Source organism: Entelurus aequoreus, linkage group LG21 (assembly GCF_033978785.1).
Source record: "Entelurus aequoreus isolate RoL-2023_Sb linkage group LG21, RoL_Eaeq_v1.1, whole genome shotgun sequence".
NCBI lineage: Eukaryota > Metazoa > Chordata > Actinopteri > Syngnathiformes > Syngnathidae > Entelurus > Entelurus aequoreus.
Genome location: NC_084751.1, coordinates 16,155,204 through 16,287,881, shown reverse-complemented (window position 1 = coordinate 16,287,881; position 132,678 = coordinate 16,155,204). Strand labels below are relative to the sequence as shown.

General features: G+C 41.1%; 3 protein-coding genes across 5 annotated transcripts in view; 1 reads left to right on the top strand and 2 right to left on the bottom strand.

Annotated features, from left to right (window-relative positions):
• Window positions 1-12,061: 12,061 nt before the first annotated feature.
• Window positions 12,062-101,969, bottom strand: lg21h18orf54 (linkage group 21 C18orf54 homolog). The gene is made up of 14 exons (XM_062031061.1): window positions 100,992-101,969; window positions 99,813-99,948; window positions 97,592-97,736; window positions 86,102-86,269; window positions 85,872-85,983; window positions 63,583-63,646; window positions 62,097-62,276; window positions 59,890-59,998; window positions 54,015-54,104; window positions 46,009-46,075; window positions 45,851-45,908; window positions 34,948-35,118; window positions 23,712-23,764; window positions 12,062-20,683 (listed from the first exon to the last, which is right to left on the bottom strand). The coding sequence occupies exons 2-14, from the start codon at window positions 99,945-99,947 to the stop codon at window positions 20,554-20,556; spliced, it is 1,482 nt and encodes a 493-aa protein (XP_061887045.1). The 5' UTR covers window position 99,948; window positions 100,992-101,969; the 3' UTR covers window positions 12,062-20,553.
• Window positions 101,970-108,715: 6,746 nt separating this feature from the next.
• LOC133638923 (uncharacterized) lies at window positions 108,716-113,080 on the top strand. 2 transcript variants are annotated; one of them, XM_062031964.1, is made up of 2 exons: window positions 108,716-108,952; window positions 108,998-113,080. In XM_062031964.1, exon 2 carries the CDS (start codon window positions 111,358-111,360, stop codon window positions 113,017-113,019), a length of 1,662 nt encoding a protein of 553 aa, XP_061887948.1. In that variant the 5' UTR covers window positions 108,716-108,952; window positions 108,998-111,357; the 3' UTR covers window positions 113,020-113,080. Both variants share the same exon structure in this region, with proteins under 2 accessions (XP_061887948.1, XP_061887949.1).
• Window positions 113,081-121,781: 8,701 nt separating this feature from the next.
• The window catches only part of znf462 (zinc finger protein 462), a 95,968-nt gene continuing 85,071 nt past the window's right edge, over window positions 121,782-132,678 (bottom strand). The window contains exons 14-17 of one of the 2 annotated variants that reach the window (XR_009823632.1): window positions 122,459-122,536; window positions 122,295-122,327; window positions 122,056-122,195; window positions 121,782-121,852 (exon numbers count right to left, since the gene is read on the bottom strand). The gene's annotated coding sequence lies outside the window, so the exon portion shown is untranslated. Of the gene's footprint in view, window positions 121,853-122,055; window positions 122,196-122,294; window positions 122,328-122,458; window positions 122,537-130,958 lie in introns of those variants that run through there. The other variant, XM_062031056.1, reaches the window with a different exon arrangement.

Sequence of the window (132,678 nt, the reverse complement as noted above, 5' to 3'; positions counted from 1 at the left end):
ATATATATATATATATATATATATATATATATATATATATATATATATATATATATATATATATATATATATATATATATACTAGGGCTGAGCGATATATCGATATACGTGATATATCGCGGGTTTGTCTCTGTGCGATATAGAAAATGACTATATCGTGATATTCGAGTATACGTTCTCATGCAGTTGCTTTTAGCTGCTGGCATTACACTACAGGCTCTCTTCACTCTTTCCTGTGTCTCCTTCTCACAGACAGACAAGCGCACCTTCTTACATACGTCACATACGTATACGCCCTCGCGCAGCAAAGAGGTAGCAGCATGGGTTAGCTGTGATGCTAGCGCAGCCGTACCTGCTCAATCAGCCTGAAGTGCCACCAGCTGTGCGGCCAGGTGGGGCCCAGCTACAAACCTTTCTTAACTCTGCCTCATTCAAGTCTGGCTCTCCTCTGTGTCAAGGCAGGTGCATCAGGCGGTAAGTTGAGACATCCACTATTTCACCACTAAGGACATTATTAGTGAAATGTTTTACTTATGTTTTGTTTCTATTGTTTTATAGGCAATGACCTTTGACCTTTAAAGAAGTGTGCTGTGTGAAGGACTGAGAGCCCCAGATGGGAGATATTTATGTTTATTAATGGGCACTTTAAGTTTGCTACTTCCACACCCCGCCCTTCCTAAAAAGACTTGTACAATAAATGCCCTTTTCGGCTTGCTACAAACCCAATCCTGTGTCTTGGTGAGAATCAGGTACCACAGTAGACACATAGAATCATCATACTGCTGTGATTATATGCATCAAGTGTTCATTCAAGGCTAAGGCAAAATATCGAGATATATATCGTGTATGGCCTTAAAATATCGCGATATTAAAAAAAGGCCATATCGCCCCACCCTAATATATACATATACCATATATATATATATATATATATGTGTGTATATATATATATATATATATATACACATACACACACATGTACAAATACAGCTGTAAAATCTGCTGTACAGTATGTGTGATTGGGTGCCTTTTTTCTTCTTCTGGGAACTGTAATACAAAAACTCACCATAATGTCTGATAAAATACTAAAACGTTATGATAGACCACCTCAAAAAACAGAATGGAAGTTTTTAATTGGTTTACTGAATGAGGCACCCATAATGTACATGAAATTAAAGAATGTGGGATATACAATATTAACTATGAAAGATAAAAATTTTAATATTAACATATGAACGTCGCTCTTATTTTACTTCTCAGACCACCTACTCGATAGACAACTTTTACAATTAAGCAAAATGCAACAAAATATGAACGCAAAGGGTAAAAACACTTACAATCTAATATGTCACTTTTCTGCAGATTGTTGTTGTAAAAATCTGCTTCCACGTCTGTCCATGTCACCCATGTTTCAGGCTGGCTGCTCTGGAAACAAACCCCGCCTGCACTGCTCAGTGCCTTGTCTGAGCTGATGTGACATAGATTACCATAATAACTCGTATGTCATTCAAGAGCGCAGATTCCAACTATTGAAATACTTTCTATAGTTCAAGACGTAACGGTAATTTGAAAAAATAAACAGCACTGCCCGTCATAATGGCGGCTACAGTTTTGATGTTAAAGGAAAAACATTTTATATTTGTAAACGTCCGGTGGGCCAGATTGAACATCTTAAAGGGCCTAGGCCCGCGGGCCGTAAATTGCCCAGGTCTGCTCAAACACATACACAGAATGTTGAAACAAAGATGCGCCGCAACCGGTGTTGGGTTAGTTACTGAAAACCAGTAACTAGTTACAGTTAGTAGTTTATTTCAAGAGTAACTCTGTTACTAACTCAGTTACTTACACCAAAAAGTAATGTGTTACTGTGAATAGTAACTATTTAGTTACTTCTTTTTTCTTAAGGCTCCCATTAATGACCTTTTAGCCTTAATTTCAGTACTGTTATTGCACTGGAGAACAATACAATCTGTTGATCAACTTAAATGCATTTGCATCACTGAACTCTGCTAAGCAATGTGGTCTACATACAACACACAAAGACAAAGATATGTTTCAAAGGGCCAATTGTCAGGCCAGAAGAAATTGACAAAACTATTTTAAATAGCTGCAACATAACATACATAAGTAACAAACAGCATAATAACAACATAGCTGTAAACCTGGCTTCACAAAAGGAAGGCACACATGACATAAAAGCCTAACCAAGCGTTTTTTTCTCAAGGAATTCTGAAATAAAATCATGTCTTCAGGAGATCAACACTGTGCTGAAGCCCAGAACACTCTACACATTTCCCCAGTTTTAGTTTAGAGATAAGGAAAGATTGGCCTGGCCCACTAGGATCCCTCTTTATGTTTGTGAACTTTATAGTCTATACATTTAGAGTGATGTGATAATCAAACACTCTAGAAGTCTAGAATGAAAGAGCAACAGTATATAAGAGAATTGACAGTGCTGAATGATGAGCAGAGGCAGAGTTTGGAGCGTTTTCTTTAGCTCGCTTTCCATTTTATGTCCTCACTGTCCAGGTACTTGGAAAATGTTTTCTGTGCCATTTGACGCCCGGTATCATGCTAATTAGATGCCTGAAAGCGGGTGACTCCACTGTAGAAATAGCCTGCATGTCTTCTACCACATACGCTGCAATGGCTCTATCAATGTTGTCCTGACTAGCAGTCCCTCCGTTAAAATCCAACCGCTGTTGATTAGGTGGTGGTGGGGGTGAAGTGTGTCTCTCTTTACTAGCTTCGTCGAAGCATGTTGCTTTTGTAGGTGTTTCAGCAGATTTGAATTGCTGTTTTGGCCAGTAGATAGGATCTTTGATTCAAGACACAACTTACATTTAACTAAAATGTTATTTTCTTTGTGCTCGACAAAAGAAAAGTACTGAGTATATCTCCATGTTAAGAAACTCGACTTCGGCACCGCCATGGTGTCTTGTTGTTAGTAAACACAGACACGCCCCCCTCCCCCTCCACATACACACAGCGCGCCTCTTCTCTTCTCCCCCTTGGGACACGGGAAGATTCAGAAGGACGACACTGCAGCTTTCCAATAAAACACACTCAGATCTTCTCAGTTTCTAGCCAATACTACATAAAAAATAACGCAGTAACGCATCATGTAGTAATGGTAACTGAGTTACTGAATGTAAAAAATAACACGTTAGACTACTAGTTACCGCCAAAAATAACGGCGTTGCAGTAATGCGTTACTTTGTAAAGCGTTAGTCCCAACACTGGCCGCAACCCATACATAATCACAACACAAAAACCACAAAACAGCTACATGTGAAAAAGAGAGGCAAGACGAAAGTAGTGAACAGAAGGAAAAAATTATTAATACATACCGTGATAACGTCGGAAAGCAGAAATGCACAAAGCTATGTTTGATAACAGTGGAAGTCCACTGCTTTTTCAGCACCTGCAGTGAGCGAGCTCGTCCAAAAGATGGCGCCACAGCACAAACAATAACACACCTTTCTGTTTGTTAGGTTCTGCGCATGTCGAAGTGAAGTATTCTGATTTAAGGTGTGATCCATGAAAATGCACGTCATAATCAGATAATTTTTTTCAGGGTCCATGTAGACAGCAACAATCTAATCCGAATGATGATCAGATTAAATAAATGTTATCCATGTGTGCGAGCATTTAAAGAGGAGGCATGATGTCGGACTTCTGGGGGGAGGATGCATCTCCACCTCGGTAAGAGTGTTAGTTTATGCCTTGCTAGCTAGCTAAAAAGTGTGAGACGAAGTTGTATCAAAATAACTAACTATCATTTTAGCCATTACGTGTTATTTACCCCGCCTTCCGCCCGAATGCAGCTGAGATAGGCTCCAGCACCCACGCGACCCCGAACGGGACAAGTGGTAGAAAATGGATGGATGGATGTGATATATATATATACACATATTATATATATATATATATATATCTATATATATTAGACATATATACATACAAATAAATATATATATTTGTGTAATGTGTATATATACATACATAAATACATATACATATATATACATACATATACATATAATACATATATACATACCAGTGGCGGGCCGTGCGTTTCTCACCTAGCCCTTCAGTGATGTCCTAATTAGTCCGACTTCACCTCTCAAAATACCGTAATTTATGTCACCACATGGACACGGCTGGAGATACTGTACAGAAACACACATGCACGCTACTGGGCATTGAATCCCCTCAATTCCCTTCAACAGTGTACAAAAGGGTCTATATTTCGGCCCATTTAACATTCAATAAACCCACTTCAGCAATTAAAACATATCTTATGTGGTACTGTCAAAATGAAAATAATTGTATAAAACAAATGAAACATGAAAAAATAAAGAAATACTATATTTGAACTCACAATTTGTAGCACCCGTCCGATGCCGTATAAGCCAGTGGTACCATAGTCGGTTGATTCGTGTGAAAGTGGCGAGCAAACCATTCCGCCGCCGGTGTTGTGCCAAAATGTGATTGCCTGCCAAAAATGTATTTCTTTCGCGGGAGCTCGCACCACTCGCTAAACCTGCATTGCTTGGCTTCCGTCTGTCCACAGCGGATTACTAGGTGTAAGACAAACACTTTATCTTTGTGGTTATTAAACCGGTGAGTTTTCTGTGTTTTTTTTATGGCTCAAATGGTTCCGGTGCCACTTCCTGTTTTCGCAACTTGTGATTGGATACTCACTTGGGACTCCCAAGTGAGTATCCAATCACAGCGTTAAGCATACTTGCCAACCCTCCCGGTTTTACCGGGAGACTCTCCCGATAACCTCCCGGCAGAAATGTTCTCCCGACAAACTCCCGGTATTCAGCCAGGGCTGGAGGCCACGCCCCCTCCAGCTCAATGCGGACCTGAGTGGGGACAGCCTGTTCTCACGTCCGCTTTCCCACAATATAAACAGCTTGCCTGCCCAATGACGTCATAACATCTACGGCTTTTAGAGAGTAGAGTGCACAACTGCGCACACAACAAGGAGACGAAGCAGAAGAACGAGGATGTTACAGACATAGCGACACCGTCGACAAGCTAGATGAAGAAATACGCTTGCAAGTTCCAAAACAACTGGAAACAAGAATTTCAGTTCATCCAGGACAGTTCGAAGGGGAAGGGGTATGTTGCCTGTACATTTTGTAGAACAGACTTCTCCATTGAACACGGTGGCCGAAATGATATACTCAGTCATGAACGGAGAAGTTAAACAGGACAATACTGCCATCTACTGGATAGCCTCCGGAACACTGAAATTCAAATATTTATTTTATTTATATGTATAATAAAATAAATAAATATATATATATATATATATATATATATATATATATATATATATATATATATATATATACACACAGTATATATAGCTAGACTTCACTGAAAGTCAAGTATTTCATACATTTTTATGAAATACTTGAGTTGGTGAATTCTAGCTGTAAATATACTCCCCTATTAACCACGCCCCCCCCACCCCCCACCTCTAGGTATCGGAGGTCTCAAGGTTGGCAAGTATGGCGTTAAGCCAGCTAGAAGGCCTTACTGACAACAATTCGTCATCTGATTGGCTATCGCAATTGTCTATCACCTCTATGTGTCTGTTCACTGACAGTGCAAAGACGCCCGCATTGTTGATTCTGAAGGCTCCGGGCAGATTTCGTACAGCATGGCAACATAAGCTAGCTGAATTCTGATAGGATACAAACTCTAAACTAAAAACAACAGCATTGGAATGAGCATAATATGACATGAAGATAATATAAATACTTTTAGATATTTAGGGAAAGTAAATAAAAAAATACTTTTATATTTAATTATGATCATGATTTCTGGTTATGTAAGGCCAGCAGAGAAGGCCTTGCTGACCCTGACGGCCCACCACTGACACACGTACACACACGCACACACGCGCACACACACACACACACACACACACACACACACACACACACACACACACACACACACACACACACACACACACACACACACACACACACACACACACACACACACACACACGTGTGTGTATATATTGTTTATGTATATATATATATAAAAATGTGTGTGTATATATATAATATATATATATACATACATATATATACTGTAAATATATAAATGTATATATATATATATATATATATGTATGTAGCCGAGCTAAATTTTATTTTAATTTTGGTCAATTATTCACATAATTTTTTGTTGTGAACTTCCCCAAAAGTGTTTCTCATTGTAAATAGGTTCCACTGTATTATTTTCCGTTACATACCTTTTTGTTTCCCGGGGGGGTGATTTGGCGTCGCACCTTTGTGACCAGCTTCAGTTAGGGATGGGCGATACCACACTTTTAGGATTCGATACGATACCGATACTTTTTCTTGCATTTTCATCGATACTGATACCGTTACCGATACCATTAATTTCTTATTGGCAATTTTTGTCAGTCAAAAATATTATTACTATTGTTATTATTTAAGACAAATCACAAGACAAATACAGACCATTTATACCACATTCATTATGGTCAAAATATAATAAAAGTAAAATTAAAATAAATAACAAATATGAAAAATAAATTAAATATAAACAAAAATATACACATTTTCACTTTTCTTATTTCTCAAAAAAAAGTCTTGGTAGAAAAAGCTTAAAAAAACATTTATTCATAACAATGTTATGTTTCAAACCTCTTTGTGGAAGTAAACTTATAACACTTCTCTGAAGCAAAGTCAATAATTTCCTTATCACAATAAACTAGGATTTCCTTGTCCTATAAACCTGCATACGAAAGACAGTTCCCTGAGAAAATGAACTTGGAAAAATTATCTACAAAAATGTCTGACACCTTTAGTGTACTCGAGATATGTCGTCACACGTCACACTTTACTGAAGCCTCAGATTGCTGTTCGGGAAAAGTAACAACGCTGTCGGCTGGCTGTGTGTGTGTGCCGGGTTAACTTATAAAGTGACATTTAAAACTTCCCGGGAAATATCCGGCTGAAACGTCGCGGTATGATGACGTATGCGCGTTACGAAGTCAGAGTAACGGAAGTTATGGTACCCGTAGAATCCTATACAAAAAGCTCTGTTTTCATTTCATAATTCCACAGTATTCTGGACATCTTTTGCAATTTGTTTAATGAACAATGAAGGCTGTAAAGAAGAGTTGTAGGTGGGATCGGTGTCTAAGCAGCGGACTACAGCAACACAACCAGGAGGACTTTGTTGGAGCGCTAGCCGCGCTAGCCGCGCTAGCCGCGCTAGCCGCGCTAGCCGCGCTAGCCGCCGACCTCACCTTGACTTCCCATGTCTCCGGGCCGCCAAACGCATCGGGTGAAGTCCTTCGTCCTTCTGCCGATCGCTGGAACGCAGGTGAGCACGGATGTTGATGAGTAGATGAGGGCTGGCTGGCGTAGGTGGAGAGCTAATGTTTTTAGCATAGCTCTGTGAGGTCCCGTTGCTAAGTTAGCTTCAATGGCGTCGTTAACACAGCATTGTTAACCTTCGCCAGCCTGGAAAGCATTAACCGTGTATTTACATGTCCACGGTTTAATAGTATTGTTGATTTTCTATCTATCCTTCCAGTCAGGGATTTATTTTTTTGTTTCTATATGCAGTTAAACACGATGCTATCACGTTAGCTCGTAGCTAAAGCATTTCGCCGATGTATTGTCGTGGAGATAAAAGGCACTGAATGTGCATTTCGCGTTCTCGACTCTCATTTTCAAGAGGATATAGTATCCGAGGTGGTTTAAAATACAAATCCGCGATCCACAAAAAAAAAAGGAGAGTGTGGAATCCAATGAGCCAGCTTGTACCTAAGTTACGGTCAGAGCGAAAAAAGATACGTCCATCACTGTCTCTCAAGTCCTTCACTGTAACGTTCCTCATCTACGAATCTTTCATCCTCGCTCAAATTAATGGGGTAATCATCACTTTCTCGGTCCAAATCTCTCTCGCTCCATTGTAAACAATGGGGAATTGTGAGGAATACTAGCTCCTGTGACGTCACGCTACTTCCGGTACAGGCAAGGCTTTTTTTTTTATCAGCGAGCAAAAGTTGCGAACTTTATCGTCGATTTTCTCTACTAAATCCTTTCAGCAAAAATATGGCAATATCGCGAAATGATCAAGTATGACACATAGAATGGATCTGCTATTCCCGTTTAAATAAAAAAAAATCATTTCAGTAGGCCTTTAATATGAGTGTGTATTTATTTCTTTATTCTTTAGTGTAGAGGGATTCTGTTTGCCGTGGACTGTGTGTGACGCCCTGTTTTTGTTTTTTTCCAAAAAAATGTATGTCTGTTATGAGTTTTTTTGGCATAGTTTATTGTATAAAAAATATAAAAATAATTGATGTGGGTGGGAAAGATGAGGTGTATTGCTGCACATTTAAGGATCCTTTTTCTTAAAATATATTATTTGCTGAAGTATATATTTTATATACTGTGTTTTATTTAATTAATTTATTTCAGACTATTTTATGCTTTATTTACCATTATTATTTTTATTATTATTATTATTTCCATTTCCACATTTAAACATATATAATTGATTTGAGTGAGCACTGACGCTCGGAGCTGTGGAGAGGGATTCTGTTTGCCGTGGACTGTGTGTGACGCCCATTTTTTGTTTTTTTCCAAAAAAAGGTGAATAAATCCCCATGATTCAACTCCGGTGTGTGCGCCTCACTAAGAAGATACACAACGCAGAACACTGACTGTTACATGTATACACACATATATATGCTTAATATATATATATATATATATATATATACACAAACAGTATGTATATATATATATATATATATATATATATATATATATATATATATATATATATATATATATAGATATACACACAGTATATACAGTATATACCAGAGGTCTGGACTCGAGTCACATGACTTGGACTCGAGTCAGACTCGTCACTCGAGTCATGAATTTGATGACTTTAGACTCGACTTGACAAAATGTAAAGAGACTTGCAACGCGACTTAGACTTTAACATCAATCAATCAATCAATGAATGTTTATTTATATAGCCCTAAATCACAAGTGTCTCAAAGGGCTGTACAAGCCACATCGACATCCTCGGTACAGAGCCCACATACGGGCAAGGAAAACTCACCCAGTGGGACGTCAATGTGAATGACTATGAGAAACCTTGGAGAGGACCGCATATGTGGGTAACCCCCCTCCCTCTAGGGGAGACCGAAAGCAATGGATGTCGAGTGGGTCTGACTTGTGACTTCACTTGGACTTGAGCCTTTTGACTTCAAGACAAGGCTTGCTACTTTCCCCAAAACCCAGATATTAAAAAGTTATTCAGGAGCGCTCCATATCTTTCATTGTGTACGTGTGTGTCTTTCAGCGTGTGTGCTGCCTGTCAGTACAACATCCAATCAAATTAGATCCACGTTGTTTTCATCCCACAGCATTCAGCCAATCAAATTGCAGCACAACCAACGAAGAAGAGCTGAGGGGGGGGGGGGGTGGGGGGGGGGGGTATGGTATTTTTTTTGTTTTTGTTTTGTCATAAAAAAACTACAATCATGTGTGCTTACAGACTGTATCCCTGCAGACTGTAATGATCTATATTGATATATAATGTAGGAACCAGAAATATTAACAACAGAAAGAAACAACCCTTTTGTGCGAATGAGTGAATGGGCGAGGGAGGTTTTTTGGGTTGGTGCACTAATTGTAAGTGTATCTTGTGTTTTTTATGTTGATTTAATAATTTTTAAAAAATAAATAATGTATTTATTTATTTATTTTTATTTCTTGTGCAGCCTGGTACCATTCGATCCAAGGACCGGTACCGCGGCCCGGTGGTTGGGGACCACTGCTATAAGTGACCAGACGACCGAGATCCAAACTGGGAATATAATCCCAGAGAAAGGGGTAGAAAACGGTCAGCTATTTTTTAATTGAAGAAACAATAATGTTTAGGTTATATATACATGCGTATATCCTACATAAACAATGTATGAATACATTAGATATCTATATATCTTAGGGACCTATAGACTGTATCTCTGTTGCTGCAGCAGCAGAGAGTTTAATCTGTCTTGACACTTTGTATTGATATTTTGTATTACATTCTTCCCTTAAATGATCAAGTTTACAGTGATTGTTTTCATGTATTTTTTATGTATGTCACTTTGGACAAAAGCGTCAGCCAAATACTTAAACATAAACATATATAAACACCTGAAAGTCTTTATATCAGCTAAAACCACCCATCTGTTTCACTGGATTCAGAATAAAACCAAATTCTGTCTTACCCAACAGTGTTAGTATTTGAATATTGTTACTTGAAGACTTATTCCTGGTTACAATTATACTGTTAAGAAAGTATTGTCTTTTACTTTGCCTAAAATGAGAATGCATCATAATCAGTGGCGGCTGGTGAATTTTGTTTTAGGTGGGGCTGAAAGTTTGTAAACCAAACCCCTGTAGGGGGGTCATCCTCCCCCAGAAGATTTCTTTGTGATATTCACATATAAATATTGAAGATCTTTGCTCCTTCTCAACTCTGTGGTAATATTCCACCCATCCATCCATTTTCTACCGCTTATTCCCTTCGGGGTCGCGGGGGGCGCTGGAGCCTATCTCAGCTACAATCGGGCGGAAGGTGGTAATATTAATATTAATATTAATATTAATAAGGTGGTAATATTATTTTCACAAAATACAACCAATAGTACGTTAATGTTAAATCTTTCTATGAAAAGTAATCCCCCGATTCCTATTTTCAACAGTCCGCTCATTTGAGCAGGAAAACGCTGAACACCATCTTTGTTTTCTACCTGTCAACTGTCAGTTTAGGCTGCTCGCCGGCTCCTCATCACCACTTCAAGATGGCGGCTGAATTTCTCGCGTCACAGCAGCCAATGCTGCATCTACTTATAAGATGTCTATGGTTATAACGTCATTGCAAACACGGCAATCTGTTGCGTCCACTGCAGTTCGCTACCTTATTCATACTTTTTGTCAAGTGATTTTTTTTAAGCAGGGTTGCATGAGGTACCTATACATAACGTAACATAACATCAATGTATCACACACAGTAACGTAACGTTAGACGGCGGTCAGCAGCAACGCGTATTTTAGCCACCTACAAAAAGACAAACATAGTCAAATAAAGGTAAGTTCAAATGTATACTATATTAATAATGTGTACATATTGCATAGGGACCTGACATCTAAAAAGTAAAACTGTGTTCATTGTTATGTTCATGTATTTGTTATGTTTTTCATGTGTACGCACACATCAACACACATACAGTATGAGATGAGATCAATGAGATAAGGTAAGAACAGGATAGAAACTGCTGTGGAACTAGTTACAATGCAATATGCAATGGAAATACGATGTTAACACTTTTGTGCAAATTAGTATAGTTGCACTTGTTTTTTCAAATGTGTTTATTCTGTAAAGGAATGAGTTAAATGTTTAAAATGACTGGTTAATAGTGCTATTATTAAGTGCAATGTCAGCACTATTTTTTTCCCTGCAATTTCAAATGCACTTGTTTTAATAAATAATTACAGCGTTTTAAAAGAATACACAATCTGTGTAAATATATTAGTCTGTGGTTAAAAGGACTTGAAACTCAAAATGCAGGACTTGGGACTTGACTTGAGACTCTCCAGTCTTGACTTTGGACTTGACTCGGGACTTGCCTGTCTTGACTCGGGACTTGACTCGGGACTTGAGGGCAAAGACTTGAGACTTACTTATGATTTGCAAAACAATGACTTGGGCCCACCTCTGGTATACACACACATAATAGATATTTAAAGTTCAGACGCAAAAACAGACATCTCCACTTTCCTTGTTTTAAGTAAATCAATGTTTTTTTGTAGCTTTTCATGAAACAGCCATCCTGCTGATGTGGGGTGCAATTTAATCGTTTCCAGCAACCAAAATTGCAAAATTCGATTAACCCTCTATGGTCCCAGCATGGCCCTAAAAATAAGTGAAAACAGATTTTTTTTTTTTACAGAGGAATGCTTATTCCATCACTGTAATTAATTATTTTAATCCAAACAAACACCTTTTTTGGGGTAATGCCTGCAACGGCGATCCAGGGTTTACATTGACAGCTGCATCACAAGACAACAACAGCACAGTAAACTCACGATTCAGTTCATCATTTGAGAGACTAATGGCTACACACGTATCCTGTATATTATTTACATAGGCAATATACAGCATTTTCCCCTCTGCACTGTGTTGACCTTTCTTGCTCTCATAGACTGCTCAGATGTATCAGGACAGCCAGCAGCGTATCTTTTGGCGCCCAGTAGGCAAGCCGTGAGGGTACAACACACAGAGGTTAGCCATTATCAATGCCTTAAAACAGACAGGACGCGAGCGAACATGAGTGCTGATGTTGGATGACGTCATCACATTTTGATGCATTGATGGTCTCATGGATTCGTCTGTTTGTGCCAGAAAGACAGCAGGGCTCTTGTTGATTTCTTAAGTAGAACGAAATATTCAATAATGAAATGTGAAAGATAAGTCGTTTCTGCGGAAAATTAGATTTTTCCTCCTTGTAGAGAATGGTGTAAACCAGAGATTCACTAACTGTATTAAGTGTACCACTAGTAGTAATTGGGCTCTATCTGGTGGTAGGCCAAATAATCACTTGATTAAAGTACAGTGTTTAATTTTGCTATATTCAAACACAGTGCTACTGCTCGCTCGCTCTCGCTCACATATACATACATAAATACAAATTTATATGCATACATATATAAGACAAATGGTATGGAATTATGTGTGATGTATTATATATATAAGTGTGTTTATGTTCGAAATAAACTAAACTCAATCAATCGATCAACCAAAGTCTGCTTACTAAACTAGAAAAGATGGGCATAAGGGGGGGATTATATAACATGATACTGGCTTTCCTTTCCAATCAAACATCTTGAGTCAAAGTGGGAGAGAACATCTCAGAGGAGTACTGCATTTCAAATGGTATCCCACAAGGTACCTTGATTAGTCAAATACTGTTTAATATAATGATAAATTACATCTTTGTGAACATGGGCAGAGATATTGGACCATCATTATATGCAGATGACGGGGCCATATGGAAACGAGGGAGAAATGTCAAACAAATTATCAGATATATACAGGATGCAATTGATAAAGTTAAAGACTGGTTGTATAAGTGGGGTTTTAAAATGGCTGTATACAAAACATGCTTCATGACTATTAGAAATGCAAAATCTGTGACGTCAACCTGACAAATATATATATATATACTGTATATACATATATATATATATAGACAAAACATTAAGAGAGTAACATAATTCAAATATCTTAGACTGTGGTTTGATGAAAGATGTCTCTGGAAGATACATACCAATAAAATAGAGAAAAAGTGTAAGAAGGTACTGGTCAAAATTAAAGGGTTCTGGGGTGGACCAACCAGCAACAAATGTTTTGGTGGACTGCTGGTGGAAAATACAGACAAAAACAATGGTTTTGGATGGACCATTGAAAGTGCAGCAGCTCAGCTCAGTTTGAACGAAGTAGAGTACAGCCAGGTTTCAGTATTGGGAGATGCTCCCCCCGCCACTCCTTCAATTCTACCAAGACCAAGGGTAGACACTGAATTAATAGCGAGAAAAAAGGTTGGAGACATTATGATAATGTGCCGATGGTTGAAACATATGTGAACATAAGATTCTATGGTTTCCTAAATATTTACACAGATGGGTCAAAGGACCCGATATCAGGGAAGGTCGAGGCAGAAGTATATTATCCAGAAGTGGATGTGTCAATCTGTGAAAGAATCACTGATAACCTGTCAGTATTCACAGCTGAAATGGTGGCTTTTATACTCGCAATACAATAGAAATACAACAGCTGAGAAAAGTCATACGCTCAGACTCTGCTGCAGCTATGGAAAGTGTAACTGCAAAACAGACTTGTAGAGACAATTTGTAGCTATTAGTGCATTTATTATTTTTTAGAATACAGAAGACTGATCTTGCGGTAAAATTCTGTTGAACCCCGGTGCACACAGTAATATGGGGCAACGAAAGAGCAGTCAAAATGTCGCACAATAAGTTAATTAAAATCCCAGTTGAAAGAGGGGAGGCAAAATCACAAATAATACAGCTATTAGGGAATCCTGCAAAAACTGTGTAATTCAGGGAGGAAATGGAGACACCTATATAACATCGAACAATCAATTAAAGGGGAAGACTATAAAGGAACATGTAGGACAGAGAAGGTGGTGTATACACGACTTCGGTTAGGACACACTGGTTTGAAGGCAACAAGACACTTATTAGGCAAAGTGGCAACAGATAAAAGTGAGGTATGTGGGGTTGTTGAAAATGTGCAGCGTGTGCTGATGGAGTGCAGGAAAAACAGGTTGCAGAGGAAGACACTAAGGGAGACACTACATTGTACAGTCAAGGTAGGGGATGGAGCTTAAAGGCAATATTAGGGAAGGAGGACAACACTAAAGATTGTAGTAATGGGATATCTACAGACCATAGGTTTAATACTAAAAGTGTAGTTTTAAAAAAAAGTTTTTTTCTTTCTTATGTTTAGTTTTGTGTAAATATATATTTGATATGTATATACCAATATAGTCTGCAACCCAAGTACTCACCCTGAGGATACACACTCCAGTACAGTAGGTGGCGGTATGCACCTTAACGTTGGTTGAGACCCGCCATACAATGAAGAAGAAGAAGAGGATTAGATATTTCCTTCTTGTTGAGCTTGATGACAACCGCAACGTTATTATAAATAATGATAAATGGGTTATACTTGTACTTTTCTACCTTCAAGGTACTCAAAGCGCTTTGACAGTATTTCCACATTTACCCATTCACACACACATTCACACACTGATGGCGGGAGCTGCCATGCAAGGCGCTAACCAGCAGCCATCAGAGGCAAAGGGTGAAGTGTCTTGCCCAAGGACACAACGGACGTGACTAGGAAGGTAGAAGGTGGGAATTGAACCCCAGTAACCAGCAACACTCCGATTGCTGGCACAGCCACTCTACCAACTTCGCCACGCCGTCCCTATTTAACGTTGACATATTTGTCTACATTAGAATTAATCATTCAGAATAATCAGATTACTTTTAATGGACGTTTAACTTATAAAACAGAGGAAAGAAACGTTTGTGAATATTGACTGTGCAACTTCTGAATGCGTCGGGGCAGAGGACACTTTTATTATTTGCAACGCTATTCAGCCGTTCGGGACACGGGACAAGAGAGAGCTACTGTATCATGACATTGAAAATTAAAAAAACTGTGAAACAACTAATTTAACGTATGCTGCAGTTAATCTGTATGGTCATGTGTTATTGATATTTGGCAATAAAAGTTAAAAAGAATGTTGTACTTTGTGACTTTTTCTGGAAGCAACAACAACACAATAAGCTGAAAAACGACATATTCAGTAATTGTTTTTAGAGTGCAATATCTGTTTTCATGCAAATGTTTAACTGGAGCTTTACTTCATACAATAATTTGTGCATTTCAAGCACAAAGTCTGCTTTCCTGTGCTTGCAAGAACTGACCTATCACAGCTCTGAGGTCTGCTTCGCCACCAACACAAAGGCTTGCAGTAAGGTACGCAAGGGAAGACGGCGTCGCTTACGCAAGTTATGTAATGCAAGAGTATACACCAGGCTTAAAGGGGAAATGCACTTTTTTTGGAATGTTGCCTACCGTTCAAAATCATTATGAGACACAAGAAAACAAAATGTTTTTGTCCTTTTTTTGCATTCTAACATGCAAAAATCAGCTCATTCTAGTTAGCTAGCAACACAGCTAATGGGAGCAATCAATTATACCTTTAAACACTTTAAAAATGCATTCAAAAACCGTCAACGATACTCACGTTATGTAACCTGTATAATAATCAAACTGTAGCGATATTGTTTTTGTAAGAGCGAACACTGAGGAACTCTTTTTGTATCGTAGTAACACATCAGCGTGCTTCGGTATTAGCCGTAAAAGCTAACTACGGCAAGAGATACGCTAGCTTCTATGTCAGTACGAAATGCGTTTGAGTTTGTAATGCCCAACCCAAGGCGATAAGACACCAATCTGTACTGACTGGAAAACATGAACAATGCTACTACAGGATCTGTAAAGTATTAGCCCACATATACTCTGATGATTATCTTGTGTGATGACTGTATTATGATGTTAGTATATATTTGATAGTATATATCTGTATCATGAATCAATTTAAGTGGACCCCGACTTAAACAAGTTGAAAAACTTATTCCGGTGTTACCATTTAGTGGTCAATTGTACGGAATATGTACTTCACTGTGCAATCTACTAATAAAAGTTTCAATCAATCAATCAATCAATCAATCAATCAATCAATCAATCAATTCATGTTTCCTTTGTACACAGCTAGTTATGATGCACGCATGAGATAGGCTCCAGCACCCTCTGCGACCCCAAAAGGGACAAGCGATAGAAAATGGATGGATGGATGGCATGACGTGCTGCATGTATCAAGATCAATATAAAGTGTGACTCACTTGATGGACAGTTGTTCAGCTGGCCGGAGATGTTTTTTCTGGTTTATTTGGGGTAAGAAAGCCAATCATGTCGAAATAGCTTGTGTCCAAATTCCACACTTGCAGCTTCTTGTCAATTTCATCTCACTCTCCGTCGGCTCTAACGTTTCACTCTCTTCTTCATGCTCGCTTCTAGAAGCAACAGTTCATCCTCCGTTCATCCATCCATCCATTTTCTACTGCTTGTCCCTCTCGGGGTTGCGGGGGACGCTGGAGCCAATCCCAGCTGCCTCAATGCAGGGCATTTAGGTTCAAAAAGATAAGGTTGTAGTTCGTTGTTTGTTGCCAAGTCTGCCATTATTAGAACACACATAAGTGTAAAGTAGGAACACACATTAACGGACGTGCGCTGCTACGGAAATGGAAATCAATGCGCATTGATTAAAATGATCAAAATACGGTAAATATTGAACATGTTACATATTGTAATGAGCGTGTCTGTTACTACATTGTATATAGACTTGCAGTGTGTATACAAAATGTTGGAGGGTTTTGAAGTTGTCTTAGAGGGCTTTGAAGGCTACAACCTTTAAACCATTAGCCACATCTTCGAAGCGTTTTGTATCATCTTTAAAATCCTAATTAAAAAAAGACATGTGTGTTCTTGTCTGTCATAATAATTGTGAACGATAGGCAAAATAAAATAAAAAGTGAAGTGAATTATATTTATATAGCGCTTTTCTCTAGTGACCCAGAGCGCTTTACATAGTGAAACCCATTATCTAAGTTACATTTAAACCAGTGTGGGTGGCACTGGGAGCAGGTGGGTACAGTGTCTTTCCCAAGGACGCAACGGCAGTGAGTATAGCGGAAGCGGGGATCGAACCTGGAACCCTCAAGTTGCTGGCAAGAGCAGTTCCTCTTTAAAGGCCTACTGAAATTATTTTTTTTTATTTAAACGGGGACAGCAGATCCATTCTATGTGTCATACTTGATCATTTTGCGATATTGCCATATTTTTGCTGAAAGGATTTAGTAGAGAACATTGACGATAAAGTTGCAACTTTTGCTCGCTGATAAAAAAAGCCTTGCCTGTACCGGAAGTAGCGTGACGTCACCGGAGGAAGGACTTCTCACAATTCCCCATTGTTTACAATGGAGCGAGAGAGATTCAGACCGAGAAAGCGACGATTACCCCATTAATTTGAGCGAAGATGAAAGATTCGTGGATGAGGTATGTTAGAGTGAAGGACTATATCTTTTTCCGCTCTGACCGTAAATTAGGTACAAGATGGCTCATTGGATTCCACACTTTCTCCTTTTTCTATTGTGGATCACGGATTTGTATTTTAAACCACCTTGGATACTATATCCTCTTGAAAATGAGAGTCGAGAACGTGAAATGGACATTCACAGTGACTTTTATCTTCATGACAATACATCAGCGAAACACTTTAGCTACGAGCTAACGTGATAGCATCGTGCTTAACTGCATATAGAAACAAAAGAAATAAGCCCCTGACTGGAAGGATAGATAGAAAATCAACAATACTATTAAACCATGGACAGGTAACTACACTGTTAATGCTTTCCAGGCTGGCGAAGGTTAACAATGCTGTTGCTAACGACGCCATTGAAGCTAACTTAGCAACCGGACCTCACAGAGCTATGCTAAAAACATTAGCTCTCCACCTACGCCAGCCAGCCCTCATTTGCTCATCAACACCCGTGCTCACCTGCGTTCCAGCGATCGACGGTGCGACGAAGGACTTAACCCGATCACAGATGCGGTTGGCGGCCCGGAGACGGAGGAAGTTAAGGTGAGTTCGGCGGCTAGCGCGTCTGCTGTCCATCTCTCAGTCCTCCTGGTTGTGTTGCTGTAGTCCGCCGCTAATACACCGATCCCACCTACAACTTTCTTATTTGCAGTCTCCATTGTTCATTAAACAAATTGCAAAAGATTCACCAACACAGATGTCCAGAATACTGTGGAATTTTGAGATGAAAACAGAGTTTTTTGTATAGGATTCAATGGGTCCGTATACTTCCGTGCCAACCCTTGACGTCACGCACATACGTCAGCATAAAAAAACGTTTTCAACCGGAAGTGTGGCGGGAAATTTAAAATTGCACTTTATAAGTTAACCCAGCCGTATTGGCATGTGTTGCAATCATCATTGATATATAAACTATCAGACTGCGTGGTCGGTAGTAGTGGGTTTCAGTAGGCCTTTAAGCGTACTCCAAATTATTTTCAAATAAGGAATACAATTACCATGAACAATGTAACATATATGTAACAGGTTTGACATACGTTAGTACATTACAAATATCTTGAGCTTTAAAGAGGCTCTTATCTTGTTGAGATATTATATTAGTACATTAAACAGTATCATCTTCCACACCAGGGATTCTTAACTATTGAATCCAAATAAGATAATAATTTTTTTGCAGGCTATGTTTTTTCCATTTTTTCAATGATGTTCACTTTAATGCACATCACAAACAATAATGTAAATTTATGTTTTAAAAAATGGTTATTAAATAAAATGGCTTGCTTTGCCTTAAAAAGTAATATATGTCCTATGGAATGTCGATTCGCTAACGCCTTTAGTTACATTTTCATGTCTCAACGTACAAACGTTTCATTTATTAATTTTGTGTTCCGCTTTAAGCCCTATGGGGGCTGCCATTTTGATGAGATGATTTCCTGTAAGCGTGGGCACGACCATTTCAAAGAGCTTCGAGGCTTGCAGTATTTCTGACAAGATTATTTCCACGATTGTCGTACCTGTGTCAGGCGATTTTAGAGGCCACTTTGTGTGATCAGAAATGCTTTAAATGTGTCTAAACTCTCAGTCTCCTGTCTTTATTCGGGTTGCTGGACAACCACTGAACTAGAACTTTAGATAGATAGATAGATAGATAGATAGATAGATAGATAGATAGATAGATAGATAGATAGATAGATAGATAGATAGATAGATAGATAGATAGATAGATAGATAGATAGATAGATAGTACTTTATTGATTCCTTCAGGAGAGTTCCCTCAGGAAAATTTAAAATTCCAAGAGCGGTGTACAGAATTGAGATCAAATTTAAAAAGTAAAGGGTAAATAATGGGGGTATAAATGAAAACAAAATAGAAAAATATTACAATAAGAATAAAAATAAAAAGCAACAATGACAATAAAAATATAACAGTAAAATAAGAATATAACAAGAGAAACTAGGCAGTAGTGACTATGTTATGAAAAAGTATTGCACTGTTATTGTTTAGCTACGTAGTTAGCCTCCAGCTTGAGGCACCTTCACTTTGAGGATTTAATCAGCGAAGGGGATTTGTTTCTTAGCAAGTCTTTGTGATGAGCCCGAAAAAGATGCCACAGCGGACCTTTCTTACACTGAAGGAGAAAGCACTACTTGGACTAAGGTCGATGATGGATTTGCCTCACACTGTTAGTGTGTGCTACTGCTAGCGGTGACTACTTGAAGCCATTGCTCGTTTATAACTCAGAAACTCCCAGAGTGTTCGACAATGCCAAACATATTTTTAGACAGAAGGTAAAATTATTTTCCTTTTCAATTTTTTTGAGCACACAAACGAGACTTGTGCGTTTGTGTGCGTGTTCAGTGTTGACATTTAAGCTTGCTGTAATGTTGGTTGGGATGAAGAAACAGTTAAGATTGTTGATTGAGGTTCTAGTGAATTAAGAACTTGATGACCATGAGAAATGTGTATTCCACTTCAGAACCTCTATTCCATACTAAAATGTGTATATATTGATATTAATCTTCCTGAGAACCAGCATACTCTGCAGTGGGCATTTTTGTTTTGCGTAACACGTAATATAATGCAAATATATAAGTTGCTTACGTTTGTAATTCTCACAAAAGAAATATAAACACATTCAAGGCAGATTCATCAGCTGATTATGTGTAAACATTAAGAGAACATTGAGAAGCTCTACTACAATCTTACACTTTCAACAAAGGTCCTGCTTCGTGCGTGCAGGTCTGTCATTTGATAAAGAAGAGTACCATCCTTCATCTTCATCCTGCATTTCTCTCGGTTCCTCCAGCAGCAGCTTCAGGCGACTCAGGTGATGCAGGGCCCTGAGAATACATATTGCATTACGTCATTGTTTTGTACTGCTTACACTTTAATTTTGATTATCGTTACAAAATCATTTCATTTTAGGAAATGGATGACATGGCATGATTAACACTTGAGTGTCTGATTTACTATGATCCAAATACCACACGCTAAACAGTGTGTGCAAAAAAAAAATATTGAAAATTGCGTGTACTATGAGTGGGCGTGTTTCAAGTGATCTACTAACACTGCGTGTGCAATTGAAAAGTGGTGCATACATGCTTACGGGGCTTTTACTAAGGAGAAGATCATTTACTGCACATTCATGTTATCATGCTCCTACCTGTCTGTGTGCAATGTGTTGAACCAGAAGCACACATCTAAAATCTTTAACACCTTTTTTGAATCACAATCTAACATATGCACATTGACACTTAATCACGTTAGTTACGTAAACGCGCACACAGCTGCTTGGCTTGATGCCAAATATTAGCGTGGCATAAACTAATGCTTGTGAAATTACTGAATGTTTTAACAAATTGCTACAACTTGTGTTTTATGGATTGATGGATGGATCTTGAACAATGTGTTTTACCTGCTACATGTCTGATCTGTCTTGTTTTTAGTATTTACTAATGATTGTATTTGTCTTAAAAGGGAACTGCACTTTTTTGGGGGAATTATGCCTATCGTTCACAATCATTATGAGAAACAAGAAGACAAAAGTTTTTTTGTTTTTTTTTCTCCGGTTTCTAACGTGGAAACATCAGCTCGTTCTTGGTGGCTAGCAATGCATCTAATGGGCGCAATTAATTCAACCTCTAAATCATAATACAAATGCATAAAAAATCAGCCAACAATACCTCAATTACGTTACGTAACCTGTACAATAACCAAGCTGTAGCGACATTGCTATAGTAAGAGCGAACACTAAAGGAACTCTTTTTATAGCATAGTAACACATCGGCATGCTTCGGTATTAGCCGTAAAAGCTAGCTACGGAAATAAATAAGCTAGCTATTGCATTAACACAAAATGTGTTTGCGTTTGTAATGCATAACAATGCAATAAGACACCAATCTATACTAATACTACTCATATTACAGTATCTGTAAAGTATTAACCCACATTTAATGTTTTGTGTGTACACAGCTAGCCAGACAGCGTACGGTGATGTGCTATATATCATGAATAATATTAAAGAAGGACTCAGTTGTGTGTTTGGTCTAGCTGGCCGAGGACATTTTTTTCCTGTTTAGTTGGGTAAACACTTCATTTATGTCGAAATAGCATGGTTTCAAGTAAGGCTGGGCTGCATGGCAAAAAATTATCACGATTAATTTTTTCATATCATCCGATCTTGATTAACATTACAATTTCTTTTTTTTTTTTTTTTTCAAATTAAAGCGGATTGTACCACATTCCTACTGTTTACTACTGCAGTATCTAGTAACAGACATATTCACCATGTTTGATTGAGGTAATATATACTAACATCTGACAACTGTCATTTTGTTCATATCTATATTTTTCTTTACTAGATGTGCAACAAGAGCACAGGTAACCCACGCTCCAGTCCGTACCTGGTTTTAGAGCTCTGGTTTTGCTTCTTTTTTGGTATGTTTTGTGGGGTAAAGACAACAACTTTTTTCCCTCAGAAAGTTTTCTTTTTGCTTGTCATCACAAACATTCTGCAGTAAACAAAGTATAATAGGTGTAGTGAATAGTATAAGACTATATATATATGTATACACACTACCGTTCAAAAGTTTGGGGTCACCCAAACAATTTTGTGGAATAGCCTTCATTTCTAAGAACAAGAATAGACTGTCGAGTTTCAGATGAAAGTTCTCTTTTTCTGGCCATTTTGAGCATTTAATTGACCCCACAAATGTGATGCTCCAGAAACTCAATCTGCTCAAAGGAAGGTCAGTTTTGTAGCTTCTGTAACGAGCTAAACTGTTTTCAGATGTGTGAACATGATTGCACAAGGGTTTTCTAATCATCAATTAGCCTTCTGAGCCAATGAGCAAACACATTGTACCATTAGAACACTGGAGTGATAGTTGCTGAAAATGGGCCTCTATACACCTATGTAGATATTGCACCAAAAACCAGACATTTGCAGCTAGAATAGTCATTTACCACATTAGCAAAGTATAGAGTGTATTTCTTTAAAGTTAAGACTAGTTTAAAGTTATCTTCATTGAAAAGTACAGTGCTTTTCCTTCAAAAATAAGGACATTTCAATGTGACCCCAAACTTTTGAACGGTAGTATATATATATATATATATATATATATATATATATATATATATATATATATATATATATATATATATATATATATATATATATATATATATATATATATATATATATATACATACATACATACATACATACATACATACATACTTATACATATATATATATATATATATTCATACATATATATATATATACATATATATATATACATACATATATTTATATATATGCATACATATATATATATAAATATATATATATATATACACATACATACATATATATATATATACAAACTGTATATATATACATACATATACATACATTCATATACATATATACAGTATATATATACATACATTCATATACATATATATATATATATATATATACATATAAATATATACATATATATACATGCATTCATATACATATATACAGTATATATATACATACATTCATATACATATAAATATAAATATATACATATATATACATACACATACATATACAGATATATATATACATACACATACCGGTGCATACATTTATATATATATAAATATATATACATACATATACCGTATATATATATATATATATATATATATATATATATATATATATATATATATATATATATATATATATATATATATATATATATATATATATATATATATATATATATATATATTGGTGGGAATATTGGTTTAAAGATAGTTTTTTTTTTAATGAATGATGCTTTCTAATAATTCCAATGCATATTCAGTTACCTCTGTAGAGACAGCCCGCCAGATAAAGTCTGCTCAGCTTCACCTTCTGACCTCTGCAACACAAATACAACATAGAATATAGAGAACATAATTTTGATTGTACTGTGATTGTTAATATAATAGGACAAATAATGTATCTGTCAATGTGATGGACACAACTTACTAAGGTCTTTAAAGGGAAACTGCACTTGTCTTGGAATTTTGACAATCATTCCCAATCAACACAAAAACACATTTGTTTTTCTTTTTATATGAATTCGAAATAGTAAATAAATGGGATCAAAAATGCTTACAATGGAGCCTATGGGAGTACCTCTATTCTGCTTATAAGCCCTTAAAAAAACATCCACATACCTCCTTTAACGTTTTATATACATTCCGTAATGTATATACATATGTAATGTAACGGGCAAATTAATAATAACATTTAAAATGTACGTATTTTGCTCACTTTACGCCTATCCCGACGGGTTTTTTTTTGTCAACATCACTGATTACTACTCACTGCAGACTTCATGAGAGCTAACAAACATAATAAAACATCACTTACTGTACAATGTCAGCTGTCGACTACTTCCTGTCAATGGGAGAGGACGCAAAGAAAAAAGGCTCTGCTTTTGCTACGGGGGTTTTTTGATTAGTTTGAAGACTTTTTGATCACTGATTTGTGATCACAGCCACAGGAGAGTTACCTGGCATCTTCGAACTGATTTTGGTCCGGTGAGAGGCACTGATATGCTGAAATAGGGCGAGGTGGAACAGCCGTTAGCCTCAAGCCAACAGCCCCATTTCAAAGTGGTTGCCTAGCAACCAGAAGCTACGGCATGAGTTTGAAGCTGTTTTAAAGTGCTTCCGACCACACATATAAGTAGACAGGCTGACACCTCAAGTTGATCCGTGAACGGCGCAAGGTACGAAATTGTTGAAATAAACAAGTTAAAAGTGCCGCAGGTCGCTAAATAAGCAACTGCCATTAGTGAGCTGATACAAGATGCACTGACATCAGCAACCTGCAGCAATGTCAAATGAAAGGGTTGTCCCAATACCAATATGTTGGTACCAGGGCCGGCCCGTGGCATAGGCCGTATAGGCAAATGCTAAGGGCGCCGTCCATCAGGGGGCGCCACGCCAGTGCCACAAATGTTGGAGAAAAAAAAAAAAAAAAGTTGGTACTATTATTTCTAAATACAAAAAATAATCCCACGTTAATTAAAATGCAAAGTAAAGCCTATTTAATAGAAATATTATTTGTTACAACATTACGCCCCCCCCCATCCCCCCGCACGGTGCGCCCCCTCCCTTCCCGTATCATGACTCTTACCACATCAAAAAATCAACACAAGATGTCAAAACGGCCAAAACTGTCAGGTGCCCAGGGAAGAAAAAAGAAAAAGAAGAGGAGAAACGAGAAAATGACAGAGGTAGCAGGTAGGTAACGTTAGCCTACATGAAATTATTTGTCTGTGATAGTAACCTGGCTTTTTAGCATTAAGCTAATGTTACATGATTGGGCAATTGCTAATCAATAAATAGCTAGTTCTGTTTTAACGTCGGGTTAATATTGTGGAGGGGGCTAAATTGTTATGGAAAATAATAATGTAACGTTAGGTAATTACAGTACTCCCTGGTGTACAGTAATTTGTAAGTCATTCTAGTTAATGCAATATTATAAAGCACAAATAGAGAACTCTGTAGGATCCCCTTTTTTTGTAATATAGTTGTTAAAGTCATACTGGTTTGATATCTTGTTTTGTGCAGTGCCTTATTTATATTGTATTTTTAATTTATTTTATGCAACTTGTTGACACGTTTTATTTTGTGTTTATGTATGTAAAAAATATTGTATTTCATATATTAATTTTTTATTTTTTGTATTCATTTATTTATCCATATTTTTTTAAATCTTGTTAACTATTCTGATTGTTAATTTGCTTTCTTTAAGTAAAAAAAAAGGTCAAAGACAAAGTAAATAAATAAATGATAAATGGGTTATACTTGTATAGCGCTTTTCTACCTTCAAGGTACTCAAAGCGCTTTGACAGTATTTCCACATTCATCCATTCACACACTGATGGCGGGAGCTGCCATGCAAGGCGCTAACCAGCAGCCATCAGGAGCAAGGGTGAAGTGTCTTGCCCAAGGACACAACGGACGTGACTAGGAAGGTAGAAGGTGGGGATTGAACCCCAGTAACCAGCAACACTCCGATTGCTGGCACAGCCACTCTACCAACTTCGCCACGCCGTCCCAAAGCTATTCGGTTTCTTGTGAGTATATACACTTCACTGCCGATGTGGGGGGGCGCCACCTAAAATCTTGCCTAGGGCACCAGATTGGTTAGGGCCGGGCCTGGTTGGTACCGTTACCAAAATGTATTTTGATATTTTGATACTTTTCTAAATAAAGGGGATCACAAAAAAAGCATTATTGGCTTTATTTTAACAAAAAATCGTACGGTCCATTAAACATATGTTTCTTATTGCAATCGAAGAACAATTTTGTCCTTAATTAAAATAGTGAACATAATAGACAACTTGTCTTTTAGTAGTAAGCAAACAAAGGCTCCTAATTTGGCTGCTGACGTATGCAATAAGATATTGTGTAATTTTTTATTTATTTATTTTGTCAAAATTATGAGGGGCAAGCGGTAGAAAATGGATTATTAATATACTTGTTCATTTACTGTTATTATCTGCCTACTTTCTGTCTTAACATGTTCCCTATACATTTCTGTTAAAATGTAATAAACACTTACTCTTCTGTTGTTTTGATGCTTAACATTAGTTTTGGATGATAGCACAAATTTGGGTTTCGATCCGATACCAAGTAGTTACAGGATCATACATTGGTCATATTTAAAGTCCCCATGTGTCCATGGACTATAAACATAGTATACATTTTTAAAAAAGGAAAAAATATTTTGTGATGATAAAAAATATTGATGTAATCATTGTAGTATCGACTAGATACACTCTTGTACTTGCATCATTACAGTGGATGTCTGGTGAAGATCCACCCATGACATTTGTTTACATTGAGGAGCGCTAGACTGTTAGCGGTGAGCTATTGTATCCTCCTACGGTGTGTAGAGAAGCATGTTTAGCTATTCCTCGTCCTGCAAGGATGATACTTGTAAGAAACTTACTTTATTTGTCGCCATGGAGGCAAGGATTAGTGATTTAGAAGTAGCTAAAACACTGCCAACTGCGGATGGACGTTATTCGCTAGCTAGCTAGCCATGTTTAAAGGCCTACTGAAATTAAATTTTTTTAATTAAACGGGGATAGCAGATCTATTCTATGTGTCATACTTGATCATTTCGCGATATTGCCATATTTTTGCTGAAAGGATTTAGTAGAGAACGACGATAAAGATTGCAACTTTTGGTATCTGACAAAAAAAAGCCTTGCCCCTACTGGAAGTAGCGTGACGTAGTCAGTTGAACATTTCCGCAAAGTTCCCTATTGTTTACAGTGATGGAGGCCAGAAGTGAGAGCGATTCGGACCGAGAAAGCGACGATTTCCCCATTAATTTGAGCGAGGATGAAAGATTTGTGGATGAGGAAAGTGCAAGTGAAGGACTAGTGGGGATTGGAAGTGATTCAGATAGGGAATATGCTGTGAGAGGCGGGTGTGACCTGATATTCAGCTGGGAATGACTACAACAGTAAATAAACACAAGACATATATATACTCTATTAGCCACAACACAACCAGGCTTATATTTAATATGCCACAAATTAATCCCGCATAACAAACACCTAGGTGTTTGTTATACTAGCTCCTAGCTCCCGTCCATATAACCCGCCAATACAATTCAAACACCTGCACAACACACACAATCACTCAGCCCAAACGACCGTTCACCTAACCCAAGGTTCATAAAGCTTATATATTTACCCAAAGTTACGTACGTGACACGCACGTACGGGCAAGCGATCAAATGTTTGGAAGCGCAGCTGCGTACTCACGGTACCGCGTCTGTGTATCCAAATCAAAGTAATCCTGGTAAGAGTCTGTGTTGTCCCAGTTCTTTACAGGCGTCTGTGTATGGAAGTCAAAGTCCTCCTGGTAAGAGTCTCTGTTGTCCGAGTTCTTCGATCTTGACTGCATCTTTCGGGAATGTAAACAATGAAACACCGGCTGTGTTGTGTTGCTGACTTCCCTCGCAAAATACTCCGCTTCGCACCGACAACTTTCTTCTTTGCTTGCTCAGCTTCTTTCTCCATAATGCAATGAACAAATTGCAACAGATTCACCAACACAAATGTCCAGAATACTGTGGAATTATGAGATGAAAACAGAGCTATTTTGTATTGGCTTCAATGGGGTACCGATACTTCTGTTTTACTGGACGGTATAGCTCGGTTGGTAGAGCGGCCGTGCCAGCAACTTGAGGGTTACAGGTTCGATCCCCGCTTCCGCCATCCTAGTCACTGCCGTTGTGTCCTTGGGCAAGACACTTTACCCACCTGCTCCCAGTGACACCCACTGGTTTAAATGTAACTTAGATATTGTGTTTCACGATGTAAAGCGCTTTGAGTCACTTGAGAAAAAGCGCTATATAAATGTAATTCACTTCACTTCACACTTCACTGGCTACGTCACGCGCATACGCCATCATCCAAAGGCGTTTTCAACCGGAAGTTTAGGGTGAAATTTAAAATTGCACTTTATAAGTTAACCCGGCCGTATTGGCATGTGTTGCAATGTTAAGATTTCATCATTGATATATAAACTATCAGACTGCGTGGTCGGCAGTAGTGGGTTTCAGTAGGCCTTTAAAGCACCTCTTGTAGAGATGCGTTTTAGTGTTATAGCTTCTCCTCTGACGTTAGTTTTTAAGCCAAAATGCGTCCATTCATGCCGAACATGCTCCTCTGCTCATAAAACCATCATTGTCACGACGTGACAACATGCCTGTTAATTAAAAAAAAGGGGAACCGGTACTTTTTGGAGGCGGTATAGTACTGTTTGTGATTCATTAGTATCGTGGTACTTTACTACTACCGGTACACCGTACAACGCTATGTTAAAATATAAAAGAAAAACTAATATCCCGAAACCTTCGATGTCATCTGAATCAAATGATTCTCTGGACAGAGGACACGAGGGAAAGCAAGATTTGATGTTGAACACAGGACATGATGGGAAGCAAGACGTGATGCTAAAAAAAATAGTCCACGACATAAAAGGCGTAAGAATAGAACACAAAGCAGACCTGGAAAGAGTAATAAGAGAACTTAAAGAAGATCAGAAAAAAAGTAACAACAGAATACAAAAAAGATCTGAGAAGTCTGCAGGAAAATATAGAAAGTCTGCAAAGTCAGAATAATAACATAAGAAGTGACTTTCGGGATATGAGTCAAGAAATTAGTATTCTTCTAGAATAAGTCATTGCAGTGAAACGAGACAACAACATGCTGAGGAATATATAGATGAAATGGATCAGGATAAACAAATTAATGATATCATCGTGACAGGGCACCAAATTAAACCAAGATCCTATGCGAAAGCTGTGAATAATGCCGGAGAACCAGATGAAATGGATGTTGCCTCAGCAGAACAGCAAGTGGTCAACTTTCTGCAATCAAAGGAAATTGAAATCAACATCAATACCATCGAAACATGCATCCCACTGAATGGAAGAAACAACAACATCACGCCAGTCATCTTTGTGAAACTCGTTACCAGAAAATCTAAAATGGCACTGCTGAAAGAGGGAAAGAAATTGAGAGGAACAAATGTATACATGAATGACCATCTCACAAAACGTAATGCTGAAATCACCAAGAAGGCACACGACTTGAGAAAGCAGGGAAAAAGTCAGGGAACTTGGAGCGCCAACTGTAAAATATACATCAAGCTGAATGGAGGTCCAGAAGCAAGAGTCCTTGTTGTCCATAACATCAAGGACCTGGACAAATATTAAAGTTGACACTGCTTCCACAACAACGATGATAATGGAGTCTGACGGAAAACAAACCCTTAGATTCAACACCAACACTACTATGTTCCAAGAGACCACTAAACAAGAAGACCTAGATTCAGAGTTTACCTCCAATTATAGAGATTATTGAAACAACATCAAAGATTGTTGAACAAGAAAATATGTAACTGAAAAAAACAGGATTTGGAAAATTATATAGATCCAGATAGAATTTGTTCTCCCACATCAGTAATAATTGTTTTTATTATACAGATTAACAATATAACAGCAACATTAAATGTGATAACAAATTGTTAATTATTCATTTTAACAACATGAAGCATTTTTTAGAACGATTCAACAAACCCTTTAAAGTGATCGCTGTCACAGAAACATGGATTGATGATAAAAAAGGAATACATTTTGATCTGGAAGGATATGAACTAAATTACATCAACAGAATCAACAAAAATGGAGGAGGAATAGCTGTGTACGTGATGAAGAACCTGAACTACAAAGTAGTAAAAAAACATGTAATTTGCTATTGATAACATCTTAGAATGTATAATCATTGAAATATGTCCAGAAAAAAGCAAAAACATATTCATCAGTTGTATATATAGATCAGTTAAGTCAAGTATTGAAATATTTGAAGGCTGGATCATGGCAAATTATATGGACACTGGTCAAAAAATAATTTTCTTATGTGGTGACTTCAATATTCACTTATTGAACCCTAACAAGCAAAAGTCCATTGATGACTTTATCGATACAATGTACAGCATCAGTTTATATCCTAAAATCACAAAGCCAAGCAGAATCACAGGACAATATGCCACACTTATTGATAACATGTTTACCAATGATTTTGATAAAAACACTACAAGTGGTTTACTTATAACTGACATTAGTGATCATCTGCCAGTTTTCACAATATATGATGTTCCATGTTCCAATTACAAGAGTTGGAACACTGATGACAAAAAGACATTTAAAAGAATATGCACAGAGAAGAGTATGATTGCTTTCAAAAATTAGCTAGAAAAGCAAAATTGGGACAATGTGTACAATGAAAATGATGTTGATGAAACATGTGAACATTTTTAAACACGTTCATAATACTTTATGATGAACATTGTCCCTGGAAACAACTCAGTAGAACGCAGCGAAAGAAAAATCAACCATGGATGACAAAAGGATTAAAAAATGCTTGTAATAAGAAGAATACATTAAATAGAAAATGTATAACACAAAAAACTACAGAGGCACAAAATAACTACAAAAAGCATAAAAAACAGGCTAACTAACATACTACGAACATGTAGAAAAGAATATTACAGTCAAATATTAGACAGGTACAAAAACAAAGATTAGGCCCAATATTTCTCAGACAGAAACATAAATAATTACAGCATGAAGGAAGTAGTTGAAAACTTCAATAATTACTTTGTAAAGATTGGACCAAAATTGAAGGAAAGGATTCCAGACCCAGTTTCAACTGGGGACTATAATGAATCCATAGATAGAAATCTCAACTCAATGTTCCTCACGAAAGTGACACAGGAGGAAATAGTTAAAATTGTGAAAGAAATGCATATCTAAGACTTCAATCGATTGTAATGGAATTGATACGGAAACAATAAAAATATTATTGAAGAGATCTCAGGACCATTAATGTACATTAGTAACATACAATTTCAAACAGGCAAATTCCCAAACAAAAGGAAAGAGCTAAAGTTATACCAATTTAGAAGACTGGAGACAAACACCAAATTACAAATTATAGACCTGTTTCTTTACTTCCACAATTTTCTAAAATTATTGACAAACTGTTCAATAACAGATTAGAGAGTTTCATAAACAAAAATAAAATACTCGCTGAGAACCAATATGGATACAGAGCTAAAATTTCAACTTTGAAGGCTTTAATCGAAATTACAGAGGAAATTACCAATACAATAGATAGTAATATGTTGTGTTTTATTGTTCTGCCTCCTTCCCTTTTTATTTTGTGCCTGCATTTTCCCTGTTGTGTTTTTTTTTTCCAGTTCACTCTTCCTCTGCGAGGGGCAGACCTTTAGGCACACCTGCAGCTAATCAGTTCTTGGACTATTTAAGCTTGGCACAGACAGCTGTGCCTTTGCTGGTTATTGTTTACTGTTCCTTCCACGTCGCATGCATTTGCTTGACCTCCAAGTCCGGGTACGTTTTTTCGCCCTTATTATTCACCTAACCTCTGTGTGGGTTTTTTCTGTCCTCCCTGAGGTAGAGAAGGGATCTATAGTGGACTTTTCCTTAGTTAAAGTTAAAGTACCAATGATTGTCACACACACATCAGGTGTGGCGAAATTATTCTCTGCATTTGACCCATCACTCTTGATCACCCCCTGGGAGGTGAGGGGAGCAGTGGGCAGCAGCGGTGGCCGCACCCGGGAATCATTTTTGGTGATTTAACCCCCAATTCCAAACCTTGATGCTGAGTGCCAAGCAGTTCAGTCCTTCCCCTTGCCAACCTCTGAGGTTCCTGCTTATTGGCTATATTATATGGTGTGCGTTTCTGCCCCATCACCTTTTGTTAATCAGGATTAGAAGTTACTTAACCAACTGGAAACAATACGTGAAGCTAAGCGAACACACATCTAAAACAGTAAACATTATCTGTGGTGTACCCCAGGGATCAATACTAGGACCAAAAGTGTTCAATCTTTATATAAATTACATTTTTAAAGTTACAAAAGATTTAAAGTTAGTATTATTTACAGATGATACAACAGCTTTTTGTTCAGGAGAGAACACACAGAATCTAATACAAATAACAGAAGAAATTAACAAATTAAAAAGATGGTTTGACAAAAACAGACTATCCTTAAACCTCAGTAAAACTGAAATAATGCTATTTGATAACAGTAGAAGGGAAACTCAAACACATATACAAATAGACAGAATATAAATTTAAAGAGTAAATAAAATCAAATTTCTAGGTATAATGATTGATGATAAAATTAACTGGAAACCTCATATAAAAATATACAACATAAGGTGGCAAGAAATGCCTCAATAATTAATAAAGTTAAATATTTATTGGACCAAAAATCACTCCATATTCTCTACTGCTCGCTAGTGTTACCATATCTGAGTTATTGTGCAGAAATATGGGTAAATAACAAAAGTACACTTAATTCATTAACCGTGTTATAAAAAAGATCAGTTAGAATAATACATAATGTTGGATATAGAGAACATTCAAACCCTTTATTTATTGAATCGAAAATACTGAAATTCCACGACATAGTGAATTTGCAAACAGCTAAAATTATGCACAAAAAAAGCAAACTATAATCTGCTACCCAAGAATATACAACAATTCTTCTCAACAAAAGAGGAAAAATATAACCTGAGAGAAAAATGTAATTTAAAACATTTGTATGCAAGTACAACATTTAAGACCTGTAGTATATCAGTGTGTCGAATTAAATTATGGAATGGATTAAGCAAAGCAATCAAACAATGTATGTACTAATATGATCCAATTCAAGAAACTCTTCAAACCTAAAGTGTTTACAAAGTACAAAAAAGAAGAACCATGACAAACATTCTAAATTTATCGATAATATTATTTATCTCATCATGTGAAATACAATTTACTTCACTAATTATTATTTATTTATTACATTTTTCAAGGTATTACTTATGGAGTACAGTATATTGTGAATAAATTCAGAACAGGAAGTGAACAAAAGTGTTAGCAACTGCTATGTAAAAGAAAAAACGGTAGGATTAAATAAACCGTGCTTCTTCATACTCCTTTTCGAACATGTTCAATAGAGAAACTGGAAATTGTGATGTATCATGTATCATGTTCGAAATAACTCAAACTCAAACTAGGATGTTCATATATTCCCATTTAGATGAAGAATGACTCATAATCTTCCCGAAGGAAAGGGGGGTGGAACCCAGCGTCTTTTTGTGTCATTCTCGCCAATCCCGGGTCTAAATTAGCTGTCAAAGTATACCAACTTGTCGGAATATGTCCTCATCCTTATACTATCGAGGTGAGAGGCATGATTTATGATCTACAATAAACTTTCACGACACCAAGGCGAGGAAGAAGCTCACCACTCGATGATGTCAACATAGCCACACAAGCTATTGATCAAGGCACCGCTATAAATAATTTGTCTGCGTTAACGCTTATAATAACAATATCACTAATACTTGGTTAATAGTCAAGTCACAAAATGTAAATGTAGTATTGTTGGCGGTTTTTGGATGGTTATTTATTAGGTTTTATGGGCGGGACATCCCATTGGCTCTATTGTAAGCGGACCTTTAGTTAGAGTTACAATGCATTAAAAAAAACAATTTGTCATATCTTTCATAATGGTTGTGAACGATGGGCAAAATTTTTCATGACGTGATGCCTTTAGCACTAGTCATCAATTGTTGTTGTCTTTTTTCAGGGTTGTAAGAAAAAAACAGCCATGGGTCGCAGGTGGCCTGTACATCATCAATTGGACACCACCACTTGAACTAAACGTAATGTGAAACATGTATATTAAAAGACAATATACAAACATTTAAACACAAAAATATAGCTTTATATAGTGTAACAATTGTATTATATTTCCACATTACCTGGATTTATACACATAAGCAAATGCACGGGGTGCATGAATTCCAATGTGGAGCAGGTCTCGCTAGAATAACGGCGAGAAATGTTGCATTCAACGAAAGTGTCTCTAGTCTAGATTCTACTTAGCATGACAGCTCGCTGTTATTCCTGCTAGTGCGATTTCAAGACAAGCAGATCAGCATGTTATGCATGCATTCACACCTGTCACTATCTCATAACAGCGGTGCTGTCTTTGACGCATGCTGTTAAACTACACAGAGGGGAAACCTTTGTCAATGCCTGCTGGGATGTGGTGGTAATGTTAATTGAGCTCTGTGCACATAGTATACAACAGTCTCAGGTGCGGGCGGGACCCAAATCAAAGGGCTTCAAGATGAGCTGCTGTTGCTTTTGCTTTCTACCGCGGCAGCTGTAAAGTGTTTAATTTGATATGTACTGAAGTCTGCTTTTTACAAGTTAATACGCCGACAATCACCTTAATTTAATCGTGGCAGCCAAATTGTGATTGTGATTCAAATTTTATCAATTGTGCAGCCCTACTTGAAACTATGAAATTTATATATTTTTTTTTTTCAAATATATACTTTTTCAAATGTAATAATAAAACATGCTCTTCAAATGTGCATGTGATTTGAGATGGTTGATGAAACCAAAAGAGTAAAAAAATTACACACCTTCAGAGCTTCCTCACTCTGCCAGCAGTTAGTGGAGGCTGAAGCATTTGGTGGTTGTGGCTGCTGAAGCGCCGTCTCCACAGTCTGCAGTCTGAACATCATCTGTTTAAGAGCCTCCAATGGACCTGGCTGCTCACTGATGCTGCAACCATGCTGACTTCCACAGCGAGTCTAGCGGAGACAAGTATATAGAGATATTTATCTGATGTGCGTTGTAACTTATGTGGTGTAAAAGCTAATTTCAAATGCTTTTAATATTTATTTATGTTAAAGTGTACTCATATGTGGACTAATAAGACTGTAAAAGTGTATTGTTTTGGGCTAAAAGCATTACATTTCCCACGATCCTGTGGTAGTGGAAGCAGGAAATGTATGTACAAAGAGCGTTAATATTGTTCATGAAACACAGAAGTCATTGTATGCAACGAAATCTTGTTATCCTGACGCTTTGAATTAAAAAAAACTTGTCAATCATCATCTTATCTTCTCTTCGAAGTGCAATTAAGTGTAAATTACTGCATCTATTGGTGCCAAAACCCAGGATCTGATGAGCGCATGGGAGAAGAAAAACACTATCGAAGCTGCAACAATGGCACAGGTTGTTTGTCGTAAGGACGCGGAAAATATTAATTGAAAGCAAAGTACGATTAGAGCTGCTATTACAATAATTATTCATCATATTGACTCAGTAATGGCTAAAAATGAACCGGATGTTTATCACTTGAGCACTTTGCTGGAGATGTTGTCCGCCAAGGAGAAAGCTTGTCAAAACTAAACAGCAAAATGGAACTATGAACTTTACTGGACGACTTGGAGTTGGAGATCGAAACATCACTGTTTAGTTCTCCAAAAATATAGATTGTTAAATTTAGCTAACATTCAAAGATTAGCATCAATACGAATGGCCCATCGAATCCTAAATAACACTGCACCAGCGCCACTTAAGCACTTTGTCCAGTTTACATCTGCTGTGACAACTAGAAACACACAAGCCTCCACCAGGGGGCAGTGTAGCGTACCCAGATGTAAAACCTCTTTTGCACAATCAGCCTTTTTATATAAATCCATAAAGGAATGGAACGACCTCACAACAAACTTGAAAAGTCTAACAGATTACTTTTCATTCACAATTGTGAACTGCTGTGCTGTTGATGAAGAGTGGAGTGTGGCTGGACTGGTGCTTCCTGAAGTCGACGAATATATCCTTGGTCTTGTTGACGTTCAGGACCAGGTTGTTGGTTCTGCACCAGTCAACCAGATGTTTCACCTCCTCCCTGTAGTCCCTGTCGTTGTTGTCACGGATGAGGCCCACTACTGTTGTGTCGTCCGCATACTTCACAATGTGGTTAGTAGTGGACCTGGCGCAGCAGTCATGGGTCATCAATGTGAACAGCTGCGTTCTCAGGACACAGCCCTGGGGAGAGCCGGTGCTCAGGGAGATGGCACTGGAGGTGTTGTCGACCACTCTCACAGACTGGGGTCTGTTTGTGAGGAAGTCAAGCAGCCAGTTGCATAGAGGGGTACTGAATCCAAGGGGGCCCAGTTTGCTCACCAAGTGCTGCGGGATGATGGTGTTGAACGCCGAGCTAAAGCCCAGAAACAACATCCGCACATGTGTGTCCTTTCCTTCCAGATGTTCTAAGCTCAGGTGGCATGCAGAGGAGATGGCGTCCTCTGTGGAGCGGTTAGGGTGATAAGCAAACTGGTAATGGTCAAATGTGGGGGGAAGTCTGGAGAAAATGTATTCCTTTACCAGCCTCTTGAAGCACTTCATTATGATGGGGGTGAGTGCCATGGGGTGATAATCATTGAGGGAGGAGATTGTGGGTTTTTTAGGTACTGGAATGATTGTGGCCATCTTAAAACATGATGGTACCACAGCCTGGGTCAGCAAGGTGTTGAAGATGTCTGTGAGAACCCCAGCCAGCTGGTCTGCACATCACTTAAGCAGCCTTCCCGGAATGTCATCCGGTCCCGCTGCTTTCCGGGGGTTCACTCTCCTCAGGGTTTTCCGGACATCCGCTGTGTCCAGGTTGAGTGGCTGCTCACCAGGGCGTGGTGTTAAGTGCCTCAAACTTGCAAAGAGGTTGTTTAGGTCGTTAAGGAAGCTGATGCTGTTGTCACAGGGACGGGGGGCAGTTTTATAGTCCATGATGACATGTATGCCCTGCCACATTCACTAGTGTTCGTGGGGTGCCTTACGGATGGAGGCAGTCAGAGGAGTTTCATCCATGAAAAGCTGGTGAGAAGCCTAACGTTACCAGTAATAAGACAAGAAACACTCACACTACACATGTTTGGCTCCTCTGCAGCCACAAGATCACAACGCAGCACAGTGAAGGTCATCCTACAAAATGTGTGGGATCCTGGTCAGAAAATAGACACAGAGGCTGTAGAAACTGCCCAGATATGCTCAGCAATGATGAAAGTACCTGGTGAGCAGATGCAACATGAGCTTCGAAAAATGGACTACAGCTAGCAGACTTTCCAAAAAAAGATGATGGCTCAGAACTGTCTATCTAAATAGGTGCTGACAAGTGATAGGAAAAGTTGGAAAACGAACAGAAACTTTAGTGGCTTTGGAGAGCAGATTTGGATGATCTGTGCAGGGACTAGTGTCCCTGTCAAGCGTCACTGAAGCAACCTGCATGTTCATTCCACTCGAAGAGGCTCTAACTTCCAAATAACTCAGAGCTTTCTGGGAAATCAAGTCACCGTGTAACCACAAACAAGAACGTACAAAACCCAGCACAGAAAGAGGCTTTGCAGATGTTTGAGAAACCAACAACCTTTAATATTTAATATCAGGTGGACTTGCCCTAGAAGCCAGAAAGAGTGTACCTCCCAAACAACTACAGAATCGTAAAAAAACGACTACAGAGTCTAAAGAAAAGGCACAAGAGGGATGTGACGCTGTGTGACAATTTACAGCAAGATATTGCAGAAAAAGTGCCACAAGCTAACACAAGTGCAGACAAACTTTGTACACTAATAATTAGAGATGTCCGATAATATCGCCCTGCCGATATTATTGGCCGATAAATGCTTTAAAATGTAATATCGGAAATTATCGGTATCAATTTTTTTATTATCGTATCGGGTTTTTTTTAAATTTATTTTTTATCTTTTTTATTAAATAAACATAAAAAACGCAAGATACACTTACAATTAGTGCACCAACCCAAAAAACCTCCCTCCCCCATTTACACTCATTCACACAAAAGGGTTGTTTCTTTCTGTTATTAATATTCTGGTTCCTACATTATATATCAATACAGTCTGCAAGGGGTACAGTCCGTAAGCACACGATTGTGCGTGCTGCTGGTCCACTAATAGTACTAACCTTTAACAGTTAATTTTACTCATTTTCATTAATTACTAGTTTCTATGTAACTGTTTTTATATTGTTTTACTTTCTTTTTTATTCAAGAAAATGTTTTAAATGTATTTATCTTATTTTATTTTATTAATTTTTTAAAAAAAGGACCTTATCTTAACTCAGACCTGGGCATTCTGCGGCCCGCGGGCCGCATCCGGCCCTTTGTGCGTCCCTGTCCGGCCCGCGTGAGGCCAATTATAAATTACAAAATAAATTTAAAGAAGTATCTATGTCGAGTGTGCAATACAACGGTGCTGCTTTTGTTTTGAAAATCGTTATTTGTATTTTTTCCGTATGGACGTATGCGTGTGCGTGATTGTGAGTGAATGTGAACAGCTGCCATCATTAATTACAAAATAAAGTTGAAAAAACATCTATGTCGTGCGCGCAATACAACTGCTGCTTTTATTTTGAAAAGTATTATTTATGGGCGTGTGTCCGTGTGTAACCTGCGAGTGACGGTGCACACGCAGCGACAAGTGATGCACGGTTTACACCCGAGACGCTAAAAAGAGAAAAGTTGATCAAGAATGGCGTGTTTCCAACAAGACATGGACTGCAAAGCAACGTCCCCTCTAAGGTGCGTGCCTGCGCAATTGCGCACTGCTCAAGCGTCTGCTGCGCGCAGCAAATATATGCCGCGCACCAAATCAAATCCCATCTGAATTCTAAACAAAAATAAACATATTTATTCTATGTAATTTTGCAATGCAACTTTGAGTGACAGTGACAACAAGCGGCCCTAACGGTGTTCGTCAACACCGTTCAATTGAACACCGTTCAATTATTGTAACTTCTATCGAGATGCTTCGAGGACAGGAATTATATCGATCACTTTATTGAGCAAAACTGTTTATATTCGGACATAACCACACCAAAAACATGAGTAAAACAATTCTATCTCGAAAAACTAGTCATTTTCTGCCGTACAAACCAGGCCAAAACCAACTTGTCATCTGTCACCAACACGCATAGCACTAAACCACTGCTGCGTTTATGGCCACACAAAAAGTCGGACAACTCAAACACCACACAAAGTTACACTATGACTCCTCAGTCATACGTGTGCTTATTTTACTGTCATTTATTATTAATGTTAATTTATTTATATTAGTCATGGAATGCTGTTACACACACTATGTTGAAGTATTACTATTATTATTAATTATTATTATTATTTATCTTACGGTATATATCAAAAATAATATTGAGCAAAATTTAATTGAAATATTGTCGATGTGGCCCTCCAGCAGTGCTCGGGTTGCTCATGCGGCCCCCGGTAAAAATTAATTGCCCACCCCTGTCTTAACTGGTTGTCCAAATTAGGCATAATAATGTGTTAATTCCACGACTGTATATATCGGTATCGGTTGATATCGGTATAGGTTGTAATCGGTATTGGTAATTAAAGAGTTGGACAATATCGGAATATCGGCAAAAAGCCATTATCCCTACTAATAATCAATGTTGTGAATTTTTTTTTTTTTTTACAAAATAGCATTTCCATTGTTTCCCATTAACACTCATTAGTTATATTTTCAAATTTTACGGCGCCGTTACCAAGAGTGAAATGTGGTGTAGTATTATTGTAGCGTCCCAACAGAGGTACACAGCATGTGACGCTTCTTTAAAAGTATTCTGACCTAAACACGTTTTTAGCAAAGCTCATCAGTTCTAATGAGGGATGGAACGGTTAAGCTCGTCTTTCTTAGTGTTACTAATCAGTTTGGACGTGTAATTCTGAACATACACGTGCGCATCTTGAGACAAAGTAGGGCCCTATGATTTTCGCGGCATGGACAGAATTATCCAATAAAAACTAATTATAGTGTTCAATGCTGAAATCATGTGTCCGGGACCATTCATGTGTCCCCAAAAACACACACCTGCGCCCTCCTGAACCAAACAATGTCAATCCGGTCACTTGAAACACCTGAGTTTGCAAACAAATTATGAAGCTAAAGCTGGCTTGGCCAACACATCTCATCCGCTTGCGTTGTTGTGGACGACACCATTGACGCAAGACCAATCAGAGCTTTAAGTGTATAGATCGGTAGGTTGGAGTTCAAATCCCAGCCGAGTCATACCAAAGACTATAAAAATGGGACCCATAACCTCCCTGCTTGGCACTCAGCAACAAAGGGTTGGAGTTGGGGGTTAAATCACCAAAATGATTCCCGGGCGCGGCGCCGCTGCTGCCCACTGCTCCCCAAGGGGATGGGTCAAATGCAGAGGACAAATTTCACCACATCTAGTGTGTGTGTGACAATCATTGGTACTTTAATCTTTAATCTTCTTGCTGCCGATATTAACAAACTTCTTCAAAATGTTCTTACATTGTTGTCGTCAGTTTGGGCACATGTTTCTTCATTGAGCCTGGTATGGCAACACAACTACAGTCGTGGCCAAAAGTATTGACAGTGTTTCAATAAATTGTGTTGCATTTTTAGAGAAAATATTTGAAATGTCTGTTACATAATGGTACCTGGGTTTTTGTTGAAAAAGAGCCAATGAAGACGGAATTGTACTAAAACCGAATACGTTTTTTCCTGAAATATAATGTAAAACCAATTAATATGTTCTGGAAACCCAGAAATATGAACACAAAACAATAATTATAGTTTGACATGTAGAAAACAATGTGAAATAAATACACGTTTAATGGCAATGAGTGGCAAAAGAAGAAGTAAGGAAGGCAGGGGGACATGTAATTCTTTCTTGACTTCAACATTGGCGTTGTTAAGCCTATTTTAGGGGGGCTCAAGCCCCCATAAAATGTAAAAATATAATTTTGTGTTAAAAAAATTTAAAAATTTTTTTTTTTTTTTTTACAAATACATGCCGACATATTCATTATAAAGTGGCCCGAATATGAGTTTAAATAAATAATCATATAACCTGTTATTATTCACTCAGTTTCCCCTCACTTCATAGTGTAAGGTAGAGAGCCCCTTTAGTGCGTTGGTATCCAATCCATTCCACTTGTTCATATAGAAAATGCCCACATCACTCAAAATGCAGTCCGCATTTTCTCTGCGACCTTGCTTGCGGTCTGGCAGGTGTACGAAGCACATTAGCACACAGCACTGCAGAACAAGAACCTTGTGTCTGCAATTGTAAATAATTTAGTTTTTAAGTTTTGTGTTTCTTGTAGAATCTATATAAAGTAATATACATTAGCCTATTGTTAAAATAATGAAAGCAACATCATTAAATATATATTTGTTTTATTGTATTGTTACATTAATAGCTGTTGTATTATTATAGGATGGCTTGTTAAACATTTCATAGGATTTTCAGGGGTTGGAAAAACCAAGACATTTAATATAAAATGTAAAATTAATAAATACATAAAAAGAAAAAAAAAGGTTAAAAGCCATCGTCCTGGGGAGCATTTAATTTCGTCCTGTGCTACATTATTCTCAAGCCCTGGAAGTTACATTTAATTGTTTGCATTATTTGTTTCAGCATTGCACTTTGAAGATGGTCCCTCAGCTCTTTGACAGCTTTGGCTCTTTTTCAGATCAGCAGACTAAGTCTTTCTTATTTACAGTATATATAAATGTTTCTCATTTCTATTCAGACTTCCATATATATTTAATTTCCTTAACAGCTTGCCATAATATATATATATAAATATATTATATACAAGCCAAATTATCCCGATCCAGATATTACTTTAATTCAAGTAATTAAGTAATATTTCCAGGGCTTGAATTTACAACCATTTTAGTCACATATGTGCCCAAAATGTAATATGTGCAACTTCAAAATATTTGGGAACAAACAATTATTGTATTGTGAGCGAAAGTTGTGGCATTAGCCTCTATGTTGTGAAAAAAAGGCCTACTGAAACCCACTACTACCGACCACGCAGTCTGATAGTTTATATATCAATGATGAAATCTTAACATTGCAACACATGCCAATACGGCCGGGTTAACTTATAAAGTGCAATTTTAAATTTCCCGGGAAACTTCCGGCTGAAAACGTTTCGGTATGATGACGTTTGCGCGTGACATCACGGGTTGAGGCACACATTTTGGAATAGCACGGTAGGCAGCTTAAGTCGTCTGTTTTCACCACATAATTCCACAGTATTCTGGACATCTGTGTTGGTGAATCTTTTGCAATTTGTTCAATTAACAATGGAGACTGAAAAGAAGAAAGCTGTAGGTGGGATCGGTGTATTAGCGGCTGGCTACAGCAACACAACCAGGAGGACTTTGAGTTGGATAGCAGACGCGCTACCGTGAGTACAGCTTTGGCTTCCAAACATTTGATCGCTTGCCCGTACGTGCGTGCCGCTATGTGCATGTCACGTACGTAACTTTGGGGAAATATATGTTTCTTGCCGACTCTGATGGCGGCTGGGGTGTCGTCGAAAGCTACAACGCCGTCCGCCGCCGCGCCGCTGTCTCCACCTGTCTGGGTTGACTTCCTCCGTCTCCGGGCTGCCGACCGCACCGATCATCGTGGTGAAGTCCTTCGTCGCACCGTTGATCGCTGGAACGCAGGTGAGCACGGGTGTTGATGAGCAGATGAGGGCTGGCGTAGGTGGGAGCTAATGTTTTTAGCATAGCCCTGTCGAGGTCCCGTAGCTAAGTTAGCTTCAATAGCATCGTTAGCAACAGCATTGCTAGGCTTCGCCAGGCGGCACAGCATTGACCGTGTGGTTACAGGTCCAGGGTTTGGTAGTATTGTTGATCTTCTGTCTATCCTTCCAGTCAGGGGCTTATTTCTTCTGTTTCTATATGCAGTTAAGCACGATGCTATCATGTTAGCTCCGTAGCTAAAGTGCTTTGCCGATGTATTGTCGTGGAGATAAAAGTCAATGTGAATGTCTATTTCGCGTTCTCGACTCTCATTTTCAAGAGGATATAGTATCCGAGGTGGTTTAAAATACAAATCCGTGATCCACAATAGAAAAAGGAGAGAGTGTGGAATCCAATGAGCTCTTGTACCTAAGTTACGGACAGAGCGAAAAAAAATATGTCCTGCACTGCACTCTAATCCTTCACTCTCACTTTCCTCATCCACAAATCTTTCATCCTGGCTCAAATTAATGGGGTAATCGTTGCTTTCTCGGTCCGAATCGCTCTCACTGCTGGTGTAAACAATGTGCAAATGTGAGGAGCCCTTCAACCTGTGGCGTCACGCTACTTCCGGTACAGGCAAGGCTTTTTTATCAGCGACCAAAAGTTGCAAACTTTATCGTCGATGTTCTCTACTAAATCTTTTCAGCAAAAATATGACAATATTGCGAAATGATCAAGTATGACACATAGAATGGATCTGCTATCCCCGTTTAAATAAGAAAATTTCATTTCAGTAGGCCTTTAATAACATAGAGGCTAATGCCATGACTTTCATTGTGTTTCAGTGTATCTTGAAGGATCATGCAAGTAATTGTTTCTTGTTGATGCTGTAAACAAAATGTCACTGTGCAAACCCATGTTTGTTGTTGTACTGAACACAGATTGAAACTAAACCGACTGAAATAATAATAACAATGAATAATTTCTAAGTCTTTGTTAGCCGTTTGGGAAGTTTTGTGCTCGTGCGCTACGTTCGCTCGCATCCTGCATCTCCTGGGGGCTAAGCCCCCCTTGTCCTTAAAAGCTAGTGACGCCCCTGGACTTCAATAATGTTTCTCACCTTCTTTATCACAGTGCTGGCACTCCTGTTGTATTGAAGATACACATACAGCAGCTGTGTGCTCCCACAACTTTCTTTGTGTGTTTGTGGGATCAACTGATGCAATCACACACATGCGCAAAAGAGCTTTACTCTTTACTCCCACTTGGTGAAGATGTTTCGCAAAAAGCGAGTCACACTAAAACCGGGGCTAATGAATACAGGGCTAATTGGTTTGCTCCGTCGCAGAACTAAACTGATAAGCCGCAGTACCACTGTATGCACAAAATATATGACAATAAAATTTAAACATTCCAAGATGCTTTCATAGTAACACAATGAATACAACGCTGAAATTTAGGCTTGTAACAATGCATTATGTAATAATGTTGTTTTTTTTTAAATAAAAATCTAACAATTTGGTGCAATAAACCATCGAAATGTATGCCTTTAATTAGAAAAATTATCATAGCAACCTGAAACAATTAATCTTCATTAGAATGATTTTAGAAATCTAGAAGGATGTTGGATTGGTCAAACATAAATCACATGTTACTTTGTTGACTATACTGGAGGATGTTATTGCAAGCTGGAGACAAAAGTTACACTATATAAGTATTTTTGACAGTAAAACACTAAAACACGACATTTTATATTGACATTTGACAATATAAACAAGTATTTTAATTATTACATTTGCGTTTCACTTACACATTCTAAGTCTCCAAGGCTGAGAAGCGTATTATAAAAATATCCAGTAACAAACACGTCCACATAATTAAATTTACTGCAACATGAGATTCATTTCTAGAACTATTGTGACCACTAGGTGTCGTTAGTAAAAACTAATTACCACTACACTTCAATTTGAAGACAGTATGAATCCATTCCAGTTAAAAATTTGTGGTTTGTGTTTTTCATACCTACCATTGTTCTCTAATCTCTCTTACTTGATTAAACCGATTTTGTTACAAATCGCCACATTTGGCAACGCCACACAACAAAAATAATATAAGTATGTACCATGATTCGTGCTGACACCGTAACGGAATAATATCGGCATCGGCCAATACTCAAGGCTCCAATATTGGTACCAGTCAGGACACCCAAATAATAAGCATGTTATGTCTTATCATATAGTAATAATTTGTTGTTATGAAGTCCAAAACTTCCAAAATGTTCATAAATATATGTATATCATGCTGTTATATTGTTTATTTCTTACATATATCACATTACATTATACTGTACTGTGTAAGTTTCCAACAAAGACGAGTACGCAAACACACTTTCCTGCTTTTGTAAAGATTCATGAAGGATACATCTTTTTTTTTTAAAGTGGCATAGCCTTTTTAAATTTTTTAAATAGTTTTGTAGTTAAAAAAGGTGTTAATCTGGCTCCAAGGAAATTTTAGTCCGAGCCATCATTGCATGCAGCTCTTTTTAATTATACGTTTGTATAACTTTAGACTGTCTGTGAGGTTGTGAATGTGAACCAGCTACGGCGAGAGAGACATCGGTTTCTTGAGCGTGCAACTTGACTAAGCTAACCGTGATTACACCTCCCGCCCCCTTTAAAAAAAACATCTCAGAAGAAAAACGAACAATTACATTCAGCATGAACAAATTTCATTTGCCTGTATTTTTGTTCCCCAAAGTTTAGGCTGGGTTGTTTTATGGCTTCGGACTATTTTTTAGTAGAAGGGAAACAGGTCTCCTTTGGGAGTAAAGATTACAGACCCCTGATCTTGGTGGTCATCCATCCTGAAGGTTTCTATTTTAGACAAACTTATTCAATGAAGCCGATTCTGACTCTGATTTTGGTGGTTCTCTGCCACAGCACAGTGAATTGATGTGAGGATTTACAGTAGAAGTGGTGAGGCATACCTGATGGATTTCCTCTGATGGAGCCTCAGGGATGCCTTCTGCTGCCTTTGCTGACTCGCTGCATTATCAACACATGTAATTAGTGTTATGTAACCTATGTAGAATGCATACATGCTGATTACATAATCGTATACAAGGGTGAACGTGTAAATCCTTACATGTGGGTCGAAGATGAACAGACATGCAGTTCTTCACTGTTCACGGGACTCACAGCATCAATGCGAGCTAACAACAACAACACAAGACAGTTTATAAAGATGAAAACATTTTACTTTCTCTCCAGTTTAAGCAACACTACTGCTACTACTATGGAAGAAGAAGCAAAGGAAATACTACACTCATTCTCCATTAATCCATGTTCAACTTTTCTATGACTCAAAACAGGGTATAAGGTAGTATTCTATCCCAGGTGACTTGAAGTGACAGGCAGACTAGACTTGTCTTTGATCATCATGGCGCCGATCACGGCTGCCTCGGTGCTCTCGTGCGCTCTGTTTTGTTTGTTTTTGTGCGTAAATTGTGTGTCTGCATGCTCTTACCCCTGCGAAGAGCTACTGAACTTCAGATCAATCACCCCTACGGACTTATTACCGGCATTACCTGGCATATTTCTCTCCAACATCTGCTCACTTCCCAACAAGATAGACGAGCTAGCGTTGCTGATGAGAAGAAACAAGGACTTTTCCTCTTCTTGTGTTTTGTGCTTCACGGAGACGTGGCTGAGCGCGAGTGTCCCGGACAGCGTGGTTCAACTGGAGGGCTTTTACCTTCTCTGCTCTCCTGCTCTGGAATATCTTTTAATTCACTGTAAGCCCTTTTACTCACCGCATGAGATTGTTTCATTCATACTGGTGGCTGCCTACATACCGCCCAGCGCGGACGTGCATGACGCTCAGCGCACGCTTGCAGACCAGATCTTACATCTGGAACGGTCTTTTCTGGACGCTCTTGTTATCGTGCTTGGGTGACTCTAACAAGGGAAATTTGAGCCAGGAATTACCCAAGTATAGGCAGTTTATTAAATGCCTGACCAGAGAGGAAAACACTTTGGATCACTGTTACACCCCAATAATCAAGGCATACCATGCAGTCCCGCGCGCTGCTCTCGGACTATCAGATCATGTGATGGTGCACTTAATCCCTTCATACAGACAGAGACTGAAACTGGCTAAACCTGTTATGAAGACCTTTAAGAAGTACACCGCTGAGGCTGTGGGGAAGCTGCGCGCATGTTTGCAGATGACAGACTGGGAGGCAATTGGAGCGGCCACGGACAATCTGGACGAGTATACGGACACTGTGACCTCATACATACAGTTCAATGAGGCGTGCATTATTCCAACACGCACCAGGGCTTGTTATAACAACGACAAGCCCTGGTTCACACCCAAGCTCCGACAGCTGCGCAAGAAGAAGGAGACTGCGTGGAGGAGCGGGGACTGGAGTACCTACAGAGAAGCAAAGTACCACTTGAACAGGGAAGTGGAGAAAGCTAAATCTGTGTACTCTAACCGTCTACAGGAACAGTTCAGCTCCAATGATTCTGCAGCCGTGTGGAGAGGACTAAGGGCCCTTACGAACTATAAGCCCAAGCCCCCCAGGCCCTGAATGACCGGACTCTCGCTCAGGGCTTTAACACACATTACTGTCGTCACGAATGGCCTTCAGCTCATCAAAGCTCTGCGCCCCCCACCAGCTCCCTCTTAGAAGGCCCAGCAGAGGATGTTGAAGAAACTGAAGGTGCCGACCGAAATGCTGGTGCAGTTCTACTCAGCCATCATCAAGTCCATTCTCACCTCCTCCATCACCGTGTGGTTCCCCGGCGCCACATTCCGGGACAAGCATTGACTGCAGCGCATCGTACGTGCTGCTGAGAAGGTTATTGGCTGAAAACTCCTACCCCCCTAGGACCTGTTCTCCTCCAGGACCAGGAGGCGTGTGGGTCGGATCACAGCTGACTCTTCTCACCTTGGACACAAATTATTCTCCCCTCTCCCCTCAGGCAGGAGACTACGGTCCATCCAGACCCACACCTTCCGCCACCTGAACAGTTTTTTCCCCTCGGCCATCAGGCACATGAACAATAACAAGATCTGATAGCTCAGTTACAGCTCATGTTATTCTATTCTGTGTTATATATGTTTTATGTTGCATGACTGCGCAAAATAAAATTCCTAGTTTGTGAACCTGTTCTCAAACAATGGCAATAAAAACTCTTGTGATTCTGATTCTGATTAACCAGTCAATCAGAGATCAAACCCAGAACTCGGCATGGATCGGTTATCGGCTTTAATGTACAAGGCGGTATGAAAAAGTGACAGTTTGAAAACCACAACAATTTTTCCTTAATACAGTCCGTATAGCATAGGCGAAAGTGTAAGTCAAATCTTTCATGTGCGGCTGCAGCGGCATGTTATCAGAATGCCTTCCCTTTGCACACAGCTCTGCAGGCTGTGGGATGAAGGTGGTTTGTGGTCTTGCACAACACATGTATGTATGTCTGTATGTGTGAAAACAGAGTGTACCTGGGGCACTTAAAATCCTTTTGCAAAATAGTGAAATATAGGAGGCTGCGGAAGTTAATTATCTAGGGATAATCCTAGACCGATTACTTAAATTTGAAACGCACATAAAGAGAATCTAAAAAGTAGCAAAATGGAATCAACGGTTTTAAGCTAGATACATTTCACACTATTTTATCCAGGCAGCTAAAATGTTCATGTATGGCATGATTTTTTTCACATCTGTCCTATTGTGTAACAACTTGGGCTCAGGCAGCGCCCTCTACGATCAGACAATGAAATTTGTGTACAAGACACATCGAAGAAATATATTTAAACAATCTGCCTTTTTCGTTACATGCTGTCAACTATGTAATATATTACCAACAGAAATCAAATTAATCTGAGACATGAATCGTCACAACAAATGTTAAGTGTTGGCTGAAGGGAAAACAAAACTGTACAAGTTAACTTGGCCCTCATTGTTTTTTTTTTAAAGGAGCCATATGTACGAATTGCATGTCAAGTCATCATTAAATGGCCCAGATATGTCAAAAGGCATTAATAAATCATGTTCTTTTCACATACCTTGATAACTGCTAACAGTAGTTCAGCCGGGATATACCAAACTATACAGCCCCAAAATCTTGTTATTGTTTTCATTTTGATGTCCCTCCCTCCACTTTTTTAACCAATTAGAGAGTCTGTGAGAGTGTTACATCCAGGTTGCCAGTTACGCACTGCCATCTTCGTGTAGCTACTGCCACTGGTAAAGTTACAAAACATGTCAGACCTTAGTAAATCCAAAAGGCCTCGTTACGATTCTCAACTTATCATGACAGAGCCAGGAACAAAACGAGGATTTGTATGGGGGATCCCTTTGAAAGATGGAGACGATTGAAGGCGGAGAAGATTTTTTCATCTGACGCCAAACTTGCTAATTTCCTCCTTGATAGGTAAGGTATTTACGTTTTCTTATTACTTGTAATAAATGGAAATGGACATTTCGTATGTAAACTATATTGTCCAATACAGTCTATGGAAGGTATTATGTTCGTGCAACGAATGCTTAGCATGCTAGTCCGGTCAATGGGAGCATACATATAGCCCAGTTCAATGACACATCGACATATAGGCTAACGGGGGAAATATATGCCCGTTAGCCTGTATGTCGATGTGTCATCGAACTGACAGGGCAAAATATATTTTCGACAAATAAAACCTATGTGGATATGGGTAGTGTCAGTGCCAATTTCAATCTCAATATGCTGATACACTGAGGAAATGGGTTCCAACATTAGCACGGCTGTCATCATGGCATTGTAAAATGTATGGAGACAGCCAAATCACATTATAAAATAATTCCTCATTCGTGTTTGCATATTGTGGACTACATGTACCAAGTTATATGACAATCTGAAATGTTTGAAACAGTAGCCTATACGCATACATTTTGGCGTACATTAGGCTGCTAAACATGCTCTACTTTTTTTCACCAGTATAACCATTGCTACCGTTGGTTGTAGTTTGTTTTAGTCTTTGTTTTCTGATAGTACTGACAATAACCATATGACTGCCATTTGTTGTGATATTGTACGCAGGCATGACAAACTTCTTCCTGAAAATAGCCTAATTTCTGTGTAAAATGTGTTGGTTAGATATTTGTTATTGACACAATGCTTGTCTATTCAGCTATTATGGTCCCAGCACCTCAACCCCTAGTAAGAGGCAGTGATTTGATTGATTGATTGAGACTTTTATTAGTAGATTGCACAGTACAGTACATATTCCGTACAATTGACCACTAAATGGTAACACCCGAATAAGTTTTTCAACTTGTTTAAGTCAGGGTCCACGTTAATCAATTCATGGTAGTTTGAAGTTCTTTGGAGTAGCCCAGTCGATCGAGCTGGATTTAGCTGCGTGTCTGGCAACCTCAGTCAGGGAGAGGTGGAAGGGACCACAGAATTTTGACCGTGATTGCAGTACTATTTCTGGCCATATTCTTACATATGGCTCCTTTATTTTGTCTTTTTAAATTTCAGTATGCAATATTTTAGTATGATTGATCGATTGTATAGTGTATTATAAATATGTTCTTTATTACATTTTAAAAAAAGGCCCATCTTAGGGACACAAGTTGGAAATTTGCATTTGCTATAAACTCTAAACACATCAATTGCAGACATTGTTGTTCTTGTTGAACTGTATTGTCCCTATTTAAATAAAACTCTATTCTATTCCATTTAACTTTTTCCTCATTTAAGATCACTGAATTGGCTGTTTAGGAATACTTCACCTGCCGTAAAAATACAGACGCCCACGGTGGAGGAAGAACATTGCCCAATGTGCTAAACCTTTCAACAAGACTCAAAAGAAGGTAACACTCATAAGACAAGATAGCATCTATGGTCGCAGCACCAATCGCTATATACTGTATTTAAGCTAAAGTTAAAGGGGAACTGCACTTTTTTTTTGGAACTTTGCCTATTATTCACAATCCTTATGTAAGACCAGGACACATATGTTGTTCTTTTTTTCATGCATTCTAATTAGCAAACAAATGCGAGCAAAAGTCCGCTTACAATGGAACAAATAGAAGTCGCTCCATTCTGCCTATAAAGCGCTTAAAAAAACATCCAAACACTTTCATTAACGTTATATATACACGCTGTGAGTATATGTGTAATTTAGTTACAAGCACATTCATAATAACATAACATTTATGTATTTTGCCAATTTTAAGCATATAGTGCGGCGGTGCATTAATTTAAAAAACATATCACAACATCACTGATTACTACCCACTGCAGACATAATTAAACCTTCACTTACTGTACAATATCTGCTTTCACTGGGATGCCAACTGTTATTTAATTAAGTTTTTTTATCATGTCCTGTCTACCCACCCAGGCAAATCATATTGTCGATGCCCATATCACCCCATCCCTTCCTCACACACACACACACACAAACGCACACACACGCACACACACACACCTCTGCTCAGCCAGATTTATTGTAAATGTCACACACCATTAGGGTTGCGTGTATTTTCAATGTACGTCCAGGGTTAAGAACTGATTAAAAACAAAACAAATTGTGGAGGCGAGCGCACGCAGCAGCATTCGTGAGGGAGGGGCAGAGCACTACAAAGCACAAAACAGCTGTGCAGGGCAAGAGCTCGTCTGCTGTGTTTTGTTGAAATATAATTAACTTGTTTTGAGGCATTATTTATGTTTACATTGTATACAAGAGGTTATTTGGAATATTTCCACCTCTGCACTTTTTCTTAAACGGTGAATGTTACAGAATATAAGTGTGACTTATTTTGTTATACTGTCAAGCAGTGTTGCCGTTACCGCACTTTGTGTGTCTTTTTACGCATTGAAATCAGAAAGGACGCGCAATTCCTGAAGCCCGCGTGTTGTTTTTTTATTGTCTCGATTATCGCTCTCCGTCAGCGTTTTCTTTTGTTTATATTTGCCGGGTCAAATTTCCGTCCCTGTTTATTGCATTTTTATTGGTCATAAATTTTGATTCGCCGAAAGTTTATCAATGACAAATACTGCCTCAGTTTGCACTCAGACAAGTTTACCGCGAGGGGCTGTCAAAATAAAGACTTCATGGTAAACACTAAGGCACTAATAGAGTTGTTACACCTTTCCTGCTTCCAGCTCCCAGACCGTAGTCGAGGAGCGCAGGGGAGATGTTCCTCCAGGGCCGATGTACTTCGGGGGTAACAGCCTTCACTTTACCCGACAGTGGGTCTTTACAGCTCCGGACTCGAGGGTGAATGACGAGGCCGGCGGTTTCTTGCAGCTTTGTGACTTTATTGGTGTCTTGAACACAGCCATCCACCAAGCTACTAGCACCTGCACGCACTCACTGTTACTGCTCCCTCACCTCTCTCGCCCACCCACTCACTGACGTCACTCACCTCACATGCCACACACACACACACACACACACACACACACACACGCTACTCTCAAAACAGAGTTAAGAGCCACATGAAACTAGCCAAAGGGCTGCATGAGGCTCGCGGGCCGCGGGTTGGCCAGGTCTGATTTACAGTGACACAAATACTATGTTGTTACTGAGGATAAGGCATAACACTGTTATTTTTTACTTTAATGCACTTAACAACACGCCTGCAGCAAAGGCGTTGTCTTGACCAAGGTCCGACAAACCGCCGAACACTAAAGAGGATCAATCCAGGTAAAGCTGCTGGTCCCGACCAGATATCAAGCTGTGCACTCAAGGAGTGTTCAGAACAACTGATGGATGTCCTTACCAACATATTCAACATCCCCCTGCAACAAGCTGTTGTGCCATCCTGCTACAAAGCCTCAACAATCATCCCGGTTCCTAAAAAACAACCTTGAATGACTATCGCCCAGTAGCACTCACACTCATAATCATGAAGTGCTTTGAAAGGCTGTTGAAAGGTCACATCACCTCCATCCTACCCCCTTTACTCGACCTGCTTCAATTTGCATATCGCCCAAACTGTTCCACAGAGAATGCCATATCCACACTTGGAAAAAAAGAATACAATGGTCTGGATGCTGTTTGTGGATTTCAGCTCTGCCTTCAATACCATAATCCCACAGTATCTGATCAACAAAATGGGCCCACTAGGACTTAACACTCCCCTGCAAAACTGGATACTTTTTAAGACACAGCTCTCAATTTAGGTAATAACATATCAGACACCATCATGCTGAGCACAGGCTCTCCGCTGGGGTGTGTTCTCAGCACCCTTTACACCCTGATGATACAATCAATTGAAGCAGTAAATTAATCAAGGCATCAAATACACACTCCAACAACTTTAAAACACTCTAGACAAGTTGTAAGCAAGTCTCAAAACATGTTTATATTCAGTTTAAGGCTCCCACCTACTTTCATTTATTTTCTAAATATTATTCAGGAGTGTGTTTTTATCAATTATTTATGCAAAGATTTTCTTGAGCCAATTGGCGATAGCATTTATTTGCATTTTTATTTTTTTTTTACAAATAAAAACATCAAAATGTCACTTGAGTTGCACATGTAGCAACCGTAGACTGCACTGCATTAAGAACTGCACTTTAATAGTATTTACTTAGAAATATCTCAGTTATTTTCAACATGTTCTAATGTGATGTCTGAAAATCCATCTATCCATCCATTTTCTACCGCTTGTCCTTCTTGGGGTTGCAGGGGGTGCCGGAGCCTATCTCAGCTGCATGACTGTTTAATTTGTTTTTTAAAAATCTTTTCACAAAACACATTTCAAAATAACATATTTAAGAGTTGTAATTATATTAACATACCGTGATGCTGTGAAATGGGGATATTTTGCCTTTTGTTAAAATCTCATACCGGCCCATGCCTACCCACAACATGATCAATGACATCATTAGTCATACCAAAGACTATAAAAAATGGGACCCATTACCTCCCTGCTTGACACTAAGCATCAAGGATTGGAATTGGGGGTTAAATCACCAAAAATTATTCCCGGGCGCGGCCACCGCTGCTGCTCACTGCTCCCCTCACCTCCCAGGGGGTGATCAAAGGTGATGGGTCAAATGCAGAGAATAATTTCGCCACACCTCGTCTGTGTGTGACAATCATTGGTACTTTAACTTTTTAACTTTAATTAATGATCTTACCAGAATTTGCTGAATCTGCTGCTCCAAAACTCTGACACAGAAAGTTCACAACTTGATCTGCTTTCTGGATCAAAGACTCAAGATGATTGCCTGACAAAAATTAAACACACTGAAACTTAAAAAGGGAACAACAACACGTCTTTAACCCATAAGAAGCCATCCAACACGGTCCTGTAATGTGAGTCATGTGAAAATGGCTTCCCCAAAATAGCTTTGTATCCTGTAAGCGCGCTCATTTCCAAAAGCTTATTTTTTACCATGACAACTTATTTTAAGACAATTTAACAATTGTAATGCTTTAAGATTAAAATCAGAGGTGGGTAGTGACGTGTAAAATTTACTTAAGTAACTTTTTGGATAAATTGTACTTGCCCAGCCACATTGGGCCATATTGGTCCATATTGCCCAGCCCTCATTTCAAACTAAACTGCCCTCCTAGTAGCTTAGTTTGGGACTTTCTTTTTTCCCCCTCCTCTTTCCCCCATGTTTACAATTTTTTCTACCTTTTTTACGGAATGCCGCCCATGTGGTGACCCGATCAATGTTACCGTTCTGCATGTCTGTTCTTGGACGGGTTTGTACTGAAAATGTACTTTTGTTGTGCTTTTTAAGTGCATTTAAAAAAATTACATTAATCCATCTATCCATCCATTTGTGTCCTCAAAATTGTACACACAATACCCCATAATAACCGTGTGAAAAATTGTATCTTTTATTTTTTTTATTGTATTGAAAATAAAAATGAAACACTAAGAAATCACAAGCATTCACAGCCTTTGCTCAAAACTTTGTTGATGCACCTTTGGCAGTATTTACAGCCTCATGTATTTTTGAATACGATGCCACAAGCGTGGCACACCTATCTTTGGGCAGTTTTGCCCATTGCTCTTTGCAGCACCTTTCGAACGCCATCAGCTTGTATCGGAACTGTCAGTGAACAGTCATTTTTAAATATCTCCAGAGCTATTCAATTGGATTCAAGTATGGGTTCTGGCTGGGCCACTCAAGGATATTTACAGATTTGTCCTGAAGCCATTCCTTTGATATCTTCGCTGTGTGCTTAAGGTCTTTGTCCTGCTGAAAGATGAACCGTTTTCCCAGCCAGAGTTTAAGGCTGTGTCTACACTAAGCCGGATAACCCCTTAAACCAGGGCTGTCAAACTCTGGCCCACAGGCCAAATTTGGCCCGCCGTGTAATTTCACTTGGCTCTTGAGGCAATATCAAATTAACACTAGAGCTGGCCCACCGATTATGTACAGCGGCGGTGCCGCGGTAACACTGCATTCACCGCTAATTCTCATACTTGCCAACCCTCCCGGGAGACTCCCAAATTTCAGTGCCCCTCCCGAAAATCGTCACGTCCGCTTTTCATCCAGTCCAACGAGTGCTGGCCCAGTCACATAATATGTGCGGCTTCTGCACGCACACACAAGTGAATGCAATGCATACTTGATCAACAGCGATACAGGTTACACTGAGGGTGGCCGTATAAACAACTTTAACACTGTTAGAAATATACGCCACACTGTGAACCCACACCAAACAAGAATGACAAACACATTTCGGGAGAACATCCGCACCGTAACACAACATAAACACAACAGAACAAATACCCAGAATCCTTTGCAGCACTAACTCTTCCGGGACGCTACAAGGTGTGTGTGGGGGGTGGGGCGGGGTTTGGTGGTAGCGGGGGTGTATTTTGTAGCGTCCCGGACGAGTTAGTACTGCAAAGGGTTCTGGGTATTTGTTCTGTTCTGTTTATGTTGTGTTACGGTGCGGATGTTCTCCCGAAATGTGTTTGTCATTCTTGTTTGGTGTGGATTCACAGTGTGGCGTATATTTCTAACAGTGTTAAAGTTGTTTATACGGCCACCCTTAGTGTAACCTGCATCGCTGTTGATCAAGTATGCGTTGCATTCACGTGTGCGTGCGTACAGAAGCCGCACATATCTTGTGACTGGGCCGGCACGTTGTTAGAATGGATGAAAAGCAGACGTGACGACAGCTCGTAGAGGATGTTAAAGGCAGTGCCTTTAAGGCATGCCCCCAAGACTGTGGTCCGGGTGGACTACGAGATAAAATGACTGATGAACACCTTCGTTTGATAATGAAGGTTGCCTCAGCTCAAAGCCTGAGCCCCGACATTAATGAACTAGCATCCAAAAAAAGATGCCAGGTATCTGGCTTGGGCACATCAGATTAGATCAGTGTGTTGCAAACTGTGCAGTTTAAAGTCCTGAATGGTTGGTTTATTCATTGTTATTTTATTTTCAAATTTATTAGCCTGTGGAAAAAGTTAATGTTGATATTTACCTCAGAAGGCTGCAAATAGAAAAGACACATTCAATTTTTATTTAAATTGTATTTGATATGCCATTGATATTTTTTTATTATTATTATTATTATTTGAAACTCGATTTTGCATGTCACTATAAAGTTATATAAGCCTTGCTTGTTCAATATTCAATGCAAAACTTGTTTGGGTCCCTATTAAAAGGTTAATTTGTTCAACCTTGGCTCGCGGCTTTGTTCAGTTTTAAATGTTGGTCCACTCTGTATTTGAGTTTGACACCCCTGCCTTAAACGAATAATTATTTAGCCTAAGCGTCGTGTTAGCCACACTAAACCATCGTTTAAGGTAACCCTCCTTGGATAATTTTTTACACGGGTAAGTGCGTTGTGTATTTCTTCAATCTCCGGCTCTTAGCTTTGTATGGTGTCATCGATCGTTTACAAACTGAGTTCGGAGAGGAAGTGACGCCAGACGTTGGAAAGAACGCGCCACAGCCAGCTTCATAACAACCTGTTTCCACTTGGAGGTAAACACTAGAAAGATGGAGGTGAGTCATCCAGACATGCCGTGTTTCCCCTTCCTCTACATGTACAGACGCTTGTGGAAATCACATGTATACCTTAAGAAAGCGATTGCAGCTATTTCGGATACAACACTTCTCAGACGGCAAGAGAACTTTAGAATGTACAGGTCAGCTGTGATTCTACTTACCGAAAAACTTTGTCCATTTGTCGAAGGAGAGAAACGAAAGTGCGGGCTCCCTTGGATGTGATAAAAAAAGGTAGTGTGTGCTTTGTATTACCTGGCCGTCGAGGGAAGACTACGGAAAACGGCGAATGCTTTTGGACTGGCAAAGCAGACCATATCAGGTATTGTCTGCCATGTATGTCGCGGACTCAACGTTTAGGTCCAGCGTATATAAGTCACCAAAAAAGAATGGACAATGAAGGTGAAGGCAAAAGAGTGAGGAGTGTCCTGACCAGATAGCTAAATCCCTAGATTGATTGATGTAAAATGTTCTTTATCACATTGTTTACTTTCACATGTTTATTAAAGATGTTATTAATTTATGATGACTTAAGTGTGATTCACTACAATAGGGCCCCACAGCGCACTGGATTCCAGTTAATGGAAATACCACAACACTGGATATTGTTCATCCATCCATTCATTTTATACCAGATAAGTTCAATTTAATTTACGAACTTGCACACAAAGCAACACTGGAGGCGACTATGACGTGCGCATTTTCCACGCATGTGTACTAGGTCGCGTTGCGCCGGCGGACGGAAGGGGTCTTAAACGACCATTGTGTGTGTGTGGACAAGGATAAAGTTAGGTGAGATTTACCCTGGATAACCTTAGCCGGCTTAGTGTAGAAGGGACATAAGGCCCCGTTTACACTAAGGTTATCCAGGGTAAATCACACCTAACCTTATCCGTGTCCACACACAACAATGCCACCGTTTAAGAACCCCGCCCCCCTCCATCCGCCGGCGCAACGCGACCTAGTACGCATGCGCGGGGAAAAAAAAAAAAGCGTCCATCTGCTCTCCAAGTCGATGGCTTTACTTCACTGTGATGTTATTTAAAAGAGCTATATTGTAAATAGCTTGCTGTGCATTTTACATTTGTTTGCTGTGTTTTGTTTTTAAATTAAAATTAAAAATTAAAATGTATGTCTTTTGAACAATATCCAGTGTTGTGGTATTTCAACTAACTAGAATCCAGTGTGTCTATTGTAGTGAATCACACCTGAGACATCATAAATTAATAAAATCTTTATTGGACACTGTGATAAAGAACATTTTACAACAATTAATCCAGACAGAGAATACCCAAAGTATTGTTGTTGTGGGTTGACTCCGCCGTTGGGGTATTCTTTCGTGAGATATGGCGTCAGGGGATAAGCTGGGTCACCCCAAAGAAAAACAGGGAGCGGATCTTCATCTTCCAGCAGTTGTTTGGGACACGAAGGGATGGTTCCATCTTTCAGCTGCGCGCTAATGGCGGAGTTAGCGAAGATGTGGGCATCATGCACTCTGCCTGGCCATTTCACTGTCACATCCATAAAGCAATATTTGTTGTCACACACTGCCTATCACGATCACATCCGCGGGAGGAAGGGACAATGTTTTTTGGTAAATAGACTCACAGCTGACGCGGACAATTGAAAGTTCTCTTGCCGTCTGAGAAGTGTTGTATACGAAATAGCTGCAATTGCCCGTTGCCTTCTCTTAGTATTGATTTGTGGTTTCCAAAAGCGCCTGTACAGGAGAAACACGGGCATGTCTGGATGATCCGCCTCCATCTTTGTTATGAAGCTGCCTGTGGCGCGTTCTTTCTGATGTATTTTCCTGTGTGGAGTGCGGTCTCTCTGCCGTCATTTCCTGTGTGGGCGGGGTCTTTCTGTCGTCACTTCCTCTCCGAACTCACTTTGTAAACGATCAATGAGTCCATACAAAGCTAAGTGCCGGATATTCAAGAATTACACGGCTGACTTACCCGTGTAAACATTTGTCCGAGGAGGGGGACCTTAAACGCTGGTTTAGTGTGACTGAGACGGGGCTTAGGCTAAATAATTATTTGTTTAAGCGGTCAAACGACTTAGTGTAGACATGGCCTAAGAGTGCTGCTCTGTTGCAGGTTTTCATCCAGGATGCCTCTGTACATTGCTGCATTCTTTTTTCCCTCTATCCTGTCTAGTCTCCCGGTTCCTGCAACTAAAAAACATCCCCACAGCATGACGCTGCCACCACCATGCTTCACTGGCTGGATGGTAATGGCCTGGTGGTGAGCGGTGCCTGGTTTGCTCCAAACATGACACCTTGCATTCACGCGAAAGAGTTCAATCTTTGTCTCATCAGACCAGGGAATTTTGCTTTTCGTGGTCTGAGGGTATTACAGGTGCATTTGGGCAAATATTTACAGAGGAATGGCTTCCGTCTGGCTATGCTACTATACAGGACTGCTGGTTGTCCTTCTCTAAAGTTCTCCTGTCTCCACAGAGAAATGCTGTAGCTTTGACTGAGTGACCCTCTGGTTTTTGGTCACCTTCCTGGCGAGGGCCCTTCTCCCCCGATTGCTCAGTTTAGATGGCCAGCCAGCTCTAAAAAGAGTCCTGGTGGTTCCAAACTTCTTTCATTATTGGATGATGGATAACACAGTGCTAATTGGGACCTTCAAGACAGCAGCTATGTTTCTGTACCTTTCCCCAGATTTGTGCCTCGAGACAATCCTGTTTCGGAGGTCTACAGACAATTCCTTCGACTTCATTTTTGGTTTGATATGGCATTACAGTGCATTATGGGATATTGTGTGTCAGACAAAAATGATTTTATAACATTTTGGAATATGGCTGTAACATAACAAAATGTGGAAAAAGTGAGCACTGTGAATACTTTCTGGATGAGCTGTACTGTAGTTGTAACATTACACATATTTTACATTATTTCGTAGTATTAAAAACATATCACAGAGGTATTCATTTGGTCTGTATTATATGTACCATCATTTGATTTTAAAAAGCTTTGGCTTCTCATTGGTTAAACTTCACTCCAGCACTTGATCTTGTTCACCTCTCAAAAGAGACTCCGTGAAGTTTGGCTTCTTTCTGTCAGAGGCAAGTAACGATATTTGTTCAGCAAACTGAAGCCGGAGATTCCTTAGACTCTGCTGGCTGTCCTCCTGAATATTGACATACAGTATGAACAAACAAAAACCAAGACATTTAGATTTACCCTCAATTGCGTTTTTTAGGTCTAAGGTTGACTGCAATTAAAAGGTCCTGAAGGCTGATTGTTTGTGTGATTTGTTCTGAAAGCAGACATGAGACTGTAGGACGCTCAATGGAAATCCACAGTTGTGGTCAGTAGTGTACATACACTCATCATTGGTAGGAATTTTTTATTTTTTTGGTCTACTTCGTTTATTTGAAAAATGTTTAATTTTTGGTTTATTTATTTTAATAACACTAATAGATTTTATTTATAATGCAAATGTTTCCCTCATAATCTGAAATTGCTACAATAACAAGATTTTAAGGAAAAGTTTGCTTTTTAATTTTGGAACCCTGCCTGTCATTCAGGATCCTATGTGAGACAAGAACACACAACTTTCCCTTTTCTGTGCTTTCTAAAATAGGAAAAACTGCGTAAGACAGCTAACAATGCAAGTAATGGGGATTCATCTATTCCGCCTATAAAGCCCTCTAACCCGAAGAGTCTCCAGTGCCTTTAACACCATCCAGCCAATTCTGACGAGTGACAAGTTGCTCAGGATGGGTGTGTTCATTCACTCCCTCCTGGATCACTGACAACTTGTCTGACAGGCCCCAGCTTGTGCGACTGAGGAGTTCCCTGTCGGATACTGTGGTCAGTGGTGTAGGTGCTCCACAGGGAACTGTCCTGTCTCCATTCCTGTTCACCCTGTACATCTCAGACTTCCAGTATAGCTCCAGGTGCTGCTACCTGCAGAAATTCTCTGATGACTCCGATGTGGTCGGGTGTATCGGGGAGGGACAGGAATGGAGAACATGACACTGATCGCTGACTTAGTGGAGTGGTCTCAGGCTAACCCTCTGCTCCTGAATGTGGACAAGACCAAAGAGCTGGTCATTGACTTCAAGAAGAAAAGTACCCAAGTGGAGCCTATCAACATCCAGGGCCGGGAGGTGGCAGTAGTGGAGCAGTATAAGTACCTGGGAGTCAACCTGAACGGCAGACTGAACTGGAAGGACAACAGCAAGGCTGTAGAGAAGAAGGAGATGAGCAGATTCTTTATCCTGAGGAAGCTCAGATCCTTTAATGTATGCAGCAAGCTGTTGGAGATCTTTTATCAGTCTGTGGTGGCCAGTGCACTGTACTTTGCAGTGGTTTGCTGGGGGAGCAGCACTAGCAAAATGGACTCAAACCGGATAGACAAACTAATCCGTAAAGCCGGCCACACTATTGGCACGCAATTGGAGGCGTTTGTGTCAGTAAGGGACAGAAGGACACTGGACAAATTGCTCTCCATCATGGACAATCCTGCCCACCCACTCCACCGGACAATCGAGGGACAGCAGAGCTCATACTCCAACAGGCTCCCGCAGCTTTGCTCCCACTTCTTCACTCCGCACTCCATCCAGCTGTATAATCACTCGCCATACAGCAATAGATGATATTTGTCTATTACCAGAGCGCTTCTAAGTTAGCAAACCTTTTTTGTTTATAATGTATATTTTCTGTTACATTTACCTTTATTTGATCTATTTTATGCTGCCTTTTTTTTCTTTTTTTTTTTCCTGCAGCTGTTATATATACTGTTATCTTGTAAATGGTAACTGTGATTTGTTATATATTGTATATTTTATATATATAAATATATATATATATATATATATATATATATATATATATATATATATATATATATATATATATATATATATATATATATATATATATATATATATATATATATTACATATATGTTATATTGTTATTATGGTACATTTTGAGTCTACTTTTTTACCTTTTGTTTTCGCCCTCTTGTTGTGCCCTTTTGTGCATTATCCTTTCCATCATTTGTAACTGAGCTCCTGTGTGAAATAATTTCCCTTGTGGATCATTAAAGTTTGTCTAAGTCTAAGTCTATATATAATTAATTTAACCACCGTAATCATGATGAGTGTATGTTAACTTCTGGCTGCAAGTCTAGGTATAAATATTTGAAGTGATGATCTTATGAAGTGCAGTAATTTCTCTAAAAAACTTCCTAAATGTGTGTGAAGATGATGGTGGACCTGTGATGGGGGCGGTGGCTCACTGAAGTCACAGTTTAGGATCCACGCTGGGTACTTCAGTTCTGGTTCTTCTACACTGCTGACGGTAGTGTCGTCCATGTCCGCCTTGTTCCCAGTGACCCGGCCAAGTGAACGAAGCGACGGCGACATATCTGCGTCCTTTGCTGCTCTGTGCGCACACTGACAGATGTAGATAAATACACTCAAGTCAGAGTGGGATCCTACAATAAAGGTTCAAATCTTTGGCATTTGCATTCCCAGGAAAGAACATTTATTAATGCAGGAAACAATATGTGTATACATATTTATTTTAATTAACCAATTTGTGCTGTGATGCAACATTGATGTGATTGCATAGCAAATAAATACAATTTAAAAGATACTTTAAGAAACATTTAACACAACTTTGAAGAATATTATTTGTTGCCCCGCTTCCTCAAATTGTATTTAACCATGACACACTGAAAAATATGGAATATTCCACAAGTCACATGGTCCACAGGAAGTTGCATAATTTGAATCCTCTCAGGCCATTGTAAGAACAAAAATAAGTTCATATGGAGTGTATTTTATGTATCATGACTTTTGGCACCGTCCTCTTACCTACATTATTTTTCTTATGTTATTTGTTTATTTTCAGAATACTGCATATTGTTTTTACTGAATCACTGTAATGTGCACCATTTTAACATGCTATTAGCATAAATGCAACATGGCTTTATTTAATGTGCAGTGGTACCTCAGGATACGAGTGCCCCAATTTACGAGTTTTGTGTTTCGAGCTGTCTCTTGGCTAATTTTTTGTTTTAGTTTGCAAGCATCTAGTTTAGTGGGTTCACTATGGCATAGCAAATGTTACAGTTAACCCCGTAAGATCCACCCAAAAACATCTCGTCTTACAGGCTGCATTAGCTTATAGCTAGAGATCAACATAACATTTAATTTTTTCAACCATGAAGAAAAAAGACTGAGTGTAAAGAACAGTGCTGAGAAGAAGTGAACAAAAACATGACAGAGCATGTAGCTAGCTGAAATGATGAAGCAGTTGGAGCATAGCATTGCTAGTCTGCACCACAGCGAGGCAGAATGAGTCGATAAAGCCAGCCAAGGACGTTAAAATAATATGTATCTATTGCATTGATTTCAATTCATTTTAATTAAAGACGCTGTTGTGCAATACACATTTTTTAAATACGAACACCAATTAATTTAGATTCCTAGGTACCACTGTAATTGATAGTTCTATGCTAAAAACTCCCTCCTGTTACTTCAATTAGACATTTTTAGCTTCGGAGCCTTGTACAAAAATGAAATAAAGTTGCTTGAGATAAACCAATACACATTTTGGGTAGATTGTATGACCAAATTAGAATTGAAAAAATACAGAGTTTGAAATTCAATTCATGAGTTACAACAACCAAATGGCAATGATTAGGCGGAACAGTCCTTTAACAGTTACGGCGCTAAAATAACTGATGGTAGTTACCGTTAAGCATCTGACAAAGGGGACATCTTGTTTTAAAGTGGGAACTTCTGGTTCTTTTTTGCACCTAGTGTATGGAAGAGAAGTGACAGAAACATTGTGTTAACATTCCAATGATCCACACAATGAGACATAAGTAGTAGGGGTGTAACTGTACGACATCATCAATCAATTTATCAATCAAAGTTCACATATACGGGCCATTCTACCGAATTGGTTCAAAATGAGGTTGGAAATATTTTTAAATATTGTAAGTTGTATTCTCAAAATGTTGTCCATATATATATTGTAAAAAGAAAAGTTAACTTGTATTTTCAGAATATTTGGGAATGTTTGTCATCTCCCCAAATTTGTCACTACCAAATCATAGCCTTCAAATATGCATAAGAAATATTGTTACTCTGTTAATATCATGTTTAATTAACTTGTGTAAAGATTATTTTTAAAAATAATTATTGAGGTTTTTCACAATAAAATCCATAAAAATGATCTTTCTAGCACATTTTCTGACTTTAATATATGAAATTCTTCAAAACCGACATGCAATCTTTCTTTTTAAAATGAATAACAATGATCGGATTGATTTCAGAGTTAATGATTTATAACATTTAACATACATATAACAATCAGTATCATAAAATTTTAGTTGGTAACTCAATATATTTATTTTTCTTTGTAAACACCCAGTGTTTCGGTAGTGACCGCACATGTTTCGGTAATGACAACCATTTTGTTTGCTTGGTTGTATCATATTCCCTCAACCTTATTGCTTTATATTAATTCATAACATACTTGATGTTGGAAATATTGCAAACACTTATGTTTTGTGGGCAATACAATAATTTATTTTTGGAGAAAACTGTTAGTATCAGTTGAAAATAAGTACCCACATGGGTTCAGTATTCAGTGGCAGCACGGTGAAGCAGTGGTTAGCGCTCGTGCCTCACAGAGAGAAGGCCCTAGGTTCCATTGCTGAGCTCGGGGTCTTTCTGCGTGGAGTTTGCATGTTTTTCCCGCAACTGCATGGGTTCTCTCTGGGTACTTCGGCTTCCTTCGACCTCCAAAAACATACAACTGGTGATATGACACTAAATTGACACTGGTGTGTCAATGTGAGTGTGAATGTTGTCTGTGTTGGCCCTGCGATGAGGTGGCGACTTGTCCAGGGTTTACCCTGCCTTCTGCCGGAGTGCAGCTGAGATAGGCTTCAGCCAACCCGCGACCCCAAGAGGGGCATGCGGTAGAAAGCGGATGCATTCCGTATTTAGGGAAGAAAAAAACACTTTATATTACTGTCAGGCTTCTGAAAATGTGCATTACTTTGGCTCCGTTTACACTAGACACCAAATCAGATTGGATAATTTTTGCAAAGTCGAAACGCTCCAAAGTGCTTCAAATCTGATATTTTCGTATCACATTGGGCCACATCAGATTCTGTTTGGAATCTGATCTTTTCAAATCTGACTGCAGTTTAAACGGCAATTTAACCTGTTTGTGAGTTTTACTTCATCTTTGTTCGAGCTACGTCATTCGTGTGTGCAGCACGATCACTTTTCTTTTTGGAATTATTTTCTTCCTCCTGCAGTTGTTTTCTATAATCTGACTACTTCCTCTACACAACAGCCACGTCACTAACCCAATAACACACTCATCTGTGGTGTTCATGTTTTCTCCTGTAGTAGTGACTTCCTTGTTCATTTAAAGAATCCAGTGAACTTCCTAGTTTTCACTAAATCAAACTGCACATGCGACATCGAGGCCACATTGGGGTCTGTGCGCGTTTATACTGGAGTCTGATAAAGATCACGTTACACAGTCAGCTGTAAAAACCGATCTCGAAAAAATCCGATATGGTCCACTTTGGCCTGCAGTGTAAATGTAGTCTTTGTAGACCTACTCAGTGGCCTAGTGGTTACAGTGTCCGCCCTGAGATCGGTAGGTTGTGAGTTCAAACCCCGGCCGAGTCATACCAAAGACCCATTACCCATTACCTCCCTGCTTGGCACTCAGCATCAAGGGTTAGGCCAGTGACAATGCCCCTCAAAATTTGAGATACCCCTACCGGAGGTAGAACAAAATCTAACAATATTTTTCCTCATCTCTAAGGTCTCCCATATATGAAATGGGTTCTTAGGTTAAAATATTTTACTGCAAACTTGTTAAATTGATACATATGGTCATACACCCCAAACTTAAAAAAGAACAAAAATACAGCCTGGCCGTATGGGAGTTGAGCCATATAAACTTATGTAGATTAATAACACAAGCTCTGACAGCTTTGAAACTTGGCATAATTGTGGTCAGGAAGTTGCTTTACCTATTAGAAAAAACTGGATGTGAATATCTTGATGTGTGTAACATATAGAGACCTATGAACACTTGCCTAAAATAAGCGGACATACAAAAAATGAATATCTATGCAGAATATTCTCATTTACTTTGTAGTTGCTTTGCCAGGGATTGTCATAAACACACACATCATGGCTTTTTGGAAAGATGGGGCTGTGCTGAATCCAGTGATACCAAATATATGAATATAGCATGTATAGTCAGTGTGTTACATCACTAAGTGTATGAGGTCTCCCAAATGAAAGAAAGTGAAACATTGACACATGGTTGTGATGAATCCAGCAATGCCAAATATGTAAATAGTATGCATAATCATTCATCACTAAATATATAAACTGTCCCAAATAAAAGGATATGTTGCATTGCATAACAATATATTGTACTGTACCGTTTGACATCACCGGGGGATGAGGCACACAAAGGAGACAGGTGACAGGATTGTAGTTTGGATGATCTTTTTATAACTATAACTTAACTTCACACAGTACAAATTAAATTACTGTTTCAAATCAAACAAATGTTCATCAAACAAAACACTCTGAGGAGGAATGAGCCCTCTCCTCACGTTAAATCAAACAAATGTTCATCAAACAAAACAATCTGAGGAGGAATGAGCCCTCTCCTCACGTTAAACTCCCCAGCTCTTTGGCTGGTGTTCTTCATGGGCTGTTTTTGGTAGCCATCCCTGTCACTCATCCACATTATCATCAGTGACAAAGTGGGTCATATTTGGGCACTCTGGGAAAGAGCAAGAGCAAAACTCAGTGCAAGTCAAGCCCACTGAAAGACACTGGCATTTGCTGGTTTCATTGCATTTTCCATCTTTACAGTACAGGTGGGTGATGTCTCGAACTTCTTTAGGTGCTGGTGCCTTCTGAAACATGATAGGTTCAATGGACCCATCCTGTCTGAGCCTCCATCCTCTACCAACTGGGTTCCAGAGATGAGGCTTGGCCTGATGGCTGTGACGCCAAACTGCTGTTGTGTGTAAGGCTCTTAACACATGTTGCTCAAAGGCGTCTTCTGTTGGGGGTAGATTTGCTGCTGAAGAATCTGTGGTAGATGCTAGTGTGTACCTCAGCTCATCTAGGTTGGTACAAGGACAGCCATTCTCCTTTTTCTTTTGGCCATACAGGAGGAGGGCATATTTTCTTGCCACAGGCAAAGCTTCGTCTAGATTTCCAGACAGTCCAAACTTGGCCATTTCCTTTAAGTCAGTCAGATGGGTCTTCAGTCTTGTGAAAGCAGTGGTCTTTCCAATTCTGTACAAGCTGCTTGTACTATCGCAACCCGTGAGGGCGTGGCATGCAGGTAAACACTCACAAAGAGCTGCTCCAAGACTCTGAGCAATTGAACAAACTGGGACAAATCTTTCCTTTAGGCCATGTCCAGAATGCATGAAGACTTGTGAGGATCCAAACATCCCTTTGCTTGCATAATACACAAGCAGAACCAGTACGTCTGTATCGTCACATTTGACAATGAGACGAGAATAGGACTCCACAAGGTGTATTGCATGTAACACCAGCCTTGTGTCAGCCTCCTCCTGGTCACTGTAAAGATCTTTCAAACAGTCAACACCTGACTTCCTAACCCTCTTCACCTCCTCACCATTGTCAAAGCCACCTGCCAATATGACCGTGTTCTCTGACGAGATTCTCTCTGGCCCAGCCTTCATTATGTAATTGCTGACAAAGCTACATAAAGCAGCCTTGTTCCCACTGATCCTCAGGAATTTCCTGTAGTTTGGAACGCGTGCTTGTCCTGTGATAATATGTGTCCTGCTGGTTTGGATGGTACCTCTTCTTTGTCTTTCAAGGTCTTTGACCGAGTGTTGATGATCATATCTGTCAAACACTAAAACAACACAGCTGATGCCTTCCTTTCCCATTAACATTTTGATCTTATTCCAGATACATTCACCAAGATCGTTGAAGGTCTAGAAGCTTGGATCATGGAGACTCTGCAGAAGAGCCATGCCATCGATGAGATATGCTGATGGTTCTTTAACACTGGGCAGCTGCTGTGTCTCTTCAACGACAGACTCCAGTTTCTTAGCAAGGTCAGCTTTTGTGGTCTTCCTCATGCTTCCATCATCATAAAACAAAGATGGTGGGACACCAGCGAGTTCGTGAGACATCACAGTCTCCATGGATACCTCTCTTTGTTTGGAAACAGCAAGTAACCTTCGAAAGAGCACATCCGAGTCCATGTGAACCTGTCTAGATACACTAACTCCAGCTGATGTTTTCATGTCCTTGAAGGTTGCACATTGGTTTCTTTTCTCTGGGTCCCAGAAGCTCTTTGTTCTTTTTGATTTTGTCAGACATTGTTCAATAAAGACAGCATTCTGCTTTGCACCATCTTGGAGGAAGTTTGAGAGCTCTTTTGCAACTTTGTCTGATGCAACCTGACCACTTGCAATATTGATCAGTTCCTCAGGAACACTATCAAGGTCAAAGGGATTCTGCTTCTGCTCCACAGCTTCCATTATCTTCTGTATGTCTCTCTCGTCTCTGTCCATTCTGGATGCTCCATGCTCCTTGTGTGCTCTCGGGCTCTTTGCAACAGTGTCACAAAGCTCTTTCATGCCATCTACATATGCTGTGGTCACATGTCTTGTCATTAGCCATCTTGTGAGAGCTCCCTTCCGTAGTGTGAAGCCAACAACTCCACCCTGACTCTTGCCTTCTCGGTTGATGGTTTGCTCCAGTGCCTGATCAGTAGCCACACAGTTGAAGCTTCGATCCTCAGACCGGCGAACAACAAATCCCCCTTGTTGCATGAATGTGTATGCTTCTGGTTGTTCCTGTTCAAGGGATTTCATTTCTGCAACATAGACTGGCGTGTACTTGGCATAATTGGTCCTTCCAGCAGCTCTGAACCAAGGCATAACCTCACACATGCAGCTGCTTTGGAGACTGTTGTGTTTGCGTGCAGTAACTCAGGTTGGGGAAGCTCAGGTGGTTCTGGTCGCTTTGTAGATTTGATGTATCTGTAGTCACAATACAATTGAAATGAGAGGATAAACTTGTGATCATATGTATTAAATATCAAATCACAACACTGTAAAACCTCACAACATGCATTCATACTCTGCTAACCCATTAATTCGTGCAGTTTATGTGACTGAGTAAATACCATGACATGAAATCAGATTTCAGAGAAAAAAGAATGCACAAAATGTACCTGTAAAGTCTATCTCCATCCATGTCGAATGTGTTTAAGGTAGTGAGGGACCTCTCTGGACCACGTGTTGGGCATTTATCTGCTGTGGAGACATGGCCTCTTCGGAACACAACAGAAGCCATAGCATGGGTTGTATGCTTCCCATCCAGAGTGTCTTCATTTTGATCAAAGTTGTCGATGGCTGCATCAACAATGCCATGTTCAGCGACTCCAGTGAGGCCAGTTGGGATGTAGAAACCACTCTTTGTTCTTGATATCTGGTCTGCTGCCACAGATGTGAGGAAGTGCCTAACCTCTGTGTAGGAAACACAGTGCCCCATTGCACTGAGCTCATCAATAAGTGTCTTACTACCAAACTCATGATGAATCAGAATGGCAAATCCCAGTTCACTGTAGACCACTGTAGAACACCACCAAGGGAGTGAAGTAAGCAGTGCAGGCAATACTGCCCTCTACTGGTTTGGACAACTAACACTATTATGTTCCATTATGCAGTAATGACTTGACCAAAAATAAATTCAAGTGGTTGTAGATATTTTTTAAGGTGTTCTATTTAAGTTTAAACTGATTCTACTGGATATTTTTTTCCATATTAACTGTATATGGTGTCATGTGAAATATACTATTATTTAATGCATCATAAATAAAGAGTAGCGCTTACCTCTAGTGACTTACTTTGCAGTAACATTGAATCGGTCAACATTCTTGTCACCATTGATAATGGGCTGTGGAGACTTGATTATGTTGAGTATGAGCTGTGTGCCCCATCCCCCGGTGATGTCAAACGGTACAGTACAATACATTGTTATGCAATGCAACATATTCTTTTATTTGGGACAGTTTATATATTTAGTGATAAATGATAATGCATAGTATTTACATATTTGGCATTGCTGGATTCATCACAACCATGTGTCAATGTTTCACTTTCTTTCATTTGGGACACCTCATACACTTAGTGATGTAACACACTGACTATACATGCTATATTCATATATTTGGTATCACTGGATTCAGCACAGCCCCATCTTTCCAAAAAGCCATGATGTGTGTGTTTATGACAATCTCTGGCAAAGCAACTACAAAGTAAATGAGAATATTCTGCATAGATATTAATTTTTTGTATGTCCGCTTATTTTAGGCAAGTGTTCAAAGGTCTCTATATGTTACACACATCAAGATATTCACATCCAGTTTTTTCTAATAGGTAAAGCAACTTTCTGACCACAATTATGTCAAGTTTCAAAGCTGTCAGAGCTTATGTTATTAATCTACATGAGTTTATATGGCTTAACTCCCATACGGCCAGGCTGTATTTTTGTTCTTTTTTAAGTTTGGGGTGTATGACAATATGTATCAATTTAACAATGTTTGCAGTAAAATATTTTAACCTAAGAACCCATTTCATATATGGGAGACCTTAGAGATGAGGAAAAACATTGTTAGATCTTGTTCTACCTCCGGTAGGGGTATCTCAAAAACTAAAGCCCTTTTTGACAGTTAGTCACTAGCCTAGGTTGGAATTGGGGGTTAAATCACCAAAAATTATTCCCGGGCGCGGCACCGCTGCTGCCCACTGCTCCCCTCACCTCCCAGGGGGTGATGAAGGGGATGGGTCAAATTCAGAGGACAAATTTCACCACACCTAGTGTGTGTGTGACAATCATTGGAACTTTAAATTTGACCTCCAGGTCAAAGACTAGCCTTCCTTTGCTCCGTGGCCGATAAATCGATGATGACTTCAAACTTTCTTTCTTCCTTTATTTTCTTCTTATTGGACATCTTGGACAAGATGGCGGCGCATTGATATGCAGCAGCTTGAAGACGCTCTTGGGAGTGTAGAGCGATTTGGCAAAAAACACCCGTAATTTCTGTCAATTTCATGGCTGGCTCAAAGCGTGAACACTCTGTGATCACATACGACCGACAGACAATTCTGGATGTGGATGGATCGGGTCGTTATAGACTGAAAGATGCATGTACGGTGGAACTCCTCGCTAGCATGGGAATACTTCGCGGGCTACATCGAGCGGCCTTTGTAGCAGCGGAGTCAGTTAATGAACAGGTAGGTAGTATTTCCTGCTTGGCATTGCTGCCTGTCGCACCTCCTCCAGTGCCCACGGGTCAGCTGCAGGGTCATCAGCCAGGAACCACCATTCACCAACGTTTCACTCCTTTAATCCTGGAACGTCTCCTGGTGGCGGAGCAGTGACAGGGACGTCTCCCTGTCACCCCCTGCAGCTGATAGCTGTTACCCCCTGCGGCTGTTATCGGGGTTAGTTGTTCTTTCCCCAGCTCCTGTCCTTCCTCCTCAGCCAGAGCCAAAAGCTGCCTTTCTCGGCCTCCTCTGCCAGATCTTTTATGGCCTTTCTCAGCTTTCTTCCAGTCACTCCTACGTCCCTCAAAAGGCGTGTGGTTGACAGCCCCACGTAGCCTCGGCAGCCAACTTCTACTGGGTAGATGGTTGTCTTCCAGCCAGCCTCCCGGCACTCAGCAGCCAGCTCCGAGTACTTGGCCTTCTTGCGCTCAAAGGCGGCCTCGATCCCCTCCTCCGATGGTACGGTCAGCTCAATAAGGTGCACCACTCTTGCCTTGCTGGACCACACTACAATATCCGGGCGGAGAGATGTAGTGGTGATCTCCGTGGGGAACCGGAGCTGCCTATTGAGGTCAACCCTCATGTCCCACTCCTGGTCTGGGGAAAAGGGCCTTGCTGCTGTCTCTCTTGGCCTGATGTATCTTTGACCCCCCCCTTCCGTGACAAAGCTGGTATGGTTCTCTGCTGGTGGTGATTCTTTGCTGCCCTGTCGACACCCCTCCAGCACCTCCGCTAGTTTCCTCAGGACCTGGTCGTGGCGCCATCTATAGCGCCCCTGAGAGAGTGCGGTCTTGCAGCCCGACAAGATGTGCTGGAGGCTTGCGTTGGGAGCATTGCAGAGTGAGCAGCATTCCTCGTTCCCGAACCATTGGTGAAGGTTACGAGGACAGGGAAGCGTGTCGTAGGTTGAACGAATAAGGAAGCTGATCCTTGCCTGTGGAATCTTCCACAGGTCGGACCAGCTGATGTTCCGGTTGACCACTCCCTCCCAGGTTGTCCACCTTCCTTGTCGGCCCTGCGACACGGCCTTGATCTTATAGCGCTCTTCCTCCATCCTCGTCACCTCCGCCACCACCATCTCCTTCCTCTCCTTACGGTTGGCCTTAGACCAGAACCGAGGCGCTTCTCCCCATCCTAGCCCTGCTCTTCCTGCCTGGACTCTGCCCATGAGCTCTTGGTGATGCAGCCTACTGACAGCTCGGTCAACCTCAGTTTGGGCTTTCCACTTTCGGCCAGTGGGAACCTTGGCATTGGCGTTCCTTACTGACTGGTCAGTGGACTCTCTTAGTTCGAGGACCAGCCTGGACTTCTCCTGCATATAGCCCAGACTGATAGACTGCAGTGGCAGCTGCAGTGCGTTCTTCCCAAAGAGGCCCGTTTCTGAAAGGCACCGTGGTAGTCCCAGCCACTTTCTGATGAATGAGTTGGCTTTTCCATCCATCTTACTCACGGCAGATGAGGGGATCTCGCTCATTTTCAGAGGCCACATCACCCTCCTGTAGAGTATGAACTGGTAGCACCAGACCTTGTACTTTCCAGGGAGTTGGCTCTGGTCGATCCTTGCCAGGCCGTCCGTGAGTTGTTTCATGACAGTCCTCCCCATCTGTTTATCGGACAGCTCTGCAGTGTACTGCCTCCCCAGGCTTTTGATGGGTTGCTCAGACAGGAGGGGGATTTTCTCTCCCCCGACGACAAAGATGGTGTTGTCGTTTCTGACTCCCCTTCTGAGTGACAGGCTACGGGATTTGGAGGGTTTGATCTTCATTCTGGCCCATGATGTCAACTCATCCACCCTTTTCAGCAGTCGAGATGTACATGCTGCTGTCTGAAGGAGGCTGGTGACATCGTCCATATAGCTCCTCAATGGGGGTAACCTCTGACCAGATGGTGTTTTGATTCCTCCAACCATTTGCCTTGCTCCGATGAGGATTATCTCAAAGGCTGCCACGAACAAGATTGGAGAAATGGCACACCCCATTGCAATTCCCACTTCTAGATGCTGCCACCCGGTGGTGAAGTCCTGGAGGGCAAAGCACATCTGCAGATCGCTGAAGTAAAGCGCTACCAGGTTCTTGATGCAGGGTGGCATGTGGAAGAACTCCAAGGCGTAGTTGATCAGCTGGTGTGGGACCGATCCGTACGCGTTGGCGAGATCGAGCCAGATGACATGCAGGTCGGTCTTCTCCCGCTTGGCCTTCTGGATCTGATCCCAGATCATCGTAGAGTGCTCTACGCATCCTGGGAAACCTGGAACTCCTGCTTTCTGGCAGTTGGTGTCGATGTAGCAATTCTCTAGCAGGTAGGTGGTCATCCTTCTGGCCAGCACTGAGAAGAAGATTTTTCCTTCTACGTTCAGCAGGGCGATGTTTCTGAATTGGCCGATATTTTTGGAGTTTTCTTCCTTCGGGATGAATACCGCTACAGCCCTTTGCCACTCCGCTGGAATGAGTTGCTTTTTCCAGGCAGTTCTCATTAGATACCAGAGCAGTTCAAGTACCTTGGGGCAGTTCTTATAGAGCTTGTAGGGAACTCCATTGGGGCCTGGTGCTGATGAGGACCTTGCCTTCTTCACGGTTTGCCTAACTTCGCTGAGCTTGGGGGGCATGATGTTAAATTCAGCTGTCGGTGGCGCAGGCCGGGGCACGTACCCTGGTGTTCCTAATGGGACGTTTCTTAGCGGATCACTGTACTGCCTTTTGACGTGCTGTTCCATTTGCTCCCTGGTGGTTTCGAGCTTCCCGGACTTTTTCTCCTCCAGCAGTTGTCTGGCGTGCTTGAAGGGATCCTTGAAGAAGCTGGCTCGCTCTTTCTGCTTCCGTTTGCTACGCTTGCGGATGCGTTCAGCTCTACGGAGCCTGGATAGCCTTTGCCTGACCTCCTCCCACAGGACTTTCAGACCTTCTCTCTCTGGCTGGGTTGCCTTCCTCCAGTTCTTGCGGAGTTGTCGGCGTCTTCGCACAAGCTCGGCGATCTCCTTTTCCCTCCTCCCCATTTCCCTTAGGGCAGTCCTCTGCTTGGAGATAATTTCACCAAACCTGTCTTTGCAGGTCTGGTATATAATGTCCCCAAACAGGTTAAGCTTAGCTTCGGCACCTCCATGCAACCTTTCCTCCAGGATCTTGGTCAGGTCTGTATCCAAAGTACGCCATGCCTCTGCTTCATTTGCCTTTGGCCATTTGAGCTTGTTCCTTCTTGCTGGTTTCTTGGTCTCTGCTTGTGGCTCTGTTCTGTGTGAGATGGTAGAGATTGGGTCTTGGTGCTCACGTGGGGGCTCAGCCTCCACCGAGGGGCTTTCTTCCTCTGTGCCATCTGTGCTTTCAGCAACATTGGGTCCGTTAGCACTGTGGTTTTCTACCTGGCTTCTGGTCCCTCTTGTCTCACCCGCTGCCGCGGTGCAAGGTTGCTGTTGGCCTCTCTGACCACACTTTGCTTTCCCCTGGTGGATTCGCAGTCCCCTGTACGTGGTCACCTTTTCCCATCCGCAAGCACACTTTCGGAGGATCTTCTCCTCATTAACTGGAGTTCTGATGTTCTCGTTATCCGTTTCCGTTGCCATCGTCGTTACCGTGTGGTCCGTCATGTTAGGCCCATCTTTCATCCCGCCTCTCGGAGGGCCTGCGGGTTGTTTTTTCCTTGATTTCTTCGTAGTTAAGGTGGGTGTCCCTCTTGCGAGAGACCAGTGGGTTGGGTAACTAGCCGTCCACTCCCGGTGCGGTCTTTCCCTGCTGCCATCCAGTCTTTCCTGGCTGTCCTCCAGTCTTCCCTGGACTCCAACTGCCCTGTTCACAGTAGTCACTGGGGTTTCCAGAACTTCAGTTAATGAACAGGTAGGTAGTATTTCCTGCTTGGCATTGCTGCCTGTCGCACCTCCTCCAGTGCCCACGGGTCAGCTGCAGGGTCATCAGCCAGGAACCACCATTCACCAACGTTTCACTCCTTTAATCCTGGAACGTCTCCTGGTGGCGGAGCAGTGACAGGGACGTCTCCCTGTCACCCCCTGCAGCTGATAGCTGTTACCCCCTGCGGCTGTTATCGGGGTTAGTTGTTCTTTCCCCAGCTCCTGTCCTTCCTCCTCAGCCAGAGCCAAAAGCTGCCTTTCTCGGCCTCCTCTGCCAGATCTTTTATGGCCTTTCTCAGCTTTCTTCCAGTCACTCCTACGTCCCTCAAAAGGCGTGTGGTTGACAGCCCCACGTAGCCTCGGCAGCCAACTTCTACTGGGTAGATGGTTGTCTTCCAGCCAGCCTCCCGGCACTCAGCAGCCAGCTCCGAGTACTTGGCCTTCTTGCGCTCAAAGGCGGCCTCGATCCCCTCCTCCGATGGTACGGTCAGCTCAATAAGGTGCACCACTCTTGCCTTGCTGGACCACACTACAATATCCGGGCGGAGAGATGTAGTGGTGATCTCCGTGGGGAACCGGAGCTGCCTATTGAGGTCAACCCTCATGTCCCACTCCTGGTCTGGGGAAAAGGGCCTTGCTGCTGTCTCTCTTGGCCTGATGTATCTTTGACCCCCCCCTTCCGTGACAAAGCTGGTATGGTTCTCTGCTGGTGGTGATTCTTTGCTGCCCTGTCGACACCCCTCCAGCACCTCCGCTAGTTTCCTCAGGACCTGGTCGTGGCGCCATCTATAGCGCCCCTGAGAGAGTGCGGTCTTGCAGCCCGACAAGATGTGCTGGAGGCTTGCGTTGGGAGCATTGCAGAGTGAGCAGCATTCCTCGTTCCCGAACCATTGGTGAAGGTTACGAGGACAGGGAAGCGTGTCGTAGGTTGAACGAATAAGGAAGCTGATCCTTGCCTGTGGAATCTTCCACAGGTCGGACCAGCTGATGTTCCGGTTGACCACTCCCTCCCAGGTTGTCCACCTTCCTTGTCGGCCCTGCGACACGGCCTTGATCTTATAGCGCTCTTCCTCCATCCTCGTCACCTCCGCCACCACCATCTCCTTCCTCTCCTTACGGTTGGCCTTAGACCAGAACCGAGGCGCTTCTCCCCATCCTAGCCCTGCTCTTCCTGCCTGGACTCTGCCCATGAGCTCTTGGTGATGCAGCCTACTGACAGCTCGGTCAACCTCAGTTTGGGCTTTCCACTTTCGGCCAGTGGGAACCTTGGCATTGGCGTTCCTTACTGACTGGTCAGTGGACTCTCTTAGTTCGAGGACCAGCCTGGACTTCAAGTACTAGCGAGGACCGCCAATGGAGGCGACGTAAGCGGTGTGAGCGGAAGCAGAAGCCGGGATGCCGAGCGGGGCTAACAACAAAGGGAAAGGCTAACCAAAGAGCGTGGAGTGTCCGGGTAATAAGCCATTTAAACTAGAACTAGCCGGTGCCAGGCTGGATAATCCCTGCACACATAGCAATTCTCTTAGAATAAAACACAACTCACATAATGTTTTTTCTTTTGTGACCGTGTCAGAGGCAGACATGCAATCTACTGAGGTGGCTAACTATGATGCGTTCAGTTTATCGCAGCACCAAGCAATCAATCTGAAAATTCCCGTCGTATCAATTCCTAGATATGGTCGGAACTATTTAAAGTGCACTACGCATAATAAACGTAACATTATTAATATTGCTACTTCGGATAATTTCAACAAACAATCCTCAAAACAGCCCACTACCTATAATATGGGCTTTTTAAACATAAGATCATTATCTTCCAAAACGTTATTAGTTAATGAGGTCATTAGAGACAACAAACTTGACGTTGTTGGTCTCGCCCAGACCTGGCTCAAACCAGACGATTTTTTTGCGCTAAATGAGGCATCTCCTCCTAACTATACCAATGCACATGTTGCCCGTCCTCTTAAAAGGGGAGGGGGTGTCGCACTAATATACAATGAAAACTATAATTTTACACCTAACCTAAATAATAAATATAACTTGTTTGAGGTGCTCACTTTGAGGTTTGTCACACCGTTGCCTCTCCACCTGGCTGTTATCTACCGCCCCCCTGGGCCCTATTCGGACTTCATCAGTGAATTCTCAGAGTTTGTTGCTGATCTAGTGACGCACACCGACAATATAATCATAATGGGGGACTTTAATATCCATATGAATACCCCTTCGGACCCTCCATGCGTGGCGCTCCAGACTATAATTGATAGCTGTGGTCTTACACAAATAATAAATGAACCCACGCATCGCAACGGTAATACGATAGATCTAGTGCTTGTCAGGGGTGTCACCACCTCTAAAGTTACGATACTCCCGTACACTAAAGTAATGTCCGATCATTACCTTATAAAATTCGAAGTTCTGACTCATTGTCAACAAACTAATAATAATAATAATAACTACTATAGCAGCCGCAACATTAATGCTGCCACAACGACGACTCTTACTGACCTACTGCCTTCGGTAATGGCACCATTCCCAAATTATGTGGGCTCTATTGATAACCTCACTAACAACTTTAACGACACCCTGCGCGACACCATTGATAGTGTAGCACCACTAAAGCTAAAAAGGGCCCCTAAAAGGCGTACCCCATGGTTTACAGAAGAAACTAAAGCCCAGAAATGATCATGTAGAAAGCTGGAACGCAAATGGCGTGCGACTAAACTTGAGGTTTTCCATCAAGCATATGCGGTCCTCTCCAAGGTTTCTCATAGTCATTCACATTGACGTCCCACTGGGGTGAGTTTTCCTTGCCCGTATGTGGGCTCTGTACCGAGGATGTCGTTGTGGCTTGTACAGCCCTTTGAGACACTTGTGATTTAGGGCTATATAAATAAACATTGATTGATTGATTGATTGATTATTCCTTCTTCAAATATTCTTGGTGTTAACTGGGTCAGCCTTCATTCTTTCTATTCTTTCAACCTTTCTTTTCCACTTTTTTAATTTAGTCTTGGCATGTTGGTGTTTTGATTCTTTCTTGCTGAACTCTTAAATTACAGATAGAAAGCAGCATTACATTAAAAACATGCTTACTTGGTTTAAATTGATTATGTAAACAATGATTCTTGAAAATAATTACTTATTTTAAGACTTTGTGAACACAACAATGTGACCTCAGAGTATGTTGAGGTAATGTGCGGTGTTCCACAGGGTTCGGTTCTTTGCCCTGCACTCTGCAGCATGTATATGCTGCCGCTAGGTGACATCATATGCAAATACGGTGTTAGCGTTCACTGTTATGCTGATGACACTCAACTTTACATGCTCCTAAAGCTGACTTACCCGCCAGATTGTAATCACCTGGAGCGATGTCTAAATAAAATAAACAATGGATGTCCCGCAAATTGTTGCATCTTGACGCCAAGAAAACGGAAATGTTTATTATCGGTCTTGCTAGACACCGGCACTTATTCAATAATACCACATTTGACAACAAAACAATTACACAAAGCGACTCTGTAAAGAATCTGGGTATTATTTTCGACCAAACGCTCTCGTTTGAGCCACACATTAAGAGTGTTACTAAAACAGTCTTCTTTCATCTCCGTAATATTGCTCAAATTTGTCCCATTTTGTCCACCACCGACGATGAGATCATTATTCACGCGTTCGTTACGTCTCGTCTCGATTACTATAACATATTATTTTTAGGTCTACCTATGTCTAGCATTAAAAGATTACAGTTTGTACAAAATGCAGCTGCTAGACTTTTGACAAGGACAAGAAGGTTTGATCATATTACGCCTATACTGGCTCACCTGCACTTGCTTCTTGTGCACTTAAGATGCGACTAAGGTTTTACTACTTACGTATAAAATACTAAACGGTCTTGCTCCATCCTATCTAGCTGATTGTATTGTACCATATGTCCCGGCCAGAAATCTCCGTTCTAAGAACTCCGGCTTATTAGTGATTCCCAGAGCCCAAAAAAAGTCTGCAGACTTTAGAGCGTTTTCTATTCGGGCTCCAGTACTCTGGAATAACCTACCGGTTAGAGATGCTACCTCGGTAGAACCATTGAAGTCCCATCTTAAAGGCCTACTGAAACCCACTACTACCGACCACGCAGTCTGATAGTTTATATATCAATGATGAAATCTTAACATTGCAACACATGCCAATACGGCCGGGTTAAGTTATAAAGTGCAATTTTTAATTTCCCGCGAAATATCCGGCTGAAAACGTCTCGGTATGATGACGTTTGCGCGTGACGTCACGGGTTGAAGCAGACATTTTGGAATAGCACGGTGGCCACATAATTCCACAGTATTCTGGACATCTGTGTTGGTGAATCTTTTGCAATTTGTTTAATGGACAATGAAGATATCAAAGAAGAAAGCTGTAGGTGGGATCGGTGTATTAGCGGCTGGCTACAGCAACACACCAAGGAGGACTTTGAGTTGGATAGCAGACGCGCTAGCCGCCGACCGCACCGATGATCGGGTGAAGTCCTTCGTCGCGCCGTCGATCGCTGGAACGCAGGTGAGCACGGGTGGTGATGAGCAGATGAGGGCTGGCGTAGGTGGAGAGCTAATGTTTTTAGCATAGCTCTGTCGAGGTCCCGTAGCTAAGTTAGCTTCAATGGCGTCGTTATCAACAGCATTGCTAGGCTTCGCCAGGCTGGACAGCATTAACCGTGTGGTTACAGGTCCAGGGTTTGGTTTGGTGTCTCCTGATAGTAGAAGTAATAATAGAATTGTTGATCTTCTGTCTATCCTTCCAGTCAGGGGCTTATTTTTTCTGTTTCTATCCGCAGTTAAGCACAATGCTATCACGTTAGCTCCGAAGTTAAAGTGCTTCACCGATGTATTGTCGTGGAGATAAAAGTCACTGTGAAAGTCCATTTCGCATTCTCGACTGTCATTTTCAAGAGGATATAGTATCTGAGGTGGTTTAAAATACAAATCCGTGATCCACAATAGAAAAAGGAGAAAGTGTGGAATCCAATGAGCCCGTACCTAAGTTACGGTCAGAGCGAAAAAAGATACACCCTGGCGTCCTGCACTGCACTCTAATCCTTCACTGTCACTTTCCTCATCCACAAATCTTTCATCCTCGCTCGAATTAATGGGGTAATCGTCGCTTTCTCGGTCCGAACCGCTCTCGCTGCTGGTGTAAACCATGTGCAGATGTGAGGAGCTCTTCAACCTGTGACGTCACGCTACTTCCGGTACAGGCAAGGCTTTTTTTATCAGCGACCAAAAGTTGTGAACTTTATCGTCGATGTTCTCTACTAAATCCTTTCAGCAAAAATATGGCAATATCGCGAAATGATCAAGTATGACACATAGAATGGATCTGCTATCCCCGTTTAAATAAGAAAATCTCATTTCAGTAGGCCTTTAAAACTCATTTGTATACTTAAAGGCCTACTGAAATGATTTTTTTTTATTTAAACGGGAATAGCAGATCCATTCTATGTGTCATACTTGATCATTTCGCGATATTGCCATATTTTTGCTGAAAGGATTTAGTAGAGAAAATCGACGATAAAGTTCGCAACTTTTGCTCGCTGATAAAAAAAAAGCCTTGCCTGTACCGGAAGTAGCGTGACGTCACAGGAGCTAGGATTCCTCACAATTCCCCGTTGTTTACAATGGAGCGAGAGAGATTCGGACCGAGAAAGTGATGATTACCCCATTAATTTGAGCGAGGATGAAAGATTCGTAGATGAGGAACGTTACAGTGAATGACTTGAGAGGCAGCGATGGACGTATCTTTTTTCGCTCTGACCGTAACTTAGGTACAAGCTGGCTCATTGGATTCCACACTCTCCTTTTTCTATTGTAGATCACAGATTTGTATTTTAAACCACCTCGGATACTATATCCTCTTGAAAATGAGAGTCGAGAACGCGAAATGGACATTCAGTGCCTTTTATCTCCACGACAATACATCGGCGAAATGCTTTAGCTACGAGCTAACGTGATAGCATCTTGCTTTAACTGCATATAGAAACAAAAGAAATAAACCCCTGACTGGAAGTATAGATAGAAAATCAACAATAATATTAAACCGTGGACATGTAAATACACGGTTAATGCTTTCCAGGCTGGCGAAGGTTAACAATGCTGTGCTAACGACGCCATTGAAGCTAACTTAGCAACCAGACTGCACAGAGCTATGCTAAAAACATTAGCTCTCCACCTACGCCAGCCAGCCCTCATTTGCTCATCAACACCCGTGCTCACCTGCGTTCCAGCGATCGGCAGAAGGACGAAGGACTTCACCCGATGCGTTTGGCGGCCCGGAGACGTAGGAAGTCAAGGTGAAGTCGGCGGCTAGCGCTCCAACAAAGTCCTCCTGGTTGTGTTGCTGTAGTCCGCTGCTAATACACTGATCCCACCTACAACTGTCTTCTTTGCAGCCTTCATTGTTCATTAAAAAAATTGCAAAAGATGTCCAGAATACTGTGGAATTATGAAATGAAAACAGAGCTTTTTGTATAGGATTCCACGGGGTACCATAACTTCCGTTACTCGGACTTCGTCACGCGCGTACGTCATCATACCGCGATGTTTCAGCCGGATATTTCCCGGGAATTTTAAAATGTCGCTTTATAAGTTAACCCGGCCGTATTGGCATGTGTTGCAATGTTAAGATTTCATCATTGATATACAAACTATCAGACTGCGTGGTCGGTAGTAGTGGCTTTCAGTAGGCCTTTAAGCCGTTTTTTAGACCAGTTAATCTGCCGTCTCTCTTTCTGCGCCCCCCTCTCCTGCGTAGACAGGTTATCGGGTGACCTCGGATCAGTCTTCACGGAGGATTCGCTAACTGTACCGAGTCGGGCCTGGGGTGAACCACTCCCTTGTGCATCAGTTGGTAAGGTCTCTGTGCTGCTGACTTGTCTCCATTCAGGAGCATCCCCTGCTGGTCTCCCAATGGACTGGACTTTCACATTATGAAGTCGGGACCAGGGGTGGACCAATTCTTATCCATCAGTCGGTGACGTCTCGGCGCCCAGACTTGTCTACATGCAAGAGGATCCCCTTGCTGACATCTATATGGACTGGACTCTCACGTTATTAACCGTACCCACTGAGCATCCATTGCACCGGGTGGAAGAGAAGGGGTGTCCCCACATCTGCGGTCCCTCCCAAGGTTTCTCATTGTTACCATTGGGTTGAGTTTTTTGTTGCCCAGATGTGGGATCAGATCCAAGGATGTCGTTGTGGCTTGTGAAGCCCTTTGAGGCATTTGTGATTAAGGGCTATATAAATAAAATTTGATTGATTGATTTATAGATTGATCGGCATCATTTTCACTTTTCCAGAACATTTTCCAAAGCAATCATACTTTTCTCCGTGCATAATCTTTTTTATGTATTTTTGTCATCTCCGTTCCTCTTCCTGTAGTTTCTGTCATAGACTGTGAAAACTGGTAGATGATAACTGATGTTGGTTATCAGCAGACCACTTGTAGTATTATTATCAATTAACCTCAAGTCATAGCAGACCACCACATTTTTTTAGCTGTGATAGCTGGACTTTAACTGCAATCCAGAGCCTTGTTACTACAAAAGCAAAGCCTGTACTTCCTGTGATTGGATCTTTTGATCTGTCCGTGAATATTGGAGTAAACTGTATTATGTATTGAAACGGTCTTCCATCACTGCTGCACTTCCACTCAGCCTTTGACATTTTGCTATGGCCATATATCCACTTTTGCTATGGCCATAAATCCATCAAAACCGCAGGGAACAACCATGGAGGAACAACTGTTGAAAATTGGTAAAGACAACTTTTTTGTGTTAAGCTCATGTCTCCTGCTATTTTCCTGCATGCTCTTCCATGCACAATAGTTATATTTAGCACCCTCACTGATAGCACAGTAACATCACCCTTCTTGTTGAATGCTGCATTTCAGAGTGACCTCTGAGACTCACCCAGTACTGCATAATCAATTGCTTATTTCTCATCTGCAATGGCATTTCCCCCATTTCTACCTGTAGTGCAGAAAGAGGAGTTGTCCTTAGAGCTCCACAACACAGTCTCAGTGCTTGTGTCGGAACTGTTTCCAATTTCTTTAACACACTTTTTGCTGCTGACCCATATTCAATACATCCATAATATAAAATCGCCCTTACTATAATTGTATAAAACATTTTGATAGCTGCTATGCAGGCACCCCACTCTACTGCAGCCAAACATCTCATCACACTCAATTTTGTTTTACGCCTGGAAACAATGCTGGTAACATACGTTTCATGTTAGCTTGGCATCCATCCCCATTCCCAAAATCTTAAATTAATTTACTCGTTCTATTACTTGGCCATACAATGTAACGGGAGCAAGGATTCTTAATTTTCCGCAAAAACATTATTGTTTTTGTCTTCCCAACTAAAAATTTTAAACCCCACCGGTAAGACCATTCTTGCACCACACTTACTGCCTCTTGAATTTAATTTGTGATGTGACAAACATTTCTACTACGTTTCCATAAAGCTCCACCATCTTCATATAATGACCGCCCAAAACTGCCTCAACACACTCAAAGATATCATTAGTCATAAAAGAAAAAAAGGTTGGGCTAATCACTAGGGCTGTGAATCTTTGGGTGTCCCACGATTCGATTCAATATCGATTCTTGGGGTCACGATTCGATTCAAAACGATTTTTTTTTCAATTCACCATGATTCTCGATTCAAAAACGATTTTTTTCTGATTCAAAACGATTCTCTATTCATTCAATACATAGGATTTCAGCAGGATCTACCCCAGTCTGCTGACGTGCAAGCAGAGTAGCAGATTTTTGTAAAAAGCTTTTATAATTGTAAAGGACAATGTTTTATCAACTGATTGCAATTATGTAAACTTGTTTTAACTATTAAAATAACCAAAAATATGACTTATTTTATCTTTGTGAAAATATTGGACACAGTGTGTTGTCAAGCTTATGAGATGCGATGCAAGTGTAAGCCACTGTGACACTATTGTTCTTTTTTATTTTTATAAATGTCTAATGATAATGTCAATGAGGGATTTTTAATCACTGCTATGTTGAAATTGTAACTAATATGAGAATCGATTATGAATCGCACAACGTGAGAATCGCGATTCAAATTCGAATCGATTTTTTACCACACCCCTACTAATCACATTCCCTGGACAAGTACCATTTTCCACTTAGTATATTCTTGACAGCTCAGATCCAACTTTTAACCTATATACAACAATTTAGTAAAAAAAAATAAAAAAATATAACCCATCTCCAAGTTTGACCCAAGATACCCATCAACCCTAACTTAATTAAGAGTCCCTTCTTCTGGACCATGTCGTAAGCCTTCTGTACATTAAAAAAAAGTGCCAACACTGACTCTTTATTAGCCTGAGCTTTCTTTATATCAGGTTCCAAACATGTTATCTCTTCCTCTCTTTAACCCACTCTCTCCAAAATAATCGGTAATCATCCTAGCCGTCGAATCGCTGTAAACTTTAATATTTGTCCAGATCCTTTGAAAAAAATTACTCTTGTTTCTGGATCTCTATTCAAATTAATATTTTGATGATTTTGAAGTTGGCGCTCCAAGTTTCCTGATTTTCGCCTGATTCCATAAGTCACATGCTTTCTTGGCGATGTCATTGCGCTTATTCATGTAAACATTTGTACCCTTTAGCTTCTAACACTGTTTCAGCTGTGATATTTTAGATAACCAGAGAGGTGTTGTTGTTTCTTCCATTCATTGGAATGCATGTGTCGATGGTGTTAATATTGACATCAATTTCCTTTAATTGCAGAAAATGTACCACTTTTGTTCTACTGAGGCTACATTCATTTAATCTGGTTGTCCTCTATTATCCACAGCAGTGGCATAAGATCTAGCAATAATACGCAGCCCTATGATGATTATATCATTCATTTGTTTTATCTTGATCCATATCAATTATGATATATATTGAAGACATGTTGGATTGAACTGAATTGTTGTTGTCAAAGTAGTCATTCTCTTGGTTGTGTCTTTTATGCACACGCTCAGGCTCCCTGAGCCAAATCTACTTTTGGTCACCAAGAGTTTATCGCTGTTGATTTGGTGGCAGGCCTGACCGTGGTAAAAAATGTCTGCAAAGTGAGAATTCCATCTATCCATTTTCTACCGCTTGTCCCTTACGGGGTCGCGGGGGGTGCTGAAGCCTATCCCAGCTGCACACGGGCGGAAGGCAGGGTACACCCTGGACAAGTCGCCACCTCATCGCACGGCCAACACAAATTGACAGACAACATTCACACTCACATTCACACACCAGGGCCAATTTAGTGTTGCCAATCAACCTATCCCCAGGTGCATGTCTTTGGAGGTGAGAGGAAGCCGGAGTACCCGGAGGGAACCCACGCAGTCACGGGGAGAACCTGCAAACTCCACACAGAAAGATCCCGAGCCCAGGATTGAACCCAGGACCTTTGTATTGTGAGGCACACGTACTAACCCCTGTGCCATTATTAATTAAAAATGTTTAAAAAAATTTAAATACGTTTTAACATGAAGAAAGCTATTTACACATGAAATAACACCTACAAAGTCAAGCTGCAAAATTCAAAGCACAATGTGGCAAGGGACAACTGTGTTACAATACTTTCTAAGCTGTACCAAAATGGGGCCAAAATCAAAATCTTATTTAGGGCCACTAAAAGCCACAAAAAAGTAGAGGTGTGTTGAGATTCCCGCTTTCTATCCCTCAATTGATGTGTAACGTGTGGGAGAATAGCAATTTACTGATAATGTAAAATACATGTAGCAAAAAGTACTGGAGTTTGAACCTGCAGCTCCTGCAATTTCTGCTTGAGCGTAGGTAGAACATGTCATCTCCTGCTGGGCTTCCTGGTCTGGATGGGATGTGTGTGTTTGAAGGCACAGATTGAGACAGGACACCTGAACCAGACAAAAAAACACATCACTAAAATAGACAATTACAAATGTGCCGAGCTAAGCATTCAGAGTTCTGAAAACGCTGGTTAATTGTTGGTGTGTAGGCGATGCATTTACACACCTTGGATGAAAGCGGTCGTGTGAGTGACAGGCATGGAACCATCACGGGGGACAGACAGCAGCTCGTCTGTTGTCATTGAAAGTCGGTCATGGTTGTCACGGTGACGGAGGGAACTGACAGGTAGGGTCAGGAAATCCACGTCTTTACTAGTTAAACGCTCCCTGTGAACTACAAGTAGAATTAGAAGAAAACAAATATTAAAAGAAATAATACTTTAACTGTGGGTAAAATAAGTATTTGATAAAATTCCGATTTAGTAAGATACAAAGATATGAACAGTAGGCCTACATCATGTTTATGGTAGGTTTAACGTAAAAGACAGACACCAGTAAGCTAGTCGCCCCAGGATTTAGCTAGCTTTTTTTGTGATTGTAGCAGCCTAAAATGCCCGAATTTGCTGCAGCTTTTTTAAAAAGTTGTAATGCTTTAAGGGCTTGTTTTCAATTGTATTGAATTATTGTGATTTATTGAGTTTTTTATCGATGTTTTAAGTATTTTTGTAACCTTAGCACAAGATTTTTAAAAAAAATTGGAAAACCAATACCGAATTAAAATTGTACTTCTTTTATGCCAGAGACTTAAAAGTAGACATTGTACTTTTCTATTTAAATATAATTAATAATGGTAATAATTAATTATAATTATAGAAAGAAACCACCATTTTAGATGTTAAGTTGGAGCCAGTGAGAGATTATCATCACACTTCAACATCTTTGTGTAAATGGTGCTTCTTTACTAAGTCTGCATTACAAATGAGAATCTGTTCCTCATTGACTTGCCCTAAATAAATAAAAAAATGTAAACTAGGAAGCGAGAACACCAGTTTGTTGCTTAATGTTTTTAGACTGCATTACCCAAAAGCATTAGCGCTGACAACAGGAACTCAACAAACATACATTTTGTTTAGACACTTGTAGGGTTGCACGGTATACCAATACTAATAAAGTACCACGGTACTAATGAATTAAAAAAGGAACTTTACTGCCTTTAAAAAAATACCAGTACTTTTTTTGTCATGGACATGCATTGGCCCTGCGGTGAGGTGTCGACTTGCCCAGGGTGTACCTTGCCTTCCGCCCGAGTGAAGCTGTGATAGGCTAGAGCCCCCCGGCGAACCCGAAAGGGACAAGCGGTATAAAAAGGATGGAGGGATGATGGCCCGTCGTGATGACATTGCTGGTCATATGAGCCGAGACCAATGTGAGTCAACACACACAAAGTACTCCCAAGCGCAAACAGTACAGTTCAGTTCAGTTCCGTTCAGTTTCAGTTCATTTCGAACATGATTACGATACAATGTAATGCATCACAAATTTCCAGTTGTTTTTTTACAGCATGTCCGAAAAGGAGTAGGAAGAAGCTGAGTTTATTTAATCCTACTCCTTTTCATACCATAGCAATTGTATCCCATGTCCTTGTTCTCTGTAACAGAAAAGTGAATAAATAAGTAATAAATAAATAATATACCATAGTAAGTAAACAAATATGAAATACATAAATAATCTTTATTTATTGTTCTTTGTACTTTGTGAACACTTGTTGTTTGAACAGTCTCTTAAACTGAATCATATTGGTGCTTTGTTTGATTACTTTGGTTAATCCATTCCATAATTCAATTCCACATACAGATATGCTAAAGGTTTTAAGTGTTGTACGAGCATACAAACGTTTTAAATTAGATTTTCCTCTAAGGTTATATTTCTCCTCTTTTGTTGAAAAGAATTGTTGTACATTCTTGGGTAGCAGGCTATAGTTTGCTTTGTACACAGTTTTAGCTGTATACAAATGTAGCAAATCGTTGAATTTCAATATTTGTGATAAAAAAAAAAGGCTTTGTATGTTCTCTATATCCAACATTATGTATAAGTCTAATTGATCTTTTTTGTAACACCGTTATAACGTGAATGAACCGCACATTTGTAGTTGTTTCCCCATAGTTCTACACAATAACTCAGATATGGTAACACTAGCAAAAAGTAAAGAATATGAAGTGATTTACATATTTTGCTTAATTCATTACTGACATGTTTCTTGCCACTTTATGTTGCATATTTTTTACATGAGGTTTCCAATTCATTTTATCATCTATTTTACACCCAAAAATGTGTTTTCTTTTACCCTTTCAATATCTACTCCGTCTATTTGTATTTGCCTTTGCTTTCTACTTTTACCAAATAGCATTATTTTAGTTTTACTGAGATTCAAAGATAGTCTGTTTTTGTCAAACCATCTTTTTAATTTGTTCATTTCTTCTGTAATTATTTGTATTAGATTTTGTGTGTTCTCTTTTGAACAAAACACAGTTGTATCATCTGCAAATAATACTAACTTTAAGTTATTTGTAACTTTACAAATGTTGTTTGTAATAAGATTGACTAATTTTGGTCCAAGTATTGATCCCTGAGGTACCCCATACAATATGTTCAGCTCTGTAGAAGTGTGTTCGCCTATCTTCACGTATTGCTTCCTGTTGGTTAGGTAGCTTCTAACCTAGTTCAAGACTAACCCTCTTGATTCCATACATTTCTAATTTGTTTATTAAGATGCTATGATTATCCATCCATCCATCCATTTTCTACCGCTTGTTGCTTTCAGGGTCGCGGGGGGTGCTGGAGCCTATCTCAGCTGCATTCGGGCGGAAGGGGTACACCCTGGATTAATTGTGTCAAATGCTTTTGTTAAAACTATAAACACTGCAGCAGCACATTTTGCTATCTATTGCATTGGTGATTTCTTCTGTTATTTCAATTAATGCCATTGATGTTGAGATGTTGGCTCTGTATCCGTATTGGTTGTCTTTGAGTGTTTCGTTTTTATTTATGAATTTGTCTATTCTGTTGTTAAACAGTTTTTTAATAATTTTAGAAAATTGTGGAAGTAGAGAAACCGGTTTGTAGTTTGTAAACTGGTGTTTGTCACCAGTCTTATAAATTGGTCCGACTTTTGCTATTTTAATTTTATCTGGGAATTTTCCTGTTTGAAATGATAAGATGCTGATGTATGTTAAAGGCTTTGAAAAAAGGAATCATTGTATTTCTTTTTTATCGTTTCCATATCAATTTCAGTTGAGGTCTTGGATTTACCTTTTTTCACAATATTGATTATTTCCTCTTTTGTCACTCCTTCGAGGAACATACAGTTGTGGTTTCTATCTATGGTGTCATTCAAGTCCTCAACTGACTCAGGATCTGGAATATTTTCCTCCAGATTTGGTCCAATGTTAACCAATTACATATTGAAGCTTTCAACTACTTTGTTCATATTGTCATTTTTCACATTTCCTTCTAAAAAGTATTTAGGATAGTCCTTTTTAGCACCATTTTTAATAATGCTTTAATAATGTTGCTCTCATATTGTTTTTGTTCTGCTCCAATAATTGACTGTAATATTATTTTCTACATCTTCGTAGTATGCCAGTTAGCTTGGTCTTTTAACTTTTGTACTTGTTTTCTGCTTTTGTAGATCTTTGTGTTATAAATGTTCTATATAATGTATTCTTCTTTTTGCAAGCATTTTTCAGTCCTTTTGTCATCTATGGATGATTATTTTTCTTGTGTGGAGACAGAAGAGAGAGAATGGATGTGTTTGGCTTAAAACCTGCTGGTAAAGGTAAGCTTATAAGCACCAAAGTGGTGCTTAAAAACATAGCTAGCTAGCGCCTAACTTCCCTCGACAGTGATTTAGTTACTTCTAAATCACTAATCCTCGCCTCAAAAAACTATGTTTCTTAAAAGTATCATCCCTGGAGGACAAGGAATGGCTAAACATGCTACACTTCATGCCACAGGATAGGGGTGTCTAAACTACGGCCCAGAGGCCAAGTGCGGCTCGCCAGAGTCTTCAGTGCGGCCCACGAGACAACAAAAGTTTAAAGGCCTACTGAAACCCACTACTACCGACCACGCAGTCTGATAGTTTATATATCAATGATGAAATCTTAACATTATAACACATGCCAATACGGCCGGGTTAACTTATAAAGTGACATTTTAAATTTGCCGCTAAACTTCCGGTTCGAAACGCCTCTGAGGATGACGTATGCGTGTGACGTAGCCCGGCGAACACGGGTATGCCTTCCACATTGAAGCCGATATGAAAAAGCTCTGTTTTCATTTCATAATTCCACAGTATTCTGGACATCTGTGTTCGTGAATCTGTTTCAATCATGTTCATTGCATTATGGAGAAGGAAGCCAAGCAAGCAAAGAAGAAAGTTGTCGGTGCGAAATGGACGTATTTTTCGAACGTAGTCAGCCACAACAGTACACAGCCGGCGCTTCTTTGTTTACATTCCCGAAAGATGCAGTCAAGATGGAAGAACTCGGATAACAGAGACTCTAACCAGGAGGACTTTTGATTTGGATACACAGACGCCTGTAGGGAACTGGGACAACACAGACTCTTACCAGGATTACTTTGATTTGGATGACAAAGACGCAGACGTGCTACTGTGAGTATGCAGCTTTGGCTTTTTTTTGCGTATGTACGTAACTTTTTTAAAATATATAAGCTTTATGAACCTTGAGTTAGGTTAACGGTCTTTTGGGCTGAGTGATTGTGTGTGTTGATCATGTGTTTGAATTGTATTGGCGTGTTCTATGGAGCTAGGAGCTAGCAGAGGAGCTAGGAGCTAGCATAACAAACACGCAGGTGTTATTATGCAGGATTAATTTGTGGCATATTAAATATAAGCCTGGTTGTGTTGTGGCTAATAGAGTATATATATGTCTTGTGTTTATTTACTGTTGTAGTCATTCCCAGCTGAATATCAGGTACCGTGAGTATGCAGCCTTGGCTGCTAAACATTCGATAACTTGACCGTATGTGCGCGTCACGTACGTAACTTTTTAAAAATATATAAGCTTTATGAACCTTGGGTTAGGTAAACGGTCTTTTGGGCTGAGTGATTGTGTGTGTTGATCAGGTGTTTGTATTGTATTGGCGTGTTCTATGGAGCTAGGAGCTAGCAGAGGAGCTAGGAGCTAGCATAACAAACACGCAGGTGTTTTTATGCAGGATTAATTTGTGGCATATTAAATATAAGCCTGGTTGTGTTGTGGCTAATAGAGTATATATATGTCTTGTGTTTATTTACTGTTGTAGTCATTCCCAGCTGAATATCAGGTCACCCCCGGCTCTCACAGCATCTTCCCTATCTGAATAGCTTCAACTCCCCACTAGTCCTTCACTTGCACTTTACTCATCCACAAATCTTTCATCCTCGCTCAAATTAATGGGGAAATTGTCGCTTTCTCGGTCCGAATCTCTCTCACTTCATGCGGCCATCATTGTAAACAATAGGGAACTTTGCGTATATGTTCAACTGACTACGTCACGCTACTTCCGGTAGGGGCAAGCCTTTTTTTTATCAGATACCAAAAGTTGCAATCTTTATCGTCGTTGTTCTATACTAAATCCTTTCAGCAAAAATATGGCAATATCGCGAAATGATCAAGTATGACACATAGAATAGATCTGCTATCCCCGTTTAAATAAAAAAAATTCATTTCAGTAGGCCTTTAACTGGAAGACTGCCCGCGGCACATTTTTGCCCAAAGTGGGTCATCTAGTATGAGGTGTATTGGTGTAATCTTACCGTCCTGACTGAAACGATGGCCAATGACCATGAATTTCAGTTTGATTAATCAAAAGCACAGTATCAATTTATATGACCCATTTCAAACAACTTTACACACTCATAGTGTAAATTACCAATAACCAACAAGTACAGTCAACACACGGTCGCACATGCACACATCCTGTTCATTGAACTTTGTGGAAATGATAAAACATGGATAGGATAGGATGAACTTTTATTTATCCCACAATGGGGAAATTACGTTGTGGCAGTGCAGGTTTTACATACAGTAACACAAGTAAAGCGTAATGGAAAACCAATAAATAGTAATAAATATTACATATGGCTCACTCATATACAAACCCCGTTTCCATATGAGTTGGGAAATTGTGTTAAATGTAAATATAAACGGAATACAATGATTTGCAAAACCTTTTCAACCCATATTCAATTGAATGCACTACCAAGACAAGATATTTGATGTTCAAACTCATAAACTTTATTTTTTTTTTGCAAATAATAATTAACTTAGAATTTCATGGCTGCAACACGTGCCAAAGTAGTTGGGAAAGGGCATGTTCACCACTGTGTTACATGGCCTTTCCTTTTAACAACACTCAGTAAACGTTTGGGAACTGAGGAGACACATTTTTTAAGCTTCTCAGGTGGAATTCTTTCCCGTTCTTGCTTGATGTACAGCTTAAGTTGTTCAACAGTCCGGGGGTCTCCGTTGTGGTATTTTAGGCTTCATAATGCACCACAAATTTTCAATGGGAGACAGGTCTGGACTACAGGCAGGCAAGTCTAGTACCCGCACTCTTTTACTATGAAGCCACATTGCTTGGCATTGTCTTGCTTAAATAAACAGGGGCGTCCATGGTAACGTTGCTTGGATGGCAACATATGTTGCTCCAAAACCTGTATGTACCTTTCAGCATTAATGGCACCTTCACAGATGTGTAAATTATCCATGTCTTGGGCACTAATACACCCCCATACCATCACAGATGCTGGCTTTTCAACTTTGCGCCTATAACAATCCGGATGGTTCTTTTCCTCTTTGGTCCGGAAGACACGACGTCCACAGTTTCCAAAAACAATTTGAAATGTGGACTCGTCAGACCACAGAACACTTTTCCACTTTGTATCAGTCCATCTTAGATGAGCTCAGGCCCAGCGAAGCCGACGGCGTTTCTGGGTGTTGTTGATAAACGGTTTTCGCCTTGCAAAGGAGAGTTTTAACTTGCACTTACAGATGTAGCGACCAACTGTAGTTACTGACAGTGGGTTTCTGAAGTGTTCCTGAGCCCATGTGGTGATATCCTTTACACACTGACGTCGCTTGTTCATGTAGTACAGCCTGAGGGATCGAAGGTCACTGGCTTAGCTGCTTATGTGTAGTGATTTCTCCAGATTCTCTGAACCCTTTGATGATATTACGGACCGTAGATGGTGAAATCCCTAAATTCCTTGCAGTAGCTGGTTGAGAAAGGTTTTTCTTAAACTGTTCAACAATTTGCTCACACATTTGTTGACAAAGTGGTGACCCTCGCCCCATCCTTGTTTGTGAATGACTGAGCATTTCATGGAATCTACTTTTATACCCAATCATGGCACCCACCTGTTCCCAATTTGCCTGTTCACCTGTGGGATGTTCCAAATAAGTGTTTGATGAGCATTCCTCTACTTTATCAGTATTTATTGCCACCTTTCCCAACTTCTTTGTTACGTGTTGCTGGCTTCAAATTCTAAAGTTAATGATTATTTGCAAATAAAAAAAACTTTATCAGTTTGAACATCAAATATGTTGTCTTTGTAGCATATTCAACTGAATATGGGTTGAAAATTATTTGCAAATCATTGTATTCCGTTTATATTTACATCTAACACAATTTCCCAACTCATATGGAAACGGAGTTTGTATATAGATAGAGGATAAAATACAACAAAAAACACTAACATCGGTATTGCACACCACCAAAAAATACATCAAAGTAATCGCATTGGTCTTATGGCTGTGGGTAGAAAGGAACTACGATAGCGCTCCTTCTCGCATATTTAATGTAACAATCTAATACTGAAGGAGCTACTTAGGGCCTCCACATTGCCGTGCATGGGGTGAGATGGATTGGACATCATGGATGTCAACTTGGTCAGTTAAAGCACTATATCCATCCATCCATTTCCTACCGCTTGTCCCTTTCAGGGTCGCGGGGAGTGCTCGAGCCTATCTCAGCTGCATTCGGGCGGAAGGCGGGGTACACCCTGGACAAGTCGCCACCTTATCACAGGGCCAACACAGATAGACAGACAACATTCACACTCACATTCACACACTAGGGCCAATTTAGTGTTGCCAATCAACCTATCTCCAGGTGCACATTGTCTTTAGAGGTCGGAGGAAGCCGGGGTACCCGGAGGGAACCCACGCAGTCACGGGGAGAACATGCAAACGCCACACAGAAAGATCCCGAGCCTAGGCTCGAACCCAGGACCTTCGTATTGTGAGGCACATGCACCCTGTGCCACCGTGCTGCCTAAGCACTATATATAATTGAAAATTACACATTTATAAAACCACTACAGTACATGAGGGGTAATATGCAAAACGCTCTCTCCACACTTCCCCATGTTTGGCGTATTTTAAGCTGCTTGATATTTCTGATTGATTAAAAAACTTTAAAGAGGTTGTCAGGGAAAGAAACACGGTAAGAGTCTAACTTTTACATTCTTTTAAAATTCAATGTTTTATCGTTTGTACTTCATTTTGCATTGTCGTCTGGGTCTGGTGCCGTGGGGGCGTTGACATAGTTGAAGTTATGTGTTATTGTTCTGTTTAGTCTGTTCTAGCTTGCTTTAATCAATGCAAACTGAAGTGTTCATTTGGTAAAAATTAATGTTGTTACATCACAATCAACGCTGTCCTGTGTGGCAAAAAAAAGCGTTGTAATGTATGTATTTGTGTATGCGTGTCTATTTGTGTGTAAGAGAGCACGTATCCATAAAACAGCGATAACCCTCGAAAATATGGCTTTACCACAGGTTGTACAACTTGTACTGCATTCTTTCAACCATGGTAAAATTCATACATACATACATATAAACACACACACACACACACACACACACACACACACACACACACACACACACACACACACACACACACACACACACACACACACACACACACACACACACACACACACACACACACACACACACACACACACACACACACACACACACACACACACACACAAATATTAGGGCACAGTTCAATGAGCAGGATATGTGTGTTATGTGCAACCGTATGTTGACTTTGTTTGTTGGTTATAGTTAATTTATACCATGAGTGAGGAAAGGTGTTTGGATTGGGGCATATATATTCATGCTTTACTCAAATCACCAGAAAATAAATCTATGGTTGTTAGCTAGTCATTCAATTGAATTCCACAAGTGGGCGGTAAAATCTGTCTAATGCCATACCAAAGGAATTTGCAGCCGTATAAATTTAAGCAAAAAAACAATCTTATTGAACTTGTGATGTCCCCTAAACTAGAATGAAAACAATGCAAATCAAAATGTATTTTTGGGGGCCCCCTAGTGGCCGTGGAGCCCAAAGCAAGCACTTAATTCGCTTACGCCTTGGGCCGGCTCTGTACTAACACAGACACTCGTAATAGCATTTTAGCTAATGCTAACGACGCTAGCGTCATTACATTGTCTACACTGGAACTAATCATTCACAATAATCACGTTACTTTTAATGGATGTTTTACTTATTAACCTTTGTGAAGATGGACTGTGCAACTTCTGAACGAATCGCGGCACAGGATTTTATTATTTGCAACAGTATTCGGCCGTTCGGGACATGGGACAAGAGAGATCCAACATGTAATTGTAAATAAACAAAACTGTCAAATAACTATTTAAGTTAACGACATGATGGTCCATCCATCCATCCATCCATCTTCTTCCGCTTATCCGAGGTCGGGTCGCGGGGGCAGCAGCCTAAGCAGGGAAGCCCAGACTTCCCTCTCCCCAGCCACTTCGTCCAGCTCTTCCCGGAGGATCCCGAGGCGTTCCCAGGCCAGCCGGGAGACATAGTCTTCCCAACGTGTCCTGGGTCTTCCCCGTGGCCTCCTAGCGGTCGGACGTGCCCTTAACACCTCCCTAGGGAGGCGTTCGGATGGCATCCTGACCAGATGCCCGAACCACCTCATCTGGCTCCTCTCGATGGGGTTTATCTCTATCGTAATGTTCAGAGCACACATATGTTTGTAAATATACCGTGCCTGAAAGATTATTGACGTAGAATGAGAAAAGTTGTGTGAGAGAGAAAAAGACGTGCGTGCATAAGAAATAATATGTGACTGAATTGAACCCGTTAGCACAAAGATTTGTAGTCAAAGTTAGGTGTCGTACTTGCATTTTGTGACTTCTTCTGGAGGCAAAAGCACAATAAGCTGAAAAATACACTTTCAGTAATTGTTTTCAGAGCGCAACGAAATATTAAGTACACAATATCAGTTTTTACGCAAATGTTTAATCACTGTTGTTTTATTTCATACAATAATTTGTGCATTTCAAGCAAAATTCTGCTCACCTGTGTTCAGTGACCCTCCCTGGCAAAAACTGACCAATCACAGCTCTGCGTTCTGCATCGGCGGTGACGCAAATCTAGGATTTTTAGGAGGTGCGCGTAGGCTACGCGGGAGGCCACGCAGGGTCAGGGGGACGACGGCGTTGCCTACGCAAGCTATGCGACGCAAGAGGCTTTAGTGTTAGCTGTAATGGCACTCAGCATCAAGGGTTGGAATTGGGGGTTAAATCACCTAAAATGATTCCCAGGCGCGGCCACCACTGCTGCCCACTGCTCCCCTCACCTCCCAGGGGGGATCAAGGGTGATGGGTCAAATGCAGAGAATAATTTCGCCACACCTACTGTGTGTGTGACAATCATTGGTACTTTAACTTTTAACTTTTAATTGAATGTATATTCTATCATAACAACAACATGACTGCAAATTGTTCCTTTCTTCTTTTGGACTGCTTCGTTGTGCCTGCGCTCCATGTGCGTATGTGTTGGCGAGCGTCAGGTGAGTGACCGCCGTAAACAGCAATCATATAATTTGGGCCGGTAAAAACTTTACTACACCAACTTACTAATTGGGAAAAATATAGACAGTTTTAACACAAATGTCAATCAATCAATCAATGTTTATTTATATAGCCCTAAATCACAAGTGTCTCAAAGAGCTTCACAAGCCACAATGACATCCTCGGTTCAGAGCCCACATAAGGGCAAGGAAAAACTCACAACCCAGTGGGAAGTCGATGTGAATGACTATGAGAAACCTTGGAGAGGACCGCAGATGTGGGTGACCCCCCCACCCCCTCTAGGGAAGACCGGATGCAATGGACGTCGAGTGGGTCTAGCATAATATTGTGAAAGTCCAGTCCATAGTGGATCTAACATAATAGTGAGAGTCCAGTCCATAGTAGGGCAAGCAGGAGACCATCCCGAGCGGAGACGGGTCAGCAGCGCAGAGACGTCCCCAACCGATGCACAGGCGAGCGGTCCACCCCGGGTTCTGTGTTCTGTTAAACTACTAATGGTAACATAAGCTGGCCCATTGTGTTCTTGTTATATTTTTTGCTTTGAAAAATGTTACAGTGAGAAAGTTGCATACTGTCCTTTTAGTCCTTTTAATTGTGGTTTGAATAGTCCCGTTTTCTAATACTGGTTTTACAGAGTGTTCAACCGACTTTTTTTTACACATTATGTTGAAATATAGAAAATACCAATTACTACTTTACATTATTATTACAAATATAGCAATTTAGCCAGTGCCTAGTTGCACCTGGTCGTGAAGTACTTATTTCGCGGAGAAGTGCATAGTTACCTACCAGATTTGTTTCTGAATGTGCTCATCCGGGGTCTCCTCGAGTTATACAATGGACTTTGTGGAAGGAAGATTGATGACTTGAAGTTGTGACTTTTGTCAAAGTCAGCGATATAGGCCTCCAATGCAGCTGAGGCGGAGTCATACTCCTTTGGAGAGAAAATATCGATCAGTCAATCAAACAGCGACAGTAAATTACTGATGACACCTTCACGAGCCACCAACCATATGTAATTATAGTTGAAAATATAAAAAGACATTGTAAATTACATTTATTTGAACACTTTCAGCAGACGGCTGATTAACAACAAGAATAGTCACAATTTGTAATATTCATTGTGTTGAACTACGTGATACATCAACTGAAAGGGGAACTCCACTGTTTTGGAATTTTGCCTATTGTTCACAATCATGAGAGACTAGAACACACATGTCTTTCTATCGGGGGGATTTTAAAGATTATAAAAAATGCTTGGAAGATGCGGCCAATGGGAGTCACTGTTGTAGCCTTCGAAGCCCTCTAAAACAAGTTCAAAACACTCCATCAACTTTTTGTATACACACTGAAAGTATATACTGTATATAATGTAGTAACATACACCTTCATAACAATATGTAATATGTACAATATTTACTGTATTTTGGTGATTTTAATCATTTTAATCATTGCTGGATGTAATTCTTCAACCCATTTATTTCCGTTTCCATAGCAGCGCACGTCTGACTTCTGGCAACAAGCCCTTCCGGATACAAACACGCGAGTGTGTTCTAATCATCGCAAATTCGATAACAAACATAAAAGACGACTATTTTTGGACAAATGAGAATTCACAACCTAATCTTTTTTAATCTGAATTAAGGAGTATGAACTACTGCTTCTAGAAGCCAGTACGAAGGAAGAGTGAGACATTAGAGCAGACGGAAGCCAAGAAAGTGAGATAAGAGTGAATCGAAGCTGCAAATTTGGAACTTGAAGCCAAGCTAATTCAATATAAATGGTGTGCTTACCTATAATTAACCAGAAAAATCATCCCTGGCCAGCTGGACCAAACAGACAAACTGTCCATCGAGTGAGTCACACTTTATATTGATCATGATACATGCAGCACGTCATGCGTGTACCATGACAGACAGCATAGGCTGTCTGGCTTGCTGTGTACAAACAAAACATTTAGATGTGGACTAATACTTTACAGATACTGTAATATGATTGTTCATGTTTTTCAGTCAGTACAGATTGGTGTCTTATCGCATTTTGTTGTCCATTACGAACACGTGTTCCGTGCTGACGTAAAAGCTAGCTTATCTCTTGCCGTAGTTAGCTTCCACAGCTAATACCGTAGCACGCCGATGTGTTGGTACGCTAGAAAAAGAGTTCCTTGGTGTTCGTTCTTACAATAACAATGTCGCTACAGTTTGGTTATCATACAGCTTACGGAACGTAAATTAAGTATTGTTGACAGTTTATGAGTGCATTTTTAAAGTGATTTAGTAGTAGAATTGATTGCCCCCATTAGCTGCATTGCTAGCCACCAAGAACGAGCAGATTTGTATATATATATAAACATTCGGTCTTACTTGCTAGCATTAACTTATAACTAGAGATCGACATAACTTTGTTTGTCCAACCAAGTGAAGCAAGAAAGTGAGTGTGAAGGAAGGTGCTGAGAAGAAGTAGTAGATAATATTTGTTGGATTAAAAAAGAAAAAAAATATCAAAAAACATGACCAAGGATGTACGGTAGCTGACTTGATAAAGCAGTTGGAGGGTATCACTGCGAGTCTGCATCATAATGAAGCAGAAGACACTTAATGTTATCTAAAAAAATACTGAGGCAGTAGTGCGGTGGCCAGAAAGTACAAAACAAAAGTACAAACTGTGGCTTCTAAATTACTTTGAATCTTAATGACTGATATATTGAATAGCCAATGAAATTTTAAAAACACCAACATGCTCTTGCATATCAGTGCAACCGAAGAAATGAACACACTTAGTATGTACTCAAAAGTGTGATAGTTAATGCATAGCACATGTCAATGTTTGGATGATAAACAAAACATCCTAACATGTAAAGTGCTATAATTATTATATCGGTATACATAGTTCTAATATTTCTGTTTGTTCATTAGTTGGATGGTTGTTAGGCAAAGTGGATACAAAAACAAAATTCTTGCTGACAATCCAACACTGTGGAAAACTAATCAACAGCACAAACAAAACTAACCTTATCTTGGTATTTGAAGGCGGTGCCGAGGTCGGTCACCAGCAGGCTGCCTCTAAGGTGGCCTGAGCTCGACAGCAGCGTTGTCACGGTCGACTCTGGAGATACATTGTTCGTCACAGGGCTGGTGGAGTCCATGCTGGCAAAGACAACATGTTAGGTCCGGGATTATTCTAGCACAGTACAGTCAGGGCTTCAATCTATTTATTTATTCAATCTATTTAAAACAATACAAATATGTTTAGAGCTAAAAACTAACTTTTGTTGTTGTTTTTAATTAATGTCAAAGGACAGCCTATATGTGCTTTTAAATGGGGGAGTGTCCCACAGCAGCACACAGTGCTTGTTAAAGGCCTACTGAAATGACATTTTTTTAGTTAAACGGGGATAGCAGATCTATTCTATGTGTCATACTTGATCATTTTGCGATATTGCCATATTTTTGCTGAAAGGATTTCGTAGAGAACATTTAGAAAGTTCGCAACTTTTGGTCGCTGATAAAAAAAAGCCTTGCCTGTACCGGAAGTAGCGTGACGTCGCAGGTTGAAAGGCTCCTCACATTTCCCCATTGTTTTCAATGATGGCCGCCAGCAGCGAGAGCGATTCCGACCGAGAAAGTGACAATTACCCCATTCATTTGAGCCAGGATAAAAGATTTGTGGATGAGGAACGTGAGAGTGAAGGATTAGAGTGCAGTGCAGGACAGATCTTTTTTCGCTCTGACCGTAACTTAGGTACAAGGGCTCATTGGATTCCACACTCTCTCCTTTTTCTATTGTGGATCACGGATTTGTATTTTAAACCACCTCGGATACTATATCCTCTTGAAAATGAGAGTCGAGAACGCGAAATGGACATTCACAGTGACTTTTATCTCCACGACAATACATCGGCGAAGCACTTTAGCTACGGAGCTAACGTGATAGCATCGTGCTTAAATGCAGATAGAAACAAAATAAATAAGCCCCTGACTGGAAGGATAGACAGAAGATCAAAAATACTACCAAACTCTGGACCTGTAACCACACGGTTAATGCTTTCCAGCCTGGCGAAGCTTAGCAATGCTGTTGCTAACGACGCCATTGAAGCTAACTTAGCTACGGGACCTCGACAGAGCTATGCTAAAAACATTAGCTCTCCACTTACGCCAGCTCTCATCTACTCATCAACACCCGTGCTCACCTGCGTTCCAGCGATCGACGGCGCGACGAAGGACTTCACCCGATCATCGATGCGGTCGGCGGCCCGGAGACAGAGGAAGTCAAGGTGAGGACAGCGGCGCAACGGCGGGCGTTGTAGCTTTCGACGACACCCAGGTGATGTGTTGTGCCTGAAAACGCACCCCTGCCATAGAATGCACCCCCTGACGCGGGAGCGCTTCTTCTTCTTCTTCTTCTTCTTCTTCTTCTTCTTCTTGTGATTGTATGGCGGTTGGCAAGCAACCTTGTGGTGAGCATTACCGCCACCTACTGTAATGGAGTGTGGATCGAGGTGGATTCCTACTCTAAATTATTTTATTTAACCCAGTGTTTTTAAAAAATGTGTGTATTGCTTTATAACCTGTGTGTTCTGAGTGCAATCCTAATATATCTTCCACTGCTAACCTAATATTCTCTTTCGCTAACTTATTTCCCAGTATTTCCCTTTCTCTATTATATTTTCTACAATGTATTAAAACATGTCTTACATTTTCTATCTGTTGGCAAGAATCACACAGTCCTGTAGCATGTTTCCCCATCAATTTCAATGAACTATTTAGATATGTATGTCCTAATCTCATTCTAGTAATAATGTCTTCTTCCTTCCTATTTCTATTGCCTCCTCTCATTACACCTACTCTCCTCTGGACTTTGTAATACTCTCTACCTTTTGTTTCCTTATTCCAATTATCCTGCCACTTTTTATTGTGTTCTATCTTAATGATGTTCTTCACTTCTTCTTTACTGTGCTTAATCTCCATGTTTACTTCTGTTTTAGTGGTTGCTTGTTTTGCGTACTTATCAGCTAATTCGTTCCCCTCAACTCCTACATGAGCAGGAACCCAAAGAAATGTTACCACACCTCCCGCTTTATTTATTCTGTAGACTGCCTGAACTATTTCATAAACTAAATCTTGTCTTGTTTCTGACGCTATGTTTTTTATGCTAGTCAATGCACTGCTGGAGTCCGAGCACACGGCTGCTTTTCTTGCTTTATTTTCTTCTATCCAATTAATTGCCATATAAATTGTTACCAATTCTCCCGTAAAAACAGATAATTTATCACTAATTCTTTTATTTAATACTATGTTTCCTTGTGGAATAACAGCTGCTGCTCCTACCTTATTATTTATAGTTTTTGATGCATCTGTGTACACCATGATGTTGTCTAAAAACGTTTCCTAAATCCATTGTTCTATCTGGTAACTATTTAAATTTCTATTCTTTAGTAATTGCATGTTTACATTTGGGTTTTCATACATCCACGGTGGTATTGCGGGGATTGGTACTGTAGGGCTAACTTTAATATTATCAATTTGAACTTTATTACATCTGTCTCCTATTATCCACCCAAAACTATTAATTTTTTTCTTTTCTTTTTCTTGGCATTTTAATAGTACTTGATGGGTTGGATGTCCTTGCTTGGACCCTTTTAAGTTTGCCCAATAAACTACTGACAGTTGATCTCTCCTCATATCTAAAGGTTTTTCATTCATCTCTACTTGTAATGCTGCAACTGGGGTTGATTTAGTAGCTCCACAACATAATCTTAAAGCCTGTGATTGGATCCTGTCTATTTTCCCAAGTAATGTTTTTGCAGCAGATTGATAAATAATGCATCCATAATCAATAACAGATCGTATTAAACTGATGTATATTGCTTTCAATGTCTGCCTATCAGCCCCCCAGTCTTTACCCCTCAAAGCCCTCATTACATTTAACACCTTTTTACTTTTCTCCACTATTTTGCTGATGTGGGTTGACCAGTTAATATTTTTATCAAACCATATACCCAAATATTTAAATACTTGTACCTCTTCTATATTTTCTCCATAGAGTTTAATTTGGATCTTGTTTTGTACTTTCCTCTTTGTAAAATTTATGACTTTTGTCTTTCCAACAGAGAATCTTAAACCCCACGCCATTCCCCATTCTTGAACTTTATTTACTGCTTTTTGAATCTTCTTTTCTATATGATTAGTATTTCTACCTCTCTTCCACATCACTCCATCGTCAGCAAACAGTGCCACATCCACTAATCCTTCCACTTCACTAAAAACTTAATTTATCATTATTGAAAATAATACTGGACTTATTATAGTCCCTTGCGGGGTCCCATTTTCCACTTCATATACTCTGCTGTATTCATTCTCTATTTTTACTAATATTTTTCTTCTTGTTAAGAAGTCTTTTATCCATCTATACATTTTCCCTCTAATCCCAATTATATTTAGTTTTATCAGCAACCCCTGTTTCCACAACATATCATAAGCTTTCTCTATATCAAAAAATACTGCAATTATACTTTCTTTGTTTATTTGTCCCTTTCTAATTTCCTCTTCCAGCTGCACTGCTGGGTTGTTTGTGTTTCTTGCTTTGCGAAATCCACTTTGGTAGTTTTTTATTATTTCTTTTGACTCTAAATAATACACTAGTCTTTCATTAATCATTTTTTCCATTACTTTACCCAAATTTGAGGTCAATGCTATCGGCCTATAATTACCTGCCTCTTCCGGGTCTTTCCCTGGTTTGCATATCGGAATTATTACAGCTTCTTTCCACTCTGCTGGTAATTTCCCTTCTTCATATATCCTATTATATAATTTCAAGACCACTTGTTTGCCAATGCTGCTTAAGTTTTTGATCATCTGATAACTCACCTGGTCTTTTCCTGGTGTTGTATTTTTAACCTTTTTCAATATTCGAACCATTTCATTCAAAGAAAATTTCATATCTATAGTGTTGGTTAAACTATTATCATTGTCTTCCACCATTTCCCCAATATTTAAACTAATTGTTTCTTCTCTCTTTTGTTTTTCTACATTTCTCAAATTATCATTACTGTGCACTTTAACAAATGTCTTTGCTAAAAGTTCTGCTTTTTCTTTATTTTCTACCACACACCGTGTCCCATCTTTCATCACATGATTTTTATGTTCACTTCTGATCCCTGACATTTTCTTGATCATTCCCCACACTTGGCCTAAAGGAGTAGTTCTATTTAATGATTCACAAAACGTTCTCCAATAGTGTTTTTTTGTCTTTTTAATAACGTACCTTACTTTAGCTTGGTGCCTTTTATATTGGATCATATCTTGGAAATTATGTGTTCTTCTCAATATTCTAAATGCTCTATTCCGTTCTTTTATTGCGTCTGTGCACGCTTGTGTCCACCACGGCACTATCTTCCTTCTTTTCCCTATACTACTCCTTGGTATGCTTTTTTTGGCTGCTTCTATTATGCACTTTGTAATATCTGTATTTAGTTGTTCAATATCTTGATTTATATCCACTTCCTTTAATGTCATGTCGGTACTTTCCCTAAATTGTCCCCAATCACTGTGATTATACTTCCATCTTCCTTCTTTTTTAGTGCTTTCTGTCCTTTGGTTTATGTTTATGTGAATGAAGATTGGGTAGTGATCACTTCCTATAGTGCTGTCTTTATTTACTTCCCACTCTACCTTTCCTGCTAACCCTTGTGACACCAGTGTTAAATCTATTGCTGTTTCTTTACCCGTAACTACATCTAATCTTGTTCCCGACCCATCATTCACACACACCAGTTCTTTTTCCTCCAAAAATGCTTCCAATGTTTCCCCATTCCAGTCATCCCTTTCACCCCACATTGTGCTATGTGCATTAAAGTCACCACACCAAATGATATTGCCACTCCAGTGCTCGACTATTTTTTCTAGTTGATGAATTTGTAATTTCTTGCACGGATTATAGAAGTTTAGCACTTTGTATCTTTCTTTATTATTCCATACTTCTACCCCTACTATTTCTAGTTCTTGTTTTTCTTTTAATATTGTATAATGCATGTCTTCTTTAATAAATATGGCACATCCTCCTCCTTGCCCATCATTCCTATCTTTACGTATTGTTACGTATCCTTTTATTATAAAGCTCAATTTTGGCTTCAGCCAGGTTTCTTGAATACATATTATATGTGGTTTATTTTTCATATTATTAATATATCCCTTTAGTTCCTGTCCGTTTGCTACTAAACTTCTGGCATTCCACTGAATAATTAACATGGCGTTGGATTGTGGTAACATGACTCTGTCTCGTCTACTCTCTGTAGTTCACCTTGTACCTGTTCCCAAGATAGTTCTTTTAAATTTAAGAACTTTGCTGCTGCTTTGACGATTATTTTGATCTTCTCAGTTTTATTTCTTGCCTGTTCTGTACAGTTTATGACATATGCCAGGAACACAACTAGCTTGTCCATAGAAAGTCCTGTATTTGTTGCCTCTTGTTTTTTATTACTTGAACTATTGCCACTTCTGTCTCGTTCTGAACTATTCTCACTTCTATCTTGTTCTGCACTTTCTTGATTTCTTACTTTAACTGCCTCTGCGTATGTAATATTTCTTTCTACTCTGATTTGCTGTACTTCTGTTGCCTGTTTCCTAATGACACATCCCCCATACGCTGCTGTGTGATTCCCGCCACAGTTACAACATTTGACCAGATCATTATCTCCACATTGTCCATATTCATGCTCCCCTCCACACCTTCCACATCTCAACTTAGCATGACACACACTGGCTATGTGCCCATAGCGTTGGCACTTGAAGCAGCGTACTGGGGGTGGGACGTAAGCTCTAACATAAAAGCTTAAAAACCCAATCATGATTCTCTGCGGGAGGACTTCCTCGACAAACTGTACTAATACTGATTCGCTCTCCATCTTTTCTCCATTTCTATATGCCATCAATTCTTGTCAACATCTTGACAGTTCCCCCTTCTTTTTGTCTTTTCAATTCTTGTAAATTTTCACCTCTTGGAATTCCTGTCACTACTCCTCTTGCCCCCTTTCGTTCTCCCACTTCGATTTTTTCATTTATTATCTTATTGCACAGTTTTTGCAACCGCATTGCTTTACTTTTTTGCTCTCCATTTTTGCATTTAATCAAAAGTCGCCCGTCCCTAAGCACCTTTGCTATCTCCACCTCTCCGATGTCCTTCTTTAACCCCTTAACCAGTGTCATTAAACTTATGTCATTCATGTCTTGACTTGATTTAAATGTATATATGATCCTACAATTATCTTCCATAGTCTTTTTCCTTTTTTCTACTTCTTCATCTTCTTCATGGGCTCTTTTAGCACTCGACTTTCCTTCATGTCCTCCGCTCCGCTTCTTTCCTTTCTCCCCTCTAGTCCTATCCACGTCCATACCTTCCTCATACATCCCGTCACTATCCCCTTCCATCTCGATCCAGTCACAAAACAGTTTATGCACAACCGCCAAGAAGATTTGGATACTCTCACGTGTTTAGCCACCGCTTTTGGTTTACTTCCGCCTTCCGTCGACAAAGTCTGCCCTCCCCGCTAATGCTAGCTGGCTAACTTTTCGTATTAAAAAATCAAGTCGACGTGGGGATAGGTTGATTGGCAACACTAAATTGGCCCTAGTGTGTGAATGTGAGCGTGAGTGTTGTCTGTCTATCTGTGTTGGCCCTGCGATGAGGTGGCGACTTGTCCAAGGTGTACCCCGCCTTCCGCCCGAGTGTAGCTGAGATAGGCTCCAGCGCCCCCCGCGACCCCGAAGGGAATAAGCGGTAGAATGGATGGATGGAAGTCGACGTCCCACATTCCTGCTTCCGCTTCCTGATAGCCGCAGCGGGGGCGAGTGGGCGGAGTAACAGCGACCTCTGCTGGGGAAGAAACAGCATTACAGCCTTTACCCTACCACCAACGACGCGGGAGCGCGCTTACGTCACTCGTCTCGAAAAGTATATCTAAACTTGGCTGTAATCACCGAAGTGGCTGAAATCGCCTCTTTTAAATCGCCTCTTTCGGCATAAAAAAGTACATAAAGTGAAATAATCCAAGTTTTCTTTACTTTTGGATGGATTAAAAATTGTGAGCCTTTAATGATTTCGCCGTCATTCAAGTGGCTGAAATCGCCTCTTTCGGCATAAAAAAGTACATAAAGTGAAATAATCCACGTATTCTTTACTTGTGGATGGATTAAAAATTGTGAGCCTTTAATGATTTCGCCGTCAGTAGATCAAAAGTACATAAAGTGAAATAATCCAAGTTTTCTTTACTTTTGGATGGATTAAAACGTGTGAGCCTTTAATGATTTTGCCGTCATTCAAGTGGCTGAAATCGCCTCTTTCGGCATAAAAATGTACATAAAGTGAAATAATCCACGTATTCTTTACTTGTGGATGGATTAAAAATTGTGAGCCTTTAATAATTTCGCCGTCATTAGATCAGATAAGGCGAAAACAATAACCAATTAATATTGGAATATTTGCTGTCCCGAAAATGTAGTATTAATTGTCTACCTTGACATCTTACTGTAAAGAATATATACACCAAAGTAAACCTCACTATGTACTTTTTTAGAGACATCAAGGAGAACGAATGTTTGCTGCTTCATTTGACGTGTTGTCGTGATCCAATACTCATATTTTTAAAAATATGACATTTTCTTTAACTTTAAGAAGCTCATGGGTGGATGGATGAATAAATAAATGAATGTATCTGATATCTACGGTTGATTTGGTTTTAAGAAGTTTCAAATTGAACATTCACAAATAACGTTAAGTACCCGAAGTACCAGAGGTGGAGTTATGATGGGGGTGCATTTTCCACAGCTGCCTGAGAATGCACCCCCTATCTATCTCTGGCTAGGAAGGTCATAGAGACTTGGCACTCACCCTGGTGACTCATCATAGCCCCCTCAGTGTACAGTGAAAACCATGTGAAAATTGGACCACCAGAAGTGGAGTTAGGGTGGGGGTGCATTTTCAGGCAGGACGTTCAGGCCTGCTGCCTGAAAATGCACCCCCTATCTATCTCTGGTTAGGAAGGTCAGCAAATATTCCAATATTAATTGGTTATTGTTTTCGCCTTATCTGATCTAATGATGGCGAAATCATTAAAGGCTCACAATTTTTAATCCATCCACAAGTAAAGAATACGTGGATTATTTCACTTTATGTACTTTTTTATGCCGAAAGAGGCGATTTCAGCCACTTGAATGACGGTGAAATCATTAAAGGCTCACCATTTTTAATCCATCCAAAAGTAAAGAAAACTTGGATTATTTCACTTTATGTACTTTTGATCTAATGACAGCGAAATCATTAAAGGCTCACAATTTTTAATCCATCCACAAATAAAGAATACGTGGATTATTTCACTTTATGTACTTTTTTATGCCGAAAGAGGCGATTTCAGCCACTTGAATGACGGCGAAATCATTAAAGGCTCACAATTTTTAATCCATCCAAAAGTAAAGAAAACTTGGATTATTTCACTTTATGTACTTTTTTATGCCGAAAGAGGCAATTTAAAAGAGGCGATTTCAGCCACTTCGGTGATTACAGCAGAGTTTAGATATACTTTTCGAGACGAGTGACGTAAGCGAGTGACGTAGGCGCGCTCCCGCGTCAGGGGGTGCATTCTATGGCAGGGGTGCGTTTTCAGGCACAACACCTGCCGCCATCAGAGTCGGCAAGAAACATATATTTCCCCAAAGTTACGTACGTGACATGTGTAACGGAGTTAAAATACACCTTTGTTATTTGTTATATTTTGTTTGTGAATTTTATCTCCAAATAGTTCTCTTTTCTGCTCACCTGTGAAAGGGCGGTTTAATATATTTTTGTCCCTCCTGAGTTCCTGTAGTCCTCCTGGGTTGTGGAGCCCCTCCCTTTCCCCCTCACAGAAAAGTTTTACATGGCTGAGGGTGAGTCTCGGTCGGACGATTCCACCGACCTATTGTTTGTTTTTCGGTGGAAATTATGTCTTTAATTAATGAATGTGTGTACCAAGAATGTAAATATGTTTACCTGTGTTGTCCTCTAGTTTTAAGTTCAGATTCCAGGTAACATTACATCGCTAACATTGGCGCCAAATGGCCGCTCTTTGTTGTATGAGACTTGTTCAGTGCGTGCGTGTGTGTGTGCCTACATGTGTAGGTAATGATACTTGTTCTGTGCGTGCGTGTGTGCGTGCGTGTGTAGGTAATGAGACTTGTTCAGTGCGTGCGTGTGTGCGTGCGTGTGTAGGTAATGAGACTTGTTCAGTGTGTGCGTGTGTAGGTAATGAGACTTGTTCAGTGTGTGCGTGCGTGTGTGTGCATGCGTGCGTGTGTGTGCTTAGGTGTTTAGGTAACTGTGTTATTCTGTGTGTTTAGGCGTAAGCCAAAGAAAGACGGGATACCGACATTGTCTGATTGTCGCCCGCAGTTTTGTGGTTTTATTTTATTTTCTAAGGTGTTAATTATAGCAAATGTTGCATGTTTTGTTCCGTCACGGAATGGCACTTGGAATGTACATTTCAATATTTTACAGATTGTTTGTATCTGGCTTTTTCACTGTAAATGGTTAAAAATGTATATGTGGACAGAAAAGTTTTACATGGCTGAGGGCGTAAGCCAAAGAAAGATGGGATACCGACATTGTCTGATTGTCGCCCGCAGGTTGGAAGGAAAATAAATGAAGCTGTGAACAGTGGAAAAAGTCTCCTCATTGTGCCGACCCAGAACAGTTACACTGGTGCCGTGAACCTTCGGATCTTCAGATCGTCTTGATGCTCGTCGCTGCGCTGCTGTCCTGATCTACAGTTGATGATTATTGTGTGGTCGGATCTCAAAACAGTGTGTTTGGGTACAGTGATTTTTTTTTTTTTCTTCTTTTTTTTTTCTCTCCCTCTTTTATTTTCAGTGGGTCGGTAACTTTCGGTAGTATATTATTTTTGTGCTAAAACACGTGTTATTTTTTTTCCGAGTCCGTTTGTTCCGGTATAATTACACAACGCAAGTACAGATCATTATTGGCATCACGATGGATAAGTTTATTACCCCTGTGTTATCAAGAGGTAGGGGTATTTTGTGTTCTGAATCCACTAATAGTAGGGAGGTGGGGCGTTCCAGCATTACAGCTGATGGGTGTACAAATAAGGGGTTGGGTCGAGGTTTGCTGTTCACTCCTGTTGACGAGTCCATGAGGGAGACACCTCACACTTCCACACCCAACAGTGATGTTGATGCCATCCACCACCTCACTGATATGGTTGGGCAGTTAGGTGCCCAAATTGGTGAATCCATTGTTGAAAAGCTAATGTTTATTCACAACACAGCTGGTGTTGTGAATATGCAGAGTGACTGTCAGAGTAGTCCTGCTGTGCAGAACACACACAATGGAGTTAGCAAGCATGATCTCCAGCATTTGACAGTTCAAGTTAAGTCAGATAAGGACCTCCAGACATTTAGAGGTGACAACACTGACAGGTATTCAGTGCAAGACTGGATTGTTATGACTAAGACTTTCCTCAAGAGACACAATGTTATTGTAGATGATCAGACGGAGGAAATCTTGAACCATTTGATGGGCAAAGCCAGGGATGTAGTGCAGATAGCATTGCGCAGTGATCCTGGACTGAATGTTAGACAGAGACCTGAACTAATATACAATATCCTACTCCAGTATTTCAGTGATGCTCCGTCATGTCTCCCTCTTGCTGACTTTTATGCTACTCTGCCCAAGCACAGAGAGAACCCAGTAGACTACTGGATAAGACTGAACAAAGCAGCAGACCTGGCTCTTGAGGGTCTTCACAGACAAGGAAAACGGGCAGAGAACATGTATGATGAAGTGGCTCTCATGTTTGTCAAACACTGTCCTGACCCGGAACTATCCTGCATTTTAAAGTGTAAGCCACTTCATGAGTGGACGTCCCGTGATGTTCAACAGAGAATCGATGACTACCAGGGAGAGTCAAGGGCTAATAGAAGGGCTGCTGGTACTGCACAGTTAAAGAGTCACATCACCGCTGTGGCCTCTGAGCAGGCCGGTCCACCGTCAGTAAGCCTGCCAGTGTCTGAAGAGTGTCGCGCCCCAGTTCCCTCTCCTCTCTTTCCCCAAGCTCAGCGTCATGTGTACTGTTCCCCTCTCACTCCCCCAATGTCTGCCTCTGTTCCAAATGAACACCAGCGTTCCCCAAGCCTTACCCCTGCTACAGCAGTGGTGCAAAATCTTCAACAGACAGAAGAAAGACTTCTCACCCGCATGGTTGACATGTTCCAGATGATGATGGATAAGATGCAGCGAGGCGACACTGATCATCAAAGTCAAGGTGGGAGATTCCAGCGTGCCACACGGGGTCGACGTCCCAGGGAGGCAGCCTGTAGAATTTGTGATGATCCGCGCCACACCACCATTTCCCACTGCATGTCTGACAGACTGTGCTTCACCTGTTTTGCTCCTGGCCACACCAAACTGAACTGTACTGCCAATAACTCCCCCAGCCCCAGTCTGAGGGAAACCAGCTGACCTGTATTCGGAGGGAGGCAGTACGGGTCTTTACACAAACTCCCTATTTGATGACATGTCTGATGCTGAAACGGTTTACACATCCACCAAGGCCTCCTGCAATGACTCTGAAGTTGTTTATCAGAATATTCACAGTTAGACAGAGTGACAGTCTCTTTTACACACCTGTGACTGTGGGTGGGGTTGTTACATTGGGTGGCATGATGGACAGTGGTTCGATGGCCTGCAGCATTAGTGAGACAGTGGAAATGAGATTGAGGGAGACTGGTGTACTATCTGGCCAAAATCAAATCGATGTGAATGTGACTCTTATTGGTTGTGGGGGTTTACGTGTGAAGCCAAAGTGTGCTTTTGACATTGAAATGGAAGTGTATGGCTGTAAAATGCTGGTCCCCACACTTGTTGTCCCTGGTCAACAGGATGAGTTAATCCTGGGAACTAATGTTTTAAAATACATTCTACACCAGTCTAAAAGATGTGACTCGTTTTGGAGAACAGTTTCTGGTCCCTGCTCACACACAGATCCAGAAGTGGAATGTTTCCTTTCCATGCTGGCTGGCCTGAACCCCTGGAGAGGTGAGGATGCTCCTGACAGGATTGGCACAGTCAGGTGCAACTCTGCTGTCTGCCTGAAGCCTGGTCGTGAGTACCTCATCTGGGGAAAACTACCCAGGAACACTGCGGTTTCACCAGGCAGCGCCGTCATAACTGAGCCGACGTCATCCCGCTCAGCTCCTAGAGGTGTGTTGGTTGCGAGGATCGTGTCTCCAATGTGGGGAGATAGGTGGGTCCCTCTAAAACTCATTAACACTTCTGACAGGCCTGTGCTATTGAGGCGCAATGCTAAACTGGCTGATGTTTACTCCTGTGTTGCCCTTGAAGACATGGATGTTGCCCAACTCTCAGGAGCTCCCCTGCTCAGTTGCACCCAATCAGCTACGCCACCTGCTGCTGATATTGACTCTGTGATAGACAAGCTCAAGTCGGTTGGACTGTGCAACATTGACATTGAGTCGTGTGAGGTGTCAGAACATTGTAAGAAGAGGCTGGCTCATCTTGTTTTGCAGTATGAAGATGTCTTTTCACGCCACCAACTGGACTGTGGGGAGGCAAAGGGTTTTGTGCATCGCATTCATCTGTCTGACAGCAGGCCATTCAGGCTCCCATACAGGAGAGTTCCTCCTAGCCAGTACCAGAAGCTGCGTCAAGTACTGAGTGAGATGGAGCAAAGAGAAATCATCAGAAAGTCAACCAGCGAGTACGCATCGCCACTGGTGCTGGTGTGGAAAAAAAATGGATACCTCCACATCTGCACAGACTTTCGCTGGTTGAATAAGAGGACTCTGAAGGATGCTCATCCCCTTCCCCACCAAGCGGATTGTTTGGCCGCTCTGGGAGGCAACTGTCTTTTCAGTACCATGGATTTGACTTCGGGTTTTTATAAAATGCCACTACATGAAGATGATAGAAAGTATTCTGCCTTTACTACTCCCATGGGTTTATATGAATACAATCTTCTTCCCCAGGGTCTCTGCAACAGTCCTGGTAGTTTCATGCGCATGATGACCAGTATTTTTGGGGACCAAAATGATCTAAGTCTGTTGTGCTGTTTGGATGATTTGTTGGTGTTTGCACCTGATGAGGACATTGCATTGCAGCGCCTAGAAATGGTTTTTGACAGGCTGCGCAGTCATAACTTAAAGGCCTACTGAAATGAATTTTTTTTATTTAAACGGGGATAGCAGATCTATTCTATGTGTCATACTTGATCATTTCGCGATATTGCCATATTTTTGCTGAAAGGATTTAGTAGAGAACATCGCCGATAAAGATTGCAACTTTTGGTATCTGATAAAAAAAAGGCTTGCCCCTACCGGAAGTAGCGTGACGTAGTCAGTTGAACATATACGCAAAGTTCCCTATTGTTTACAATGATGGCCGCATGAAGTGAGAGAGATTCGGACCGAGAAAGCGACAATTTCCCCATTAATTTGAGCGAGGATGAAAGATTTGTGGATGAGTAAAGTGCAAGTGAAGGACTAGTGGGGAGTTGAAGCTATTCAGATAGGGAAGATGCTGTGAGAGCCGGGGGTGACCTGATATTCAGCTGGGAATGACTACAACAGTAAATAAACACAAGACATATATATACTCTATTAGCCACAACACAACCAGGCTTATATTTAACATGCCACAAATTAATCCTGCATAAAAACACCTGCGTGTTTGTTATGCTAGCTCCTAGCTCCTCTGCTAGCTCCTAGCTCCATAGAACACGCCAATACAATTCAAACACCTGATCAACACACACAATCACTCAGCGCAAAAGACCGTTTACCTAACCCAAGGTTCATAAAGCTTATATATTTTTAAAAAGTTACGTACGTGACGTGCACGTACGGTATGGCACGTGTTATGCTAGCTCCTCTGCTAGCTCCTAGCTCCATAGAACACGCCAATACAATTCAAACACCTGATCAACACACACAATCACTCAGCCCAAAAGACCGTTCACCTAACCCAAGGTTCATAAAGCTTATATATTTTTAAAAAGTTACGTACGTGACGCGCACGTACGGTACGGTACGTGTTATGCTAGCTCCTAGCTCCTATGCTAGCACCTAGCTCCATAGAACACGCCAATACAATTCAAACACCTGATCAACACACACAATCACTCAGCCCAAAAGACCGTTCACCTAACCCAAGGTTCATAAAGCTTATATATTTAAAAAAAGTTACGTACATACGCAAAAAAAAGTTGCGCACATACGGTCAAGCGATCAAATGTTTAGAAGCCAAAGCTGCATACTCACAGTAGCACGTCTGCGTCTTTGTCGTCCAAATCAAAGTAATCCTGGTAAGAGTCTGTGTTGTCCCAGTTCTCTACAGGCGTCTGTGTATCGAAGTCAAAAGTCTTCCTGGTTAGAGTCTCTGTTATCCGAGTTCTTCCATCTTGACTGCATCTTTCGGGAATGTAAACAAAGAAGCGCCGGCTGTGTACTGTTGTGGCTGACTACGTTCGAAAAATACGTCCATTTCGCACCGACAACTTTCTTCTTTGCTTGCTCAGCTTCCTTCTTCATAATGCAATGAACATGATTGAAACAGATTCACGAACACAGATGTCCAGAATACTGTGGAATTATGAAATGAAAACCGAGCTTTTTCGTATTGGCTTCAATGTGGAAGGCATACCCGTGTTCGCCGGTCTACGTCACGCGCATACGTCATCCTCAGAGGCGTTTCGAACCGGAAGTTTAGCGGAAAATTTAAAATGTCACTTTATAAGTTAACCCGGCCGTATTGGCATGTGTTATAATGTTAAGATTTCATCATTGATATATAAACTATCAGACTGCGTGGTCGGTAGTAGTGGGTTTCAGTAGGCCTTTAAAGTTGGCACCTAAGAAGTGCTTTCTCCTCAAAAAGTCTGTCAAGTTTCTAGGCCACATAATAGATGAGGAAGGTGTTTCAACAGACTCAAGCAAAGTTGAGAGCATCGTAAACATGACAAGTGCTGACTTAATGGAACTCGATGGTGTGACCCCATCCCAGAAGCGGATAAGATCATTCTTGGGGATGGTAAATTATTATCAACATTTTGTGCCAGGATATTCTGCCATTGCTAAGCCACTCTTTAACCTGCTAAAGGGTGTGAAAATGAAGGCGTTGAAACATAAAACCAAAATGTCATGCAGGAAGCTGCACTCTTCTGACTGGACAGTGGAACAGGAACAAGCGTTTGAGAAGCTGAAATCCTCGTTGATTCACAGTGTGGTCCTAGCCCACCCTGACTTCACATGCCCCTTCCTGTTGTCAACTGATGCATCCCTGGATGGCATAGGCGCTGTGTTGTCACAGATTCAAGAGGGTGAAGCGCGTGCCAGACCGATAGCTTTCGCCAGCAAGTCATTGTCTCAGTCCCAGAAAAATTATCCAGATCATCGTTTAGAGTTTCTAGCTTTGAAATGGTCGGTCTGTGACAAGTTCAGTCACTGGTTGAAGGGCCACAAATTCACAGTTTGGACAGACAATAACCCGTTGACTCACATACTAACAAAGCCGAAGCTAGACTGCTGTGAGCAACGGTGGGTTGCTAAATTGGCGAGTTACGACTTTGGTATTAAATATGTACCAGGCCACCAGAACAACGTTGCTGACGCCTTGAGTCGTGTGCCGTTTGTTAAAGAAAGTGTTGGCTGCAGGCTACTTGCTGAACCCTATGCAGGTCTCCTCTCTACAGCTGTAGATATGTCGAATGTGTGGGTTCAGGACGCCTTCAGGTCATCTAGTGGTCATGTGAAACCCTCCCCACCAAGCGAAATTGGCCGGTCCCCATGCGGTCCGTTTGCCATGCAGACTCAGTGTATCGCGTCAGAGGATGTGTCTGCTATCTTGCAGTCTCACATTGAGTGGGATGCTGGCTCAAGGGCTCGTGCTGTTGATGTCTTGCAGTTCCTGCCGCAGTTGATTCCGCCTGGCCTAGACACCTTACCTGCTTACACTGAAAAAGAGCTTGGTGATAAACAGTTGGAGGACAGGACACTTTCTCGTGTATTGGTCTATGTTGAGAGGCGCAGGAGACCTTCTAGGAGAGAGAGGTTTAATGAGTCTTTCCCTGTTATAAGATATTTGAAACACTGGGATAGGTTTACTGTGATTAATGGCGTGTTGTATAGAATCTCAAAAGATCTGAAAACCAGGGGAAAGCGCTTTCAATATGTTGTTCCTGATGCACTTAAGCCTGAGGTTCTGCAAGGTGTTCATGACGGTGCTGGACACCAGGGTCAGTTCAGGAGCCTCAGCTTAACAAGACAGAGGTTTTTCTGTCTGTCTCTTGATAGAGATGTGAGAGATTATGTACGTCACTGTCAGCGATGCATTGTCAGCAAGACAGCTGAACCTGAAGGAAGGGCTCCTCTAGAGAGCATAACGTCGAGCAGACCAATGGAGCTAGTCTGTATAGATTTCTGGTCAGCCGAAGACTTCAGAAATAGATCTATTGACGTTTTGGTGGTTACTGACCACTTTACTCGAATGGCTCAGGCATTTCCATGCAAAGACCAGACAGCTAGGCAGGTGGCAAGGGTTCTCTGGGACCGGTACTTTTGTGTTTTTGGGTTCCCAGAAAGAATCCATAGCGACCAAGGTACTAACTTTGAAAGTCACCTGATAAGTGAGCTCCTCAAGGTCTCAGGTGTCAGGAAGTCTCACACGACCCCCTACCATCCGATGGGTAATGGGAGCGTGGAACGGTTTAACCGGACATTAGGTGGTATGATACGTGCGTTGTCTCCTGAAGAAAAAGCTGACTGGCCTAGGCGACTGCAGACGCTGACATTCATGTATAACTGTGCGGTCCATGAGACGACAGGCTTCCCTCCTTTTTACCTGATGTTTGGTCGTGTCCCTCGCCTTCCTGTTGATGTTCTGTTCCGCTCTGTCCTCCATGATTCAGTTGTAACAGGTTATGATAAGTATGTGGCATCTCTCGCTGACGATTTGAAAGAAGCGATCGTGATAGCTCAAGACCATGCAAAAAAAGAACAGGGCAGACACGCTCAACTATACAACAGGAGAGTGAAGGGGTCCACCATTGAGATTGGTGACAGGGTACTTCTGGCCAACAAAAAGGAGAGGGGTAAAAAGAAGCTTGCCGACCGGTGGGAGTCAAAAATCTACACTGTGGTGGATGTGAACTCAGACGCACACATACAGGATTTGTGACACTGTGTCTGGACAAGAGAGGGTAGTTCACAGGAACCTGCTGATGCTGGCCAATTTCCTCCCTGTGATTGAAGCAAGTGAAATGTCCAGCGTCGCGTCATCCATTCCTGAGTCTCTCTGTGAGACTGAGTCATGCCTTGACGCTGGAAATGACGCTACCTCACCTGTGGATGAAGAAAATGCCTCGTTAACTGATCCAGAACCTGTGGATTCAAGAATGAGGACCGTGGAGTGGGTCACACAGTTGTCTGATTCACCTTTATCGGGGATGCACATCACTGACGTAACTATTGTGACCCCTGACCTCCATGCGGCTTCAGTCTCACCTGATAGCGATGTGTCTGATCAGTTTGTGCCTGGTGACTCTAGGTTTTTGAAGGCTGCAGGTATTGCCCCTCATGCGAGACACCCAGACTGTACTACTGGCAAGGTGACAGACAGATACTTGCCTCACATCTGACCAGACCTTACCCACTTGCTCTGTCCTCTCTGACGCACAGAATCACGTCAGGTCAAGATTTGGTCGTCTGGTTAAGCCTGTGAACAGACTGATACAGACCATGTCTAGGCAAGATGTGACACAGGAGGAGTTGAATGTTAAAGCTACTTATCACCCATATTCCAGACATTTACTGATTAAGACTTAACTCAGGTAGCCTTTACTGGCATTTTTGCGCTTCTGTGGGGGCTCAACCCCCCCTCCTGTATTGTGAGCTAGTACTGTGCCGTTTATGGGGCCTTACGGGGTGTAGAAGGCACCCTGTTGCCAGTTGATGGATTGAGGGATAAGTGCTGCCTTCGTACCAGTTCATCCTTATAGGAAACATTTAGTGTTAGATACCATTGCGCTGGCCCCTTGTGATTTCTCGTGTTGTGACAGTCTCTTGTATGCTATAATGTGTGTGCTCTAATTCGATAAAATTCAGTGGGGGTGGGTGTAACGGAGTTAAAATACACCTTTGTTATTTATTATATTTTGTTTGTGAATTTTATCTCCAAATATTTCTCTTTTCTGCTCACCTGTGAAAGGGCGGTTTAATATATTTTTGTCCCTCCTGAGTTCCTGTAGTCCTCCTGGGTTGTGGAGCCCCTCCCTTTCCCCCTCACAGAAAAGTTTTACATGGCTGAGGGTGAGTCTCGGTCGGACGATTCCACCGACCTATTGTTTGTTTTTCGGTGGAAATTAGGTCTTTAATTAATGAATGTGTGTACCAAGAATGTGAATATGTTTACCTGTGTTGTCCTCTAGTTTTAAGTTCAGATTCCAGGTAACATTACATTGCTAACATTGGCGCCAAATGGCCGCTCTTTGTTGTATGAGACTTGTTCAGTGTGTGCGTGCGTGCGTGCGTGCGTGTGTGTGTGTGTGCCTACATGTGTAGGTAATGATACTTGTTCAGTGCGTGCGTGCGTGTGTAGGTAATGAGACTTGTTCAGTGTGTGCGTGCGTGCGTGTGTAGGTAATGAGACTTGTTCAGTGTGTGCGTGCGTGTGTGTGTGTGTGCATGTGTGCGTGCGTGTGTGTGCTTACGTGTGTAGGTAACAGTGTTATTCTGTGTGTTTAGGCGTAAGCCAAAGAAAGACGGGATACCGACATTGTCTGATTGTCGCCCGCAGGTTTGTGGTTTTATTTTATTTTCTAAGGTGTTAATTATAGCAAATGTTGCATGTTTTGTTCCGTCACGGAATGGCGCTTGGAATGTACATTTCAATATTTTACAGATTGTTTGTATCTGGCTTTTTCACTGTAAATGGTTAAAAATGTATATGTGGACAGAAAAGTTTTACATGGCTGAGGGCGTAAGCCAAAGAAAGACGGGATACCGACATTGTCTGATTGTCGCCCGCAGGTTGGAAGGAAAATAAATGAAGCTGTGAACAGTGGAAAAAGTCTCCTCATTGTGCCGACCCAGAACAGTTACACATGCACATAGCGACACGCACGTACGGGCAAGCGATCAAATATTTGGAGGCCAAAGCTGTAGTCACGGTAGCGCATCTGCTATCCAACTCAAAGTCCTCCTGGTTGTGTTGCTGTAGCCAGCCGCTAATACACCGATTCCACCTACAGCTTTCTTATTTGCAGTCTCCATTGTTAATTGAACAAATTGCAAAAGATTCACCAACACAGAGGTCCAGAATACTGTGGAATTTTGTGATGAAAACAGAGCTGTTTGTATTGGGATACAATGGTGTCCGAATACTTCTGCTTCAACCATTGACGTCACGCGCAAATGTCATCATACATAGACGTTTTCAGCCGGAAGTTTCCCGGGAAATTTAAAATTGCACTTTATAAGTTAACCCGGCCGTATTGGCATGTGTTGCAATGTTAAGATTTCATCATTGACATATAAACTATCAGACTGCGTGGTAGTAGTGGGTTTCAGTAGGCCTTTAAGAGCAATACATGCATTCATTTCAGTCTCCAAACGTCTCCACTAGATTTGCTGATAGTCGCTTTTATGACGAAGACATAGAGCGGGTGTGTCAAACGTACAGTCCGAGGGCCGGATCAGACCAGCGAACAGGTTTTATACGGCCCGCGGGATGAGTTTCCTAAGTATAAAAATTAACCTGAAATTTTTGAATGAAAGAAACGGCTGTTCTAAATGTGTCCACTGGATGTCGCAATAGCAATTATTTGTATCTTTGTAGATGATGCTACATATGTAGAAAATAAACCACATGATGTTAGTACATCAGTCGAGGAAAATTATCAAACTACATAAATAACATCCTGTCATTTGATTTTGATATTTTTTTTCATATTGATAGATTGAAAATTAACACCAATGATTTTACTGACGAGTATTATCACATAATGTATTCAGAAAATATAAATAACGACAAGGTACACCCTGGACAAGTCGCTACCTCATCGTAGGGCCAACACAGATAGACAGACAACATTCACACTCACATTCACACACTAGGGCCAATTTAGTGTTGCCAATCAACCTACCCAGCACCCCCCGCGACCCCAAAAGGGACAAGCGGTAGAAATGGATGGACAAGTAAATTATTAACCGCAACATGTAAGTGTAAAAAAATACATTTGTACATTTGTGCTTGTTTTATTTTTAAATAAAGAAAACAATCTGAATTTGTCTTTATTTTTTAAAGTTATAGTGCCGTGATTTTACCAGTTTGGCCTTTTGGGAGTAGATGTTTCTCCATGTGGTCCCCGATATAAAATGAGTTTGACACCCCTGATCTAGAGGGCTTTGATTTGCATTGCAGTCCTAGGTAAGGGCCCCTTACCTACCCACACAGCAAAAACACTCCGCGGCGGATCCCCCGCGCAGGTATCGCGCTTTCCGGAACGGAACCGCGAAACGGACCAGCATCGGCGTCCATTTGCACTCAGGAACGTATCCGCCACGGCGGCAGGTAGCGGATCCGCCGTGGCGGCGCGCTGAATGCGCTCCGCACCAATGATCAAAGCCTTATTTCCGCGGCGGGTGCGCCGGGACGGCGCGCTGCATCCGCTCCGCACCCAAGATCAAAGCCTAACCTCCCGCCGCGGACCAGCAACGGACTCATAAAAACCCTGGCTCATCTGGCCGTTTTGGACCCCTTTATCTTATTTTCAAAATCCCTTCTGTTCTTGCTGTAGGATAAAATAGGAAACTAAAAAATTCACTAAGCCCTACTACAGCAATATAGGCTTACATATGCATTGCCTTGTATTTTTAAACTAACAATATTGTCAATAGGCAGAAACAGAAAATGGTCAATTCACTATAAAGTAAATATATATAATATATATTTAAAAAGTAAATATACATATTTAATCTATTAGGCTACAACTTCAAGGAAACACTGCTCCATGCACAGCTAACATATCAGAAAATGAATAACTGGTGAATGATAAGAAGTCCAATAAAAGGTTGTTTATTTATACATATACATCTCTATTCCTCCTGAGGAGGTGGAAGCGGGACTCGTCTCCTCGTTGCCCGATCCCCCGCCAAGTTCAACCACCTGATGGCGTGTTTGGTGACCTCAGTGTCCGTGGCTGACCTTGTCAACACATTTTTACTCACAGCACCTGTAATCAAACAAGATTACAAGACAGATACGTTTATGTTTATGGTAGGAAGCATCCAAAGCCAAGTATGCTTACACAATACAAAATATGTGATAGGTATTAAGGAGATTACATTTGAAAAAAAAAGCATGACTTAAAGTTACTGGAGGTGGTTAAAATAAACTATATATAATAAACTAAAGTAAACTATGAATTTGTGATCAGAGTATAGGTGTGCAAGACATCCAAAATGTTTAAACAATATCGTTATTTGGTTCCTTGATCAGAGTACTTGTTTGGCTCTGTTGGATGACGGCGGCGGGGGTTGGGGGTGGGGGGCATAAATAAATATCCATAACCCAACTTTGGGAGGTTGACATTGTTTTCTTATTATATTTGTACTATCATTCTATGTTTGTATTCGTGTAGGCCAGGGGTGTCCAAAGTGCGGCCCGGGGGCCATTTGCGGCCTGCAGGTAATTTTTTAACGGCCCCAGGGCACATTTTTTAAAAATATGATCGAAATAAATAAAAAACATTAAAAGTGGTATTTAAAGAGCAAACAGGTGAAATGTAACAAGAAAATGTAGCAATGTTTACTCTAATCACACAAAGCTGCCATGTGGGCTGTTTCTTTCTTTAAAAAATAATAATGAATCAAAATCAATGTCATTATGAATTATTGACCTATTCAAGGCTTAAGAAGTTTACCTTCGCAATCAGCTGGTCTTGGTTGTGCTTAATAGTTTCCAGCAGGCTAAGGATGTGGATTACCTCAGGCGCTGTTGACAAACATCAGTATAAAATTAACATGTTTCAGTGTTTATCCTCATTACTCATAATCCTGACATTAGCTATTGACCTTAGTTAATGACAAAAGTTATTGACAAAGTTTGAAGAAAATATGTGATTGCTTGTGAATTTGAATTTTTTCCAAAATTTGTGGCACAGAATGACCATCCGGTATTTGTCAGTTATTGCTCACCAGAGCAGGAAATGTTGTCGGCCATTCTTTCCCCTCGCCATGTTGGCCTGTAGGCCAGGCTGGATCCAGGCTCTTCTGTCTGCCACATGTTGAGGGCTGCTGGTGAGGGGGTGGAGGGAGTCGAGGAGGGACTGCCGTTCCTAGTGAGGTGGGCATTGTGAGAGAGCCATCAGTTAACCATGACTGGTAATACCCAAGGGGCCTATCTATACACTAATATTTCAGAGATCAGTCCCTACCTTGTGTAACTCTCTGCATGTTTAATGCAGGTGCTAGTGAAGGCATATGAATGCGTTCTTGCCCATGGTGAGGTGCTAAGGGAGATAAATTGGTATTAAATGGTTGAGATCTGTTAACCACGGTTACTGGATGCTGAGATATTATTTTGGAGATCAGTCTTTACCTAGAAAGTTATCTCCAGTTGAGGAGTCGAGTTGACAAGTACTCATGACTATTGCTGGCACTCGGCGAGACGGTGGAGCTGGGAAAAGGGATACAAGGAGAGGGGAATATCTTTAGCACTAAGAATGTTAACCATACCTTTAATATTAATGTGGTGGTTTTGTTGTTTTCGATGTTAAGAGATTATTCCTTACTCTGCCTGTGCAATTGGCTTGCCAACCCCAGAGATGTGAGGTCACTATTTCCCGGGTCTTCTTCGCTATCATCTGAGTCCCAGAGACGATGCTGTTTCTCTACTTGTTTTGATTATTTTTATTTATTGATTGTATATAAATGTTGCATATTATAAATAAAGGTTCATAAAATTCCAAAAAAACAATCAATTTTGACATGATGCGTTTTTGCTCTAATAAAATAACATTATTATAATAATGTTATTTATATCACGTTGTATCACATTTCCTACTCTATATCTTTGGATAATAGTTTGTTGACGGACCCCATGGCTCAAATGTCAAATATGGTCAATGTTGCCAAATGGTAGTGTTTAAATATGGCCACTGTGCACTTCATCCACTATAGTGTTAAATGCATGTTCATGGACTCCTCTTCCTGGAGATCGCAAAAAGCCGCTGCCTGACCAGGGCTCAGAAAATCTGCAAAGACTCAGTCGTCCCACCCCCACCAAGGACTGTTTTCACTGCTGGACTCTAGAAAGAGGTTCTGCAGCCTCCGAAGCAGAACCTCCAGGTTCTGTAACAGCTTCTTCCCTCAAGCCGTAAGACTCTTGAACGCATCATAATTAAATTATCCCCTCAACTCCCCCCAAAATGGATTAACTCGCTGGAATAAAAAAGACAATATAACATACATCCATAAACGTGGACGCATGTGGAAAAGTGCAATATATTTATCCGTACAGTAATCTATTTATTTATTTATATATATTTATTTAGTTTATATATTTATATATATTTATTTATTTATATATGCACCTTATTGCTTTTGTATCCTGCACTACCATGAGTTTATGTAACGAAATTTCGTTCTTATCTGTGATATAAAGTTCAAATTTGAATGACAATAAAAAGGAAGTCTAGTCTAGTCCAAGTCTATTTCTTGTCAATACACTGTTAAATAATATATGCATTTGGACAGTTTGATATGCATATGTTCAGTTTGATTCTTCCATATGTCTTGCATGTAAAGGCATCTTTGAAAAGTATTTGAATTGATTTGTATCTGTCATCCAGCTAGACTTTAGCATGCATTGTCTTTTTATTGACTTCTTGCAATTTCTTATGTGTGAGAGACGTGATCTAGTCTCTTTTTGGCAGACGTACATCAGAAATTGTTCATGTTGTGTCCTCCTTTGCCCCCTTCCCGTGCTCCATCGTCCATGCCGTCGGTGCCGTTTGAAGTGGGAAAGTGTGAGATTAAAATCTGATCCTCTGTGATCTACAAATAGCTCCAAGACATGACATCAGACATGTCTCAGATACTGTCTTGACAATTCTTGTGGTGCAAGAGTAAGATAATGACTACATGAAAAGGTCACAAATGCCTACCGTAACACATTTTTTTTTGTATTAACAAAGACTAATTTCACTCTAAAAAGACATGTTTTTTCTTCTATTTTGACAAATGTTTAAACTACACATAATACGACCATGCTCCAGTGTTTATCAATAAAAACTAACTATGGTGACCCCAAAAAAAAAAAAATACTGTTTTTTACTAGCATTACTATACATTAGGGATGTCTGATAATGGCTTTTTGCCGATATCCGATATTCCGATATTGTCCATCCATCCATCCATCTTCTTCCGCTTATCCGATATTGTCAAACTCTTTAATTACCGATACCGATATCAACTGATACCGATATATACAGTCGTAGAATTAACACATTATTATGCCTAATTTGGACAACCAGGTATGGTGACGATAAGGTCCTTTAAAAAATAAATAAATAAATCAATTAAAAACATTTTCTTGAATAAAAAAGAAAGTAAAACAATATAAAAACAGTTACATAGAAACTAGTAATTAATGAAAATGAGTCAAATTAACTGTTAAAAGGTTAGTACTATTAGTGGACCAGCAGCACGCACAATCATGTGTGCTTACGGACTACAGTCCTACATCCCTTGCAGACTGTATTGATATATATTGATATATAATGTAGGAACCAGAATATTAATAACAGAAAGAAACAACCCTTTTGTGCGAATGAGTGTCATTGGGGGAGGGAGGTTTTTTGGGTTGGTGCTCTAATTGTAAGTGTATCTAGTGTTTTTTATGTTGATTTAATTAAAAAAAAATAACGATACCGATAATTAAAAAAACGATACCGATAATTTCCGATATTACATTTTAAAGCATTTATCGGCCGATAATATCGGCAGGCTGATATTATCGGACACCTCTACTATACATGCTTAAGGCATACTTGCCAACCCTCCCGAATTTTCCGGGAGACTCCCGAAATTCAGCGCCTCTCCCGAAAACCTCCCGGGACAAATATTCTCCCAAAAATCTCCCGATTTTCAGCTGGAGCTGGAGGCCACGCTCCATGCGGACCTGAGTGAGGACATCCTGTTTTCACTTCCGCTTTCCCACGATATAAACAGCGTGCCTGCCCAATCACGTTATTCCATACGAGGCGTCCGGCATACTGCCGATGAGCATGGTGCAGATGGAGAAGATCTTCTCGGCGTCCGTGTTGGCGCACACGTTGCCAAAGCCGACGCTGGTCAGGCTGCTGAGGGTGAAGTAGAGGGCGGCGATGTACGAGCTGCGCACCGACGGGCCGCCGACCGTGTTGTTGACGTAGGGCATCTCCAGGCGTTTGCCAAGCTCATGGAGCCATCCTCGGGGAAGAGACGGGAGGACAACAGGGTGACAAGAACTAAATCATCCAGACTAGAGATAAATTGTATTATGTTTATCTTACCTAAAAATATATTTATTATTAATTTAAAAAAAACAACTAAATACATTTTTACTATATTTTGCTAAAAACATCAAAATTAATTGTATTTTTATTTGTATTTTTTCTGACTCCTTATTACATCCAGCCATAGAATTATACATTAAAATAAACATTTGAAATAATTAATTTTAAATGATCATAATAATTTATTTAAAATGACCATATTTAATTATTAAAATAATTGCTTGTTTATCAACAACTTTAGCATTTTATTCATTACATTTTGAAGCTCTCAGAAGCCAAGTTATGTTATATTCCTTAAGATTTATTTATGCAAGTTTGAAGTATCAATTATCTAAACACAGTTTTGTTTGCATATTTTCAGGATATATATATATATATATATATATGAAATACTTGACTTGGTGAATTCTAGCTGTAAATATACTCCTACCCTCTTAACCACGCCCCCCACCCCCTACCTCCCAAAATCGGAGGCGTAATGCTAGTAATAACATGCTGATAGTCTGAAGTTACTGAAAATATTAGAGGAAAAAAAGAGGCCTGGTTGACCTCATTTTTATTGGCCTTTCGAGTTTTATATTACCGTATTTTTCGGACTATAAGTCGCAGTTTTTTTCATAGTTTGGCCGGGGGTGCGACTTATACTCAGGAGCGACTTATGTGTGAAATTATTAACACATTACCGTAAAATATCAAATAATATTATTTAGCTCATTCACGTAAGAGACTAGACGTATAAGATTTCATGGGATTTAGCGATTAGGAGTGACAGATTGTTTGGTAAACGTATAGCATGTTCTATATGTTAGTTATTTGAATGACTCTTACCACAATATGTTACGTTAGCATACCAGGCACGTTCTCAGTTGGTTATTAATGCGTCATATAATGTACACTTATTCAGCCTGTTGTTCACTATTCTTTATTTATTTTAAATTGCCTTTCAAATGTCTATACTTGGTGTTGGGTTTTATCAAATAAATTTCCCCCCAAAAATGCGACTTATACTCCAGTGCGACTTATGTTTTTTTCCTTCTTTATTATTGTTGTGTTCATTCAAGTTAATCTTAAATACTGTTCGTATACTTGAATGCCTATTGGTAATGTGTTCTACTGTCTTACTCAGGCTATTTACGTTGTGCCTTTTGATACCTTGAAGCCACCGTAGTTGGGCTGGGCCTTTTGGAGGAAGTTACTGAAATAAAGCAGGTGCTGTTGTGAAGTTGAGCGAGGCTGTTGTGTCTGTTATTTGAACATAACATTTGGCGAACGAGGATGGCTGACACACCTATATTCTCCCTGCCACCTCCGGACCCGTTTCTACCCCTCCCGGGCGATCCTGTCATTCCCTGGAATCAGTGGAAATCGTCTTTTGAGACGTATCTTTTGGCCACAGGTTTGGACAATGCCACTAGCGCGAGGAAGCGCGCCATTCTCCTACACCTGCTTGGAGCGGAGGGGAACAGAATTTTCAATTCTCTCAGCGGTACGCTGGACACTTATGATGCAGTCATAACAGCTTTGAGCGGACATTTTGTAAAATCACAGAATATCCTACTCCGCCGGTTGGAGTTCAGACGAATATGTCAGCGCCCGGGTGAGTCTGCCAGGCAGTATGTAGCAGATTTAAGAGCCCTATCACAGAACTGTAATTTCGGCAACCTCACTGATGAACTCATTCGAGACCAGCTCATTGAGAAAACGTCTAATCCCAGAGTGCAGGAGGAGTTGTTACTCAAGGATGCAACTTTGACACTTGATGACGCACTAATAATCGCAATACAAGTGGAATCGGCTACTGAATGTGCGGCCAAAATTGCGGAAAATAAGCCTCATAGGCCTACCCCTGTTATTGAACAGTCAGTGCAACAGCTATCAACCTCAGACCCTGATGCTGCTATACAGGTAGCGCGTCCCCAGCCAACACGTCAACAGAGACGGTGTGGGAATTGTGGCTCCAACCGCCATGCAACAAGGGCCCAGGACTGCCCTGCTAGGGGCCAAACTTGTCGCCGTTGTCAGAAGCCTAACCACTTTGCCAGGTGGTGCCGGTCCGCTCCGGCCGATTACCCTGATGCACAGTCACATGACCCGGCGGTGCCTGTGCGCACTGTAGGCCCCCACTCAGCGACTTTCTCGAGGTGCCCTGTTTACCTGGATGACTGCTGTGTCCCTCTCCTCCTCGACACTGGGGCCAAAGTGTCACTACTGAATGTCGACACCTGCAACCTGCTCTTCCCGAACAGACAGCTACAGCCCCCGTCCACTGCCCTCTGTGGCTACGGCCGCAGCAAAATCGATGTCGTCGGCCTTCTCTACCTCCCGGTTCGCTACACCTCTACAGCTGTGGACCGTTTCCCGTTCCACATCACGCGCCGCGGCGAGAACATCATGGGCCTCGACCTCTTCACTAGCCTGGGTTTTACCCTGCAGGACAACAGCGGTATGCGGATTCTACACGTAGCGTCTCCGAGGCAACACGACCAGCCGGAGCTGTTTAACGGCCTGGGCTGCCTCAGCTCATTTACACACAAGCCACTCCTGGACCACAGCGTGCCTCCCGTGGTCCAGCCCCTTCGCCGTGTTCCCCTGGCTTTGCGGGACGGCGTTACGCAGGAGCTTCAACGCCTCCAGGCTGGTGGAATCATAGAGCCCATCGACGCTTCCCCATGGGTATCCAACATTGTCATCGCCAAGAAGAAGTCGGGCGGACTGAGAGTCTGCGTCGACCTCCGCCAAGTGAACAAGGCAGTGGTGCCTGACAAATATCCTCTTCCTACGACGGAGGAACTCACTACACACTTCCACGGCTCCCGAGTTTTCAGTAAATTGGACTTGCGCCAGGGCTATTTACAAGTCCCTTTACATAAGGAGAGTAGGGACTTGACAGCGTTTATCACCCACACTGGCCTGTACCGCTACACGAGGATGCCTTTTGGGCTCAATTCAGCGCCGAGTTGTTTCCAGAAAATCATGTCCACAATCCTCGCTAGCTGCACTGGGACTGTGGCGTATCTGGATGATATTGTGGTGCATGGGCCAGATGCTGCCACACACGATGCCCGCCTGGAACAGGTTTTCACCGCACTCAAGCGCCACCATGCCACGCTGAACACAGAGAAGTGTGTTTTCGCTGCACCCGCCATAGACTTTGTTGGGTTCCGTGTCTCCGCCGACGGCATCTCGCCTCTCCAGTCGAACGTGGATGCCATCATCGACGTCCCCACTCCTGCGACGGCCTCCCAGGTGGCATCATTTTTGGGGATGACAGCCTACTACATGCGGTTCCTGCCTCAGTACTCCTCCATTACGGCCCCGCTCAGGATGCTGCTCAGGCAGGAGACACCATGGTCTTGGACTCCCAAGTGCCAGGTTGGTTTCGACGAGTTGAAGCGGCTCCTCACCACGTCTCCGATCCTGGCGCACTTCCAACTGGACAGCCCCACATTCGTGACCTGTGATGCTTCCGCAGTGGCTCTAGGTGCCGTTCTGTCACAGATCCATGATGGCGTAGAGAGACCGGTAGCGTTTGCCTCTCGGGCGCTCAGCCCCACTGAGCAGAAATATTCAGTGGGCGAACGGGAGGCACTCGCCTGTATATGGGCATGTGAGCGTTGGCATCTCTACTTATACGGAAGGTCCTTTACTTTACCGACGGACCACCAGGCCCTGACGACCCTGATGTCTACCTCTGGTGTGGGGCACAGGCCCCTCCGTCTTCACAGATGGTCAGACCGTCTGCAGCAGTATGACTTTCAGCTACAATTCACCCCTGGCAGGAATAACGTGGTGGCAGACTACCTGTCCCGTCCTGCCACCACCCAGGGCCCCGCTGTCTCCCCGGAGGACGAAGAAGACGTGGTCCACCTGGTCCACTCACCATTGAAGGACACTGTCTCCCTTCGTGATTTGGAGACGGCCTCAGCAGCCGAGCCTGTCTTCACCATGCTGCGTGACTACATCAGACACGGTTGGCCTTCCCGTGTCCCACCTGAGCTAGAGCCGTATTCCCGTGTGAAGAACGAACTGTCATGCTGGGGTGAGGCCTGCATCGCCCGGGGACACTGCGCTGTTATCCCAGTAGCCCTCAGAGGGTGTGTCTTACAGATGGCACACCAGGGTCACCTTGGCATAGTCAAAGCCAAGCAAAGGTGCCGTGACACAGTGTGGTGGCCCGCCATCGATCGAGACCTGGAGGGACTCATCCGCTCCTGTGCAGCGTGCCTCACCAGTGGGAAGACTGGGCCACCCGCTTCGCCTCCACTCCAGCCCCTGGACTGGCCAACTAAACCGTGGGACCATCTCCAGCTTGATATCTGTGGTGAGCTGCATAATGTGCCACACCACCAGAGGTTTCTTGTGGTGGTCTACGACCTGCATTCCAAGTGGCCTGAGGTGGCTCCCATGGGAACGGTCACCTCTGCTGCCGTCGTCGCCTTCCTGGACCGCCTGTTTTCCCGTTGGGGTTTACCCCGAGCCATCACCACGGACAACGGTCCTCAGTTCCTGTCCTCGGAGTTCACCGCCTACCTTGCCAGCAAGGGTGTTACTCACATCAGAACCTCCGTCTACCACCCCCAGGCAAACGGGGGGGTGGAAAGGTACAACCAATCACTGAAGAATGGACTGCGTGCTCACATGTCCGAGGGATACTCGCTGGAGGCTGCACTGAATCAGACCCTCCTCCACTACAGGGCGACTGTCCACTCTACAACAGGGGTCTCTCCTGCCAGCCTCATGGTGGGTCGAGAGTTTGTGCTTCCCCTGTCGAGACTCCGCCCACCGATGGCCGCGAGCCCGCGACCATGCTTAGCAGCAGTCAAGTCTCGCGTCAAGGGACAACAAACTTCCATGAAGCAAAGGTTCGATCAGAAGCACAGGGCTAAATGGCCAGCTGTCAGAGTGTCGGACTGGGTCAGAGCGCGCCGGCCCCACCGCGCCAACAAACTGTCAACATTCTGGTCTGCTCCATACCAGGTCAGCCGCCAGCTGGGCCCAGCTTCATTTCAGTTAACCGATGGATCCCGTTGGCACGCTAGCTGCCTGCGCAAGGTACCTGCCCCTCCTCACCAGCCTCACGTCACAGGGGTGGCACCGAACATTCCCGCATTGGGGCCACGCCCTCCGGTGCCCGATCCAGTGGCAGCACCCCTCGCCCAGGCTGTGCCGGTCGCGCAGTGCCCTGCTCCAGCACCGGCCCCACTGCCGGTCCCCCTTGCTCCTGAGCCTCGGCCTGTTAGGGCCCGTGCACGCCCTGAGCGTTTTCAGGACTTTGTGGCCACCTTCCATACTTGAAGTTTTAAGAGAGGAGGGGAAATGTTGTGTTCATTCAAGTTAATCTTAAATACTGTTCTTATACTTGAATGCCTATTGGTAATGTGTTCTACTGTCTTACTCAGGCTATTTACGTTGTGCCTTTTGATACCTTGAAGCCACCGTAGTTGGGCTGGGCCTTTTGGAGGAAGTTACTGAAATAAAGCAGGTGCTGTTGTGAAGTTGAGCGAGGCTGTTGTGTCTGTTATTTGAACATAACAATTATGTATGCATTTTCGGCCGGTGCGACTTATACTCCGGAGCGACTTATAGTCCGAAAAATACGGTAATAATAATAGTAATAATAATACATTTAACTTAAAAGGCGCTTTTCTGGGCACTCAAGGACACAGTACAAAATCAAAACAATAAAATCAATTGGATAAAAACAATAAAGATCGTGAAGATTTACAATGAATCAGCAGTCAGGAATAGGTGTGTTTTGAGTCTTGATTTGAAGAGGGATATTGAGTCTTAAGTTACGAAGTCTGGTGGTAATGAGTTCCAAAGATGAGGGGCTGAGCGGCTGAAAGCTCGAACACCCATGGTGGACAGTTTCAATAAGGGGACATTGAGATGGATGGATGAAGAGGATCTTAGGGAACATATTATCCAGCAACTTGAGGGTTCCAGGTTCGATCTCCGCTTCCGCCATCCTAGTCACTGCCGTTGTTTTCTTGAGCAAGACACTTTACCCACCTGCGCCCAGTGCCACCCACACTGGTTTAAATGTAACTTAGATATTGGGTTTCGTAAAAGCGCTTTGAGTCACTAGAGAAAAGCGCTATATAAATATAATTCACATCACTTCACAAAGGTTGAATGGAGGCAACTGGACTCTTCTTGCTTGATGAACACGTTTCAGCGTTGCTTTTATTCAACCTTTGTGGATTATACGACCTGATAAATCGGAAAAGATACACTTTATTTATTCCACAATGGGAAAGTGATGTGGTTGCAGTGCAGATTCAAAAAGTGCTCAAAAATAAGGGTAAGAACTGTATATATAACATGTAAGTATTACATGTCGTATTTTAGCTCAGTGGCCTAGTGGTTAGAGTGTCCTCCCTGAGATCGGTAGGTCGTGAGTTCAAACCCCGGCCGAGTCATACCTGAGACTATAAAAACGGGACCCATTAGCTCCCTGCTTGGCACTCAGCATCAAGGGTTGGAATAGGGGGTTAAATCACCAAAAAATGATTCCCGGGCGCGGCCACTGCTGCTGCTCCCCTCACCTCCCAGGGGGTGATCAAGGGTGATGGGTCAAATGCAGAGAATAATTTCGCCACACCTAGTGTGTGTGTGTGTGTGACTATCATTTGTACTTTTATATTGCTACTATGGTACATTTTTAGTCTATAACTTTTGTTTCCACCCTCTGTTTACGCCCTTGTGTGCATTGTCCTTTCCATCCTTATCCTATCCATCCTTTGTAACTGAGCTACTGTGTGGAACAATTTCCCTTGTGGATCAATAAAGTTTGGTCTAAGTCGAAGTCTAAAACAAGAGGGCAACATTAAAGCAAACAAAGCACATTAAATACCTTTAAAAAGAACAAAACTGATGCAACCAGCTGCCACTTCAGCAGCGCCATTTCTACATACAGCTACAAAAATAAAACTACGATAAATAAAAACAGATTGCACAATGCATACGCAAACAACAAAAACAAAACAAACACCATTTCACCACTGTGAAGGCCTTTGCGGAGTGCTACGCCATCGTCTGCGGTTGTGGGGGGACGACGGCCAGAAATAGAAACAGACCAGCCCAGAGAGCCAACACCATCCCAGTCTGCCCACTAGCTCTCGGCCAATGTACGGATTAGTGAGAATCCGTCCAGGGAGACCAATGTGTCTTATTCAGCCAGGGCTCCTGAGAAGCTCATCCACCTCGACGCTCAATGCCACACCTCCGCATCCCCCGTCTCTTTCTACACATCTCCTCC

What these genes read in the sequence shown, in the direction of transcription:
- LOC133638923 (XM_062031964.1), top strand. Translation starts at nt 111,358, where the DNA reads ATGACATGTCTGATGCTGAAACGGTTTACACATCCACCAAGGCCTCCT.
- lg21h18orf54 (XM_062031061.1), bottom strand. Translation starts at nt 99,947, where the DNA reads ATGGACTCCACCAGCCCTGTGACGAACAATGTATCTCCAGAGTCGACC. An exon ending in CCTTTGTCAGATGCTTAACG is followed by an intron (nt 62,277 to 63,582) that starts GTAACTACCATC and finishes TACATCTGTCAG; the next exon opens with TGTGCGCACAGAGCAGCAAA. An exon ending in CACGGAGTCTCTTTTGAGAG is followed by an intron (nt 54,105 to 59,889) that starts GTGAACAAGATC and finishes AATTTTTGTCAG; the next exon opens with GCAATCATCTTGAGTCTTTG.